The following is a 137,979-nucleotide window of genomic DNA, read 5'->3' as shown; positions in this document are numbered from 1 at the left end:
GCAGAATAAAATTTTAATCTAAGCTTTGTGGGTTCAAAAATAGCAGACTTGCAGGTGGTAAAATGCTTACAAAGTGGTTCTGACTTCCTCCATGTTAAAAAAAACCAGAACACCCAAACCCAAAACGAACAGGAAAACAGCTTCTCTTCCACTGAGAAACCAGAGCAGCTTGGCTCCTTGTGTAGGCTAGCAACTTTCTGGTATATGTCTTCTCAGTATTTCTCACGTAAGTGAACCCACTTTTAATACTCATGATGTCTGTGATGTCTTTTCTGCAAGGGTACAGAAACCTATGAGCCAAATTCTGTTAGTGGAATAATCTCAGCCAGGTGAAGGGTAAACTCAGGGAAATGTTACTCACTGTTTAAGCAGCTTTGAGAGGACAGTGTAGCAAAGGCTCTGAATAATTAAGTGTTCACCAAATACTCATTCAGTGAATGACATTCACCTGGCTGGGCAAAGTCCAGCAGGTGAACTGGCCATTGGAGAAGAAAAGGCCAACTCAACACTGGGAAAGAATGATACAGACAAACAAATATACTGAAAAGACAGAGTAGCATTACAAATGTTTGGTAGGATAACAAGTTCCAGTGGCATGTGGTTCTAAACAAACTGGAGTGCAGCCACTGAATTGGAACTGGAGGTAAACTAAATTTCTGGATTCCATCTTTTGAAAAATTCCCCCTGTAGTTACCATACAATTTCAACAGTGAAGTATTGACTGATTAACATGTTGTGCTTGGCAGTGGTGAATCTGTCACTTTTTCTGAGCACTGGTGTGTTTTTCAGGAGAATTTGTGGAGGGGGATGTTTGAGACCAAATTCTCCCATGAGAGCTGGGATGAAAATGTCCATCTGTGTCCGGAATTTTGGCCAATATGGGTTCTCTGCAGATACACATCTTGATCCATCCAGTTCATGCCAGGTTCTGATAAAACTGGTGGTAGCCATCATGGGCAGTCTTGTATTGCTGTGGACATTGGTGACTGAATTTCCAAATGCTCCATAACCCACTGCATTTGTTTCTTTAATTTCATTCTCACTGGCCATCATGACTTGGAGCATGTTGTCTCTATGTGTTTTGTCCTTGCCAGAGATCATGATACTTTAAAGCAGTACTGGATTATTTGTCTCTCTGGGTTTGGTTGTAGCCATAGCATTGCCAAGAGATGCCAGGGAGATTTCTTTTGCTGTCCAAATATTGGAAGTCAAATGGGTACCTGCACTTCTGTAAAGAGAGACAACCTGATTCTGCCAATAAAACTTGGCCATTAAAATTTGAGCACTGTGGGTCTGAATGGCCGGTGGTTGTTGATGAGCTGTTGCCAGTGTCTGGTGCTAAAGTGACAGCAGAATCAGTTAAAGTCAAAATATCCCCACAGTGTGGTGAATCCAGAACAGGAGTTGTTATTGTCTGGTCCTCATCCAGCAATGGATTTGTAGAGAGGATTGTTGTAGTCAGGCAAGACACGAGTTCAAGTGGATTTCGTGATGACTCTTTCCAAATTACTCAGAATCGCAGCGCCGCCTTCCCAAGGAATTACTCTCTCTGTCAGCACCTTGTGTGTTGTTGCCCATTGGTACCCCAACATCAGTAATGGTTTTAGTATTGTCAGTCAGAATTACAGGATTGTTCGATCCCTGGGAAGGTTGGGACAGAAATTATAACTAACTTGTGTAGGCCATCACTGGTAGCCCATTGAAGGCTAAGCACGAAAACCACCTCAGAAAGTGCTTTCTCCTTTTAGGTCATTGAAAAACTTTCAGTGTTACCTCAGACCACACTTATTTCCCATTTTCCATTTTCTTATGTATGTCATTTAAATAAACTCAAGTGCCTTTCAGAGCCAATTTTGCACCTTGAAGTGCAATGGAGTCCAGCTGTGCTAGGGCTGCTTTTGAGCAGCTGTCAATCTGAGTTTCACTGTTCTTTCCATCTTCCTCAGGCAGCAGTGCTGTTTGCTGCCCTTGAAATCTGTTGTTCCTTTGAAGCACTTGACAAAGACCAGTAGTTTCCCTTCACTTTTCATATCACATGTATGTTGATTGCTTGTACACATGACAAACCATACATGAAAGAACCATACAGGACTCCCATGATTGAATTGTCTGTGTAGTAGTATTGGTGGCAGCAAATATGCTTTGGATATCATATGTGGCAAACTGAGAACTGGTTAAAGAAAATCTGACAGAGTGGAAATTTTCTGGAAAGCGAAGTCCTTTGTCCCTCATGGTAACAGGTACGGTGTCTGTGCTAACCCCACATGGATTACTCAGTCTAGCAGAAGTGTGGCTTGCTGGAATCCCTGCTCACAGCAGCAGAATATCCCTGTGTGTTGTGCAGGTGTGTTGTGATGTGACCATCTGTGGTCTCGGCACCACGCAGAGAACTGGCAGACTCAGTGCAGGCTTCAAAATGTATTCCATGGCTCTGACTAATACTGCAAGGCCAAATGCAGGTGTTAGTCATGTGGCCAGAAGATATTCCCATTCCTCTTTGTCCTATTCTGTTTCTTATCTCCTTTTACTGCAGCTCTCTGTTCCAGCTCCTAGAACATTGTTTGTGCCTTTGATAATGGGTGAATCTCACAGAGTTCTGAGATAAGCCTTTGCTCCACCCACTGCTTTCTTCAAAACTGGAAGGTTATTTTGCAAACAGCAAAATTAAGTCTGAATGTACAGTTAATAACCTGCCTTAATATACAGATTTGGTTAAAGAAAGTATGCAAAGGATTTCTGGGGGTTAGATTTCCTATTTTCCCAGTGTTGCAGATGTCTGTGATTGTAGCTGCAGCTCTGCCTTAAGCTGTGCATGCTGTAGTTGTCATTGCAAGGAGCAGATCACTCATGAAGAACAGTCAACACCTCAAGTTATTGTTCTTGCCTTGAAGTCTAGTCAGAGGTGGAAGTCAAAGTTTCAGTAAAGGAGCTTGATTTTCAGTTCCACCTCTAACAGTGTGGAGCTTTCAGGCCAAGTCCACTGAAATTGGAGCCGAGCGTGTTGAGCATTTTGTGAATAACAATTCTCTGTCTCCTTGAGATGAGCAAGCCAAGTTTGATGTGCTGAGGAAGCCTGCAGTAGTGTTTTGGAAGCTGGACAGGGTTAGAGGATAAAGCAAGAGAGTTCTTGACTATGCACTGTAAAATGGGGGTCACTTTCTCCACAGCTACTTTGGCACTTGTCAAGTAAATAAATTTTCTCTTGTCAAACATTTATGGGTTTAAAAATATCCTGGCCTTGAGTGGTCAAGTGTTGGGGGAGTGCAGCAGAACGTTTCTTGCACTTCCTTGTATCTCTTGTGTGTGGTCTTTCATGGAAGAAAGAGAAGGGAGACTGCCTATAATATATGGTCACTGCAGGATCATCTGAAGCCAGACCTTTCTAGCCCATCACCTTGTCTGTATCTCTATAGTTTACCCTTGTTCTGATGCCACACAGGCATCAGTATGTTCAAAATAGGGACTGTCAGCCTGGCGTGTGTAGTCTAGTTGCTTTCCTATGCTGTCTATCTGCTGTCATTCTGTCGACTCCTAATATATAAGTTGCAAATTTCTTGTGTTCAAATCTGTCTTTAGATTTTGGCATTGTTCAGCACAGAATTACTGTATGACAAGGGTTTTTATAAGTTAGTTCTTTAACAACAAATAATAATGTCTCAAAGACCAGTGACCTCTGACTCGGTAATTAAAATAACTGGTCTGGATCTCTTTGATGCATCCATGAGAAAAATCTTCCTTTACACTAAATGAAATGATAAAGTAAGGTCAAGTCTGTTAATCCCCTCAGTATCTTTAACAAGTGCTGAATGCTCTGAAGCAGCAGTAACACTGCCTGGTAGATCCTAAAGCTGGCTGTTGGGATAGTGACACAAAGGCACCGTTTCCAGTTCTACTGTGGAAAAGATTATCATGCTGATGCTACAGACAATAGGGGAGTGAGTGGTTATCAGGAGACATTTCCTCACCAATAGTGTTCCTAGAGTGCTGCCAGTCTTCCCATCAGCACAATTTGATCATCTTACCCAGTAACCTAAAGGAAACAGTTCCTGAAGCACAGCTACTTGCTTCACTTTTCTCAGTGAATCATAAAACACTAGCAAGCAAGGTTAGGTTAGGCAGGAGTTATGTGGGCCAAGCTAGGATGTCCATTCACATGATCTGCATTCGTTCCCTTTCTGTAACCTGTTTTTTCATGTACAGCTGCTTTCTCTTCCCAGCAGACCCTAAATTTTGGGGGGTTTGTTTCAAATCCCTGTATCACTGTAAGCATTCAGCATTTCTGTATGCTGTGATAAGTCCTTACCATGACTGTTTTGTGCTCCCAGCAGCTCAGGCTACTTGCCCTGGGCCTTCTGGTCCCAGGACTTTGGATATAAGCTCCTTGTCTAGTGGTGTGTAGCACTGACATGGTGATGGTTGCTTTGGAAATGACCATTATCTTAGGGCAGGATTCAACAGAAACATTTGGCTGAATGGGATTTTTGTGACTAGTACAGCCACATGGATGTACTAGTAGGAAGAGTTGCTTTTTTTACCTCAAGAACACTTACCTTCTTAGCCTCCAAATTAGTTTGTCTTTTTTCTTTCTCTTTTCATTATTCTCTTGTGAGACAGACATTATTTGCATGTCTCTTGTGTGACCAGTGACTTGATGGTTTATAGCACATGGGGATAATGCAATTTTCAGAACTTGGAGTTTTTTCTGGATTTGGGCATGGTATCAGAGGCTCCTAGGCATACAGTAACCTTCTTTTGCACTCCAAGGTTATGGAACTGGGCAGAAATCACTATAAAGGGAAGCACATAGGTGCCTTATCATTCAAGATCTCCTGGCTCCCCTAGCACAATTTATTGTGCAGTCTGGCCGCGTCATGTTGTCCACTTGTCTCATTCACTTAATTTGTTGAGATTTACCAGTGTTCTTGGCGCTTGGTTAGAACACAAATCAGCACCTGACACGAGAAATTTTTCATGTTATGTATGTGGAGACGTGGATTATATTACATTCCAGTCAGTTCCTTTTTGTAGAAATTCACCTTTGAGCCCAAAGGAGCTGTGGTTTGAAAGCACAGCAGAAAGGCTGGAATGGAAAAAGGTGGGTTCTACAAAGGGCATTTCAAAAGTAGCAGAATGACCCCCATCCTCTGGAACATAAAGTTGCCTCGCTGTGTATGAATCAGCTCATCCAGGAAAGGAATCCAAGAGGGAATTGTGCCGAGCAATCATAATTCTAACAAAGTACTTATGACGAGTCTAGTCAAAGTGTAATGTTTATTTAAAAAGTTTCCTCCTCTGTCTAGCTCTTGCCTTACTTTCAAGCAGCTTCTGTGACCTTACACTTGTCCTTGTTGAACTTTTGTTAGCCCACTCTTCCAGCCTCTCCAGGTCTTCCTGCAGGGTGCCTCTCACTTCCAAAGTGTCCAGTTCCCCACTCAGTTTGGTATCACTGGCAAACTTCAGGGAGCAGTTGATCACATCATCCAGATCACTTGTGAAGATACTAAACAGTGCTGGGCCCAGTATCCATCCCCGGGGCACCCCACACACAGGTTGCCAGTCTGAAAAGGAGCTACTTACCAGCACCCTCTGGGTACTGCCTGCCAGACAGCTCCCACCCACCACATCAGTCACTTGTCTAGACCGTAACACCTACCTTGGTCCAGGAGGAGGCTGTGGGAAACACTATCCAAAGCCCTGGAGAAATCCAGGTAGACACTGTGCACCTCTCACCCCACTTGGACCAAACAGGTTCCTTTGCCATAGAAGGTGATCAGGTTTGCCAAGCAGGATTTGCCCTTGTTGAATCCATGCTGGCTTTTCCTAATCACGTGATTCATTTTTCTTGTGACAGCCCCCAGGAGGGTTCTTTCATTAACTTTCCCAGGAAATGAAGTGTTACTGATGGGCCTGTAATTTCCTGCATCCTCCCTTAGGCCCTTCTTGTAGACAGAGGTGACATTAGCCTTCTTGTAGTCTTTTGGGATCTCCACAACTTCTCAAAGTTCGTGAAGAACAGCCTCACAACAACGTCATTCAGCTCTCTTGACACCCTTGGACAGATATTGTCAGGGCCCATCAATGGGTAGGGGTGAAGCTCCTGTAACAGTTCACACACCAACTCTTCCTCCACTGACACTGGTGGGTCTGTGTTTGCACCAACAGTGCTGGTAAAGACAGAGGAAGTCAATTTTAGCTAATCTGTTTAATTCAGAAGTCCTTTCAGCCTCTATGGCTACACTCTAAGGGGAAAAGAGAGAAAAAGTAAATATACTGAAACCTTTTCAGCACTCATATACAGTATTCTGAATATAAACTGTAATGTTAGGGTCTTCCCAGGAAAAGGAGAGGAAAAAGATTTTCAATAATACTTTTTTATTTTTGATTTCCAAGAACTTGTTCATGATATGATTAAGTAAAGCACTATCTATTGCAAATGTGATTTTGGTGAGTATTTATCTATTTCACCAGGACAGGAGGTCTCAAAAGGATAAAAAGAGGAAAAAATAATTTTTTCTCCTACCCTTTTTTTCACTACCATCTTCATAAATTATTGTGCATGTTAAGAGAAACTCTTCTACTGGCATATTTTTCAGTCTGAGTTAAATGATGAGCTTTTGCCAAACGTTCAAGTACAGTCAGATTCCATTTTACAACTTAAGGTTGCAAAGGGACTTAATAATCACAAAAACACATTAATAGGCTCTTTCTGTATAAGAAAACAGAATTTTTGTGGTCAGTAAGGGCTGGAAGGGCTTAGTCAAGTAACTGGTTTAGGTCAATTCTAACAGTAATAGGCCCATTTCATCTGACATCTCTGAATAATTAAACTCTACAGGAAGCAATACAGCTTCCGTAGCATTTGAATTCTGGAGTCTGCCTCGATGCTGACATTAATTCTAGTAGGATTGTTGGGGTGTAAGAAATTCCTCCAAGACACTGATGCCATCAGAAGTTAAAAATAAACTTTATTTTTTTGATATATATTTTAGAAGTTAAGCAACAGAATTAAATGCTTTAGTGCTTGATTTGGAGAAGCGAGTTTGGTTTTTCCTCTTTATTTAAATCATTGCAGTAAGAGTTCTGAGCTAGAATCTTGTCCAGGTTCAATTCAGTTTAGCCCTTTAGCCCTACCCTTGAGAGGCAACTAGTGATCTACCATTTTACAGAGGGGATTCCCTCTGGGAGGTAAAACTGCCAAGTTGAATTCCACTCTCCTCTGTTCTGCTAAAAGAGCATTCAAAAAACTGTCTCCCTACTTGCCAGGGGCTAGCTCATACTTTAGGACACCCAGAACTATTACTAAGCAGAAGCTGAGATGTGCCTGCAGGTTTTTTTATCTGTAGAGTAAGCATGAGTTAGTAACTAGGAATCAAGCACTTAAAAACAATAAAGCAAGTGCAAATACTTCTGCACTTTATTAAGTCATGTCTATATCCATTTTTATTTCTATATTGATGTCTGCATTCTGTATGGAGCTTCTGATAGGACTTGAGCAGACCTGCATTAGATTCCAACTTACAAGTCGTAGAGCCATGCAGTGCTTTGGTTCCCTTTTTGCAAAATAGTGATGCTGTAATTAATTCTGTTGATAGCACCCTGAGATTTTTTGATGGAAATTCCTGTGTTGTCTCTGTTTTGATACATTTCAATTTACATATTTTACTTCAGCATCAGTTAATTAGTTCTGTTTCTGAAGGTGCAGCTGGATCTAATTGTTAGTGTCTACATTTTAAGCATGCCAAGTGACTATTTCACGTCTGCAGTCACTGTCATTGTCTGAAGCACCAACATAGTAGTCACTTAAAGTCAACCAGACTTGAAGACACATCTTTGGGAGCATAAGAATCTTTCCTAATCAGAAAGATCCTGTGCTGCTTCAGAAAGCAAACAGTACCATCTTTTTGTGATATTGGGCCTTTCTCAATGGTTACAGCTCTCTGCAATGTGACAGCGTGTCTCTTGAGGATGTCTTGATAAGCCTTCACAGCTACTGCAAAGCTCATTCCATGGGGTCATGCTTGTGACATTTCCAGCAGAAGAGAAAGAACAGATCTTATACAGCTTTGCTGTGTAGTGCTAATCTTTCCTCCTTCTCATTTAAGAGTTATGATGTATCCTAAATAGTGTTAGAATTGCTAAGGCTTCAGTAAAGCAAATAGTCAAAATGTGACCTTTTCTCATACAGCAAAGTCTGTCTCCTTTTGCATTGCCTCATTTTCACATGACTGTTAGTGGCATCATTTTTGGAGGACAAGTTAGCAGCTTGTGCTGCACACAGGCATTAATTTCTATTTTCAATTGGAAATTCTTGAATAATTAAACAAAAAAACCCCACACCAAAGAACAAACTTCGCAAAAATGGTTATTAGCATTTTTCATATCTAAAAAGCAATTTTCGCCAGTCTTTTGCAAAGGTGTTTCCCGACTGACTCAGAAGGAAAACCTTGGCATCCTAGAGTTCCTGAAACATTGGGGAGGGGTGTATGGGGCTGCAGGGCAATAAGCAGTATACATCACTGAAAATGAGTGAAGCAACAAACCATTTTAAGCTTTGTGAACAAAAAGCACTGTTATTAACAAAAAAGTTGCTTTTAGAACAAGAAAAGGCATCCTAACTAAATTACCTAGCTGGGCTAATTGACATCAGGGAGGAAAGCTTGCATTTATAAACATAGCTTGGTTGCAATTTGTTACTTGGGGAAATATGTCAGGTTAATAATGTCCAGGCAACCGCAAATCCATGGGGCATCCGTGTGGTTGAAAACCTGGCCTGGTCAAAGGCATTTGCCAAACTTGTAAATTGTTTAATGAAATCTAGATTTTACTGCTGATGGGATGGTGGAAATAGGTGTTGGATAGAGACTTAGCAAAAACAGTGTTGGGGGAGTGTGCTCTGAGTTCATCTCTTTTGCATGGACCAAAGCAAGGGGAATGGTTTTTTTATATTTTATTTTCTGTGATGACCCAAAGTGGTCTAGTTGTGTAGTGGCTGAAATTTAGCTGTGTCTGAGGGCCCAGCTGTGGGGAACTGCTGTTGTAGTGAAATCAGGAGCTCACTCTTGCAGCAATTGCTACGACATCCTTCCCCTTCTGTTTCCTCCTTGCTTCCTGACCACTGCTGCTTTGAATTTTTATCCACTGTTACCTTTTAATCTATAGCTGTCTTTTTAATGCTTGTTTTTTCTCTTCTCTCCTTCCCATTTCCATGAATGCTGCCATTTGTCAGAGGCCTATTTGATTGTCTAAAGGGAGGGCCCTAATGACACATTTATTCTTAAAACTGAACCAAATATCCTGGAGGCTGTAGCAGTACCCTGGTTTGTCATGCTCTTGGCCAAGTCTGAAATTCTCTTTAAGAGCTGACCTGAAATGCAGCATCACCGCTGGGGGAAAAGAGAAAAAGAATCTTTTGGTTCTCCCATTTTTAGCTACATGTAATACATATGTTTGGATTGTGTATGTTTAGGAGCACTGTAATGACTGTCAGTTGGACATTCCAGATTGTGTGTAGCATGTCCCTGGAGATCCTGACCCACTCTCCCTACTTTAGGCAGGTATTTGTCCAGCTGCACTTTAGTTCCCTGTTTGGAATGCTGAAGAGCTCAGCAGAGATGCTGGCTTAGGCAGCTGCTACTCCTTTGAAAAACCTGCTGTGAGAGCCAACATCACACAGTGGCTCCTGCTGCCTTGCAGTTCCAGACACATGATTACTAAATGTATTTTGTTGTTCCTAGACAGTTAAGGCCAATTTCTGCAAACACTCATTATCATCTAGTAATGACAGTGTGTGGCTCTAACAAGTGTCTCTTTTAAACCAGCAGAACTGTTTATAGGAGCATCCCCAGCATTTACAAGCTTTTCTCAAACTCGGTTTCTTAAACTGTGTGTTTGGTGCAGAGATTGTGCCATAGCCTCTTGGGAATTGTGTGAGGAGAAAACTGTCAAGCTAGTGAATAGCAAAAATTCCAATGATTCACTGCCTCTGGTAAGCTGTCTGTTCTTTAGGTTCCATCTAACCTTCCTGTTGTGTTTTGCTGAACATAATCGTAATTGAAAGATGATTTAGACTGCTAGGGAGAATTGAGGGATTCACACAACTCTGAAAATCTCTGTGGGAGTGTTGGGGGCAAGTATTGTGTATCTTTTAATTTTGCAGTGCAGAATTATTTTGGAGAGTTAAATTAAAAGGGAGATTTCGGATGTAACACACACACAAACCTAAATGCAGAGTATATGCCCACACACACACATCGACAAAGGAAATAAATGTTTAGATTTCATTTTTTGTTTGAAGGAAATAAGTATTTAGATTTCCTTTTTTGTTTGCTGTAACAATTACTGGAATGACCTCCTAGTTTGGAAACTGAAGATTTTTCATGTATGCCTTCTTGACTCTCCCTTTTTCCCTCTGCTGACTCCAAGGAAGGATGTTCCTGGGTTGGTCTTTGTGACTGTGGAAGCAAAGCTGGGGTGACATCTACTGTGTACAACATGCAATTCTTTTGTAAAAGAGATGTTGAATATCTGTTTTTTCTCTCTAGAGAAGCTGGCTCAAATTGAGCCTTCATAATGGAATCTATAGATTGTATAGAAGCAGAACAGTGACAATAGGAATTCATTTGATGTAATCTTGGCTTTCCCAGGTGCTGTGACAAATGTCAGGATGGTTTAAAAAATAATCCCTCCCTCAATGCAAGAATCATAATCACTGAGTGGGAGAAGAGGAGTTTCAAATCTAAATGCTGTCTTTATCAAACAATTGATGATTTTTGTAACTTGAATCTGTTTTGAAATTTTCAGTGTTGGGCACTGGGTCTTAATGGGACCCTCATGTAGACATATTGCTTAGGGACAAGGTTTAGTGGTGGACTTGTTAGTGTTAGGTCAGTGGTTGGACTTGATCTTAAGGGGCTTTTCCAACCTAACCTAAATGATTCTATGATTCTCACTGGTGAGAGTGCCCCTTGTTCCATGTAAACTCATCACGTGGAGTGAAGGTGTTTGCCTACAGCACCCTGTGCCCCCCTGCCTCTTCCCAGGTAGTGTTTATGCCGTTCCCATTTCCTTCTCATTTAGATCTTTACAACTGCCAGTATGCTTTATGCTCATACCACCTATTACACATGCCATCCTGAGGCATGAAAAAGCAGGGATCACTAGATCACTGCCCAATCACATTAAGGGGGGAGGCATGGGTGGACAGAGATACTGTGAAGGCTATCTATAGCACCTCCCCTGCTATCTCTCTCCAAAGTACATAATTTTTTTTTTTTTTTTTTTTTTGGCAATAGATCTGCAAGGAATGAACCTTAACTTGTGAAAGTTCATACTTGTTATGGAACGTTTTAAGGCGTTCAGAGTGATAAGTGAGTAATGCCAAGTAAGATGAGGGAAATTGCTCCCTGGTGGCTGCCAAAAGCTAGTAGGGTGCAGCCCCTAGTGTAGTCTGGTGCCTGGGAGAAGGCGGTTTCTTTTTCAAATTTGTTTTCTTCAGTTTAGTTACTGGAAGACAAAGGGTTGTTTTCCTCTCTTTTCTCAGAAAGGTTTGATTCCTTACATCTGTAGAACAATTTCTTTCGTAACAGGTGACATCCAAGTTAGTCTTCTCTTGTTACAGTTGACATATCCTTTTGGTTATATTCTTCCCTGCCCTTTCTTTCAGTGTTGTACTCAGCACAGTTTCTTTCCTTTGCCCTGCAGCTCCTCTAGCCTTGCTGTATCTATGCTGTGTGGATTAATCCCAGTGAAATCTAAGTGCTTTTCAGGATTTGCCCAGCAAGGATGTGCTTCTCTAACAGTCAGCTTTGGTTCTGGAAACTGCTAAGACTAAGAAGGTGCAATAAAACAAGCTATAGAGAAGTGCTTTGCCAAAGGAGGGTTAACAGAGAGTTTTGCTGCCTCAGCCTTCTTCAGACTCATCATTGCTCACAGCTTCATTTACCTTGTTGAACTGGTTTTTGTGTGTGCTTGCCTGTATGGGTTTCTGAATTTTGCTTGCTTTCCAACTGTACTTGGGAGGCAGGAGTTTGAGGATAAGATTAACCTACTCCTTTTCTCCAAATATGTGGAGCCCTTGAAATCCTGCGCTTTATGGTTGTAGCCCCTGCCTTACGGCAGCAACGTATGTATTTGTTGTGTGGCTAGTCCCTTGCCTACTGGTGGGGAAAGACACAAGAGAATCAAGACCTTGGCAGGTTTGTGTGGGGTTTGGGATTGCCAGAACACAAGCAACTCTGCAGTCATGCAGCCTTCTGTGTAGAGGTAGCAAGGAGATGCAAGCCAGAAGGGTGCTGACAGCCAGACAGGGAGGTTGGTGGGGCTGAGAGGTTTGGGATTGTTCTACTGGTCTGGAGCAGCAGAGCCTTTATGGAGCACGGTCCCTGCCTTCTGACCTGCTGCAGAACTCCGGTTTGCAAATGAAAAGGCTACCCATGGCTGCCTCAGGCTGGGAAACAATATCCATTGGACCCTTTTCACCTCCCACTGCAAAGGACTCATCGGTGGCAATAAATGGCAGTGGTAAGATGGATTTCTTGTCAACAGAGCTGGGAGAACACATTGTAATTAAAGGACAGCAGTGACTCTTCAAAAGTGAAGGTGAGGGGGGTGTGTCTGTTTAAAAACCTGATGTGGTACAGTGCAATCAAATGTTTTGAAAAGCTTGGTAAGGGCTCGAATTTGACCTATTTCTGTGTATAAAGAAATATGTCTTTTACTTTACAGCAAATATATTTCAGGAAAGCTTACTTACCAGCTATTTAATTTAATAATTTTAATATTGCCTGGTATGTATTCCTTCTTCATTGGTACTTTAGCTTGATTAATTGTTCCACAATACTATAAGCTTCTGGTGTTTGTCCCACAAACTTAATGGATTATCATACGTTTATTAGAATAATGTCATGTTCCATTTTTTTCCTGAGTTAAGGGATGTTGAATTCCCCTTCCTGAACCAACACTCGGGTATTGCCAGCACTGTCAGTGGTCAGCAAAGAGATAACAATCTTCCTCCTGTAGGAGTGCCAGGCCCTGCTGCAGACTCTGTAGGCACAGGGTTTGGCAATGTATCAGCATCTGCACCTTATCTGGAAATAATGTTGCTTTATGCTTGAAACTTCTGAGTCTTTTTGTTTATTTTTCCCCTTGTAATATTAGCTTTCTTTTGGTCAACGTGTCCAGATACAGGTAGGTATACAGGCAGGTGAGAGGGTGCTGTGTACTTAAGATGCACATAATGTACCTACAGCCTGTGCTTTAGCAGTGATGCCCGAGGTCAGTAGTCTGGCATTTTCAGGAATTCAAAATTAGAAACAATGGCATCCAGGTTGCCTGCACACCTTTGTTTGGTTGGATTTGCATTTCTATGAAGTGTTTAGATCACAAGCTCCATGTCTGGAGTACTTCCTTTTCCTCCAATGCATAGGCAGATAAGAATGGATCTTCTAATATTAAAATGTTTATAGAGAGCTTAAATACAGTTTGGAATTATGATCACTTGTAGGAAGCTTTTCCTGAAAAGTTTTTAAGGAGGGGATAGCTCAGGAGTGCATTCTGAGCTTATGATGAGCTAAAGAGTACAGTAAAGAGCTTATTTTATTGATTTGATTTGTTTGCATTTTACTTAGTGGAAACATTTTCCTTGATTTGCAATACACCTTAAAAAGATAATGACTGAAAAAGGGGAAACTTGTATCCCTGATCAGTGAATAAAAATAGGCGAGAAAAGCTGCAATTTGCTAATTTTGGCAACAACCATGAGGAAGGAGTCAACAGGTGACAGGACATATTGTGACAGAAAGCCTTCTTTGGGGAAACACTGATTTTTCAGACTTGAAATGTTCCTCAGGAACTTACTGGATTTCATCAAATTTTCCAACAAAAATGGCATAATTTTGTTCTTAGAGTAGCTAGTGAGCAGAAACCAGAGGCAGGAAAAGTGAGGCATCTCAGCTCTTCCCTTACGTGTGTGCCTGAAACTTTAAAAAAAGCATCAGAATGCAATTTGCTTCACATGAAAAGTTTGTGGCACAGGATTTGTAGCGCTTTATTCTGGGTGGGATGTTTGATGATCTGTCCCTGATCTCCTTCCTTAAAAGTGGAAAGTGGCTGTCAGCACAGCTCAGGAATTATTACTTATCTCTCTCAGGACAAAGCAGACTCCACAGACTTGGCTCTTTGGAAAACCCTGGTAAGTAAGTGGGATTGCTGGTATGCTTTAGAAAATCTGAACAATATTGTTCAGTTCATTACCTTCCTTTGTTTATCTTCAGCAAGCTGAGATTCCTTTCCTTTCCCTGAAGATATCATCCTGGGAAAGGAGAGCAAAAAAGCCATGCAACTCAGCAGGAGAATGTTGTATCGCTTTGAGCAGCACTGGGGAAGTCTAGTCCTAGTGTCCTAGTCTCCCAGCCCTTTCCTGCTTTGATTCCTGATATTGTTTTTCCTGTGTTTGGGTAGTTGGCAGGATCTCAATATTCTCTACCTTTTCTGTGTGATTTTTTGCACAAAGGTTTCAAATGCTTTGATTACTGATTTTACTTAGAAGCTCCTTTCAGGGGATATGTGTAGCATGAGGTTATGATGACTTTGTTAATCTTTTTTAACAGTTGATACTAGTCCACTTTTTAATTCACTGTTAAACCAAACTCACCGTGACACAAATTGGTGGAAGGGAAGAGACCATTAGGTAAAAAATACCATATATAAAGATTTAGATGGTTTAAGTAAAGTTCGGGTATCAGTTGACTGACAAAGGCAGGATTTCCCAGGGTGCTTGCCTTTACACTCCCCTTGGTTTCTGTGCCAAAGTTTTATTTGGCCAAACTTTTGATTTACCCGCAGGTTTGCAATCTCGTCAGAGTCTCAGCAGCGGTCTCTGCTGTGTCCTTTGAAGAAATGGATGGTAGGCAGCCCTTGCCTGGCAGTGTGAAAGGGGGTTAGATTTCACTGTCAGAAGAGGTTTGTAGGTTTGCAAGATGGGCACTGAAATATAGAAGTGGAATAATGACATGGAGGTTTGTCTCCTTCTGTCCTTGGTTCTCTTGAAAGCCTCTGTTCTTCCAGCACAGGTGCCTCACCTTGGCACAGCCTGGTGGCAATACATAGGATCAATCGAGAAGCTCTTGAGCAAGTGCTTGTCAAGGGGGGCAGGGAGAAAACTGCTAGAAACTTTGGATGAAAGCAAACCATTTTTTTCCCCGGAGAAAGCACAGGTGTTGTGGCAAGTGTATAGAATATATTTTTTTCATTATCTTTTGTTCTGCCCAAAAGAGCTGATATTAATTTTACTTAATCTTCAGGGAGATAGCTCAGACTGGAGATTCCCATACAGGTTACCTGGAATAAGAAAAGAATCAAGAGGAAACTCTTCTCTTGGTATCTGCTGAGCACTTCAACACAAGTTGTGCTTTAAACAAGAAAATTAGGAGGAACGTAATGTTGTTGCAGGGTTGGTAGAAACCTTAGCCATGTACAGTCTGTGAGAAAAGTCGAAGTGATCTTGGATAAATGTTTTTTGGATGCTGAATGCCTGGTCAATTCCTGGTTGAAAGGAGTTGCAGGAGTAGTTTGTTTTTACCATGGTGCCAAGAAACACCCAGAGCAAAGGACAGGTATTGCTGCTTTCCAAGTGAGTCTACAAACCGCAGTCAGGACCAGAGCCCAGAAGAAATTGCATAACAAACTCTACATACGCATATAAATGCACAACAAACTTTTTCTTAAAGGTTTCTTAACCCACAACTCCAAGTTATGGGGCACCTACAAATTTAGTATCATGCTCGGGCTTTTCTTTGCTATATCTGTGCTGACACGTGGGATTCACGCTTTGCAGCCGGGTTCTGTATTTGTTTTGAAAACTGTTTTGAAAACTTTTGAAATGTTGAAAAAAAAACCCCACCACCAAAACCACAAAACCAATTCCGAGCCGTTTTCTTCTGCTTATCTAAAAGAACAAAGAAATACCTCCAAAACGAATAATAATAAAAAAAAATCTAACCACCCCAATAACAACAATAAAAACAAAACAAACAAAAAAAACCACAAAAAAAACCCCAAGAAAAACAAAACAACCCCCCCCAACAAACAACAAACACCGCCCCCCCAAAAAACACAACCCTCCCCAAAAAAAACCAACAAAAAAATCCCCAAAGAAACAAACAAAAAAACCCACAAAAACGCCACCCCCCAAAAAAATCAACCAAACAATAAACAACAACAACAAAAAAAACAAAACAAAAAGAAACAAAACAAACAACAACAACAAAACCCCAAACAAACACAAACAAACCCCCAAAACATAACAAAAAAAAAACCAACAAAAAAGCCCCCCAAAAATCCCCCCAAACCAGAAAACAAACCCAAACACAAAAAAACCCCATCACCACATCCCACCAAAAAAAAACAACAAAAAACAAAAAACCAACTAACACCATCACCCTCCAGAGCCCGTGGGCTGTGGCAGAGGGTAGGGAGCCGGTACGCGGAGCAGCATCCGCCCTCCCGCTCCCCCCGTCCCCTTTCCCCCCGTTCCCCCCCGGCAGCGCCCCTGGCGCGGTCCCGGGCAGGGCACGGCCATCCCGGCCCCTCTCTCCCGGCCCTGCCGGGCCGTACCACGAGCTCTCTCCCGGGCGGGGGGAGGCGGGCGCGGGGCGGCCCCGGGGGCCGCGCTGCCGCCGGACCCGCCGCCCCGGGCAGTGCGGGAGCACCGAGCGGAGATGCGGCCCCGCTGCCCCCCGGCTCCCGCCCCCGCCGGCTGCGGGCCGGCCCCGGGCGGGCCCGCTGGGCCGGGCGGGGTCCCCCCCCCGCCCTCCCCGTGGCCGGGGGTGGGCCGTGCGCCCGGATGTCGATCAAAATGAGCGAGCGCCAGCCCTGCGCCGGCCGCCCGGGCGGGGGGAGCCGCGGCGCGGGGGCACCGCGCAGCGCCGGGGAGGCGGCCGGCACATGGAACGGGGGGCTCGGGCAGCGGGGTAGAGCCCGGGCGGCTGCGGGGAGAGCTCATGGATAGAGGACGCTTGGCAGGATAACCCCGCGATGGCTGCTCAGTCGAGGTACGGCATTAAAATAACTTCGGCCGCGCTCGGTGCATCTCATTGAGGGGCTGCTCGTAGCCCGGCGGTGTTAGTGATGCCCTGGCTCGGGCACAGCTTGCTGTAGGCTTTTTACCCCGCGTCTCTGAAGTAGATTTTGTCTGTATATTTTGTTCACCGAACTGCCCGCTCCCTTCTCTCTGTGTAAACTTTATTTCGGCAGGGAAAACAAAAGTCTTAATCGCTCCCCGTCAAATGTCTCCTAGTCCAACAAGTTAAAAGCTCTTTGAAACTGATTTTCTTCTGAAACTGGTTTTCTTCTGCCCTATGGACTAGTCTGCTGTTTGTTTGTTTGTTTTCCCCTGTAACCAGCCTAGCGCGAATAGGTTTCTGTCATTGCTCACAGCAGTGTTTTAAGAGGCGGTAGATGGTTTCTGTCGGGTTGGGCTGGAGAGCTGGCCGGGTGCGATGGAAGCAGGTTGTGTCTGCTGGCGTGCAAATCTGCCGGGGAGGTGGGAGAGCAGAAAATGGTGACAAGAGAGGAGTGTAAAAAAGAGTTACGTAGTTGCCGTCAGGGAGAAACATTCAAGCTAAAATCCAGTCTTGGTTAAATACTTTTCAGCTGTGGTTATAAAGAAGCAACATCTTGCCTACTCTCGGGAGTGGGGGAAAGTGGGGGGAGTGTCCTATCTACAGTAAATTTCACATTCAGCATGGAGGAGGTAGCTTTTCTTAAGTTGTAGTACTTGATGGAGCAGTGCTATTTAAAGGACCTGTTAAATGCCTTTTTGCGTTTAGGATGCTTTAATGGGCATTTCAGAAATGCCACAGAGAGAAATTCCTTTTTGCTCTTTAGTCCCATACCAAACAGTCACCTTGCTCCCCTTTCCTGCAGGCAGGAGTTAAAAAAAAAAAAAAAAAGACTTAAAAATGGTGGCATATCCTACACAGAAGTTTGGCGCTCACAATGTATTTTCACAGTGGTGCTTTTCTGCAGGTTGGAAGCCAAGAGCTGGCTTTAAATTACATACTGGAGAAGGACAGAGCCCTGAGGTTTGGGGAGGAAGGAGGGGAAGACAGATTGCTTGTTTAACAGCTGAGCTCTTGTCAAGCTTCGATTGCCTGCTCTCCCTGCATGTGGGGAGGTTGGCAATACTTGACATAAAGAGTACTTGACAAAAAGGTAAAGGCTCAGTTTTTAACATATTTTTTTTCTTTTGTGTGATCGCTTATCCACATGATTTACTGGCCTGCATTATCAGCATTGCTGTAATAGGCCCGCATGCTAAGAGAGGACGCAGCATAAATCCTAGTGATGCTGCCTGGCCCTGGAGCTTGGCTTTGCTCCAAGGCCAGGGACACTCTTGATGTCTCAGAGGTTGCACAGTCATTTTCCTGGGTGGCAGGAGTGCATGAGGGAGCCAGGTCCCAGCAGTAGCCCCCAGCTTCAGCCAACTGGCTGAGAAAGGGCAGAGCTGGCAGTGGGACCAGTGAGCCACATCCGCCTGTAAAGTGAATGGTGCAGAGAATAGTTATGTATGTTGAGTGGTTCAAACTGAAGTGAGAAAAACAGGCCAAGGGTTGGGTCCACAGGGCCAAGTACTGCAGGGCAGGTGAAAGGACTGTGCCCCACACCTACCATCTGAGATGGGCATGTGGTCAAGACGTGCACCAGCCCTTCTGTACCCTCCCTTCTTATGCGTCATGTGCATTGGCTTTCGTGTTCGTCAGGATGCTGTGAGGTGCTCAAGCTGTAAAACTGCATCAGAGTGTTCCAGCATAGTGAGTAAGGAGATTACTCTGTATCCTTGAAAATCAGCGTTAGAGTAAAAAAGATTATTGCCCATTTTAAGTTATTTAAAGAGAGTAGGAGTGAATATGAGCGGCAGAAACGAGTCTGTAGGAAAGAGGCAGCATTTGCCAGAAAAGCCGATGCTTGTGGTATTTCTGTTTCAGTGGCACAGGTCCACAGGGGTATCCATCTCATTTCAAAAATTTGTGCTTTGTGAAAAAGTAGAAGCTTTTATTCAACAGTAAAGGATTAATTCATATTCATAATAAACAATTAGAGCTATACTGTGTGGGACTGAGAGGCAATATGTCTCCAGAATTCATTTGCCAAAACATGTCAGGGGTTTACTCTGCAAGGTAGCTGACAAATGCTGTGAGTGAGCTTTTTTGTGTTCATTTCCTCTTTGAAAAAAAAAACAAAACAAAACAAAACAAAAAAAAACCCTCACCAAACAAAAAAAAACCAAACCGCTTTTTGCAAGCTCAGTAAATTACTGATGAGGTGGTGTGATACCGAGCACGGTAGGGGTTTGTGTATCGCTCTGTAGGAGGCCTTCGGGCACTTCTCCATCTGCTCGTGTGCGCTGTTTCTCACATGCTCTATGTTTCAGCTGGTGAAAGTGATGGGACGTGGGGGAGGATACTTGTTTGGAAACAAGAAAATCCAGCATCCTTTCTTCAGCTTCAGTGCTGTGATGCTGAGCAGCTCAGTATTTGGGTTTCACTGTTTTGAAGGGTGGAAGGGTAAGGAAAACAAGGTGATTAACTGTGCCTGTTGCTGCTCTTTAGCACTTTAAAAACTGTAATAGTGATGACTGAGAAGCTGATGTGCTACTGGGTGCCATAACATTTTTAAAAATAGTAATCTTAAGAAATGATTATATGGTGGATTGGGTATGGTTTGTTTTCAGCTGTATGAGAATGATCAGCTTCTACCAATAGCTGCTGTAAATAGCTTACATCTGGAACTAGTAGGTGGAGAAACTATCCTCCAGGTAGTGTTGTTTTGTGTATAATATAGGTTGTTATTTTTTTTTAAGTTGCTCACTGAGCCGTAGGTTTGCAGCTGTAGCTTTCTATGCTCTCTCTTCTGGAATGCACAGATGATCTGATGCCTGTAGTGTCCCCAGGCAACAGGGCTTGTGTCAGGTTTTTATAGTATATTTAGGAACGTATGAGCAGAAGCAGAATTGATCTGAATGAGAACAAGTTTACTTTCTTGTTGAGTGTGGTGTGATACTCATCACATGCCGTTGGGCTGCTCTGAGGTAGGGCAGGATCCCTAGGAGGGGTGTGAGACAGGCTGGCACCTGCTCTTACTACAATGGATTAGGGAAGAGTGAAGACACGGCTCCTTAATGGAATGGTGGAGCCCATCTCTTTTCTGCTCCCTTCTTTGTTGAAATATCTGCTCTACTGCAGCAATTGCCAGCTGAGGATCTTCAGATGAATAACTAGGTTTTTTTAAGGTGTAGGCTGCTTTTCTCAGGCTTGTTAGGATCATTTAAAATTATCTGTAGACCCAGTAGGATACACTTATTTACAGTTGGTGGATAAACAAAATAGTTTATCATTTTGGATGCTAAGAATTTCTAGTTGTCATATAACCTGCCTTTCAGCCTAACCAGCAATGATTAGTATCATTGCTGGTGTGCAGAACCAGTGCAGTTTCCTAATCTTTATACATAGGTGACTACAGTAACACAGTCAGAGCAACATGAAATCTGAGTGTTGTACTGTCATCCCTGCTGGGCTCACCTTCCTCTTTCTCCTGAGTCAGCCCTGCAGGTAAAGGTAATGATGGACAGCAGCCTGGGAAGTCCTCTATTTCCACCCCCTAGAGCCAAGTCGTACCAGCTAAACCCAGCAGAGCCTTGAAACGAGGCAGTACCACTCATTTTTGTAGAAAAAGGTAGTGCTGTGCAGAAATAAAATGTGGCTTTATCTACATTTAAGTCATGGTGAATTCTGAAGGGAATAATAACACTGAGGCTTTTCCCTTAGGAGAAGCTATGTTGAATAATGCAGCTTAAGTTTGTTCTATGTCATTTCACAGCTTTCCTGGCCAGGTCTAAAGACACGTTTCATAACTGGTTTGTTTCATAGGTCGAGTTGATACAGGCAAATGCCAGTATTGGTGATGCTGCATTCTGGTCAGCTGATGTAGGTCAAGAAGGGCTGAAACAATGTCTTATTGGAGTTTACTTGTCTGTTGAAAGCTAAAACATCCCTTGAAACCCTGTTGGTTTTGCTTGTATGTTGCTACTAGCCCTACTGTAGAAATACAACTCTGTTTTCTCCAGAACCAGATGCCCAGATGATCCATGGCATGTTTTGTGGGTTTCTGGGGATTTTCAGTTCGCAGTTCCTTATTGCCTGGACTTTCTGAGCCTGGAGTCTGTTGCTTTGGGCAGGCCTACAGCTGAAACTCTCCCATACAGAAGAAAGGGATGCTTACAGAGCAGTGGATTTTTCAGACAGGTTTGCTGGTGTTTTGTTTGTTTGTTTTTGGTTCTTTTCGCAGTGAGAGTTGTTTGTAATAGGCCATTGAAAACTTTGAAATACAGTTGTATACAGCTCAAGTATGCCAGGACAAGGGAATGTTTCCTTAGGTCACATAATTTTCCTATGTCTGAATCTGTGTTATAGAGAGAGGCATTTTCTCACTGCTTTTTATGAGAAAATCATTTGCTAGTAAAACTGCAAGATGCAGCATCAATAGCAGGAAACAAGCGTTTAATGAACTGCATAAATTCTCCTCAGCACAGTGTAGTCATAGTGAGTGACAACATGAAGCTTTTAAATGGCTTTAAAATATAATAGAAAAGGTGTCTTCCTAAAGTACGTAGGCATGCTACAAAAACATCTTTCTGCATGAGGCAGAGGGCAGTGAAGTGAGGAAGAGTTGCCCACCGAGTGCAGGATGTCTTCCTAAGGCCCGGCTCTGGCTCAGGGTGGTTGAGAGCTTAGAGGCTAATTTGCTTTCATTTGCTTATCTGGCTTGTGAGCACCATGACAAAAGAGTTGCCTGGGCCTCCAAAAAAAAAAAAAAAAAGTAAGGAAAGTACTTATCTTGCTCAGTCTTGAACACAGCATGGAGATTTTTTTTTTTCCCCCCCTGTGGTAAGTTTTTCAAATTTGGCTACTGCAGTTCATCTGTGTCTGTGATAAAAATTAATAAGACACATGTAGCACTGTCTGGGGCAGGTATCACTCCAATGTTACCATAGGTGGATTAAGATAGAGCTGTATCTCTCCAGCAGAATGCTTTTATGGGGAACAGACAAGAGCTCCTACATGTGCTAAGAGCAGATTTTTCAGAGTTGCTTGTTCACAGGCAACTCAGGGAAGAGAAGTTGAATTCTACATCAGTACAGAATCAAGCAGCTGGATTCTGTGTTGGAAAGTGGTGAGAGGTAGAATCCTTCCTGCTTGTCTTCCCTCTCAACTGGGATGGCTGCTGTATGCAGAGCCAGCCACCAGCTCTCTTGTATGCTGCTGAGGTGCAGAAATTGTTGATCCCCTTATTTAACTGCATGGCTTATTAAAAGCACATTTGTTTTGCTGCCTTATTCTTGTATGAGGAGGGAGAGGTGGCAGACGGGGAGAAAAAGCAGGTATGTGGGCACAAAACTGAATTTGAGAAGGTGCTCTTCTCCTGTTAGTACTTCAGCATTGTCAAGCTGAGGTGTCTGGGGAGGTTTGATTAGGCAGCTTTCGTCAGAAATGCCACATGCTTCATGAAGATGTTTGTCTTCTGGATTAGGTTTAGATATCGTTTAGTGCGTAGAATTGTCATTTTCAGTTGTACTGAATGTTTATTGTACTAATGACCTAAAGTTGCCTTTACTGTTGTTTTTACAATGCTACTGTCAGGTTAAGCGAAAATAATGTCCCTGCTTTAATTTTTAGAGGAAGTTCAACAAGCAAATTGTTAATGTTTAACCTCAGAGACAACAGTAAAAGTCGTTTTCAGGATTGCAAGAACTGTGGGTTTCATTTTTATACTTGTAAAAAAAAAAGGGGGGGGGAGGGTGGCAACAAAAAGCAACCACAAAAACTCGCCAAAAATAGCAAAACAACAAGAAACTCCCCTACCCCCAATTCACCAGAACCTAAGCAGTAGCCCTTTTTAAAAAGAAACAAAAGAAGAAACTCTCGAGCATATGGTAGTATTTTTATTCTGTGTATCTTTGCTTAGAATGCCATGTACTGTGTAATCTATAAGCACCAAATGATGTATTCAGCAAGGTATGATCAGCTCCTTCGTGGCACAGTAGTGTTTAACAGCTGGTGTGTGTATGTGAGGTATGTAAGAGAGCATTAGTGCACATGCCTCTTCCCCAAGCTGAGTTATGGGCATTGCAGTTTGAAATGTGGGTGTCTGCTAGCATCTGAAATTGAAAGGAATTTTTAAAATGTAGAGTAGTAAAGGGATATTTACATCTTTAAAGCATGTGGTAAGAAATTGCTTTTAGTATTTTTGTTCTTCTGCAGTTTGTAAGGTTTTGCTTAAAAAGATATTACTGAGATAATTCATCTTTGCAAGCGCAGCTTAGAAACTCTCCCTCATAACTGTTATGCAGCTATTTCTCAATAATCCTCTCCCCCCACAGGCTATTTTGGAAAAATCATCCTAATCTGAAGACAGGGAATATGCTGGCATTTTAGGAGTGCTTTGGTGACATGCTTCTCTTTTCCATGTCCCCACAGCCCTCAGCAGAACAAGCTGTTCTAGGGAAGGTTGTTTTTGTGATGTCAGTAAGCCGTGGTTCAGCTGAGAACAGGCTGTCAGTCTAGGGGCCTATTTCTTCATAGCTTTGCTAAAATAATGTGTGCTAACAGAAGGATTGCACGGGCTATCCCTCTGTGCTGCAGAGCTGGGAGGTTTGCTTGGATTTTTCAAAGACTCCCTTAGAGTTGCCATTACCTGGAAGCTGCCGTGTCTGTCTGTCTGTCACTGCAGGCCTTTTTTACTGTGAAAAGTTCTGCTGGCATAGCTAAAAGGCAGCAAATATACTGCAGAGGTGAGATAACTGTGTTAGCTAAAGCTTAGTGTGAACTCCATGATAGTGGTGAATAAGGCTTCTGGGAGGATGGATATGGGATGATGGCTATAAGCTGTGTTTGGCCAAAGAGCTTTTCTGGACCACTGTGTCTCCCTTCTTTGTCCAGACCCTGCAGCTCCCTTGGAGCAACTTAGTCTGCTTTGTCCAGCAGTTAATTTTTAATTGGTGAAAATAAAAACCCATCTCTGTCCAGGGGGACCATGATGTTTCCTGTAGTTCTACTTGAAAGTTTCTCCTCAATTTTACCTGGTTTTGGTTGGTCTGTTTGCCATTTTCTGGCTTGTGCCTCTCTTTAGTATTTGCTACTGGAAAGCTAAGCCTGTTTGAAAACTCTTTAGTCACAGCTTGGCATGCAGTTAATGCTCAGTCTGTGCTGAAGGACAGTCTTGTCCAATGCACACCCAGATTTGAGGTACATCCCAGTCTGGAGAGGGAACTTGGATGTTTTCCCCATGGTCCTGTCTTGTTCAGACTGATAGGAAACTTATGGCAGTACATGAAGCAGTGCTTCTCCCTTCAAAGATACTTATTTTCAAAGCTTTAAGAACATCAATTCAGAAGCATGTGAAGTTTAGATGGTTTTTTTTTTTCCCCTTGCATCTGTGAGCATATTTTATGTACATTCATTTTTGAAAGCTCGTTGTTTTCAACCTGTTTAGATGCTCTGTATCTCAGAAGTGTTTAAATATGTTTAAAGTTTTGGGGTTGATTTTGGGTTTCTTATTTAACACGTGATACTCTGTAACTTCCACTTTGGCAACAAGATGAATGACTGCCTTAATGTTTAAAGGAAATGTGATCACTTTGCTGAGGTTTTGGAACACCATTGACAATCCTTATCTGTTTGTAAACCCCTATCCATTTTACATGGACTGGCTTCAGCAAACTAATAATAGTCTTTCTTTGCTTAGCTGGGTTTGTGACCCTCCTAAGAAGAAATGCCTGGTTCTGTGTAAAGCACTATAGGGGTAAAAAACTACTGGTCTAGAGCATAAGAAAATTCTGTGTAATCACCTAGATTTGGAAGAGACAGAAAAATAGGTAAAATTGTGTTCTATTCTTTGAGAAAGTCTAATCTGCTTTTAGAAACACCATAATAATGAGGTGTATTATTCAGAAACATGGGGTACTTTTACCATTGCATCCTACAGGAAAAGCAGTTGACTTGTACGATGAGGCATTAAAATCAATAGACCAAAATAACTTCCTAAATTGGCTAACTTGGAAAAATTCAGTAACTCAGTGTTTCACCTTTGAAAAAAGACTTGATCATTTAGTGAATTAAGTACCATAAAGCTTTCCCCTGCACTTCTCTATTTATTTGTAACAAAAATGAAGAGTTTACCCTGCGAAAAGAGAAGGAAAAAAACATCAACAGCTTTACTTCAGCAAAGTCTAGAATTTCCCTCTGAAGGTGGCCTTAACTTTTTGTTGTTGTTCCCTCCTCCTTCCAAAAACAGCTCCAAACTCCTGGTGGTTAAATGGCATGACTTCAGCCTTGGTTCCAAGTGAGCCTAATGAGATGGGATCCAAACTGGAGTTTCTGCACCTACCTTAGCATGTCACTGAGCATAATGAGTAGTGCTGTTGCTTGGTGCTGTGGTGCATGGACAGTGCAGCTCTACATGGGCAGGACCACAGTGGATTAAAGTGGATGGATGAAACTGTCAGTCTGCAAAAACCGATAACATTAAAACTTGGCTCCCAAGTTGCTTCTTCCATTACTTAAACATGTGAATCAGTCTGGCTTCTAATGATTTGGAAAGGGTGTTTTCTTTCTAAGTTAGTTAAGTAAACTGGATGAACTGACCTACAGAATATAAGTTTCCCTCATTGCACATCCCTTTTTCCTGTGCCTTTGGTGCACTGCTTTTCACAGCCAGAACATTCTTTCTGTAATTCTTAAATTAATGAAAGCCGTTTGTAATTATAACATAAACTGGGAATTGCAACCAAAACCTTCTTGGGCTGTGTTTTGACAACTCTTTTGGTGTGTCTTGATGTTGTTTTGCTGTTTGAACAACTTGTGAGAGAATTTATCATGGAAACTGAGAAACTGTGCTTACTAAAAAAATCCAACCAAACCACCCCAAATCAAAGAAAAAGAAAACCACACACACACAACCCCCCTATCCTGTAATGCCTATAAAGCCAGATGTGATCTGGGTTAGTTTTTAAAATCTAATGAACATTTAGTTGACACTCTGTCCTTTGTGACCTTGTGTCATTTTGTGGCCAAATACAGTTGTTTCAGTTCTTACTTAGAACTGACTTTAGTATCTGTGCTGTACTTAGTTATAAAGAGACATGTATGGAGCATATGGTGTTTCAGTCAAGGGTTCTGCATTCAGTACTGTTTCCACTCAGCTCCCTTAAGAGTGCTTATTCCTATAGCTTTCTGATTTGGCAATAATCATTTGTGCTAGTTAAAACAGTAGGGAGTAGGAGAAAAGGTCCTATTTTCAGCTATAGCAAAAGGAAACATCAAAATTGTGTTTAAAAATATTCTCCCCCCTTGCCTCGTCCCCACCCTCCCCCCCCCAAAAAAAGGTCTGATAGAAATGCAGTATAAAAGAAGGTATTGTGAAGAAAACTCTGCTTTCTGTGTCCAATCCCCATCTTCTGGGGAATTTCTTCTTTACTTCCCTGTTCCTTTGTGCATTGATTTAATATCAAGTTAGTGGTTTCCTTTTGTAAAAATTGCTTCCTTGAAAATGGACCATCCTCCTCCCTTGCAGCCTAATGATGGAAAAGCACAGATGATATTGATATAAGCTATGTTTACTTGAGTGTAACAACTTTAAAGACTGTTTGTGTACAGTAATCTGCCAAGTGAATAATGATTTGGTTTTGCTTGTTCAATATTTCTTTCTTTCCCCTAGAGAGGGGGAGGAAAAACCAGTAGCAGTTACTGGAGTTAATAAGATGCATTTAAAAGGTCTTTAATTAAACCATGCAGTTTTCTTCGAAGGTCCTTGAACTATTCTTTCACCCCTTCCTCCTCTCTTTCGCTCGGGTAAGTGCAAGTAAGATCCAGTGCAAGTGAGGTGCAGGCACTGACTAGGTAGAGGTCTTGGATCCTTCTTACACACAGCAAAGTCTCAATGAAAAGTAGGAAACCAGAGGAGGGTTAAAATGGTTTGTGTGAGTTCGGCTGGCCAAGGGTGTGCTGAAAGCTGAGGCAGCGTTGAGAATCAGCCGTGCCAGGGCTCAGCAGGGTGTACGTGCAAGGTGTTGTAACAGCTGCTGCTCCAAATTTCATGGGTTACATCGTTCTCATTTGGGACCAAATTGTAGCCTTCAGCATGTACACTGGATTCCAGCTGCTCTATTCCCTCCACATCTTTTGAGAGACTTAAACGGTGTATTTTAAGGCGATGTGCTACTTTGGTGAAAAGAGGAATTTAGACCAGTATCTGGTTTTCTAGTTTCCTTTGGCTTTAACCTTTCAAGTCCAATTCAAGAAGGTGTTCCTGGTAAAGAGCTGTGCTTGAACTTGTGCTCAAAATGAATTCTCGACCTGGAGATTTTACACAGAGAATGGTTTTTGCATGTGTGTAAGCACGTGCTCAAAATGGATTCCTGGTTCACAATTTGAAACTGAGGAATGACTGCTAGGTGTGTGTGTGACAGAAGAAGAGATGTGGAGGAGGCAGGGATATTGACTTTACCATTTCCTTTGTTTTTTCTCTGTTGTGTGTATTGCTACAAGTATCACAGCAGGGCTGTCTTAAGTGAAAAAATGTGGAGTTAAGGCACAATATGCTAGTCGTGAAGGATTCTAAGAGTTGTTCTGAGAATGAATAAAGGGGAAGTTTCAGGTAGAATAGAAAAAATGCATAAATAGTGAGGCTCTGTTCTTTCCTTACTGCCATTTTTCAAGTGGCTTCCAGAAATACTTATGCATAACAAGTTTGCTATGCAGAATTCTACTTCTCTGTGACTGCATGTTCAGTAACTGTGCCAACTAAGCAATTGAGTAAGATGGAAAAGATGCAGAGTGTATTACAAAATGTGTGCTGAGATTTAGTTATCCTGTGGTTTAAAAAAAGAAGAGTTGTTCTAAGTCGCTGTGATAAGCTTGCATTTTCTTGAGAAATCTAGCTTTCTACAGATGACTTGGCTAGATGTTACTTGGGTTATGTGAGGTGTTGGAGGTGTTATTCACTGTGTTTGTGGATGCTTCATTAATGAATCTTTGGGCCAGCAAGAGACTACAGGGAGATGAAACAATCCAGAGTCAGTGCATCCCCATGACAATGCAGGAAGTTGTCTGGTTGGAAGCAGGTTGTTCAAGAGGCTTACCATGCTTGGCACTGGATGTAGCTCTAGGCACACAGTCAGGGGGTGAGGGAAAGTCCAGCAGCCTACATGCAAAAAATTTAAAACATTCTGCAGAAGCTTGATGCAATGGTTACTCGTGGGCATCTGGTCTGTCCCTTGGTGAGCAAAGTGCAGACCTCCTGCCTCATCTTAGGGCCGTGAATGAGTACTGTTGGGAACATGCGTGGGAGGGCAGGGGATGAGGAACCCCAGGGAGAGGCAGTGCTGATTCATTCTCCTCCAAAACTGTCTGTTGCCACTGAGGACAGGAACTCAGAGGCTGTTGGTTGTTCACAATGAAAATACTCATAAGGGCAGAGGCTGGAAGGGTGTTATCAGAGAAGGCAATGTATTCCCTGGAAGGTGTCCCGAGTCACCACTGAGTGGACAAAATGCTCCATATGCCCGGTGAAACTCTTCATGTGTATTCCTGCAGCACTTTCCTGTGATTTTCCAGCCTTGTCCACAAGCTTGGCATAAAATCACCACCGTTGTTTGGGCAGATGTGACTTCTTTGAGAGGGGTAGTTTCCCCAGAGAAAAGGAGAACTGGTTGAGAACAGTCTTCGAAAGATTCGATCCCCTAGATGGTTTAAACTGCAAATAAAACTATACTGAGCCTAGAAGACAATGAAATAAGAGCTACAACATAATTAATAAGTACTTTGATTGCTCCTTGAGGTGGCCAGTTTTTATAGATGTAAAATTTCCTTGATATTTCTTACTCTGCTCTTAGAGGCATAAGAAATGATGCTGTGTTTACAGAGGAACTCACCCCCACATAGGTGTCTGGCCAGTGACTTTTCTCCAGTTTCACCCAGTCTCTTGGCAGGCAATCAACTCTTCCATTGCTCACCCACATTGGCCCATCTGCAAGCATGCTGCCTGTCCTCTCCCATGTTTTGGGACCCTGCCTAAGAGGAGGATCTCTCTTATCGACCTGTGAGCACTGCCTGTTCTTCCTGGGCTGCTTCACCGGGGCTCTGCCTGACAGGCATCTGCTCCTGCTGTTGCATTACATTGTTTGCTCAAGTGTTTAACAAAGTGCTTTTAATGGAAACATAAAACCGGATAGAAATACAGAGCCTAATGGAATAATCTCTTAATTGCAGTGCTGCAAATGACTATTCAGCACATGATTACTGTACTTCCAGGGGGAACAGTGGGCAGGAAAAAATATTGAATGAAAGACACTAAACACTTCAACTGCTAAAAATGATGATTTATTGCCAATCTGAGCATCAGGCTAAGCAGGGCAAATAAACTGACAATAGTAAGTGCTTTTGGAGGTAGAAATTGCCTCATTCAGGGTATTCACTGTGTGCAACATGTAAATTCTACCAGGATAAACGCACAAAGAGCGATTAATTAATAGTGGTGAGATACTCATGCATGCAGTGTCCTTAGGCAACCCAGAAAAAGTATTTATCAGCACATTGCCCAATTATTGGCAGATAACTGCTGGCATGTAGTAGTTTGCTACTTCAGCTAGAAAATGCATTGTCCCTCTGCCTCCCTGTAAAAATCATAGGTTTTGCTGTGTTACGTGGTTTGCAAAAAATCCCTCACGTTTTCCAGCAGCAAAGATGTGCTCAGAGGCACATTGACATTATCAATTTTTGGTACTGCTGCAAGCCTTTCGAGGCACATTAGTCCTTAAAGAAACTGTGTCTATCCTTTGGATATCTCACCCGGGTTAGGCAGTGCCAGGTAAAAAAAAAAAATTAATTCAGTACTGAGCTGTTGATTTGGTGTACAGCTGAGTTCTCTCCAGACACAGAGCATGGCTATCAGGGAACATGTTCTCCAGGAGCATATGCTGCTCAGGGAGGCAAGGCGAGTGGTTTGGAAGTGGCCTTGCTGGTTCCCACCAGCACTCCTCTTTCCCATGATTTGATGTGTGGTTTCCCTGTGCTGCCCAAGGACAAGGCCGCCTGACTTCGCCTGCCCGCAGAAGCCCCTCTGTCGCTCAGGCCTTTCTTTCCATGTTTGGGACACGCCACATGCCTGTTGGACTCACATTCTGGTGCACACAGATGCAGACCAAGCAGGTCAGAGAGATTTCCAGTGTTTGCAGTGGGTCTTGGTGCTGCCAAGCCCATGCTGCTGTCCCGTGGGAACTGGAGCTGGCTGTTGCTTTTGGTCTGAGCCGGTGTGATGTTCCCACTGCCTGCACACAAATGTGGCTAACCGTGGTGAAGCTGATCAGTGTGCTGTTTGTCATGGCAGCTTCCAATACCAAGGGGAAGATTAGGGGCTTTTCAAATAGAGATTCAGATGATGCAGGGGAAATTTTTCTGGTTTGTTTTGTTTTAATTTGAAAATCAGAAAGGTGTTGGATAAATGTGTACAGAATTGAAGAGGGAAAATATTTGTGGCCGTTTTATTATTATTTTCTTAAAGGAGAAACTTTTCCTAGTTGCTAAAAAGTAACAGCTTGTGTAAATATTCTTAAAAAGCAGGAAAAATGAGAGATAAGATGTTTCAGAGTGTATTTTGGAGGGGCATATGCTTTGCAATGTGCATTAGGCATGCATCAGTACCTGCCTAATGCACCCTGTCATGGATTATTGCTCTTGCTTAGATTGAACACTTGCCAAGTTCTTTCAAATGACAATGAGATGCTTTGTTCAGGCTGATGATTCAAATGCAGTTTGAAACTCCAGCATATAGAGACACTAGGCTACAGAGCATGTGCACCTCTTAATAAAATTGAACAACAGATACAAACCATAGGAAAATTAGCAGGTGCTTCTGTGTGTGGATGAAAAAAAAATAGGAAACACTTCTAGAATAATTATAGTCTGGCAGAGGCTGCAGGAAAGACTTTTAAATAGGCTTTTCACCATATAAACAGATCTTTTCAACAAACATTGCTAATCTTGTTATGTTTCTACGTAGTCCTTGCTATGCAGATAAGACTTGTCCAACCTGTTACTCAGTACATGCTGTTATGTAAGTGGAAAACTCAAATAGGAAACCTTTTAATGTGATGGGTTTGCTGCTAATTCCTATGAAAGTAGGAAAGAATCTAGCTCTTTAATATTCTTTAATTTTTCTTAATCAGAGTTTAGTTATGGTACTGGCCTTTTCATAGCACATTGACTGATTTAGTCAATTGTTTAGGAAGGATTTGCACATAGAATATGTTTCACAAGAAAATTTATAGATTTGCTTACATGCTTAATAGGTTGCAGGGGATTAAAGATTCAGAAGGCAGAATTGCACTTACCCGTATTTCTGACACAGTTTCAAATCCTCATATTTGTAGCTTTTGCTTTTGTTATGCTTCACAGCAAATTAAATCACTGATAGCATTTCATGTGTAATTTATTATTTGAACAGCTTCAGGTTTGCAGTCATGAAAGCAGCAAATTTGAAGGCTGATGTTACATTCTTCTTTACACTGGGCTGTATTTGCGTTGAGCTGTAGGGCTTCAAGAGTATATGCTGGCCAACAGCTGGGATGGTCACAGAGGGCAGAAAGGAGGACCCTTCCAACCATGCAGGAAATCTGAGGTGAAAGGCTCCTGGGCTCTGCAGCAATCTCACTGCCAGTCTTGCAAGCTGTCTGACAGCGTTTAGAACAAACTGGGTGAAGTCAGGGTTTAAGGGAATTGGCTTACATGCCTTAAAATTGTGTGGATATTTCTGTTGCCTCAAGAAGAGGATTGACAAAAACCGAGTTGAGATGTATGTGCATGTATTAGTGTGTATCATGCAAAGCAAGAGGAGGTAATGCTGAAACTGGTGCTCCACCTGTGTGACACAGTGAAGGGAGTGTGCAGGGGCTCTTGCTGGAGAAATGGTGCTAAGTTGAGCTGCGTGTGAAAGGAGAATGTGGCAATAGATGTATGTTGTGGCACCTGTGGATGACATGCAATGTGACTGATGGCCTTAGGAGCTGCTTGGCAGAGCATGGACAAGGTCAGCTGATAGCAGGCTCCTGCAGAAAACCAGTGACATGTTCACGTGGCTGGATGTACAGGAAATTCAGCTATGAGAGAAGTACTGTGTGAGAAGATGTTTAAAATGCAGACTGACAAAGCAGCTGCTCATTAAACGTTTCAGTTTTTCTTTTACTAATTATATATCTTGTTAAAATTCTTCTTTGATGTAGTGGAGAACAATAATATTGGGGTTTGTTAAAAAGCATTTAAGAAGTTCTGTAAAATCAATGGACAAAAAGCACATCCACTTGAATAATTTTAATGTAGTCCTAAAGTAGAAAATTTATGGCATTTGACTTTTTGCACCTGAAGTAAGCATTTCAGTATACTCCCAAAAACTGAGGTAGTAAAATACATTATAGGACTTGAATCCTTGATTTAACTTGCAAAATGATTTCACATGGAAAATTAAACACTGGTGTTTTTCTGAAATTTAACAGCTGATATCACCTGGTTTTTTTTCTTTTTTTACATTTCTGTAAACTACTTTTTATCTTAACCCTTTTTACTGAGAGAATTCTTTGGAAGGCTTATCATTTTTATCAGAATCCTGTAGAAACAGTAACTGAGTTGAAGGGAACCATTGGACTCTGCTTTACTGAGTACTTCTGTGCTAGGTCAGGAATAAAATATTTGGACACTTGGTGTGGAGGAACAGTAGGTCTAAGCAACCGTGGTTTTATTTCCTATAATCAGTAAGATGGAAATATGTGTGTGAATCAAAATCTTGTAATTGTGTTAAAATAAATCAATTAAAATAGGTTTGGGGAGTTAATATTAAAGGTAATTTTTTTTTTCCTGATCCCTTAATTATTAGGCTCTTTTTCAAACAGTACTAGCTTGCAATAGCCTTTTTACCTAAACTCTCAGATCTCCAAAGTTTGCCAGTAAAGGGTGCTTCTTTTGAAGCATACATTAAAGAAATAGAAACCTGACTTCATCTTTACATTCCTCTTTTTGTAGCTTACAACTGTGAATGCAGTTCTCTTGTTGCCTTTAAACCTATTATCAGTAAATTGATTGTACTCAACAACAAAGAGACGTATTTCAAGGCAAAAGCAAATGAGCAGGTAGGATAGGTTTTATGTAAGGTAGAATGTAAGTTGTACCCTATTCATTTTCCCAGGCAAGCCTACAGCAGTTCATCCCAGGTGCTGGATTTCTGCCATTGAGATGAGGAATTCAGAGGCAGATGGGTACGGTGGGAGATTTCATGCACCACTTCACTGAAGAAAGCCTTCAGACTGATTGAGCAGCAGTTGATAACCACTTCTGACTGTTCGAGTATGCCTTGTCAGCGTTAGAAACAGTAATATTTTGCTAGTGGTGGGTGAGCTGATAAAACATGTAGATGCAGTGAAAGGGTATCCCTGCTCTGAAAGGCTTGCTGCTCACCACGTAGTAGTTACCCTGTTTCTGTGTTCATATAACTGATTTAAAGAGCCATAACAGAAAGATTCGGCATAGAGATAATAGCTGAAGCAGTGCACTGAAGTGCAGAGTGCTGGAGGATCCAGCCAGGCTTAACAAAGCTTGAGTTTTGGCACTCTTCCACTGATTTTACTTCAGTCACATAATCTTCCTGAGCTGGGGTTTGTAAACCAATACTTGAGTTAAATTTATTTACATATCTCAGGCTGACTTAAGCAACCAGGAGAAATGCAGGATGGTTTCATTGTGAGTGACATGTAGATAATCAAGAGGAAGAAACACTGTGGGAGGGTATAATGCAGGGCAGTCCATTCCCAAGTAGTGAGAGTTGCTTCAGGTTCTTTTGTCTTGATGAAGAGCAGAACGTGTTAAATTGAGTCTCTAATGGGTCTACTCACCTTAATTTTTCTTGCTGCCTTCGTACTGTCTGAACACTGACTTATCCAAACAAATTGCCACTGTGCTGCTCTAACATGACCACATGTGAGTTCATGTCTGCATGCTTAGTTCATAGCAGTCACCAAATGCTTTACCTACATTTTCATCAAGGGGAGAAAAATCCACCTTGCAGCAAGCTCCTGGTGCTGCAGAGGTAGGGTATGTGCTGCTAGAAGACTTACTGCAGCAGCAGCAGCTGGCACAGGGCTTGTTACCCTGCTGCCAGCATGCCTATGCCTGCCCTGTGGAGAGTCAGGAATAATGCAAGGTTGCATTTTGTTGATGAGACATTGTGTGACTGTGTCTGACCTTTAAATCCATAAAAACAAGAAAAGGTCACTTCTGAGGGAATCGTGGGTGACTCAGAGTCCCCACTCTGTCCGAGCAGGATCTGCTCAGCAGGGAATGCCGCTTTTCCATACAAATGGGTTCTCAGACAAAGCCAGGATGTAGCATGCTGTCAGAGGGATCTGTGTGTGCCAGCTGAGCTTCACCAGATTGGTCCTGGGTCTGGGAGCTCTCTGTGGGAGCATCTCTGGAGGTGCTTGGGGCTGTGTGAAAATGTTTGCTCAGCTGTGCAGCAGAGGAGTTTAGCTGTGTTAGTGGCAGACCGAAGCCTCCCATTTTGACAGAGAGAGTGAAGTTTAGAATAACTCGTTTTTCACTGTCACCACTGCAAAGTAAACGCAGTCATTCGAGCAAGTGTCCATCTGTGTCCTGACAAGGCCAACTTTTTGATCCTTGCTGATGAAGTGAGACAATGAAGTGAGTTTTTGCCTGCAAAAACTGCTCCTATGCAAGCTCAGTCTTGTCACGGTTGAGTCACTGCAATCAAGGCTGCTCGGTGTGCAGCTGTGAGGGGGCTCTCCAAACCTGGGGAACTAGTCCTGCACTCAGGTTCCATCCTACACTGTACTTCCAGAGCTGCACCGTCAGTGCTGCAGACAAGGGCCAGCAACTTTGAATCTTTCTGTGCATACCCAGTTACTGAAATAGCACTAGAGTTGTAGGTCTTTACTCACCTACCCAGAAAGACACACATGCATGCCTTCAGGGCTGAAAGGCAGTCAGACCACTCACTTGGCTCAGGGAAATCTGGAGATGTGTGCCTGCTGTATACAGAACTCCTTGCCTCTAAAAGGCAAAGTGGTCAGGATTTTTCATTGCTCATACCTGGTGATTTAAATTTTTCACATTTCCTCCTTTGCCTGCCACATCTAGAACAAACAAAGCCTTAAATTCATCAACTCCTTGTCTGCTTTCCTTGTAATTACACTTCACACAATCACACCTTCTTAAAAGCCCTTCTAGTATATTTGCATTTAGATGGAGAATGACAGCTTTCCTGTTCTCCGTCTAACTTATAATTAACACCTTTTCTGACAACATTCTATTAACGTCAAGGTACATGGGGAGGGGCTGAAAGCCTGGGTTTCTTTAGACTTCATTTCTGCAGCATCAAAAGTGAAGAAACTACCATTTGGTTTGTTCAGGTGCTTCAGCTACGGCAACAGACTGAAGTGCTGTATAGTTGTTATGTTTTTCCACATTTTCTAAGTTACTGTTAAGTGAGGCTGGACATCAGCATGAGCTCCTGCTTTTTACTGGGAGCATCTTTCTGCTAACAGACTGTTTGTGTGCTGTATTCTGACCTCTTGGGGGCTCACCACTTGGGGAGGGGGCCATTTGTGTTTCTTACTCATCATGAGGCTTTCCTGCCTCTGGCAATCAAAAACCTGTTTAGTATGATATTGCTATATTGGCTCTTATTTACAACTAAGTAAAAGATAACTTTTAAACATTTCAGTTCATGAGGTAAAGTAAAAGTTGTAAACTTTTCACTTTTTTGCCTTTTTTGAGTAGACATAAAGGTGCCTACTTTAATGGCATAAAGTAGACATGCTACTGTCAGTTATTTGCATCTTTAGAAAAGTCTTTTTACTCTTTTGAGACCTCAGTGGTTTGTGGACCATAGGCTGAGAAATCTTGGGTGTGTTTTCAAGTGCATAGCCGTTTAGGGTTTTTAGGCAGAAGTCTGTGAAGGATTTGTCATGTTTGAAGAACATCTGAGAGTTCCCAATTCCTGCCAAAGTCGCTGGGCGCTGCAGGGACTCAGTTCTTCTCAGGAAACGTTTGGGCTTACTTCTGGGAACTGCTTGAAGATGAAAGGCCTATTGATGCTGAAAGGAAGCAAAAACCTTTTAATGGCTGAGTAATGAATATAATTTTAAACTTGGCAACAGTGGTAGGAAACAAATAAATAAGAATTTGAACCCAAAGATTACCATAGGAGAGGCCGAGTGAGAAGATGATTAATGTTACAAAAGTAGAACTGCTTTTTTTTTTTTCCTAGCAAAAGCTAACTTAGCTTCTGCTTAAGCAAACTGGCAATTCCCTTCTGCCTGTTTTAACATCCTAGCCTTCTCTACTTCAATTTTTTGGTGTAACCTAGAGGTCTGTGTATTTAAAACATAGGAAGAGCTGAATTCAGGATCATTTTTCCATATGCTTTGAAGGAAAGGTTGCAGCAGTGCTGCATTTTCTTGGAACATTATTTGTGATGAAAAATATTTGACTGAAGGTTTTTTACCATCATTGTGGATAAACAGGTGGGCTGTGAGACCTTGATCTCTTGCTCAGTGGGTCTAATGCTGCTCTCATACAGTCAATAGTCAGGGCTGGATAGACTCGATGAGTTAAAGGAGCTAGAGGAAACAAAATCTTGGCAAGAAAATTCAATTCATATTTCTTCAGTGTAAAGATGTTTATTTTTGGGAAGCATCTACTAAGGCTGACCGATGATGATGCAGAAAATAATTGACTAACTGTACCATCTGTTGCTCTTCTGCCTTATGTTTCTATTTTATCATTTGTGTATGTTCAATCTGTGTATCTTCTGCGAAATAGTGTTTGATGTGAAACAAATTTTAAAAATTTAGCAAGTCACAACTTGACAATGTTTCCATAAAAGAAAGGAAGCAAAGGTTGGGGCAACACATTTTTTTATGCTGTTTGGTATTAACTGTAATGTCCTTTCATTTGCTTGTCTTAGTCACTGTCAGGCTCACTGCTCAGGTGATACAGTGTGAGAGCTGAGCACAGTTGTGATGCTCAGTAACTTTCTGTGCCATGCCATTATCCATGCTTCTTTTCAAGCTGATAGGCTGAAAATTTAATCTTTATAGATTTGTAGGCTATATAAATTGGTGGCCATTCTTCCATGGAGACTTTAAGAGCAGCAGAATTGGGATGCTGCGGCGAGGCTGTTACGGTGCATCCATGATTTCCGTTTAACTGGTTTTGGGGACAATATGTCTTGCCTTAAACAAGAATACATCTCTCAGTCATGAGAAGTGTGGATCAGCAGTTTCTCATGATAAAAAATGAATCAGTTTTAATGACAAAACAGTTTCAGTAAATTTGTGATTTCCTGCAGTTGTACTCAAATGTTGTCTCTGTGTTTCAGAGGAAAATGTTCTGTGCGTTGAGAAGGAAGTGAGTGTGTTTGTGTATTTGCTTTGTAGCCTTTCTTCACCCCCCCCTTCCCTGCTCCTGGATAATTCCTTTTGACAGCACTAGATCTTTGCAATTAAAGCAGATTTTTATTTTCATTTTGTTTTCATGCGGAGAACACACAGGACAGGAGAGGCAGAATTTCTTCCTGCACCAGTCTATTTTTTGAAAATGCTGTCACGGGCTGGATTGTCACATAGCAGCATTTGAAACTCTGTAGTAAGGACTGGCATGTCACTGAGAGTGATTTCAGAGCACGCTGATATTCTCATGGCTTCTGTTACAGACCCAAGTCTGGATGATGATGTGGGTCAGGGTGCGTGCTTTGCTGAACTTTCTGAACCAAATTTCTTTATTACAACCTGGGAGTATTTTACTGTTTCAGTCTGTAGCAAGGCATGATCTGGGGTTTTTTTTTGCTGTAGAGGAGTTTTGTGCATGTGTCCCCTAGCTCCCAGGCTCCAATGTGCTTTGTGTGTTGGTGCTAAGCCTCAAGGTCTGGTTTCCCAAGGCATTTTTGCAAATCGGTAAGTAAGAGTTTGGGGGTGGGTTCAGTTATGAGGTTTTGAGGTTTTCTGAGATCCCATTCTAGGAAAGCCTAAATATCAAAGTGGCTAGTCTGGAGAGGTTCCTGAAGAAGAGAAGCTGGGGTTTGCCCTGCAGCTTTGTCAGTAGGGGGGTTGGGGCTCTGTCTCTGTGCAAGGGACGGCTTGCTGGAGACGAGCAGGCAGTGTCTCTGCACGGGTTTCCTCTGCTGGCGCCTGGCTGGTCGTGGAGACCTCCTCTCCTCTTGGCACAGGTCCCTGCAGGGCCTGAGCTGACGGTGGTTCTCCAAGGCTTTCTGCCTGGCTTCCTAACGCTGACCTTAGGGTAGCCGTTCAGTGTTACGAGTTGCACTGTAACCCAGGATTTCAAAATCTTTGAAGAGCATGTTGACAAATGCCCTCAATGGCCAGGTTAATGGTGGGCAGGAATGGTGTTTCCACAGGTGCTGAGAGTAGGATATCGACAGGCTTATATTAAAGAAGTGGGCATTTCAGTAGACAGCAGACTCTTCTGCTCTGAATTCGGAATGCCATCTAGTGCAACACAACCTATTTTTTTAAAAAATAAAAGCCCCTGAAGTATGAGATGGGACAACATGCATGGAAACATGGCACTTACATGACAGAATGGAATTGAAATGAGTTTTAGCTCTTGTTTTCAGGTAGTTTAAGGTCTTGTCTGTAAATTAAAGGAGGGAGGGCTGCTGGTCTCAACTGCATGATCAAGTAAGTAGCTACTCACTGTTTCTTCCCTTATCCTTCTGCTTTTGAAACTGCAGCTCCTTCTGTTCAATGAAGCTGGAGGAAACTATGGAACAAAAATAGCTTTGATCCAATTCAGACAGGGAGGCAGAGGGTGGATGACGAACCTGAACAGGAAAGGGGAGGGGAATGACCCCTCTCCTGGCTGCACGGGCAGCCAGCTGTGCATGGCCAGCAGCCTGGGCCACTAGTCACTGTGAGGGCATGAGGTGGTCTGCAGTGGTACTAAGGCATGACTAACCTTGCCAAGCAGTGCCCTGTAGTCCTGTGCGTGTGTGAGCACCCATGTCCGCCAGGCTGCTCTGGAATAGGCACCTTTGTCTTCACTTAAACCTGCAGGAACTGGCATTATGGCAAAAAAGTGGTGTCCCTTCCCCTTGCCTCTGTCCCTCCCCTCTCTCTCCCTTCGCACACTCTTTAGAAAGAATTTATTGCTGGGAAGACAGCTTGGGGTCAAGGAAGGTTCAGGGAAAGAAAAGGCCTTTAGAGGTATTACAGCTGCTGTTTTTGTAGCAAGAGGCATGCAAGTTGTTTTACATTCAGTGTTGGGGTACGTATAGGAAACAGGGCTACTTCTCACTGTAAATATTATCGTTGCAAGCAGCTCAAGTGGTTTAGGTTTTCCTTTTGTTTGAACGTGATCAGAACCCCTGAGCAAAACAGCTTGATTGCTCTGAATTTGGATGCTTGCCAGCCTAGAAATAGAAGGACATCCATAATCCACATGGACGTAGGACACTGTTCAAGTAGAAGGCAATTTTCAGGGTCATAATATGTGGCCTGGCTTTCACTTAAAAAAATACATTCACTTAAAAAAATCTTTTGCAAGCATACAGTAGTAGATACAGCCAAGATTGCTTCTAGTTTGCCTTATAATTCCTCCTAAGTTTTTGTCTTCTGTGGTTGGCATCTCCCACACCTGACTGCACAAAACTTTCCTGGCACACACAGGGCAACCGACCAACTAACTGCTTATAGATAGGAAATTGCTCACATGCAAAATGACATCAAATGCAGAGGGGAAATGCTTCTATTACATAGTTTGTAACAGAAGGATTATGTATATTGACTGAAGCAATGGTCTGTGATTCCTGTTTGGGATTTTTTTTGTTTGTTCCTTTTTGTTTTGTTTTTATTGTAGATTTTTTAAATTGTTTGCACTGTTTGCAGAAGTGGGTACATGGATCTTACTGTACACTTCTGTTTTGCTATATTTGGAAACAGTTCAGCATTAGCAAAGTTGGAAACTATGCTAAATGTGAACAATCTAACCCCTGAATATGTTTTTCTGTTTTAGTGGTACAAGTACATCCTGGCTGCAGTTCCATATATAGAAATTTACCATCAGACAGCATCGTTTTCCAGAGCTCCCATTGATCAGGAAACCCCCTCTGTATCAGTCAGACCTCTTGGTTAACTGCTACAGCAAAGCCAGTCCTCTGCCTTTCCTTTAGGGATGATCATATTTTCAGGAGCTGATTATTGGTGTAGTATTTGGGAAAATGTCGCTGGTGGGGAAGACAGGGCTCTTCACTTGCAAACTCGGGCACTTGAGAAGATAAGTGTATGAAGAATAATATTGGAATTGTGTGTATACAGTAGACTGTGCAGTGGAGTAGACATGGGAGACGAGAGAGATACCTGCATCCACTATGCCTGTGTGCTTTTCCTTCCCCAGTGTCTATAAAGGTTAGAGCAAGAGATTCCTGTGGTTTGCAGTAGTATTTTAAAGACAAGGTGTAGTTGAAAGGGTCTGGTTTTCTGTGAAGTCATTCTGCTGTGCACGTGACATGGCTTTATTGGTGTTTTGATGTGGGGCTGGTGGAATTGAGTAATTGAGTGCATGCAGATGTGGCTGAGAAGGAACAGGGGGGTTTGACCTTGTGTTTTCTGAATTTCTGATACCTTTTTTCTAAATAAGTTTGCATGATCGCTTTAAATGCAAGTACATGGCTTTCTAGGTAAGCAGCTTTCCAGATGTCCATGTGAAGTGGAGAGTGAGTTTTTGAGCCTGTACATTGCCAAGTTGTATTGCCTTGTTTTTTGCCGAGTAGGCAAAGCTCAGTCTTTGAAAGTGGCAACACCTTCAAAATAGTGGATTCTCTTTTACTCTTGGATGACGAATTGGGGTAAAAGTCTGAAGGAAAACAGGAATGGTGGTTTTTCACATTAATCACTGCAAGCGGATCTGCCAGCTTATGTGCTTATCACACCCATTGACTCAATTTGTTTCACAATTAAATGGGTAGATAGTTTTTCTTCTCGAAGGATGCTATCAAGAGAAGAAATCACTGAGAAGGATGCACGCTGTATCTTGTGTGTCACATTACTGTGTTGTGCAGCAAATACTTGACATAACTGATTTGTCAGCTGTAACCACTCTGTGAATTACAAAATTACTTTCATTCTGGACATATACCGTTGTCTGAAAACCAGGGGTTCTGCACAAAGTAGGCACTTGTTGATAACACTAGTGTACAGTGTTAGTCATCCTTTCTTTCTTTCCTTCCTGAAGCTTGTGCAACGAGGACAGAAACTTGCTGCGTATTCGAGAGAGAGAGAGACGGAGTCAGGAGGTTCTAGAGAAGAAAGACCAGTTCTCAAAGAAGATTCCTCTCTTTGCAGAACCCTACAAGGTAATAGTAGGGGGGCATGGGGTGGAAGGAGAGGAGGAAGAAGGGTTGGGGGGGAAGAGGAGAGCTGTGTCTTCTGCATGGGGTGTAGCAGACTTGAGCATGGTACAGGCAAACACAGCATCTTCCCATCTACTGAGCTTCAGTTCCTCAGAGTATGTCCTTAAAACTCTGTTGGCTGTGCAAGAGCACGATGGACTTGGGGTTGACCTCCTTTGAGGGAGAGCGCTCAGAAGCAGCTTGGCTGCCTGTCTGTCTTCAGATGTGCTTATAAAAAATGGATCTGATGTTAGTGTTCCTAAAGGCTGCAGGTGCACCTGCAAGCTTGGCTTGGAATAATTGATAGTGGCTACAGGAGTCCTATTTGCTTTGGAGAGATTTACAGGATCAAGATAAGCTTGCCTAACTTCACTCGTGGTGATGTATAGTGATTAAGTTAAGATCCTGAAGAACTGTCTCTTCTTGAGCTGGATCTCTTGGGGTGTTTTTGAAATTTTCACCTCTTTGTTCTTCTGTTGCAGACTAATAAAGAAGATGAGTTGTCAAGCCGAATTCAGAACATGCTGGGCAATTACGAGGAGGTCAAGGAGTTCATGAGCAACAAATCCTGTCAGAATCTCATAGGAATTCCGAAAAGCGTTGTTCCTCTGATCCCACCAGGACAGCCTGATTACCCATACTTTCCTGGAAAGACCAGCCATACATTACCATCTTCATTCCAGCACCCGCCCCGCCGTCCACCCGTGGGACCTATGGTTGTAGCACCTCGACCCCCAAACCACTCCATTCACTACCAAAAGGCACAATCAGGAACAGAACCAGCTTCAGGTTTGCACACCAAGAGTCGCAGCTTATCCAACAGTGGGAGCCAAGGTCAAGGACACAATCGTGGTGGCCGGGAAAGTCAGGCAGGTTTTCAGCACAGTCAGAGTGACAAGCCTGGGGATGGTGAAGGTTGTGCTCATGAACTGCAGGCCTCCCCTTTGCCACTTTCTCCATTACTGCCATGTTTGTTGTCTTCTCCAGTGGCACCCCTGTCACCTCTACATTCCAGCCAGCATATCAATTCCAGGTCACAGAACAGCAGCAAAAGTCATGGGCCGTCTTACAGTCAAACAAAATCATCTCAGGACCTAGTGACAGGATCACAGGAGAAGGAAAGTCGGGACAGCTCAGCCATTACCTTGACCAGCACTGCTCAGCCTTCCTCTCAGACTTTCCCCCCATCTTTGACATCAAAAGCCAGTGCAATGCAGCAGAAACCAACTGCCTATGTCAGACCCATGGATGGCCAAGATCAGGCACCATTTGAATCCCTGGAGCTCAAACCTCTCATGGAGGAATACCACGAAGGACCTAATGAAGATCTCTTGGATTTGAAGGCAAAAGTCAAAGCTGAATTATCCAAATTGGAAACCCCTTCTGAGCCCAAGGAAGAACCCAATGAAGATATCTCAGATTTGAAGGCAAAAGCCAAAGCTGAACTATCCAAATTGGAGACCCCTTCAAAGCCTGTAGAGGTAAGTGCAGTTGTTGGGGGTCTCTGTTGCCAGCAGGATAACTTCAGCTCTGGGAGAACAGGTCGTCGCACAGCAACAACTGTCAGAAGCAATGACAGCTGTACGTGAATGATCCTGTTTAGAAGGTGCATTTTGAGGTTGGCTTTTGATGAGCTGGGTGAGATAGCATCCTGTTTGGATGGTGGAAACAATGCTTTCCATGATTCTTCAGTGGATTCTTCCATTTTCTGAGTGAGGCTGCAGCAGGTTTTATGGTTTGAGAGACTGCTTCTGTGACTATGATTTTTGTTTTCCTCTAAGGCTTGTTGAAAAAGAAGGGGGAAATGATGCAGTGAGAAGGTCAAGTGGCGATGCAGTTAGTACATGCAGAGTGTCAGGACTCAATCTGAGTCCCGGTGGGTGGAGGCCCCAAATCCTCACTGAATATTGGGACAGGAAACTGTGCAGCAAGGTCTGCAGTCACCTGGGACTGTGAACACCACAGGATTCTCCTCAGTAAGTTCGTAAGATTTCACTTGTAGACCCATGGGAAAGTATGAATTGCTCTTTTCCAGGTTGAACCATTTCAGTTGGTACAGCAAGACTGAGGACAGGGTTTGCAGATCAATAGATGCAGTTCAAAACATATCACTGTTGCTGTTGTACTGTTTAAATGTGCTTGACAGAGAGAAGAAAACTTTGGAGAAGGTGCTATTTTTTTTTAAATTTTTTTTTTTTGTACCTTGAGTTGATTAGAGGTTATGGGCAGCGAGTGGCAGAGACTGGCACAGTTGAGCTGCGTTTGATTCGTCTGTTGCGGCTTTCGCTTGAGAGAAAAAGAAAAGGACAGTGGACAGAGTGGTTGGGAAGGCTTCTCTGAAGATTTCCAAAAGCATTTGTCACCTACATTTCCAAGTTTAGACCCTGCTGGGAAGTCCTGTAGTTTCACTAGGAGCAGGTGTATTGTTTAGGAGACTATTAGGAAACATGAGGGGAAAGGGATATCTGGAACTATAATTCCTTCTTAACCAGAAAGTTAAGATGTGCTTCTTTCCTTTATAATTATTTTGATACAGCAAGATTGCTTACTGTACTCCATTTGTTTTTGCTGACCCCAAGACCACCTCTCTGATTTTGTCCTGTGTGATGGAGGCAGAAGCCTTGACTGGTAAAGCAGTGGGAGAGGAGGAGCAGTGCTGATGTACATATGCTGTCCAGCAAACACAGCTCTTTTTCCTGTGCCCTTTGAAGCCCAGTGTGAGCTGTGCCAAGGGACCAGCATACTGACCCTGCCTGCCTTGTGGCTTGGCCTCCCATGAGCTCAAGGGCACTTGGTTCCCTGGTATTTTTTTGGGGTTTTACTCTGCTCATCCTTCAGCACTGAGATTATTGCTATGCCCTATGGGATATGGGATCCCACAGTGCTGACCTAAAGCAGCTGGGCCAGAAGAGCTACAAAGATAGTTTTCAAATTGTCTTTTGCCACCTTTGTAATGAAAAGGAAGAGTGTGGTTGAAGTCTGCTTTTCATGGAAAAGGGTGTGGATCAGCTACAAATGGCTGTAGGCAATATCTTGTGGAAAATGAGAGGAAATGATCAAAACTACATAGTTGAGAAGTTGTTAATTTTTTTTTCAAGCTGAGAGATTTTATTTGCTTCCAGATAGGTTTGGCATTGCACATCACAGCTCAAAACAGGAAGTTCACTGAGGTCTGCATTTCCTTATTTGCCTGACCAGATATTTTACTCCTGGGGAGAAGTGAACCAGTGCAGGGCATCGTCTTCTATATTATCTTATTGTCTCATCTGCATTATTGTCTGTTTCTCTTTTCCCATACTTCTGTCATCTCATGTATCTCTGATTTAACATGAATTTCATTAGGGTGATGTTAGCTATAATGCTGTGTGCTGAATGAAACTTCTTTCTCACTTTCCATTGAGCACATGAGTCTGAGGCCAAATGCCCATGAAAATTCTACAGCTGCCAGTGCATGAGTAGCATTACTCATGCTCCTTCTGTTAGATCAGTGGCAAAGTAAGAACAGAATAAAAAGGGAATTGAAGATAATACAAAAAAAGTTTTTGCACAACCCAGGAACCTGTATTTAATTATATGCCTAGTCCATTTTGAAGCAGATAGATGAACCTTTTTGTGGATATGCTGAATGATACTGCTTTGATCCAGGGATCTTTAGGCTGTGGCCCCTGACAGTTTTCTGTGCATAGGCATTTTGGATAATGGCTCTGTAAGCCCTTGTGAAAAATTCATTACTTCATTTTCTGCTTATTTCAGTCTTTTCATTGTCACATTTGCTTACTTCTGTTTGGTCTTAATGATCAACATCTATTTGATAATACAGTCCCTCCAGTGCTGAAGCCTGGAGAGGGAGGAGGAAGAAACAGTGAGGTTGCAGCCCTGGCTGTGTGCCCTGTGTGCTGCATGTACAGTTCAGGGGTGGTGACTGGGGAGCAGGGCTGGGCTGGTTTGCTTTCAGGAAACATCCTATGAGGGTTGCTGCACACAGGTGAAAGATTCACCCAAAGAAAGGATCTTGAGAATGCTGACTGGGGGTCCTTTGGCTGAAAGGTCGTCCTGTTTAGTTTTTGGTGAAACAGAAGCTGCAGGGAGGCTCCTGCTCTGCCATGACCCTGTCAGTGAATAGGTCTAGACTAGCAGAAATTCTGCTGTTCTTCTCTCCTCCTCCCAGCAACTGGGAGCATGGCTTTACAGATTTTATTTAAACTGTTTGGCCCCAGTTTACTGAACAGCCACATGCCAAATATGGTTCTTCCCATCATGTCCCTTGACATGACTTAAGAAAGCCATTTCCTCAACCACATTTGTGTTGGCTAATTGAATTTCTGAGGCTTGTTTCACCTGCAGCTGTGAATACGTTATGGACAGCTTCTGCTCATGGGAACACTGAAAAGTTAAGCCTTCCAGCCCAAATAGACACACAGTTCCACTGTAGAGTGAATTAATCCACAGAGGATAACCATGCAGTGACTCACGTCGCATTTGCATAAAGAAACTGAACAGCTCTTTCCCAAATCAAAACCTTCACTTTCAAATGCCATCCCAGTCTCTTTAAGGCATCTTTCCAAATTTATTGTGAGCCTTAAAAATATAGCACACATGAAGAAGCTTACATGTACCCCTTGTCTTCATGTGCCAGGTTTTACCTCTTCCCCCAGCACCGGAACAACGATACTTTTAAAGCCATTCTCTCTTCTCATGTCTTTAGGAGACCTGCAGCAGCAACAGAGACCCTTGTATTTCCTCCATTGACACGGTCTGTGATGTGTGAAAGGGAATTGGCTTGACAGAAGGGCCAAGAAGCAGTGAGGCTCCTTTGAGAGAGATGTTTGTAAATCCTCAAGTATTATTAAGGGCAGAGTGTCTGAAGGAATGTACAGCCCTTGATGCTCACTGAAGGTTTCGCTTTGTTTTCCTGGCAATTTTGTAAATGTTAGGGCATAGCTCTTTTTACCTCATGTAATGAGGCCTCACTGGACTCTCCTGCCTGTGAACCAGGAAGCAAATAGGGAAACAGCCAATTTAAAGTACGAAAACGACAAAAAGAAGCAACAATGAAGAGGCCCAGATGTGTTAAGTCTTTTTGGTTACACTGTATTATCCTTGAAGCACAGGGTACACACAAAGATCTTTGTGTTCAAACTGGGATTGCTGTCATTTGGGTTCTGTTCCCCTCAGTAAACACTTATGAATGGTCACCTGTTAAAACATGGTCGTTATATAGTATATGTAATGACTAAATACCTACAAAGAAGTTTGGATGACAAATATAAAAAGTCCATTCTAGTAAGTAATTTTTCACTGACTTCTCTCCATGGCAACTGAGCTTTTCTACTGTCAGGAGTTGTCAGACAGGTGAACCCTGTAGGGTAGAAATAAATATATTGTTTCAATCCAGCATCCTTTAGAAATGAAAATCTTTAAAGACAAATATATAGCGCTCTTGGCCTCACATAATGAATACACAATATTTAATATTAATCTGTTTTTATCTTTCTACCATGTATATTATACCTCATGCATATTTCTCAATTACTGAGCAGAAGGGAGATTGTGCTTTTTTTCCCCTCTCCCCTCTGTATTCCTTTTTCTGATTTATTTTTTTCCCTTGCTTTGCACCAAGACAGGTAACAAGATGTTACTTCTGTGTCTCCCTTTTTATAATCAGAAGAACCTTATGTGATTGGAGGTTTCCATGCTTCACCACAAGCATTAATTTGTCTCTTTGTTGGTGTGCGACTTAAAGCAGATCAAACATGAATGAGAATTGTTACTTTTTCTGACTGTTTTGGTTAAGAAAAGTTAAAAAACAGAAAAAGTAAACCTCAACTTCACTATAAGGGCTGAAACTGAGCTATCTGATTTTCAGTAAACGTCCCTAACAACTTGTATGTAAATATCCAAAGCTGTGCAGTCCGAGGCCTTTCTCAGAGCCCTTGGGCATTGCGGTAAGTGTGAGCTGAAATGAATTGCAATCAGAGAAAGGTTAACTGTGGGATTCTCTGCTGCTTGTTGTAATACCAAGCACCCAAAGACATATCCTTTTACTTGAGTCTTCTCCATGGTCCTTTTTGGCTCTCAGAAGTGAAAGCCGTTTTCCCCCTCAGTCTCTGTAGCAGCTGGGTTGCAGATACATCCAGAGGCAATGACCCTGGTCACTGCTCCTTGGGGTGGTTGCATAGACTACAGACAGTTTAGGGGTTGACAGAGGTTATGAGGTCAGGATTGCACACAGCTTTTGCATTTTTAGATACGTGAACAGATTCTGACTCCTCTTGTTTTCTGTCACCTGATGTGCATGCAGTATCTTAAGAGAAATCACAGTCAATCCCAGGTGACAGGAGAGAATTGTATGGCAGTGCTGTGTTTCGTTCGGGTTTTTTTTTTTTGTCTAAACCAAGCTAGAGCATGCAGGTGTAGTTATGTAAACAGAAAAAGCTACTTGTTTTATTTGATTTAATAGGTAAATCCCATGGGATGCAAAGGAGGTTTTTCCCTTGTGTGCCTCTCCTTTGGAAGGAGCCACGCATTTTATCCAGGCTGGAAATAAACCAGCAATAAAATGCCAAAGCAGCTCTAATAGCTCACACGAAACATCCTCCACCAACCTGTTTGTAGATTTTTGAAACTCTCCGCACTGCTTCTTGCACAAGTGGAAAGTGCCAAAGGGACAGATGTTGCCAATTTGAACTGTACAGGGGGAAGGCAAATATTGCTAAGCAACGGAGTGCTTGAGAGAGCATTTTTCGGAGAGGAGCCAAGGGAGTTATGCCTGGGAGCACTTGCAGCTTCTCATGGCTCGGCGCGAGGGAAGAGATTAAAAGTTCTTTCCTGTCAGGGCTGACGCCGCCAGCACAAAAGACACCATAACCTATTGACACTGATTAGGGCTGACAAGGGAATGTATGAAAACAGGAAATCTCCCCTGCCATGTAGGAGGGCAGCAAGACATGTTCACGGAGGTAAGTGCACCAGGCAGACGTGGCACGGAGCCGCCTGTGCCAGGGCGGTGTCAGGAGTTGGCTTCGGCGGGAGGAGGTGAAACCCAGGCAGGCGCCGAGCGCCGTGAGGGCCAACGGGGCCCTTGTCGGGGTCCGGCTTTCACGTCTGACTGGGAGCAGGTCGCTGAAGGATGGGCTGGTAGGGAGAGGGGGCTGTTTCCAGTGAGTCTTGTAATTGCAGGCTGCCTCATGTAAATGGAGTTAACTTCTCTAGTTATTGAAGGATGAAAGATCTTGTAAACAAGGCGAGTCTTAAAACATCTGTCTGTGGTTGTGCTCCTCCCTGGCCAAGCAGCACTTCATAGCTAAGTGGCAGCCTGGAGGTCTTTCCTCTGGTGGTCCTGAATGCCACTGGAGATGTTTCCTCAGAGAGTGAATCTGCCCATTTCAAGCCTCTGAATTATTCTAGCCGTAGACTCATAGTGTCTTGTTCAAGAGATGTACTTTCGGGATTGAAACACAGATTTGTCATCTTACATTGGTCTTTGCATTAATAATCTCCTAATGCTATTTTGAGCACCTCTGGTCTTTGATCTGATTCTTTGCATTGTTTGAGTGAAGGGAAATGGTTAGCACATGCTTTGTGTTGTATTTCTTACTTCATGAGAGTTTTTACTGGCTACCAGTGAACCTCAGTGGAAGTGGCATTTTGCAGCTTAGGGATGCTCCATAGGAATTGTCTGCATCAGCACGGTGATGTCAGTTATGACAAGTCTGGTGGTACTGCTCCTGCTTCTTGGGCACTGATCACAGCACTCTTGCCCCATACAGTGCTGCAGCAAGAAGGTGCTACACTCAAGTATTGGTCAGCTCTCTGGTTTTCAATGAGCCTTGAGGGGAGAAAAGTTTCCCTGCTGTTTGTGTGAGCTGGTACAGTCCTGCATCACAGAAGGGCTTCCTGATCTTCCCTGGTAGGGCATAAGATTGCCAGAGCTCGCCAAAGCTTGACATACCAATATGTTTAGTTTTTGAAATGAATTCAGCAAGTAATGGTATTCTTGCCCTGGCATAACATAGTCTGTTTTCTCTCAGTTATGCTTCTTCCACTTGTTTCCTTGTGTGGTTATTCCATACTTTGCAGTTTCAGGTCTCATTTTTTTATTTTCTCTGGTGTCTAACAAGGTTGCTCTCTGAATTATCTTTAATATCCTTTTCTCTCCCAAGATTTAGATGCCAGTTTTCATCTTCATAATGATGAACATATATTACTTAAACAATAAAATAGTCCTTTATTGTTTTAAGCAGCAGAATATTTTAATTCTCAGTTGTAAAAGGTGATACTCCTAACTTTTTGATCACCTGCTTTTCAACACACCGATTTCTCTTCTAAGCAGCATTAGCAGTGCTATACTTTCTTGCCAATTTGTTCCATTGGTCAGATGGTTCATAAATGTCATTTGATATTGAGGCCCTCTTTTTGCATGCAGTCAGGTGTAGCAAATAGTGCGAGACGTGATCTTGGCAGTCCATCGTGCTCCCAGCAAAAGGTCCGGGTGCATTTCCCAGGGAGGCTCTGCCATCTGCTCAGCTGCCTTTGCATATACCCAACCTCCTGGGAAACAAACTGCAGCTGACATGACTTTGTGTTTGTTTCAGACACCACAAGGGCTTGATGCTGGAAAGTGTCCTCTGCCCCCTCCCTTCCCCCCAGCTACCTTCATCTAATAAAAGGCATTACTGCCTTCTGTGAGACCTGCTTCTCCAGGATATTGAATTCAATCGCTTTGGCCTTTCTGCCCATTCTTCAGATGGAGCTTTTCTGGAATCAAAGGAGGAAGGAACAAGTGTGATGTTTGCTTTGGCTGCTAAGGAAATAGAGCTCAATAGTACTTGGCTTGTGGACTAATTTTTAACCGGTTATGAAACTTGACCTAAACTCTCATTACTTACAGAAACTCCAGTTTGGGTGACTTGTACAAATGTGCACTTTCCTTTGAAGTTAAATAGTAACTATTGCCGTTCAATACATTAGCATACAGCTTAGATTATGCCAAAGTCAGAAATATTATCTTGGCTGGTTTGTTAAGCTTCACGAAGTCAAAAGAAAAATGTGTCCATTAAAAAACCAAAAAAAACCCAACAAACCAACTTAAAGTTTTCAGATCTCTATTTTGCTGCTTGAATTTAGAAAGAATAGCGACAATATAGCAATACTTGCTTTTTCCTTTTCTTGGGAGACGTCAAGAAATTTAAGTTTCTGTATTAGCATAATTTTGAGAGAACTTATGCCTCTTGAATCAGAGCCTAAATTCAAATGTTTGATTTAAGACACTTTTGAATTGAATAAACAAAGCACCCCCAAAGGGAAAAGCGAGTGAGCACTTCCCCATGATTTTTCAGGCTAACTGCTGCTGTATGTGTTTACAAGTATTTTTCTGTGTCTCTAGAGTGAGCCCACTGGCACAGTGACAGAAAACCTTTTACAAGTCTATTGTAAAATAAACAATGTGTGGAACGATTTCGTGTTAACACTGTGGTATATATTTCTTATAAAGGTTGTATTTTTTTAACTTGGTAGAAAAACACTGTTTTTTTAAAATATGCCTTGTGCACATTGCATTATGAATAGCAGTGGCATATGAAGAATGGTTTGAGAAGATGTAGGGAGAATTGATGTAACAGCAAAGTCATGTCAGATTCGGATCCTGCCAACCTACTCCTTCTTGTACAAGGAATACTTTGGTTTCTTTCATCAACCTGTCAGCTCACTGCTGTGCAGACCAAGTTGTAATTCAGACCTGGCTGAACACCATCTGTTCACTAAAGGTGAAAGGTGTGGTATATTCCACCTAAATGTTTTCACTTGAAGCAAGCGTTTTACTAAAGGTGCTCATGGCTGTCACGTTGCTTGTCTATTTGCAGTTTTGCTTTGTTAATCCTTGGCTGGATGTGCTGAAGGAATATCATCTGTGCTTCGCCAGTGCAGGGGACAGGCTGACCTCCCTTGCCTCCTTGGTGTGCTGTGCTGCAGAGCAGGGTCAGCTCCGTTCCTGCCCCTCTGTGCTAATACAGCGTTCGTGTTACCACAGTACGACTGCGCCTGTTTCCATAATGAAAGCAAGAGGAGAAGCAGTGTGGTATTTATGTTTCTGTTTGCTATGGTAGCAGTAACCCCTCGGGCATGTCCTACCCTTTCCTTAGACGTTTCCTTAGACATTTCCTCGGAGCCTTCTGTGGTGCACATGTAGGGAAATGCTTGTCCAGCTTTCAGGAGTTTGGGGATTGCATGCGAAACTATTGTGATGTAAAGGCTTTGCCTGAGAGGTCATAAATTGCAGTATGCAAAGGTGTTGAGCCCAATCCGTTGTATGGCTACAAATTATAAAGCTGCCTGCTCACATCCCTGAGTATTTTAAACGGTTTGAGTATTTGCCATTGGTTCGTGGGAACTTTTTGCACAAATACCAGCACGTCTCAGTTTAATGAGATTGAAGTGTTTTGCTAAGGAGGATGAGTTATGAGGAAGACCAAACTCTTCCCTCTAAGCAATTGTAGATCCGAAATTAAGAGGCTCCAATGTTCTGCATTGTAATTGATCCAGAAGCAGCAAGTTTTCCAGCCATACCAAAAGCCTTCATTCCCAACTGCTCGTACAATAAAGATCCTCCTTCACTGGCAGTCTTCAAAAGAAGATGCACTGAATACAAAGAAAATATTGAGACAAACAGCAGGAGTATCACAAAAAGAGCAATTCCAGCGTTAGCCATGGCAAAAGAAAGACCAAGGATGCCATGACCCAGAATAGCATTGCTCAGATTAAATACTGACATTCCAAAGAAAGTAGTACCCGGAGTTTCATATTTCTTCTTTCCAAGATTGGAGTCGAGCAAGAAATTTTGGTTTTCTGGATCAATGTCTGCATAGTGGCTCTTCATGGCAGACGTCTTGGTGGGGTACAGGTAGCTGAAGTCGTCGCTGTTGGAGCTGGAGCTGTCCTCGTGGGGGGAGATGTAGAACTTGCCCATCTCGTTGCTGCTCATGCTGGCAGGGCTGCTCCTGTCCTTGCTGCGCCTGCCAACACAAGAGTGGAGGAGGGAGAGGGCGATCTCCTCCCCAGAAAGTTCCTCTGTAGGTGGGTCAAACCTCTCCGATGAAATCCGAGCAGGTCCGGGCTGGGGGCAGAACAGGACGCAAGAAACGGAGGCAAGCCGTGGCCAGAAAACAGCCAGGTGACCAGGCCGAAAACAGAGTGAACCTCTGACCCCTCAAACACTCACCTTGCCTGAGTTAAGGCAAAAGTGAAGTGTCTCGTTTCCGAGGAGAGAAGGAAAAAAAACTCATCACCCCTCCCCACAGTTTTTAGGAGGCCCATCAGCTTGGAATGCAGGCCTGCTAGTTAGTTCTTTTGTATGGATCTAGCACCCAAGGCAAACCGCCCTCCCCCATTCAACATCTTTCTTTTACAGTGAGGGAGGGGAAAGAAAAATTCCCTGCTTGGTTTTTTAGAACAAGTAAACCTACAGGCTACAGGCTGAGGGCAGAGTGGCTGAAGAGCAGCCAGACAGAAAGGGACCTGGGAGTCTGGATTGACAGGAAGCTGAACATGAGCCAGCAGTGTGCCCAGGTGGCCAAGAAGGCCAATGGCACCCTGGCCTGGATCAGGAACAGTGTGGCCAGCAGGACCAGGGAAGTGATTCTTCCCCTGTACTCAGCGCTGGTGAGGCCTCACCTGGAGTTTGCAACCTTTGTTGCCCCAAAGCTGCTTCAGGAAAAGATACAGAAAGCTTTCTTCTTAGGCAGAGGTTGGTTGGTGTCTTGGTGCTTCTTGTAGCCATCTCCCCTTGTTTGGATTTTAATTATAAGCCATTCAGACTGTATGTTAAATAAGCAAAAAAGCTGCTTCTCCCCTCCAGATTATACAAACAAGGAAAGAAACAGTGAACTGATCCTCTCTCATCCTCTCAGCATTGCTTTGTTTTCTGACAGCCTTTGGAGCCTGGGAGGCTCATGGCCCATAGCCATCCTATTACACCTGGCTGAGAAGAATCCATTCTCTAATGCCAGCCAGGTATGTTAGCTCAGCACCTCCTGCTTCACTTAGCCACAGATGAAAATTGTATGTGACACCTCTGGAGTGCCTAAGCCTGACCATAAAGAATTTCTGGGACTTGGGAAACACTGCAGCCTTTAATGCGGAGTTTTGGGGATGATGTTTTTTAAGGAAGGTTATGTTGTGAATCATAAGAGACACAGGTGTCTTCTATATTGATTTTAAATACTAATTGTAGACAGGTTGATCTAGGCAGAGCATGAGCAAAGCAGGTCCTAGAAGGCTGTGTCCAGCCCTGGCCTCTGCACCCACCTGGCAAACAAGCTGTGGGTGCTGTGGATTTTTTGCTGAGTGCACAAAGCTGTGAGGAGAGGATGAAAGGGTCTGTGTGTTCAGATGAGTAGTAACAAACACCTCCTAGGAACAGGCCTTGTCGACCTTGGACACTGCTTTTACAGCCAAAAGTTTAAGTTGAAAAAATAGTTTTAAGTTTCAACAGTTAGTTTTGTGTACTGAAAAGAGTGACCAGGTAACTGGTGGATAGGACTTCCTCTGCCTTCTTATTGTCTTTGGCAAGATAGGGGAGCTTTCCAAGAGACCTGTCCAATATTTTGTCTCCAGAAGGATAACTTTCATCTGTGTATACATGATGATAATAATAAGGCACTTGGCTGTCCCAAACATGAAACATAAAAACTAGAAATAGTCTTTTTGCATTTAGGTCTGTTGTAAAACAATGGCGAAAGTTGCCTTTGCAAGCAAAAGGATATCCTGCTATTTTTTCCCTACAGGTTAAGCTCCTTGGTTTGGAAGCATTTAAAAATATTTTTTCAATTTTCATTAAGGTTTAAAAATAGCACCTAGGCTCTTTCTGAGTTAAGAACTTTTTGGGGTTTGGGTTTTTTTTTTTGGTGTTTTCTTCTTTTTTCCTGTGGGAATACTATCCTTAGATCCACTAACAAGCATTCCTTTATTCACAACCCTCCCACTTGCCTTCTGCTTTGATGCATTGCTCCTGGTGGCTGATGCCTTCTAGCTCCCCTCCAAGTTGTGTGGTCTGTCCCAGGCAGCAGCACAGAGTTGAGCTGGGTGCTGGACTGGGACTGGTGATACCGCTCCAGGCTCCAACCTGCCTCTTCAATTCCTTTATTTTCCAAATTTTTATTTGCAGTGGTGATAATACAGGGAAGTGCTGTGAGGCACTGCACAGAGGATCCAGCTGGCTGAAAAACAGATGGACAAATAAAAGGTCTTGGTTCAGAAAAGCAGTCCTGTTAAGTATTAAAGCAGTGTGAGAGCCTGCATCTCCAAGTCTTGTTTACTGAGTCATTAAGAGGAGGTGCACTAATTGCCACCACCATCATAAATCTAACTCAGCTTGCTTTCCAAGAGGAAAGTGGTGTTTGGAAAGAGAAAACATTTCTGAGAGATGGCAGCACTTAATTATTGTCTGAGGTGATCCCTAGAACCACAGGATGCCTCTCATCACCAAAACCCCCAATTCCCTTGATGTTCTTAACAAATGTAGTTATTGTTTTCTTATCTTTCGTTGTATCAGCTGCAGGGACCAGCTTTTTTCTGGAGTAGGCTACGAGTCAGGCTACTCAAATTGCAGTGAGTTAGTATTGAAAATGAGAATACCCGAAATCGTGGCTTGCTGCTCTTACTCAAATGCTTTTCATACTTAAATTCAACACTTAACTTGAAAGATACCTTGTATTTGTTCTGCAGGGAACAAGAGGGACACAGCCTCAGCCTTTTATTGGCACAATACTTAGAGATTCATATTAAGCAGTATTAAAAATTATTTACAGGAGACACTTTAAGGGGAGAGTAGGTAAGAAAGTTTTGTAGAATCAGGGGGTCTAAATTAGATTTTTGAGAACTACTATACAGATGGTAATTGCAATGGGGAGGTGATTTTGTGTGGAGGTTCTTTTTGTAGAACAATATGCTAGTGAAATAATCAGCCTTGGCTGGAGTCCTGGTCTGCATGGCTATATGCAGGTGATTCTGCACTTAATTTTCATGTTTAGTTTGTTTTGATTTCAATTATATTATTATTAGATGAAAGCTAACAAGAGATGCACAAATTTCTTTCAGCAGCTCAAGATTTGTAAAGAATCCTTCATTAAAACGTATCAACAGTCTGTTCCCCCAGGGCACAAACCCCTTTGCTACTTCAGTCAAAGAAAGACAAAATAGTGATTTGTTTTTCTTAGACTGTTTGAACACAAGGAGGCCCCTGCATTTATTTTTAGATTGAGCAAAATAATCCATCTCAGAGTCAGAAAAGCGTGTAAAATCTTTAAAGAATGTTTTATTTCCTCCAGGCATCCACGCAGGAACAGGACAGTACAACCATTGTTTGCTGAGTATTTTGATGTAAAATGCTTAAATTGCCAGGATCATTCAGTGTCAGCTGAAGAAAGTTCTTGGGAATGGTTTGATTTGTTTTCAAACCTGTGACAAGAGTGGTGACAGGCTGGAGCTGCTGTCTTCTCTCATGAGCTGGGCTCTGGGTCGATGCTGGGGCAGAAGCAGGAGAGTGCCTGGTGGTGTGGCATTTTTTTTTATGGAGTAATTTCAGCGTTTCCTTGGAAAAGAGAGGAGTGGACTCAAATGGGTTAAGTGTGCTTGTGAAACTGTCCACAGGGAACTTGGCTACATGCAAACTGCTGGTTAAACCCTGGTGCCCACAGAGGACCTGAAATAGCACCCAGAGAAATTATTTTAGAGGGCTCCTGTGGACTTTGAGACTGGTGGATTGGATTTGTAGTCTACAATGAAGTCTTGTGACTTCAAGCAAGCAGCATAAACACAAAAGTGAAAACAAATGCATTTATAGCATAACTTCTAAGATTTTGTCTTGCTAGATGAGGCAGAGTCCTTCCATACACTTTTGTGGTGCCTTAGCATTGTTTTAGTTTTTATGCTTTGCATAAAGCAAAATGCATAAATAGGCTTTGTTTTTCATGAAATATAGTAGTGAAAGTTGGTGCTGTAAGCAATGTCAAGCAGATCTACTTTAGCTTTGCTTTGATTTGCTGGAATTATTCCAATCTCACTCCATTAGGTTGAAGAACTAAGTTGGTGAGAGGGGAGACACAGGATATATTGCTTGTTTCTGCTTATCCTTCATAGCTAACCCCATCCAGCTGGCTACCTGAAGCTAGCATGAAGCCTGAACATGTGCATCCCCAAATGTATATTTTTTTACAGCTGCTGCAGTGTGTGGTACCTTGTTCCTACTCTCCACAAAGATAATCTGATACGAGGTTTTTATAAAATTTCAGTTTTCCATTTCAGTTTTCTTTGCGTTTAATTTTCTCTTTTTGTCCCTCTGTGTTCTACTTCCTTATGTGTTTTTTGTTGTGGTTGTCATGTTGTTGTTGAAATGGGGTAAACTTTCTTCTTCTGTGCTAAAAATGATGTGTCTAGTGGTAATTTTTAACCTCCTCTGAAAATTAATCCTGCTGAGAAAATTGCCTTCCCTTCTCACGGATTTGTCAGCTTCTCTGACACCAGCTTCCTGAATTTCCTGCAACAGCTCAAGCTGCTGTTAGAGGGACTCTGCTGCCAAATAGTGCCTGTACGTTATTTTACAGTAGTAATGAAAAATGGCCATTAAAATCTGTAGCTATAACTTATGAAACCAGTCATTAAAGACATGTTGAGTTCTGTACAATTTGAGATTTTAAAAAAATGACACCTAGAAAGATTTCATGACTAAAGTCCTTTTGTATTGTATATTTCTGAAATAAACGTTTTGAGCTTAATACAAAAATAGCACCAAGGAAAACCTAAATATATGCAAATATTTCCATACTTGTATGGGAGGGAAGTGTGAAGTCAAGGAAGGGATGGTTTCATCCTTAAAATACAGCTTGTTTTGAACAGTTTGCACATCTTTAATCTGATTTGTTATTGACTTAATTCAAAGCTCACAGGCAACAGTGCAAAGTCTTACACATCTTAGTTTTAGCTCAGACTCCATATTTTTCCTTTCAGGAATCCTAATAGTTTTTGCATGTAGTTTAAAAATGAAACAAACAAAAACCCCAATCCAAAAGATTGGGGTTTTTCTGAAAACTTCTGGATCCGAAAGAAATTAGAAGAAAATCTTGTGTTGACTGCCTGCCTGCATCTCTCTTACTTGATACAATTCTGCTGCTTTTGTTTGCCCTTCATCACTGTCCCTGTTGTCCCTGTGTAGTCAGTTCTCCAGTGGTTTGCAGGGGTCTTTTCTATTGCAGCAGCTGCGATAGCAGTATTTTCCCTTCGTATGTTCTTGCAAAACAACACTTGCTTACAAATGCAGGTGACATCTGAATCATTTTGATTTTCAAGTATGTGTGTTTTGGGTTAACCACGTGCAGCTTTGAGCCGGATTCTCCGGTGCAGGAATGAGGTAGACAAAACTCCTGTGCTGCCCCAAGCTCTGGCGGTTCCTTCCCCACAGCCTGCTTGCTGTGCAGCCGGGATGCGGCCACTCGGAGCTGCGGAGGGCGGAGCCCTGCGGAGCGCCTGGGGCTTGTTCTGTTCTGTTCCCACCAACACTGAGAGCTCTGCAGCCCTGCAGCGCTGCGCGGAGGAGCCAGCTGGCTTAAAAATCTCCGCTCCCTGTGTGTGGGCTCTTGCTCATCTCGATCCTCCAGCAGTAACGTTGGTGCAGTGTTTGCTTTTGACTTCATGTTGCTCCCACAAGCCAAGGAACCCATCTGCAGGCAGGGAAGGTTGTCATGGTGGCAGGCAGTGGCCATTCGGCTTCTTCCTCGGGAGGTGAACCAAGGTTCACCTGAGTGGTTGTTGGTGGCAGAGCTAAGAAAGTTGCGTTATGTTAAAAGGGGTGGGTGCTGATAGGTAGAACCTGTGGGTTGAAAATGAAAGTTGGGTTTTATGCCCCAGAGAGCTGTTCAGGTTACTAAGTTTCACCAGCGTGCGCTTCAAAACCAAGCCATAGCTTTCAGTTATTTCCAATCTGTTTAGCTACAAGCAATTAAAATACCCCTGATCCATAGTTCAGGGAAGCCAATGCCTTGGACTAGGTTAGTGCATGTGGGAAAATACAGCATCATGACACACACTTCTGTGTGCTTTTTTAGGGAAAAGATGATTTACTGGTAGCAAAGCGTACATTGATTGCATGGGAGGTTTCCTTTGTGTCTTTTTCATAAGCTAAAATGCCAGTTTAATTAAGTTTTAAAATTATTATTTTGAAGTATTGGGTACACTATAAGAGGCATTTACAAAATGCGAAGAATTGTAACATTTCTGTTTTGTGATATGGAACATTAAAACACTCTTGGCAGAGAATCTGCTTGGTTTCTGGTGTTCCTCAAGAAAGTGTGTGAAGACATTTAGGAATTTATGTGTTTATGTTGATTAACAAGATGGTTTGAAGTTCAAACTTTTTCAAAACTTTTTCAATACGTGGCAGATCATTATTGCATCGTCATCAAGATTAGTGTAGAGGCTTGGTTAAAATAGGTCTTGTCTCTTTTGTTGGCTGGTTCATTTTGGAAACATGCTCTCTGTGCGTGTGCATCTCACATCTCCCTATAGAACGGAGAAGATGGATTTTTAACTACACAGAAATGCAGGTACAAGGTTGCAGAATAAGTTAGCATGCTATCGCTAGCGTGACTTGTGTGCGAGGATGAGAATGCATCTAATATGCAAGATCTCTCTCCTCCTCTGACTGGTTAAGCACAGATGGGTGAAGTGAGGACAAGGATGGTAGCTCTCAGTCTGATTTTTGTCCTGCCTATTGTTTTCAAACTATCCCTTCGCGCATATGCAGTTTTGTGATCTTCGTTGCGCTCAAGTGACAACAACTGTGAGGTTGACGTGAAAAAATAAATTTAAAACTAGATATTTCTATACAGATAGGTTAAACTGTAGTATTATAGGGGAAGCAGCTGTAAATGTGAATTTCTTTTCTTTTTTTTTTAGCATGAGAGCAGGTGACCTTCTCTTCTGATTCTCTCAGTGGCAAAGCTCTCATTAGAAAACGAAACTGCCAACAGAATGAAGGGCATGAAACTTGTAATTGGCTTTTCTCATCCTTGCTGCACCACCTGCTTGGGTTTTCTTGGTGCTAATAACTCAGTCTGAGATGAGGCAAAGAGCAGTAGCTGGCATACTTGAGCTACACACACACATTTCATGTTTTGATTAGGAGATCCCAGGAGGCGTAGGAAATGCATGCACACTGTAGCTGTTCCTCACCTACACCTCCTGGATATCTGCAGGCACCAGTTTAACCTGAGATGAAGGAGGTGGAGAAGCAAGGGGCTTGTTTGTGCACAGGACATTAGATGGGTGGCTCCAAATGGGCTGTGACAGCAGAGGCATGCAGATAACAGAAATAAGCAGTTGGGTGGAAATTACTGAGATGAGAAGGAACAGAAAGGTCTGCAACACCTTAATGCTTGCCTGAGAGGCAGCCTGTATCTAGTCCAGTTAATATCTCCTTCCAGACCTCCTGTCCTTATCTTTACACACTCTACATGCTGTTACTGCCTCTGGCCTTGTTTGAGCCCGTACATCTCTGCAGTGTCACGCGGTGACTTCTGGAATAATGCATGGCCGACTCTCTCTAGGAGGTGATTTTTTTGACATTCTGCTTAAAACTACTCTGCCACAGCCTCCTGATGAGGCAAGCTATTTAAAGACTAGAGAGAAAGCTTCAGCCCCCCACGCATGAGAGCTCCACTTGGTACTTCAGCTCCACTTGGCACATGTGGCAGAGTGGGGTAAGGATGTGTGCTGTAATTTTTAATGGAATGTCTTTTAAAAAAGAAGCAACCTTAGAAGTTCTTCAATCCCATCTTCATTACAAAAAGAAAAAAAAAAAGACACTGCTTATTCATTGTAGTATCTAAGGCCCACATATTATCATGGCCAGTGGGCCATCTCATTTGTGTGCCTAGTGGTTCCTCAAGCAGTTTAGTCTGGTGTTGGGTGATTCTTAATATCCTTATTTCCTCATTCTTCTCCCTAACAGAGCTGAGCAAGTCTTGGGGCATGAGCAGAGCTATGTGCTTTTTTGTGGTTTTTTGGAATTGCTGATGAAGAGAGGATTTAGAAGTATTTCCGAGAGTTTTGTCATGCAGTTGCTATGAAGCTGGAATTGAGTGCTGCTCAGATTTTAAATTGTTTTCTAAATTAAGAGCTCCCTCTCTTCTTTTGTGGGTATGTGCACCTGTGCATTTTTGCAAGCCTGTTGTACTAAAGACAGACTAATTCCTCATGGAACTTCCAGGGCTTCTTACATTTGTGTAGATGCTTGAAATTGTATTGGCCCCAGTCCTTAAGTCCTTTTCAGTTCATGATCAAAGTAGTAGGGAATCCTTCAGTGGCTGTTTTCCTTTTTTACTTTTAAATTAGGATTACTCTTAATATTATTAGTAATTAAATTAGTACTATTGCTGCAGGGGGGTTAGCCATTATGGAAGCACAGCATCAGTTTTGATGGGAACACTGGCTTTAAAAAACCAAACCAAAAATCCAGAAACCCAGCAATTCTGGATGTCCTGTGATTGTGCTTGACCCCAACCAAAAGTGACATTTAGAGGTGCCTGTGTCATTCCCAAACTGAAAATGAGTCTGAATGTGGCATGAGGAAATCCTAGCTGGAGATTGTACAGATGTCAGTGTCAGACAGCAAATATGTACCAGGCTTAAATGGAGTTGTCTGTGGGGAGCACATTACAATATTCCCAGTAAAGGCTGTAAAACTGGTAGTGGGGTTATACAGCCCTATGTAATATTTGGTCTCCTACACCCACAGTCCTCAGTAGAGCTGATCTCATTTCAGTGATTTCTTTGGCTTTATGGCTTTTTAGCTCTTCTTGGAGCAACAGTGTTATTTCTCCTTTTCCCTAAACTCTTCTCTTAAAACTGACAGGGACATCCCTTGCTACTGGGTGGTAATTGTGGTTTAGTAGTGGTTTAACAAGCAGAAACAAAGCCGGGATATGACTCGAAGGAAAAAAAACCCACCAAACAAACCAACCAAAAAAAAAAAAGGGGCAAAAAAATTACTCAGCATGCAGAAAAGCCCAGCTCCTTCAGGCACTAAATGAACAGCTTTGTAAATGACAGGGAGTCCTCATTTACTGCAGCTGGGATGGAGTGAAATGAGGTGTGCCCGACAGTTTTGGGGCACAGGGACAGGTTTGGGCTGAAGGTTGAGATGGAAATGACAGTTGCAGTCCTACCTGAGAGCAGGAGTGTTCCCTAGTGGAGTGTTCCCCCTTGCAGTCAGATGACTCTTACCAGCTTTGATGTGGTTTTGGCACTGTTCGTGTCCCTGATGGTCTGTGACTGTAATCTCTAGAGCAATCATTTCACCGTGTATTTGATAATGGTGCCTTAAAAAAACCCAACAAAAATAGAGGCCCTTGTGCTGCCAATGCAGACTTGTGTGGTACTTGTTCAGTGTCATGTGTTTGCTTTCCTTCCAAGTTTGTGCCACAAAAAGAAAAAGCAGTTTCTTCTAAGCCCCTGGACCTGTGAAGAACTGCAGCCACTGAACAGTGCTCTTGGAGGTGTTATGATAAATCCTCCTGACAATTGAACGATAAATACTCACTGTATGTAAGCCTGCATGAACATCAAAGCCTCTTCAGACTCATCAGGAAGAATTTCAGGAAGGAGTCTGTGTTGTTTGGCAAGGATAAGAGAGGTCCAGACTGGCTGGTGCAGATATGCTCTGATTCTCGGGTTAATTAAATTCCATTTTTGTCATCACTTATCACCTCATAAAACTTAAGTTTCTGAAATACATGAAGTAAACTGATTTTTATTTCTTGCAATCAATCCATTACAGAGAGAGTTTTCTAATACCTTGTCCAGACAGGATCTTGATTTCTTATCTGTTTTGTGGGAAGGGTTTTTACTGTATTGCTCTCATGGGATATCTCAGGAGTTCTGAAGCAATCTACTAGTTGAGTGCTGCTTTTCTGTACAGGAAGATGCAAGTTTCTGTGTCTGCTGTTCACCACTTACTGAATTAAGAAGTAAATTAGATTGAGCCACCTAAACTTGCTGGGAAGAAAAAAGAAAAAGAGGTGCCTTTTTGGCACTATGAGATATGAAGCATCTCGATCTCTTGCCATGTGGTAGTTCCCTGCTGTTAGTTCTCCCCCTCCCCTCCTTCTGCCGGCTCAGGGACACATCTGCAAGCCTTGCTTTCATTCCTGTGACTCATCTGGCCATGCCTCAGCTTCTGCTTGTTTGGGTGAGTAAGGTCAGAAGCATCTCTCCCTGCGTGATTTTCTGAAGAAAAGTCAAATCTTTGTCAAACGAGCACTGCCTTGATGAGAGCTTTATGTAGACTCAGACAAATGAGATTGTAGGGAAAAGACATTCCTTATCTCCCTTCTCCCTCCAATGTAAATAGTGCAGCATGTGGGAAACAGATGAGTGGCCTTTCTGTGAGAAGGCCAAGAATGACACTTTTTGTCTTTATTGAAGTGTTTGTTTTGCTCTTTACCTTGTTCTGGGGAAGATCCTTCTGACTGGGCCCTGTAACTCACTGCTCTCTTTCTTTAAGCTGAATAAGTCTTGCTGGCCTTTGCCTTTTAGCAAACTCCTTCCCAAAGAGGAGCCTGGATGCAGCTGGAATCCAGTCCTAGCCCCAGCCTTTGTCAATGGTTTATGCCTGAAGGATTATATAGGTGTAATTGAACCTTTATACAACTTTGTCCTGCAGGATTAAGGATGGTAAACCAGATATATCTATATAAATATAAATAATTTATTATAATAATGGTTAGACAAAAAGAGTTTAATCAGAATTATTTGCTACACAGTATAGGAGCTATAACAGCTAGTACAGTACAGTGCACCATGAAGCAATATTAAAGCAATTATATTAAAGTGATGGTATTAAAGCTAGCAGAAACAGTTATTATGTAGAGATTGATGTTACTCCCCCATGCTAACGACCATAGGCAAAGCTCTTGCTCAGCCCCAGGGAGTAACCTTGAGGGGGATCTCCACTCAAGGGAGGAATCTCCACACATATGCTCCAAAAGGGGTATGTTAGAAGATCTTGCTGTTAACATTTGGGATTGGGCTTTTATAGTATAAAGTGTCAGTCAGATGTCTTCAGGCCAGCTCAGCAACTTTAGATAAGTTATTAGTAGTATCACTTGTTTGTTCCTTTATCAGGTACTTTATCAGGTCTACATCTCATTATCAGAATGTTTAACTTTGGGATTGATGAATCAGACTGGTTTCAGCATTATTCAACGCCAAAAGCAACTTGACACTCCCTTCTCCTTTTACCACTGGTAGCTTGGCAAATGCCACTGCCCTCCTGCCCACGTGCCTGGGGAGCAGGAGGTGTTAGTTGTCCCTGTCCCAGCCCCTGCCTTGCCCAGCAGTACCCACGTTGCCGATGAGAGGTGTCGCGTGTGTGCCGGGTGGGTGTCCTGCCAGGAGCCAGTAAGTGGGTTTGCTGATATGTTAAAAGCAGATTTATGTGTTTGCACAAGCTGCAGTGTCTTCTGTTTGGTAAATAACTGGCAGATATAAGCATTGCTGTTGCTTTGTACTCTGCCCCAGAGCTTGGCTGGTGAGCCTGGCTGAAGGCAGCTGCAGGCACTGCTGTGCTGTTTCCTGGTCCCATTCTGATGGCCTTGGTGGAGTGCCAGGGCACCACAGGGAGCTGGCCTCCCTTCAGAGGGCATCACCACGCTTGTGCTGGGGAACAGGGGCCTCTGCCAGGCAGGCGTGTGTGGTCACTGCCTGGCCTCCGGGGAAATGGGTGGGGGAGGTACAGGGGCAGTCCCTTGATCCAGATCTGTGCTATCTGCAGACTTCTCCAGGAATTGCCATGTTACCTCTACCCAGCAGTGCGTTCAAGGTTTTATTCTAAACTACACAAGTTAAAATTGTATTGCTTTTGTATTTTTTAATGGCGGTTGATGTTCCTATGAGTCCAAGAGCTGGAATTCAAGGGCCTGGTGCATGATTCCTCCACTTAAAACCACCTCTACTTTGTCTTCTTCAAGCTTAGGACTTTATACTGGCTTCTTTTTCTGCTGAGTACACATGGATGCATAGAATAATGCACATCATGAAACAAGGGGAGTCCTGTCAGCTGAATGAGCACCATTGCTTAATGAGCTCTGTTTCACTTTCTTTTTCATCTTTATTAGACCATATCTTCTATTCAAGACTTGAAAACAAGAGGCTTCTTAGAAGTGCATTATTAACTGCCCTTCTGATGGGGCTTTTAATCCTTACTGGCATTTTATTATTAATGGACTTCCATGAAATTTATAGAGCTGTTGCTAAGCAAATCTTCACCAAATACCTGCTTGTCACATGTCAGTTGGTAAAAAACACAAACAAACTCATGCTGCTTCCATCTTTCTTGTTTCAGCAAACCAACTCCATTGATGTGCAGTCCATTGAAGAAATTTTGAGGGTAGGTGCTCTTAAATAATAGATCTCTGTTTGCAGATATTTTGTATGCATTAAGGTGGGGGAAATGGTGCTTCTGTTCACTTAATAGTTGTTGCCACTGCTAAAAGTGTGTTTTGGTGTGCTAAGGAGCCGTAAAGTTAAAAGTTGGCCTCAAATACAGCTGGAGTTATAACCTTTCTCTGTGTATGAGCATAATATAGTCTAGTACAGTTCAAGAGACACAGTGACAAGGCATGTGAGACAGACAGAACTGCTCCTTCCTCAAGTCAGGGATTGCCTTTCCTGAGTGCCCTTCCATGCAAGGCACTGGACACGCTGCCTCGTGTCCATGCTGCCAGCACCAGCCCTGAGCAGGACCACGCGCCTGAGTCCTTGCACCCGCCTGTGCATGGCACTGCTGCTGCTCCTTCCCTGGAATTCCAGTCCACTCGTGCAAAGCCAAGCCAGGTCTGATGCAAAACTGTATCCTGGTGTCCAAGCTGGCTCTGTGAGCAGCACACAGGCTCCCAGTGCCTGGGTCTGAGTCCGTGTCACCCCTTCCCTGTGCACAGCGTGAAAATGCCCTGTGATTCCCAAGCCAGTGGTGCTGATCCCAAGGAGACAGTCCCTTGATGTCAGATGCTATTCTGAGACCTGAAGTCCTAGTGGAGGTGTTTGGTTTCTGCAATTCACTTCCCTCACTGTTGCTTCAGCTTGCAAAGTCTTGATGCCTTGATTGCTCTCAAGAAGCTGTTGTTGGGGCAGTGTTTTAGTCGAAGGGGAGCTGTGCACAGGTGCTTGCTGTCTGCTGTGTGCTGGTTGGAATTGCAGCATGAGGACTCCAGCTGGAAGTCCAGCATCCTTTCATGTTTCACCAGGCAGCCTGTGTTCTTGCATGTTAGGAATGCATATCACTGTTTTTGTAGCAACCGTGGAGAAGCGTGTACAAATACATCAAGAGGTAGATCCATATGACTTCTGAAGTGTGAAGCTTCCTCTGTGTCTACCAGCAAAAGTCCTGATAACTCTTCTTCTCAATCTCTTTCCAGGAAATGACCCGATCATGGCCGCCTCCCCTGACAGCTCTTAATACTCCTACTAAAGCAGAGCCTTCCAAATTTCCATTCCCAGCAAAGGTAAAACATCTTCTTTTTGCCAGAACTTTTGATAAACTAGAAGAGAGCTTTTTGGCTCTTGCATGTGTTTTCATCTGATTTTGACCCCCTTTCATAGATAAAAGGCTGTTAGGAGGTATTATCTTCAGAAGTCAGATAAATTAAAAGGATGATAGGGATGAATAAAAAATGCTTAATCAACTTAGACATTTGTTGTAATTGTGGTCTTCAAATGTAACTGCTTTTCAGAAATATTTGAAGTATCTCTGCTGAAGCACAAAATATATTTTATCTTTATTGTCAACAGAAATATTTGCTGACTGTGTTAAACAGAAGTGTTTGGCAGCTCTTATAACATTTTTTAAATATTTCTTAAAAAATACACATGCCCGTAATGTGCTAGCAACACATTTTTGGTGGCAGTAGCATGTATCATTTCTGTCCATGCTAAGCTACAGCAGGCCAACTTAGACTATTGGACACTCCAAAGTCAAGCTTTGACAAGCTAGTCAAAGTATTTATTACAGTAAGTAACGTGTGGAAAACAGATCATCAGTACGCTGCTATTAAAAGACAGCTGATTTATTTTATTCTCAATTTGCACTTCATCCTTTCTTTCTAGGAATTGCAGCCTGAGGGATCTGTAGCACAGGATCAGAGTAAGTTGAAATCCAAAGAAAACACACAGTTATATGTGTATTGACAGATAGTTTTGTGTGTTGTGTGTTGTGTGTTGTATGTTGCGGAGAATGTCAAATGTTTATATTGATTAACAGACGTGATTTAGTCTGCTTTGTTGAACAGAGATGAATTTAGAAATGGCTTAAGAGATAGTATACATTCATTACCGAAAAATTAAGGCTACAGTTCAGCAGAGGACAAACCCCATTTGGAGTGGTGAATAATCTCAATGGCAAATAATTATGTCCTAGAAGAAAGTGACAGTCTAATCTGGTGCTCAGAGACCATAAGGTAAAATAGGCTACAAGGGAGGCGAATAAAACCAACCTGTTCATTTTTGATTTACAGAGCAGTATGGCACAGCTTCAGAAACATTGCCTAGTTCTCAGCCAAGAACATCGTAAGTAACCAAATCCTGTTCCTAGCTCTACTGTGCAGTTAGTTAAAAGAACCTGGAATGACCTAAAATTTGGGTTACTCGACGATTCTGAAGATTAAGGGTTTTATCAGTCTGATTTTTCTTAGAAAACTTCAATACAGGGAATTTTCACCAACAGAAACGTTATTGTTTCGTGATGAAATCGTAGAATGGTTTAGGTTGGAAAAGACTTTTAGATCATCAAGCCCAGCCCTTAACCTAACAATGCCAAGTCTATGAAACCATGTCCTGATTGTGAGGACTGTGTTAAAACCAAAACAAAACTATATTAAAAAACAAACAACTACTAATGTACCAGATTCAAGTTTTTTTAGTTCTTTTAATCTGTGGCTGATTAACATCACACTTTTTGTGCTCTTCAGTCAACTAATAATGCATCCAACTATAAATTATAAGGGATACAAACTGAATCTGATCGGTTCTGGGTATCATCTTGAAGCCTGGGAGGGCTAGTAAAGCTGCAGCTACAAAAACTGTAAAAACTAAGGTGAAATTTTAAAGTAACTGTGTGATATAATTTTCTGCAATTGCCCAAGGCAAAGTTTTCTAAAAAGTGTTGTCTTAATTTTATTTTTATTTAAAAAAACACACAAAAAAATTTGCATGGGTTATCTAAACCCCTCAATTTATAATCTAATAACATAGTTAGTTGCAGAGTGGGGTGAAGATGAAATTTCTGTAGTGTATTTTATTATGTGTGTGTGTGTATGTATATATATATATATATAAAATTAAGCGTAGTCACTATGAAAATTTTACAAAGCAGGCAGGCACCAACTAATAAATTATTGCTTCAATAGAAAATTTTAAGTTGTTGGATAAAATAACTTGGTACTGTCCTTGTAGGTGAAAGTGGTTATTTGTTAATTAGGTTAATTACAGAAGTTGCTTGAAAGCAGTTTTGTGTGGCCCAACATTAGTCTTTTAGGATTAACCTGGCCAGATGGCAGCATTGATGTGTTCTGAGCCCTGAGTGACAAATGGAAATCTTTCAGTGTCTGGAAGGCTCAGGGGTCTATTGCTGAACCATTAAATGCCTGTCAGTTCGTGTGATACATAAAGATCTCATGTTACTCCATAGTATGTTGTACCATAGAAGGCTGCAAACTACAGACTACAAAGCTTATTCCACTTGTTTTCCTTTTCCTTATTGTGAATCATTTAATTAAAAACAAAACAAAACCGGGCTAGTCACAAGTAAGAGAGAAGAGCATGCCTCCATCTTGGTTGAGATTGTAGAGTTTTGCATTCATGCTCTGTAAGATCTGTTAAATATCCCTTTTCCTACTGTTCCAGCATGATGCAAAGGAGCTCCTGCTCACTGGGAGTATGCGATAGTGTCTTGTTAAGCAGTCAGCTACTCTCTTAATCCATTCCTTATTTTGCTCCTCTTTCTTTCAGCCTAACTTGCTCTTCCTGAATGACTTCTGGAAATTTTCTTTGCACAATTGAAACTAGTAGTTTCAACTTCTCCAGGCTCTGTCCTCCTTCTCAGCTACCCTATGACCCTCATCATTATTTCAACTCTTGAGCTGCTTGTAAAAATCTCTTTAGTGCTTTAATCAGTTTTCCAGGCAGCAGAGAGAGAATAAACTTTTCCTATAGACAAGAATTGGAAAAGACTCCTTTCTTAGCCCAAGGGGCCAGAGTTGTAACTTTGGCATGGTATGTAGCTCTCTCCTTAGCCAAGATCCCCCCTCTGCTCAGGGTCCTTGCCAGGCACTTCAGAGCCAGCGCTCATCTGCCAGGGATGTGCATACCCACAGCTGACAAAGGCAGTGGAAGCAGGAGGAACAGAGTGGCTTGGGTTTATGTCCAAAATGAAGTCAAGTGAGATCTGCCCAAGGACTTCTTCTGCATCTTTCCCTTGAACCGATGCATCCCTTCTTTTCTGTGTTTGTTTTCTTTGGCACAACAGGGCTGGGCTTTCTTCGCTGTTCAAAGCGCACGTGACTGTCTGGAAATTCAGCTGCCTGGAGTAGCTTGTGTTGCAAAGTGTAGCTGGCTGAAAACAAACAGCATTTGTACTGGTTAATTAGAAGTTGAAATCCCAAGGCATCTGTCCACCCAAATTAAGCATTCAGCTTTTCAGAGCGTGCGAGGGTTTCCCAGATGGCTTTTATTCTTGGATGCAGCCCCGAAGTTCGCACCTGGCTGCACTGGAATGAAAACAGCCCTTCTTTTAAAAGGGGAGATGCCAGCTCATTCTTGATGATACATCTTTAACCTGGCTAGCAGAGGGGGGCCAGCCTGTGCTTTCAGTGGGGTTGTTTGGCAAATGATATTCATTTTTGTGCTGCTTCTTTCTCTAAAATAACTCTTTTCAAATAGCTTTACAGGGAGATTAATGGTGTGTATATAAACTGCAAATGAACAGGTCCTGCAAATGAAAACTTGGCAGCTATTAATTTGTGAGCTAATTAAAGCATTATTAAGGCAGATTTTATTTTTTTTTTTAACTAGGCTGGTAACAATTTGTTGAAAACTTGTTTTGGGGAAAGTGACTTTGTCTATTCTTGAAAAAGTATGACTTTTGAAGTTTTATTGTTCTTCCTTGTTCCTAAATTAAATAGTTGCAGTGTTCTTTTATGCTGATGCATTTTATTTACCAGCAGCTCCTGTGGAAAGGGCATTTTATTACAGTTAAATCAGATTTAAAAAAGACCTAGGTAGCTTCTTTGCACATCCCTGTTCATGGCAGGGGGTTGGAACTAGCTGATCTTTAAGGTCCCTTCCAACCCAAACAATTCTATGATTCTACGGTTATCCTTTTACCTCTAAAGGAAATAAATCTGTAGTCCGCGATGTCTTAAAGCAAAACAAAACAAACCCAACCAAAACCACTTTCAGAACATTTTAGCAACTCCCAAGGAGTTGTAAAAGAAAATAAAAAGAATTCATTGAGATGCCAGTAGACATTTGGCCAAACTGCCCAGAAGTGTGGAGAGTGTCTGTATTGTTACTGTTCTTTTTTTCCTTTTTGTGCCTCATCTGTCTGGCAGTGAGCTTCGGCTCTAACCCTCTCTAGTGTAGGATTTCTGTAGGCTGAGAGCTCTTTGCCTTCTGTAGGAAATTCAGGGGTCTTGTTTTCCAAGGTGGTGTCTCATAGCACTTTCCTTCAGTGTTTACTCTAAAAGAAGAGACAAGAGGTGATTTCTACTGAGAAGGTGTACGAGGAAATGAAGCAATAGAGCACAGTCACAGGGGAATGATAGTCAAAATGCCTGAACAAAGCAAGCACCAACTTTCTCCACCTTTTTTCAGTGCGATGTAGTTCACTGGGCATCATTTATATTTGTTTTCTTGCTGTAAAACATATTGTCATGAGGAGTTGGAGGCTTGTTTTTCTTATTTAGCCATAAGGGCTCCCTGTGAGAAACTTCTTAGTTTGAAATGAGGTTGAAATAAACAGAATTTTGACCTGATTGATTAAAATCCCTGCCTCAGTTCCCAAGCTTTTTATCCAGTTTTTAGAAGGGCACTTGAGTAATTCTCTGGGTTGAGAAGTTTCAAGATTTGAATAACTATACTTTTGAACAGCAAGACTTTTGCCTAACTATTTTCCAACATCCTTTTGGGATGCCTGCATTATTGCCAGAGGGGAATAACAATATGGGAGAACTTTGGGTCCCTTCCTGAAAATCCTTCCCTTTCAGCCTTATAAGGACTTTAGTAATGTATTGAAATTGCAACAGTAGTTACCACCTGCAGGCAGAGAACTAAGTGATATTTCTGGAAGCATTTGCAGGCAACCTGCTCCCTTTGCCAGCAGTAGTAAAACAGAGCTCATACCTCCCCAGTTGTAAACTGCTTTGGGTATCCAAACTGCTCAATGGTACAGTTACTGCTAGGATGTGCAGGAGCATAAGGTTCATTGTGCAGAGAAGAAATAGGAGGTGGGCTTGACCTTGGCATTTACTCACGTATGTGTGATAGGAGACTTCAGCAGCAAAATGAGAACCTCTGTAACAGGAGAAATATTCGCAACCCCTGAGTGCAGAGAGCGTGAACATGCACAGCTTCTGGTGCAAAGACGATGCTTTCTGTCCCTTGGGGAGCCAATGTGGGCTGAGAGCGTGAGAATCTCTTCCTGGACAAGGTTCAGACTTCTTCCACCCTGTGCTAGTCTGCTAGATAGCCTTCTCTGAAGAGGATTCCCCTCACAAAACTTGGTCTTTGTTTTCTGTAGATGGCAGCCATTGCTATGGGCCTCCATTGCAAAATATCCCAAGGTCAGTTGAAAAACAGAGTAAAAAAGAACAAAAAAAGGCATTTTAACCATTCATTCAGGTGTTGACAGGTTTTAGTAGTTCAAACATGCCACATGTTCAAAAATTATGTGAGGTTGATTTGTTTTGGCAAACACAAACCAAGTATTTTTCAGTGTCTTCTGCTTGAAAATGTGTCTGCCTTGGCTGATATTTACCTTCTGGTTGTCTTTCAGAATGCTCCAGGACGACCTGCAGCTCAGTGATAGTGAAGAGAGTGGTGACGACCAAGTTGGTTTTAGATGTTTTATACACTAGGCACACAGACTTCCCTTTATCATCACCACTTGTTGCATTGTTCTGAGTTCCCTGAGCTAACCTTTCCTCCCCCTCTCCTCTTTGTTTTTGTGAACAAAACAGGTTGTTGAAAAGTCACCATCTTCACTTACTCCTCCAAGGTACAGGTTTGTTCCCAAACTACTAGCTAGACCACATAAGGAGAAAAACAAAACTACTTTCTATATATGGGGTAGATGGGTAAGGGTTCCTGCTTTCTCTGGTAGCTATAGGCTTTGGTTTCTGGCTGCTGTTGAAAGTCAGCTTTAAGTGTGTGAGGTTTTCTGGAAAGCTCCAATTAGAAGTGAATAATTTAATTTCATACTGGATTTTGCCTGCTGTATTTCCTCTGCTGCTCCCTTCTTTTTACCTCTTCCCCTCCACCTGTGTGTATGCAGATCACACCGGAGGTAACAGGATTTTCTATTGTAGTAGCGATGGGTGAGGTGCAAGTCCAGTTGTAGTTCATAAAGAAGCACAAAACAGCCAAGTGGGTTAGAAAAACTCACTGAAACTGTTTCAGCTCCTCCTGATAAGGCAGCAGATTGTAACCAGTTCCTGCCATGTGTTGTTGGTCAGAAGCAATATTCAAGGTAGACTGAAAACTGCATGCCAGCATTAGAGGAAGAAAGGTGGAGGAGCCCAGAATTTTTCCTGTAGGAGAACCCTGACATACATTTTTGGCTTGATATCTATATTCTTCAAGCACGTGATAATGACCTACAAAGTCAGACTTGCAGAAGAGCACACTGATTTTTGGCACAATCTGTGTGTCTGCAAACTGTTAAAATAGGAGTGTTCTCACGATACCAGTCTTGGATCAGCAAGGAGCATGCCTCCAAATCATACAAGTGTGTTGATATTGATGTAGGAAACCATTTGCAAAGTAAAAAAAAAATAAATTAAAAAATCAATATTTTAATTTTGTAAGCCCATTGCAAAAAAAAAAAAGCTGTGCATAAAAGTGGCAACTTTCCCTCAGTTCCATCCACTCCCATTGTCAGTGTGGAGGAAAACACTTGATTAGAGGAGGGCGTTGCAAGAAATGCTGCAGCTTGGTGTGACTGTTCATGAAGTGGTTACAGCAGCTTGACCAAGTAAAACAAATGTAGAAGTGAAAACTTCAGGGGGATGAATAGAAAAACCAGAAACCATCCTGGAGTATATGTTTCTGTCTTGTTCACCTTCTTTGGAAATTTTTCATTTTGTGGGTTGGGACTTTCAGAAAAAGCACTGGTCACTTTTGGTGGGTTTTTAAAATTCACTTTGCTAAATGAAGCTTTGCACTGTAGCAGTGGCGTCCTTTTTACATGTTTGGCTGGGCTGGAGTTGAAGGTTTTATTATTTCCAGTGATTTTTTTATTCCAGTTCTTTATTTTTTGAGTGTGACAGTACATTCCTCTGGCCTTCTCCCCTCTTGTCTCAGTGCCAAAACACGGGGTTTCAGTTTTATTTTTGAATACTGACATGTCAATATAGTAAGTAAGTAACCTTCACCCATGCTGCTTTCTAATTTTATCTCATGGTGGCCTTGCAGTTCCTTACAGTCTCAGCCCAAGAGTGTGGCATCAGCACATTCCAGCAGCTCAGAGTCAGGGAGCACCAGTGACTCAGAGAGCTCCTCAGACTCGGAGACAGAGAGCCACTCCAGTGACAGTGAAGTGAATGACCCTCCAAGAGCACCAGCACCTGAGGTGAATGCAAATAAAACCTAGAGACTGCTTAACACAGCCTCCTGCCTCTCTGCTGTCTCAGTGCAGCCAGGACAGAAACACTGTCATTGCTTGAGTGCCCCCTTGACATTTTTGCTGCATCACCATACTTTTCTTGCCCTTTGCTTCCCTTCTAGAGTTTTTCGATTAAATAACCCTTAGAAACAACGTAATTAGACTTTCAGATGCCTAACCTTGAAGTATTCTCCCTTCTCCTTTGGCATCATTGTCTAGCACTCACTGGCGAGACACAAGCGAGTTGCAGATGAGAAGCATGGCTGGCCTGGGGTGTCTGCAGCATTTCTGGGTACCAAGGCATTGGGTTGTTTCTGCAGCTCCTGTGCCTGAGTGACAGATTCAACTTCTCCCAGGTCACAGCTGAAGGGATCAGACCTGCAGGAAGGGCTGGAATGTGCTTAGTCTTGCTTCTGTTGAATTTGGCTTGGATAGTGCTGCACTGGCGTTTCTGAGGCTTTTATTGGGGAAAGCGGACCAACAGAAATTGGTATCTTAAAGTTTCACAGTTGAGACCATGCATTTTTTTAGCAATGTGCTGCAGAAGTGCTCATGTCCCCTGCTTTCAGACAGTTCCTCCAGCTTGCAAAACATTCTTAGGCCAGTGGGAAGTGCATGGTTATATCTGCAGAGCACAGCTGATGTAAACCGATATACTGGCAATTCTGAAGTACTCTTAACAAGGCCCAGAAAACTTGTAATTTATTTCTCCTCCCCTGCCCCAGTTCAAGCTTTCTTTTCTTTTACCTTAGAAGTGCATGAACAAGGAGAATTTTATGTGCTGAAAATAAACTTTGAGAAGGCCTATCTTTCCATCTCACCCCAATACTCTTTACCCTCCGATTCAGTTACAGACTTTGCCCACTGCAATATGAGTGTCTTTGGAAGGAAACAGATATTATACTTCTCCTCTTTTACCAAATTCTGCCTGGTTTTCCTAAAAATACTAAGTTTTAAGACCCTTTAAGACTTCACTCCAGTGAAGTCCTAGCTATTTGCCATTGACTATTTTATCCTTTATTTATTCAGCAAGCTGTCCATCCATGATGCTCTAGATCAAGTTAGTGTATGTGACCAGTTTGTTTATAGTCAGTTCTTGTGCAAAATTACACACTTTAAGGCCTACAGGCAATAGTCTCTAGGCTCTGGTAAGCTGTGCTAGGATGGAAACAGCTCATAAGGGCATCGGTCTTGAATCCTTCCTTTCTCTTTTTGTCTGCAGCCCGAGCCACCAACTTCTAATAAGTGGCAACTCGACAACTGGCTGACCAAGGTGAACCCACCAGCAGTGCCAACAGAGAGTCTCAGTGAAATTGCCTGTGGGGATGGACATGAGGAGGGCAAGAAGCAGGAGCAGGGCTTCAGCAGCAATTCCTCCCATAGGCACACTGAGCCAAGGGAGCCTCATCACAAGAGCCAAGTGGCCAGGGCTCCTCGGGACACTCATCTTCCAACAAAACGCAACTGCCAGAAGCCCCCTGTTCCCACCGAGGAGCCCTCGCCCAGACAGACTGTAGGTATCAAAAGGCCCAGCAAGCCCCTGGTGCATGAGGGGTCCAAGAGAGGCCTGAAGGTGGAGAGTGACCCTGGTCCTTTGGAGGTCAGAGACCAGTCTTCCAAGGACAAGCTGAAAGTCAAAAAAATAGTCAAGCCAAAATCCACTGACAGAAAAGAACTGAAGTCAGCACCTCAAGAGCCCTTTGAGAAGAGGAAGCACAAGGGCTCCCACCAGGCCAACACCAAATCCTTCTTGGACCCCAAGCTCATGGAAGATGCCCAGACATGCGATGCTCTCATTCCCCTTCCTCAAGGCCAGGGCACAACCCCAATCAGGACCAGCAGCCACAGGCCTCAGGATTTGCACAAGGAGAAACTGCCTTTGCCTCTTGGGGAGAAGTTGCTCTCACCAGTGAGGGACCCCCCAACCCTTCACCGCCTTGTGGTGAAAATAGATCTCCGTCACCTGGCAAAAGTCCCTCAGCCCCCCAGGAAAGACCGACACCAGAAGAGAACAGAGACCAAGGACCTCCCTGGTTCAAGAAAGCAGGACTTGAAGAGGAAAGCCACAGACACTCCTGAGGAGTCCCTTCAAAAGAGGAAGGTGAGAGATGGAGAGGAAGGTGGGTTTGTACCAGGACCAAGGTGGTGTTTCAAAAACCCCTGTGGAGTTTCCATGTCATACCTGTGATGATAGTTATAATGAGCCATTATACTCTTTCTATAAAGCTGTTAACACACTTCTAAGGAGAATGTGGATCAAAACTGTCTGCAATTGCTTGTTGGTTTCAAATCCCCTCCTGAGTGAATGAAAAACCCTGTCAGCTGTCTAATATGCTTTGGTATTTTAAAGTATTTTTTGCTGTGTTTTTTTTTTTAAATCATAGTTTTCTCAGACAACAAAACCTCAACCTTCCTTCGTTGGAGAAGCTTTCAGCAGCTATGTCAGCATATGGCTGACCAGCCCCCTGGCAGTGTTGGTGGGTTTCTCTGGCTTTCAACCCAAGCAAGAGCTTTGCAGGGCAGTGGTGCCCCCTCCCCATGCCACTCCATTAAAAGCAGCGCAGCTCCTGAAGCACGTCCCGGTCTGTGCAGTCACCTGCACTATGCATTTAGTCTGTTTTGGGAGAGCACCTGGCCTACAGTTTGTGGAGTGCCAAGAGAGAGAACTGACCCAGGACACTCTGGTCTGTGGTTTTTCAGTTTTGCCCATGGGTGCACCTTCTGCTGCCTTGAGCCATGCAACCTCAGGCTGAGGAGTGTAGTCTTTTCCTGTGTGAAGTCATTTATTTCCATGAAGCAGTTGTGATTGCTTGCAGGAGGGATGAATTCTGCAGGTGGGAACTGTGTTATTGTCAGAGGTGATGGCAATGGCCCTGTGCCTTTTGCTTTTCTGGAAATGCAGACTTTTAACTGGACCAGGCTTGCTCATGGTAACATCTGTCACAAAACCCTGCTTTGGATCTCGGCACTTGGATAAATAGGTAGAAAACTTGTTTGGTTTTCCCTGGAGCTGCTGTGATGCTTGTGGTGATGATGATGCTTTAGAGATGTAAGGGGCTTTCCAGAAACCCTTTTGCAGAGTCCCTCAGCAATAACAGTCATTTTCCCTTGAATTACAGCCCTGTATTTAACTGAGCTGGTTGTTGCTCACAAGTGCTTTTGGAAAGCTGACTCCCAAAGGGAACTATGAATATACCTCCAGCCAGCTGCTTTAGCTGCACAAAGAGTTGGCTGCAGGCCCTTTGGTGAATGGGTATTCCCTGTGGATATTTCAGTGTCTGTCTACCTTTTTGCTCCCCAGAGAGCAGGTGGCTCGGCATGGGTGGGTGAATAACCATGGTTCCTGTGTGGGTTTCATTTAGTTTTGTCATTTTCTGAATTTCCTGTGGTTGTGGGGGAGAATTGAGAATAACAGGGAAATGGTGAAGAAATTTGAGAGACCCCAGCAGTTCCCTCTCTTGCAGAGCAGAGGGAGAAAGGAAAACAGGCAGTCAGTTTGTCACTTCTTCTGTTGTCTAAAAAACCCAGGAGAGAAGCTATTTGATGTTAGGCATGTCTTCCCTTGCAATCTCAGTGCCCAACTTCAGGAAAATGCACTTCAGAGTCTCACTGTCCATCCTGTCAGTGGGCATCAGGTATCCTCAGAGGCTCAGGCTTCACGGCAGCCAGCTGGGCCAGGTACAGCTGTCTTTCATGGTAGTGTGGAGACCAACCTGAAAAACAATTTAAGGACATGATCTCAGTGCTGGAGCCTTGTCCTGAGCACACTGCCAGAGGTAGACTCTGTGTCACAGCACAACCCATTGAGTGACATAAGCCTGGATGTGTCCCAAACATGGGTATGGGTACAGGACAGGGAGAAGAACTCACTGAGAGCAGCCTGGCAAAGAAGGGGCTTGGGGGGTTTTGGTGGATGAGAAGCTGGACATGACCCAGCATGTGTGCTTGCAGCCCAAAAAGCCAACCCTATCCTGGGCTGCATCAAAAGATGTGTGGTCAGCAGGTTGAGGGAGGTGATTCTGCTCCTCTACTCCACCCTGGTGAAACCCCCCCTTGAGTACTGCATCCAGTTCCGGGGTCTCCAGATTGTAACTGACTGTTTAAAAATTTCACCTATATCAGATTCTTATTAATAAAAACCAACCTCCCCTGCACATTTGGGGGATCTAACTCATGTGCAAGTGCCTTACCTTTGATTACTTTTGATTTTTTTGATTAGCAGCAACGGGTTTAGCAGTTCCATCCCTGCCACTACAAAACAATCAATCTATACAAGCAAAAGTAGATAAAATGCCATTTTAGGTAACTTGTCAGTGAACCTGAAATCTATATCTGCTACACTGTGGGTTTCTACTTTGTCGGTTCCGATATCTTGGTTTTTTCTTTTTTTTTTTAACCAAAATCAACCAAACTTAGCTGTATTGGTCTGTACTTTATGTGAACTTTGAAAACTTGAGTGGTTTTTTTTTCCCCTTCCTGTTAGAGGGAAGAGAAGGAGGAGCCTGATAGGAAGAAAAAGAAATCAGAAAAAGAAACAAAATCATTGCAGTCTTCAGCTAACAAAGACTCCAGTAAACTGAAGTGAGTATATGATGGTGGGATGGCAAAAGAGGCATAAAACTAAGTCTTTCTTTATAAGGTTAAAGCAAGGAACTGTATCTCTTGTCCTTCTGCTCATGATTTTGCTTCTAACATAATGTGTCTTCTGAAACTCAATCTGCTGTAGATTTGCCTTTACATCGTGGAAGCAACCACTAAAGAAAACAGGGAGCATTTCACTTCTCCGCTAAAATCATCTTGTTGTATTTGTCTTTTTATTCTTTGTGACCCGACAGAAACATAACCAGCGTGCCTTTTGAGTCCTGACTGTCTGGAATTCCAGGTGGCCTTTGTGGCCAGGAATTTCTCATTTATCCCAGCACAGCATTTGCAGTGTTCTGGTAGATCTGCCAAAGCTTGCCCTGTAATTTGCATACCAGGGCACTGCCAGAATTTTGGCTAGGTCTTAGCTAGAGTGAATGCTTCCGAGAGCAGGTCTCCGACTGGGCAGTGTTCCCAAGAGGGAAGACTCATGCATCAGTCATGGGCTACTGCCTTCAATTCCTGCTTGCTTGTGGCTTGAATTTGAGGTGTTTGTTTGGATTGGTATGTAGTGCTGAGGTTTGTGTCCTGACAAACAGGAGTAAACAACTTTTTTGCACAGAAAACACTGACGTATCTGAAAGCACTGATGCATTGGGACGAACATTTAGTTGGGTGAAGGGATATTTGAACTGTGGTATTAATTGAAGAGCTTTAATTCTGGGGTTTATTGCTCCTCTTTTTTGGTGAAAATGAGCACCTGTTATGTTGTGGCTTTTGGAGTGGGAAGAATAGGATGCATTTTGGGGGAGACAGTGCACTGGATCATGTCAGGGGGTGGTTCTGTGCTCTGTGCAGCATCAACTGTGGCAAGGTAGAGAAGCTGGGGAGCATGTGTGCAGTGAGTAGGGACCCATGGGAAAAGTGAGTGGTGAAAGAGGGGAGAGGACTGTCCCATGCACAACAGAATCAGGCAAGATGTGCAACATCACACCTGAGCCCTCTCACTGGGTTTAACTTAATTTCCTCCTCTTCTGATGTTGCAGTCAATGAACTGGGATTCACTGCTCAGTGTTTTCTTGGAAACTTTGAGAAGCTGAATAAAAATGATGTAACTGAGCAGTGGTGAAACAAGGTTTGGAGCTATTTGGTGCTGCTTTGAGCTGCCCTGGTCATCCTAACTTCAGATGATAAGAAATCTAATATGCCTCTGTATTATTAAATGTGATAATCTCTTCCATTTAAAAGCAGAGCATTTTAAGTCTCCATTAGTTGAATCCTCTCAACTTTGTAGGTGTTGTCTAGTCAAGCTGGCAAGTCTTAGGGGAAGAACTCAGTTTAATTCTGTCAAAGCACATAGAGAATCAAGTGTCAGGGTGAGTATCTCTGACCACAGAAGATACTGTCTACCAAAAGGGGGAGAGGAGGAGTGCTGCAGCTCATTTGCCTTGTTGGGTGATTTGTCCCAGGGATTTGAGTTGCCATAATTACCCCTTCATTCAGTGAAAATGAATGAGGGCTGTTTTGGAGGGATGCCTTTTTTTGCAACATCCTGGTATTCTGGTTGCATTTGCTCTGAGGACAAGTTCTGGGGCTTATTTTGAAAAGCAACTTATTTGTATGTTGATGGTAGGTGAAGCTTTGGTATCTAATACATAATGAAGTCCCTGAAGCTCCAACATGTTTGTTGGATTCTTTTTATTAACAAAACATCTCACACATCCAGAGGAATTTAAACAGAATTGGTACATGACGTAAATAAGTTTTTAAAAAATCTCTACGTATATGTACATCATATTCATGAATTTGCTTCCCATCTGCAGAGCATCAAAAGCTTCATTTGAAACCCAGAAGAAAGATATGTTGCTCCCAGCACTGCCACCCACATCTACTGCACATCCTGCACCAAAGTCAACCAAGATGGCCCAAAAGAAACACAAAACCGACACTGATGATCTGCCTGCCACGGATAACCCTGCCAGGAACAAGAGCAACCACAAGGATCCTCTGTCTACCAAGCACAGGAAAGTGGAGGGAAACCATACAGAACTGTCAAAGGGCATCAAAGTAGGTGTCCAGGGTAACCGGTGGGATCTTTCCTGCGAGCCGTGGGTGCTGTGTGATTCTCTTTAGAAACATACTCTAAGGATATGAAAAAGAAAGGAAGATAAACCAGCCACCAGAGAGAGCTCTTGGAAGCATGTAATGGCTATCTGTGACCTTATGTTGGTAGCCCAAAAGCCTGCTTGGTAATTTCTTTGTGACTTTCCATCATCTGTTTTCATCTCACCAGTGAAACACAGTGAGAAGGAGTGACCACGTAAACACCAAAGGCATAATTCTCATGTTTATGCTAGTCAAGGTTTCTGATTGTAGGCAACTGCAAATACAATATTGCTGGAAAAATAATGTGTGTTTATAAAAAGAAAGAGAGCATTGCTTAAAAATAAGAAACAAGCAACCAGGGGTATTGACTGCCACCGAGGTATAATATTTTACAGCTTGTTTACAAAATTGTTCATGATCCTTACAGCTGGATCTTTGCATTTCTGGGTTATAAAATTCAATTACATGGCTATTGACTAGTGGCTTGGAGTGTGTGGTCTAGGATGATGTTGTGTCTGTGTTAAGCCAGATTGTGCATGCTGTATTAACAGGCTTTTAACTGCTTTCTTTTTCCTGGCAATGTAGTAATTAATGGAGAATCAGCAATTGTTGTGTGGTTTAGTTGGAAATAAGTGTGAACAGATCTTACCCATTCCTGCCTTGGCTAGTGGCCCTGAAAAAAACAGCCTTATTGCTCTCCTAGCCCCTGTGCAAGGAAACTGAATTTTTCCATGCTTGGGAAAAGTCTGAATGGTGTTAAGTATTATGAGCAGTCAGGTCAGAAGCCAAGCTTCCATTTCCATTATTTGAGGGGTTACTGGGGAAGAAGGTGAGAGGGGGAGATCCTGGACAGTAGTCTATGCCTGGGACAAACAAACATTTTCTCTTGAAATTTAGGAAAACCAGGCATTGGAATTGGTTTAAGCATAACTTTTTAACCAGGTTTATCTCTTTGCTTTTTCAGGGATCTGCAAGGGATGACACAAAGCCTTTCCCAGTGCCTTTTTTGCCAAATGGTACCTCCAAGCCAAGAAGACCTCAACTCAAGTTTGAAAAGTAAGTTTTTGTTTTACACCCCTCATCTGTATTTCTCAAGACGTGAGACAAGGCAGGCCCTGCAGACACCCTTCTACTTTTTCATGAGCTCTTCTTTTGGGAGTAGAGAGAGAGAGATGTGTGAGACCTACCCTGTACTGGCTTCTGGTGACTTGGAGTTACCCCACCCACCACAAAGCAAAGGTTTACAGCAAAGCAAAGGTTTACAACAGTTCTTGGTTTGAGGGAAGCTACTCTGGAAATTAGGTATCATCTCTCTTGTAAGTAGATAACTTGAATGCAAGGTCTTTTGGTCTCAGATGAGTGTGTGGTGCTGCCAAGTTTACTGTATGTTTCAATCAAAATGTATTTATGGGACTGTACTTGAGGAATGACAGATGACGTAACTACTATCTTTCCATAGGAATGAGAAAATAAATTTGCTCCCATAGCCTAACCTCTGGTGGTTTTTTATTTCTAAATATGAATTATCATTATTATTTCAACATGTATTTTTAAAGAAATAAATTAATTTTCTCTGTGCAGACAACATTCATTTAGTAATTATCATAATTGGAATGTGTGTTTGATCAGGCTGTAACAGGCTTAATAAAACAGAGTGTTTGGACCCATAGCATTCTCTAGATATGAAAGTAAAGCTGATAATTATCCTACCCTTCTTCTATTTGTTTCTCCTCTCTGTCCCCAATTCAGACAGCATTCAAAGGAATACTACTTTGAACAGGCCCAGAGGCTGAAGCACAAAGCTGATGCAATGGTAAGTCTTGGCCCTGTGCTAGAAATGTTAACCAGCTCTTGCATCCAGACCCAGTACCTGTGTGCATGGGAATAAAACTCACTGGCTAACATGACTTCCATACTCCACATTGGGCTATGTTCAAGTCATATGTTGGGAGGCTGTTTTATTTGCCAGATGTTCAGGCATTTCTCCTTGGTGTAAACCCCTCTAAAGAACAGGATTCAGAACCGACATTGTCTGAGGTTAGCAGGCCTGTTGTTTTTTTTTTTTTTTTTTTTTGCAGAGCAATAAAATAGTCCCTGGAAGACAGATGGAACAGTTGGTTTTCAGATAGTTTAAAAAGTTGGAAAAGTCAGGACCCTGACAGTTATTGTGTTCCTAGTGACCAAGACTTTGAAGTTTCCTTGGCAGATCTAACTGGTTTTCTCTGTTCTGTGCAGTGTAACAGTGTGCATGGGTGAACATATTGTTTTGCTAATTATGACTCCATGAGATAATGTCCTTTTGCTACTTGCCATTTACCTGGGAAAATGAAGTGAGGGAATACTGAAGTGGGAAGGCCCCCTCTGCCTCTCAGAAGGCAAGCCTCCAAGACCAGACAATAAGATCTGAAAAAAATGAAGATAATAAATTACTTGAGGAAACCACTGAGCAAGAGGAAGAGATACAAATAGCCAGAGCAGGCAAAGGTGATGACTGGGATCACATGAGGGATTCTGCTGAGAACTCTCTAACTGTTACCCAGAGGCCAGACTGGGATCTTTTTCTTTCTTCAAAAGCTGCCTAACCAGGGAGAAAAGAAGAATTCAAGTACACTTGAGAGAAGTGGGTTTGGTCTTGGACTAAAAATGAGTATTTTTTTCCCAATAGACTGACAAGACTGGAAAGGCCTTTCAGTACCTAGAGGCTGCCCTTTTGTTCATCGAATATGGGATTGCCTTAGAATCAGATGCACTAGAACCAAAATCAGCCTACAGCATACTCAGCGACACCATAGTTCTCATCAAGTAAGTGCCTTTCAAAGCATGATTGGAGGGGAAGGATTTGGTTTGGTAACATGTTTGGAAGGGAAGGATTTGTTGCATTGCTTGTTTGCAACTGTGACACCTCTGGATTCCCACCATGGAGTGGAGTTGGGGTTGCTGTACGTGCCTGAGGTACAGACCATCCAGAGGCCCCAGAGGCAAATCCATTGAAATGTTCCAGCATTGCTTATCAGAAGGTAGCACCACATCGCCCTCAGCATTTGAGCCAGGCAGCTGAGGTGCACCAGAGGACACTGGTTATGACAATTGAGGAGGTGAAGTAGTTTTTACTTTACCCAGATCTGCAGTTGCTTGTGCGTGTGAGCTCAGTAGTATTTCAGTTTAAAAAAGCAAAACAACAGTATGTCATGTGGAAGAATGGTTTGTGCCCCAAAGATCTTGCAGCTTGATTGAAGGCAACTTTTCCTGGTTTCTCTGGGCCACAGGCCTGTAGGTGGCCCACACAGGGCATCTACTTGTTGCCCCTTAATTTGTGTAAGAGGAGAGTGAGTCACATAGGGGGCCACATCTGTTCCTGCTGTATGGAAAACAAGGCATTTGGAGAGACAGTCCTCTGCTCACACAGAAGTTCTTGGTGCCAGGACTAAGAACTCAGGGCAGGCTTCCAGGCTTTTGGACTGGTTTTTGAGGTAGTGGCATGCACTGTTTTTTCATAAACAGAGGGACTTCAGAGCACAATGATGACTGACAAGGTTCTGTTTATTTTGTCTCCTTAGATTCATTATGACATTGAAACCATTTGCAGACTCCTCAGTCTCTCCACATGGAAAAATCTTTGCTGTGTTACGGTGCGTAGCTGTTTTTTTTCTGTTCCTTTATGTTCTGTTTTGAGACTTGATAGAAAGACCCATTACTTTCAGTGATGAAGGAATGGCAGTTAGAGTTATGCAAGGTTAAAAACCACAATATAAAAAGTAGAATTAACTGAAACATCTCTAAAGTAAGCTGGAAGATCACAAGGCAGAGGCTTTAAAATTTGATCTGCTTGTAACTTGAGAGCGCATAAGGGCTTTCACCTAAGGTGAAAGAATGCAATTTGGCTGCCCATGTTTGAACCATGTAACTGAAGCTGTAGCTGGACATGGCTGAGACACTTCTGGGCGGGGGCTTACTCAGCCTTTGGCTCCTCTGAGAGGCTGGGCACCTGTTTATATAAAAGAACAGACAGGGCTCTTCCTCGTTTCTTTCTTTCCCTTGTGATTTTTTTTTTCACAAGTCTTTAAGATGAGCAGAAGGAGGAGGAAATTTTGAGCTTTCTTGGCTTTTCAGTACAGCTAAGGTATGCCAGCCTCTGTCTCACAAGGCTGATGACTGCTGAGCACAAGCAGTGACACTTGGGTGTGTTTCTGTTCACAGCATGCGCTGCCAGTCCATTCTGCACATGGCAATGTTTGGTTACAAAAAAGACACTGCAATGAGGTATTCCAGGCTCCTGAACGACCACTTCAAGGTAGGGCACAGGTATTACTAAGCTGCCAGATGGATGGCTGTGGTAGTTCCTGATGTCAGCTGAACAGCCCCAAACTAACAAGACTTTTATTCCTTGCTGCAGAGTAATTTCAGAGTAATACAAGCACCTTCTCCGGGTTTTGCAAGGTAAGGTTTAAAAACTTGTGTGGTGTCATGTGTCTGTGTTTTAATGATAATGAGTAAGAAAAAACTTTTCTGTGTCCTATGGTAGTTGCACTTGGCAGAAAGCTACCAGGCTCCACATCTGTCCCCTCTATGCTCTGTGGCTGAGAGAGGGATGTTTGGACTTAAATAGCGGTGCTGATTCCAGTTACGTTTTTTGGCCACCTTGCGCAGTACAGTTCATAGGAAAGTAAATGTCCTCTTGAGAACAGTGGTGGAAGCCCTGTCATACCAGTGACTAAAATTAGGTTGGTTGAAGTGGTGGGGTGATGTGATGAAGCCAGTCTGTGTCTGGAAGGCGAGAGGTTGACCACATTTAGCTTCCCTAGGCCTATAAATAAGTGTGTGTAGGCTGACCTGGCTGCTTTGAGTAGGTGTCAGAAAGCTCCAGCCTCCATGGAAGGGGAGCTTCAGCATGCCTGAAATGGAAAGCATTAGTTAAAAACGCTTGGATAATCTGGTGAAGACTTTCAAAAGCAGGTGTAGATTTTGGAAGTGACCCTTTCTAATGCCTGGTCCCACATTTTCTTTTGTTGCGAGGAGTCCTTAGAGTCACAAATCACTTCCAAAAACTTGGCCTTGCACTCGAAGGACAGTTACTTGTGCTGTAGCTGAACGCATCTCACTTTTCAACAGTCCACTCCACACTGCAGGCCTAGATGATACTGGATAGCTCCTGGCATAAGACAGCCTTGTGGAAAGACTTTTAGCTCTGAAGTTGAATGTTCATGATGGTGTTTCTTTTCTGCTGCAGAAGCACAGGCTTGCCTTCTCCTCTTTCTCCAATACCCTCTCCTGCTGGTTCTGTGAGTTCTCAGCTGGGATCAAATGATAGCAACAGCACTGGCCACAACGGCATTGGCAACGGCGTTGGCTCTACAGTCACTGTCTCCTCTCATATCTCAAGTGTCACCTCTTCCTATGTCAACATCACTTCCTATATTCTCCATGCATATGAAATTTGGGAAAAGGCTGATACACTGGCCAGAAAGAATAAGGGTAAGTTTTTTTTCCCTCTGTCTTTCCTGTCTCATGTGTTGTGGTTATGTGTACTTGCTTAAATCCTATCACTCAGTGCAGCAAGCATTAAATATGTTGAGTTAGACAGCCACAGCATATTGGCAGGTTATTGGCAGAGATACTTGATGATGATATATTGGTGAGTGTTCCAATTAAAAGGTTGTTTTGGCATCCTCAAATGTCCAAGAGCTAAGGGATGAGGGTATCAAGTGCAGGAAACCAGCCAATTTGCTTCATGGTAACAGAAGAAACATAACAAAAAGTTGCCCTTCGGGCACTGAGCTTTTCTGAGTTGGTTCACTTTGTTTAAAAACATCTTTTTGGCCTATAGCCTTGTGTTTTAGTTTTTGTCAAACTTCCAGGTCATTTTCTCTTGAAAATGGTTAAGCTGGCTTCTCTGCCTAGCAGAGAAGCTGAGCAGCACTTAAATTTGAGTCCTTGCTGGGCATGTGCCCAGTATTTGCCAGTAGCAATTCCTAGAATTGCTGCTACTTTTTTTATCTTATGGGTTTTTTTGTTAAAAATGTTGTATTGTCCTGTGGTGCAAGCCACAGGGTGGGTGCAATTCAGCCTGTAACCTGCCATCCCATGTGGCCTTTGCAGTGTCGTTTTTCATAAAAGACAAAGTTTTGTGAACCACTGTGGGCGAAGAGATGCATTGCCATGACCTGTTGGGAGACTTGCAAAAGAAAATAAGCAGTGCCTAGCTGAATTGTTGTAAGGCTGTAAAAACCCCCTAAAACACTAATGAGGCAGTTGCTGAAATTCAAAAGGCACTGCAAGTCACTTTTAAATAAAGTAACCAGTTGTTGGCTGTCCTCTGAGCAAATCTATGCTCACAGCAGCAGTTCATGTGTAGTATGTTGGATTCTGTCATCAAAAGGCTGATAAAAAACTGTCACACAGAAGCAGCAGGGGATGCTGCTAGTAAGCCAGAGCAGTGAGTCACAGAGGAAAATGTGTGGGAGGGCAGCCTGAGCACAATGTTGCATTAATCAAGACTAAATTCAAAAGCTGCTCTGTGTGGCCAGTTCCAATGTAGGGGAATGATGACTGGAGTAGTGAATACTCTCAAGGGAGTGGATCTGTGCAGGAGACCAGCAAATACTCATGTTGGCTTGGTGATTGTTGTCACTGTTCAGGAGGCATTTGAGAAGTGGAACTTGTTGATATTCAGTGTAGTGTAGAGACATAAAGAGGTACAGAGAGTGAAAACATAAAATAAAATAAAAGACCACATCCTTGCTTCTTTTGTGCAATTCATAGGGCATAAGAAGAGGAAGAAAGAGCAGTGACCTTCTTCTACCAAGATCCTTTAATCAGGGAAATCCTAAGTTAGTGAAAAACAGTTGTAACTGATGTCCGAGTCACTTGTGCAGAGCTGAAGTGCTTTCTGGTGGGTCCAAAACCAGGACCCAGCTCCTTGCTGTAATTCAGAGCAGTGCTATGAATCATGAGGCTGTAACTGGTTGTTTAGTAAACAAACTTTTTTAAAACATGGATTTAGTAAACAGAAACTTCTGTTCTCTGCTTCTGAATTGGCAAGTATTAAAATGAAAGTGTTGTGCACTCTGCTTCTGAAGAGTTGCTTGCACAGCCAAGCAGCCTCAATCTTTGTGTGTCAAAAAGCAGAGCTGGGAATGACTGGTTTCTGAAAAGGCAGCACGATTGGGGCTGGAGAGACTGAGGGACTGGGGCAAGCCATGTCACTGGAAGGCTGGTCATACAGGAATGTCTTGGAAGGGTGACTGTAAAAGAATAGGTGTGAGAATTTTCCCTAACTTGTGGTCACCTGCACAGATGATCGCCAGCACAGAGCAGGACTTGCAGCTGGCCAGCACCTCATGGCAGGCTCAGATGTGCTGCAAGAACCTCCTCCTGCCTGTGCTAGAGGAGGAGCATGATACCTGAAGTCGGTGATGGGATAGGAGAACTGTGGGATCTGCCTGGCATGCTCAGCTATAAGCAGTCCAAATCAGATGTATAGCCTGGCAAGCTACACAAATTGTTAAATCTGTTCAGTGGAGAAATCATGGTGTCTCCAAAGTCTGAGGATGAATGCAGAAAAGGGACCAGTCTGATGGCAGCTGTGTGTGCTTCTGGGTGTCACTCAGAAAGACACTCAAATTTGGCCTGTTTAAAATTTGGGGAAAGCTCGAAGCAGGGACTGTGGTGTGAACACCCAAACTTTTGTCCACCTACCATGGAGTCTCGATGTCCTTTAACGAGAGCACGTGAGGAGGTGGGTCAGTGTGTGTATGCGTGTGCAGGTGTGTTTTCCTCTTGGGTGCCCTTGTTACACTTCTCAGCCCTCCAACAGTGCTGAGCTGTCTGCATTAACACTGTTTAACTGGACTGGCCAACTGACTGTCTGCTGCTACTGTTGCTCCTCACTGCTCTCCTCGCCTGTCAGACGTGCCTGTTGTATGAAACCAACCAAATGTTTTCTTTCTCCCTTCCTTTTTTTCCAGAGTTTTTTGCTGAACTCAGCAGAGCGACCTGTGCTCTGGCACTGACCAGTAGCCTGACTGACCTGGTACACTACATCAGACAGGGATTACAGTGGCTGAGACTGGAAGCAAATATGCCTTAACTGGTTCTCCAGGTGGTTAAATACCTTGAAGTTTTTTGCACTTTTGAAGCCTCAGAAACAGCCTCAGTTTAATTTTTTTTTATTATTATTCAATACAAGCACCTGCAAGGGAAAATATTTTAAATAAAGTTGGAAGTTATCTGGTTACACTGGAAAACCTTTGAACTGTGTTATTTTAGGGTAGCACTTTGCTGCCTTGAAAAAGAAGAGATGGAGGATGGCACCTTCCTTTAAAATGATGAAGTGCAATGAATTGTCTGAATGGCCCAATGTATTGATGGTCTTTAAACATTTCTATTACAAATAACCAGCAGGACAAGAGTTGCACATGATGCTGACAAGAAGGACATCTGCCTCCAGAGGTGGTTATGCAACATCCCACAGCCTACAGCAGTTGTGTGCCCAGAAAACGTGCCAGAGAAGTTGTTTTTGCAAGCACGGATGCAATCTTTGGTGTCTTTGTTCCCCAGAGAGCAAGTAGCAACCTCATCAGCACCGGACAGCATTATGTTACAGTAAAAACAGCAGAAGGATCAGCTTTGCCTGCTTTCCAGCCTCACCCTCTTGCTTTTGTCAGCCAGCTGATGGAACTGGGAAACCCACTGCCTTGAGTGCTGCAAGTTTACTTTTTAAGTCATCGCTGCTTTGGTCCTCCTTGCCGTGCTCTCATGCACATCCATGCCCATGGCACTCGAACTGTGTTACTACAGGTCTTGCTCAGTTTCAGCCTTGTAAGCCAAACATAGCTGGGGTGGCAAAATGACATGGTGTGGTTGGAACAGCTCTGCCTCTCTTCTGAGGAGTGTCACAATGAGGATTCATTGTTGGGTTGCTTTTTGTCATTTTGGGGGGTAGGGGTGCAAAGCTGCACTGGGTCAGTGTGATTGCTTGGACATTGTTCTGAGTCTGAGAGCTTCCATGGGGAGGAATCGCTTCTGATTAACGAGGGACTAAGAGGCTGAATGTGGAACATAAGACAAATTTTGCATGTGGATATTTACCTGCAACCATTGGGGGGCTCGATGAATATCTAAGAGCCAGATTTGGTACCAAAGTGAGTCTCCTTCATGTGGGACAGAACTCACATGCTCTTTCTCAGCCACGCTGTACGATGGGCCCAGTGACTTAGAAACCTGTCAAAGGAACACGAAAGGGAATAATTAGTGTTTGCAAGCATTTTTTCCTTGTCACGGTATCAGTGAAGGCAACATCCATGGCATTTGCGTGTTTAGTCAGGTGACACCCTTCTCTATCCAAAGATTTCTTGTTTTGTGACAGCAGCATCCTGCCATCCTCATATATGAGTGTGCCTTAGCCCTCTGGTGCCCTTTCACATCCCTCACCCTATCTCTGACAGACCTGTGGGAGTGGTGAAGAGAAAGATAGTATCTTAAAATAATTGTGTTTACAAGAAAAAATTCTCCCTTTTCCACATAATTTCACGATGGACAAACATTTCTGCACACGTGCAGCAGTATGCCCTTTGTAAAATACCTGCTCATGTGTTTGAGGCTCATCAAAATGGGCAGTAAATAAATATCAGCAAAAGGTCTGCGTTTCCCAAAGTAGTTTCTGTAGAAATGGCCTGTGCTACAGTGAAGCCTGGAGTCATCCCAGCTCTGGGAGGGGGTGGCTGCAGCTCTGCCCTGGTCTCGAGCACAAGGGAGCTCTCTGGCAGGGCAGGACTGCTGGGATCATGGCTGGGTCTTCCCACACCCTGAAGGGACTGTCCTTTCATGTTCACTTTGTTAAAAGCCTTAGTACATTTCAGGGATGAGCTGTCCTAACAAACTGAAGGAAGGTCCGTGTCCCTCCTCCCCGTTTTATCTATCGAACTTCGTTTGCACTCCTCCTCCCTGGAGCATCAACTGCTTGGAGTGAGCCAGGGACAGAGAGAGGCTCAGCATTAACCATTTTGTTCTCAGGAAGCATGGGGATGGGCAGACAGCCTGAAGGCTAATGTGCACTTTGGAGCTCGATCCTAGACTAGTGGATCGATGCCGCCTTCTGACTTTGTCTTTAGACAAAGCTATTTCTAGGATCACCAGCTGAGGAGGAAAGAAGAAAGAAAGCTTTATTGAGCCTGAAAACCACTGTGGGAGCCTGCAAGAACTGTAGCAGAGTGTTAAGGGTAAGCATAAGGTGTAGCAGGGACACGGGTCTTCTGGTACTTTCATTTTGTGTGCACCCATGTCTCTCCCTGCTGTCAGGCCAAGTTCCCATTGGAGAGCCACTGGCTCACAACTTTCCTTCAGCCAGGAGAACCACCTGCCAGGACCCACTAGGCAGGCGTGTGGCTGCCCCTGTCCTGTATCCAGCTCAGCATGTGGTGCTCCAGGTCCTGTCCTCGCCTGTCCTGAGCTGCCCAGATAGGGATTATCTGTTGCCCTGCTCCTTGCAAAGCTCAAGCCAGTAAGAAGATGCCCAGAGAAGGTAGATGAATTCCTGATAATTGCTTCTTTCCAGCTGGGAAAAGACAGCATGTGCTGTGCTGCTCTGCAGAAGCTGTCGGTTGTACAAGGGCTACTCCCATTCCTAGGGCAAACTCCCCTGGGCTTTGCAGGAAATGAGGTCATGGGCAGTTCGTGTCACGGGTTTGTGGGGGGGCTACTCGGGGGCTCTTACTTCAAAAGCAATCTGTGGAAGCATCAGTACCAAGCTCCATAGCAGGGAGCTATGTTTTGTTTCAGGACACAGAGAAGACTGTTTAAATAATAGGTAATTTTTAAAAAGCCATCGTATTTCAACCTTGAGCCAGGTCAGAGGCCTGCAAAGGGTTAGGAAAGATAATCATCATTTTCGTCTGGGCCTATTCAGGCCTTTACAGAAAACAAACAAAAGCCAAACAAGAATAAATAAAAACACAAACCAAAACATAAGAGTGGAGGAAATAGCATTTGCCATTAAGAAGCAAACCATTAATCCAAGGAAAACCAGAGGTGATGGTTGAGTTGCAGAAGGAAAGGAGGCAGCTATGGTGGCAAAGAAGCATCATTTCCATGCAATATTTATTTAAAAGAAATAATAATACATGTGTTGGAATTGTCAAATGTTCTATTTTTAAGATGCCATTTATTTAATAGTTGAAAACCCCACTTACATGGAGATAGAGATCTCTTGAAAGTCAAAGTCTGACTGCAATGTCCTTGTTTTTGGTTTTGTCCTCTCCCCTCCCTCTTGGTTCCCACGATAAATCTGTACATCTTATTTTGGGGATGTGTGTCCCACTTGTATATAACCCTTTTCTGCCCTGTGTGTGATGGAGTTTCCAAGATGGTTGATGGTTGATTCATTCATATGGGGAAATAAACAACAAATGAATGTTTGTTATGAGGTGTTGCAAGACTCCTTGTGTTCTTCTTAGCTTCTTGTAGAGAAATTTGTCTCTGAATGGCCTTAGTGTTTCCTTTCTGAATGAGGCTTAGGTATGAATCTCTGTTTCCAGTGCTGCCCTGTTTATTGCCCCTTGCCCTTTCCTTAATGACCAAAAATGAGTGCTCAGAGTAGCAGGAGGGTCACAACTCAGGACATCTGCCTCCTATCCTCCCAAAACTGATTCAGGGATGACTTTACTGGGATGAGCTGCTGACAGCCAGCAGAGTGTGGCTCTGAGCACTCCCTGACAGGAAGATCCCATAAGTTAGTTTCAGACAATCAAACAAGTTAAATAAGAAAACCAGGGGACAAGGCACAAAAGTGGTCCCTGAAGCGTCCTGCTCTGTGTTTGCCACAGAGGTGTTGCAAGGCTTGGTGCTGGGAGAAGGGTCTGCTCAGGTCTTATTCATGGATTAGTTTCTGAAGTGCTGTGAGGAGGATTTCCCTCAAGGAACCCCACAGGATTTCATGCCCTGTGGTGCACTGTGTCTCATTGGGTGTACAAGGGAGTCTCTTTGCCATGGCCTTACACTTCTTGTTTGAGGCTTTTCCCACTTTTTTTTGTGTTGGGCAATGTAACTGTTCCCTGGAAGAATAATTTTTTCATCTCTCTGCAATATTGGGATATAATTTGTGTGTGTAATTCAGGTCCATTCTGCAACAGGCATTAAACCCAAGGTGTTTATGGATGTGGGTTTCTAATGTACTGTGTAAATTGTAGAGGATACTGAAACCAGTTTTAATACCCACCAGATTTTTTGTTGTTACATATGCTGTGTCTAGAAACGCACTCTTTTATTAAGGTCAGTGAAGTTTTTCACTTCATGCTTAAAATCCTGATAGCACAACTGGATTGAAGTAAGAGTAAAAAGAAAATGTATCTAGTTAGTAAAATAAATGAAGCGTGAAATGTCCCTAGATGAGCATTGGGTGGGATTTTTAGCTATAGACTAGATAGGAGGAGCTGGGTGGTGCTTTTGCTCAGGGGAGGTGGGCCTGCAACTCAGTTCACTGCCTTCAATTAGTTTCAAATGGCCTGAAACCAGGTCGGCCTCGGACTGGTTGCAAGATGGGTGGAGGGTAAAAGAGCATGGGAAGAGAGCTCGTGGTTGTGGCCACCCTTATGTGGATTAAATGTCTGTGCATTCTGTTCTGCTTTGAGTGGGGTGCAAGGGGGGTTTGGACACGAGCTGTCCTGTCTGCTGACTGGGGGCAGCTGCTTTTCCTGGGTCACTCACATCCTCTGTCTCAGCATTTCCTTCCACCTCACACCCCAAAAGGTGTGTTTCCCGCACTCCTTGCTCATGGCAAAGGCAAAGAGGGTTAGTTTTGGGGGTGGGATGGAGATGGGGAGCGGTGGGAGGGATGCAGAGGAAGGATGTGCAATGTGCCAGCAGGGAGGTCATCCAAAATCCAGGCAGGGAGAGGGGGAGTGGGGCTTCAGCAAGTGTCGACAGCCCTGCTTGACTTTCTGCCCAGGGCAGCGGGCCCCTCCCCCCAGGCTAACACAGCCAAAAATAGTTTGGGGTTGTTTTCCAATAATATTTTGTTGTTTGTTTATTTAGTGAGCCTTTAGTGACCAAACCTGATTTTGAAGTGCGTTTAATTTATTTTGAGATTTGTTATTGATTGTAGATGAGCTTGCATTCTCTCTTTGGCTTGGCTTACCCTTTCCAAAGACAAATGTCATTTTTGGCAAAACGGCTGAATCGAGGTTGATTGCAGTTTCTCAGCCCTGTGCTGCTCTCCAAACACTAAAATAGCCCCTTGGCAGCCCGTGCTTTCTTTTAATTGCACTTTCTGTAACCTCTGTCACTACTCTAAAACAACACCATCATCAGCATTTCTGAATGTGTTCCTGTAAACTTTGTGTTCCTGAAACAAGGACTTGTGCATGTTATGCTCGCTGCTGCCTTGTGATGTGTTTTGTCAAGGTACGGGGGGTCCTGGAGTTCCCGCTGGGTTTTTCTCTGCTCCTAATCAGTATTGCTGAGGTTTTCTTTGGGTCCAGCATTTCATATCACAGCATTTCATATCACAGCATTAAGGCCATGTTGTGCACTGCCAAAGGCATATGCAAAACTTCTAGGTTGTTTAGCGAAGTCTTAGTTCTACTGCTGGCTGCTCGCATTTGAACAAATGCTTGTAAATGGAAAAACTAGTTCAGGGTTTTTTTTCAGATTCCAAGTAATAAAATGTATCTGTTTTTCACTTGTTTCATGTGGATTTTCCCCCCAGATACCTGCTGTACCCTTCACTTGGAAACTATAGGTATGGTAAATTCAAGTTTTTATTCAATTTAATTTGAAAAACTCAGAAAACTTTAAATTAAACTGTTGATTTAATGATTATAAAGGAGCCATTACTTAGACTATACAGTGCCTTGGTAGTATTTGCAATCTGTTGGACTGGAGAGAGGTTGTGGGCAAAAAGTAGTTGTGCTCCAGATCAGTACGTGAAGTACAGTGTGTGATGATCAGAACTGGAGGTGCATTATAGGGGTACACATCTTGAAGTCATTGCACAAAATCTTTGTTAACCCTCACAGCTGGGAGAAATGAGCCTTTTACTTTGAATGCATTCAGTGCTAATTGGAATAGTGCAGGTAGTAGGTTAGAGTAAATAGTCTGGCTCAGTTAAAAGAAGGTGAATAGAAATCTGCAGATCACGGGCACGGTGTTTATTTTAGAACACTAAACGTGCTTCTTGACACCCGGTGGGTTTTCTATCATGATTGTCAAACAAGAGGCAAACAGTTCGTTGTATTCATGTAGCTAGTGGAGGAGAAGAATCGCTCCAAACAGAGGCTTTACTTCCCCCTGCTGTTACTTTGTGTAAGACTTGCCCTGGAAAAAAGAAAATCCCGCACTGCAATTTGGTAGCTAGAACTGATGTGGTGCAGTGCAGATATTTTACTGGTGCATCAGCTGCATGTTGTTTCTCTTCAGTGATTCCTTGGGACTGTGTGAACAGGAAAGGCCACAAGTGTGCAGTGACTGATGATAACTGGAAAATGGCAGACTTGTTTGCAAGAACACTGGTAAAGAAATAAATGTGGATTTTTTTCTTTAATTCTCCTTGTAACTCCAGCATTAAGTATGAGAACACAGGACACAGAAGATTATCTCCTTTAAAACAAAAATGTACATTTAAAGTTGAGGGAGTAGAAAATTTTACAATAAAGCTAAAAAAGTGTGAAGTGAAATTAAACCTCTGATTTATTTCCAGTGACTGTAGATGTTCAGGCTGGGAAACTGAGTTAAGTGAAAAGAGGTTGGGCAATAACAACTGTGTCTCTGATCAGGGCTACCCTAAAGAGGAATTTCATAGGGGATTCTTTCTTTTCACAGAAAAATTTCTGACATAGAGTTCCAGTGTAGCAATCAAATGTGAAAAAAGATTGTGCAGCTGTCAATCTCAGAGCAACTGAGCTGCAGGAATTGGCTCTCACAAAAAAATCATCTGGTAATTATTTGGAATTCTTGGAATTGGTGATGTGTACCTTATCAGTGATGTCTTGATTTTAATTTTTTTTTTATATTAATTGTGACTATTTGAGTGAGATGACTTAATACCACATTCACTATCTGATGAGATTACTCAGTGTGCAGAAGCCCTTTCTCACATGAAGTCTTTCAAGAATCAGCTGTACTTGAAGGAAACATGAAGAATCTGTGAATCAGAGAGATTAGTTCGGCTGCTGTTGTGTTTCGCTGGCTACAGAATTCCAGTGCCATTTTGCTTTTCTCATCCCATTAAACAGCAAGTCACATGTGAAATTCTTGTTGTGGGGGCCCTGGTCCAGGAGTTTGCCTGTCTAAAGTGGTAAAAGGCCTCCTTGCATTTCCATCAGTACTTGGGCCCCCCTAAATACGACAGAAGTCACATCATTTGATCTCTTGCTACTTGTTCTCCTTGAATGTCTCTGATCCCACAGCCTTTGGGCAAAGCAGCTGCATGTCTGGTGCTGGTAGTTGAGGGTTCTCTCAGTGGCTCCATGTTAGCTGCTGGTCAGGGGCTGAGGGGCTCTAATTCTTTTTTTTTGTTCGTGAATACCAGTTGCAATATCGATTTTGAGTGATAAGCTAGGTACACATGCATCTCATCTGGCTTTTCATTATTAATAAAATTTAAGCTACAGTACTGAACTGTATGTTTTACTTGCTTCCAGACAGTTTGATGATAAATACAAAATAGCAGTAAATTTCTATACGTTTTCTGGTAGATTGGTGGAAAAATCTGCTTTAGGCAGGTACTCATCCAGCTGCAGCTGTTTGGAATGCTGAAGAGCTCAGCAGAGATGCTGGCTTAGGCAGCTGCTAGTCCTTGGAAAAACCTGCCCTGAGAGCCAGTGTCACATGGCAGCTCCTGCTGCCTTGCAGTTCCAGACACATGATTACTAAATATATTTTGTTGTTCTGAGACAGTTATAATATTAATGTATAATATTAGAGCAAGAGATTCCCTTGTTCTGCAATGGTATTTCACAGATGAGGTGTAGTTTAAAGGGTCTGGTTTACCATTAAATCATCCTGCTGTGCACTTGACACAGCTTTATTGGTTTTTTGATGCGGGGTTGATGGAAATTGGTGCATGCAGACGTGGGCAAGGAGGAACAGAGAGATTTGACCTGGTGTAGACACTTGTTGATAACACTGCTGTACAGTGTTAGTCACCCTTTCTTTCTTTCCTTCCTAAAGCTTGTGCAACGACGACAGAAACTTGCTGCGTATTCGCACGAGAGAGAGACAGAGTGAGCAGTTTCTAGAGAAGAAAGACCAGTTCTCAAAGACTCCCCTCTTTGCAGAACCCTATGAGGTAATAGTAGGGGTTGGAAGGAGAGGAGGAAGAAGGGTTGGGGGGGAAGAGGAGAGCTGTGGTTTCTGCATGGGGTGTAGCAGACTTGAGCCATGGTACATGCAAACACAGCAGCAAAAGTCATGGGCCGACCTACAGTCAAACCAAATAATTTCAGGACCTAGTGACATGATGACAGGAAAAGGAAAGTCGGGACAGCTCAGCCGTTACCTTGACCAGCACTGCTCAGCCTTCCTCTCAGACTTTTCCCCCGTCTTTGACATCAAAAGCCAGTGCAATGCAGCAGAAACCAGCTGCCTATGGATGGCCAAGATCAGGCACCTTTTGAATCCCTGGAGCTCAACGCCGAGGTATAAAGAACAAGTCACATGAAAAAAATGCAGTATTGAACATTTCAACAGCACTTCACAATGTGATCATTATTTCTTTTAAGGGCTTAGCAACTATGGAAATTGTCATCTGTGGTCTCTTTAAGCAGACAAACCATTACAGGCCAGGTCCAACAAATGCCAGCTATTGCAGATCAAGAACCAGTGTAGTAGGGCAAAGGGTCAGTTGTTCTTCTATTTAGATTCTACTGGGCTTAACAGGGAGAGGAAGATGACAATCTTCATTAATGGGTCAGGTTAGAGTATGGAGGTTCCTCAGTTCTGCATTGTCCTTTCTTAATATATCACGAACTCTAAAGATGAATGAGATGTTCTCACCTGGAGATGCCAAGAAGCCTTTGCCACGTTCTCAGCCATGTTGCACTGGGAGAGACAAACCCTGAAGTAGTGATACCAAGCTGTTTTCTTCCATGTCAGCTCACCTGTTCCTACAAAGGTAAAAATCTTACTAAAAGCTAGAGGATTTTTTAAAAAAAATATTTTCTATTGGCTTTGAGTTCAAGTTGGTTTGCATAAGGAATTACTTCTAGGCCCTGACTGAACCAAAGGGTTCCTGTCCTTCAAAAAGGAGTTACATAAATCAAGATGCTGCCTACTCCCATGCTGATTTTCCTTCTTTTCTTCTTGATTCTGCAAAACATATGTTCTTCAGTTTATCTAAAGGAGAGTTATTGCATTTTCTTTTAGTTTTACAAGTCTGCAAGGCAGTGCTCTACATCTTCCCCTGACCACCATGAAAGAAGAAAGATTTCTGGCACCCCATTAGGAACACCCAGAATGATGATGTTCCCAGTGGTTCCTGCAGCAGTATACATGGCAGGGTTTCATTTGTTACTTTTCTGGCATACACTCGCTCTGTGTTGGCTGGCTCAGCAGTATTTAGCAATTGTTCCTTGCTTACATGGAAATATTTCTTGGATTAGAATCCAGTGTCTCTGTGCAGCTGATTTGTTGAACTATGTGGTAAAAGAAATGTTTTTTTGCCCTTAATCATTGTTAACAGAAACATAACTATGACCAAACTATCTTGGATGTACATGCAATATTCAATATAACGTATAACAAAAGGCATTGTATTAAAAATTTCTATTGAGTGTCAATGGTTTTAGCTACAACCTATAAAATTACACTTAATGAATCCCATAATGTTTCACTTATGAGCATTTCTCTCTATAACAAATACTGAACTGGGAACTGCAAAAGTAGTACTGCACTGATTCTTATAATAAAAGAGTTCATTGCAATCATTTTACAATAATCCTACATAACTTGCAGTTTCCAAGTTTGTGATCCTTTGATGCTTACTTGGCTGGAAAAAGAAAGCCTTGTCTCCAGATAATGAGGGAAAGGAAGGTTGTTCTGGACCATTTGAAGTCTGAGAATATTTGATTCTTTCATTGTTTGCAACTAGACTTGAAAAGGATCAAAAAGATTTTTGCAGGACTAGCTTAGTGTAAAGGCTTATTTCTGACTTGTAGCACAAGCAGTGACCATAAAGAAGGTATTATCTTTAAGAATCAATTACACACAGTAATTAAAGCAAACTACAGATCATTTCATGCAACAGGGTGAGGGAGTGGAGAGATGTTTCAATATGAAAACAACTTCTTTATGTACAAGCCAGAAAGCTTGAATTCACCTAAACACTAAGAACTCTGTTTACTGAAAACTTCCATTTCTTCTTAATCTTTTTCACTTGTTCTGGAAATCAGCAGGCACCCAGGCATCCATTAATGACTGCACCTGATTTCCTTCATGAAGCCATACCTAATTATCCAAATGGAGCATTAAGACACAACCGAGTAAAATAGATTAAGAAAAGTTTGCAGCTTAGTTCTGCATTTGAATTTATCTCCATTGGAATGAAATTTTCCTCCTCTTAGGATCTGAAGCAAGTGCTTTAGTATATAGAAATGGAGAAGACTTCCACTAAAGAATCTTCTAACAATCCTTACTACATTTTATTATTTTCAAAGACATGGTTAGCACAAAGCAGCAGGATGCACAGGGAGCTAAACCCAGAACATCAATAACTGTTGAAAGTAGGGCATTTGGATCTCGTAGGAAAGAACATGAGACAGTGGCAGACTAGGAATGCATGGTGAGTCCTGTTTATGATGGATTCGTGTCTGTTCAGATGAACTAAAACCAAGATTGGAACAAATACAAAGATGAGGCACCTGATGCATACTGCTTCAAAGGAATTCAGACCTATTTTGAGACTCATTTAGTGAAAGAAGCTTCTATTTCCTGATCAGACCCCAGGATCAGGGGTATGTTATACCTGTGTCAGTGGCCTTGGAAAGAGAAACAAGATGTCAGCAGACTTGGGATTACTCCAAGACCAAGAGAACCTGTCCCTTCTGACCCAGGGAAGGGAACAGGGCTTGTGGTGAGCTAAGGGTAAAGTAAACTTTGTAAGGAAATTCACTTGTGGGATTCTGTTGTAAACACAGTTTTCTTTTGGTAGAGAGATTCATCTTCATTCAGAATGTGATCTCTTCGAATCACAATTAAAAGTGGGCTTTCCAGTGACAAAAACATTAAACTTATGGGATCATGAAGAGAGAAATCAGAGATCCAGTCCAAGACTAGGACCAGAGTCTGTGTGAAGAGAACAGAAAGGATTTTCAAAGGAGCACGAGCAACCACCTGAAATGCAGTTTTATATATGAACAGAGAACCTCCATCTAAACCAGTGAATAATCTACCAGTGCACTCTGCTGCTTTGGCTCTTACATTTCCTGGGCATTATACCTACACATACTATTTTCTGGTCAAGCACTCAGCTAAAAAAAGAGGAAAGGTGGATATCAGCACTATCATTTTTACTTTTGTTTTAGAAGAAGGTCTCCATGCACATATTCTGTGGGGAACCTCATCCTACATGAAACTACTGAGCATATAGTCAAGTATATCTACTAGACTGGGACAGATAAAAAGTTTTAAAGTATCAGTCCCAGGTGGCAGATGATTCTTGCCCACCCCCCGCAGCCCCACCCACACGATGTGGAGTGCTGCCTAGAAAATCTTCACTATATTTTTTGTCACTGCTCACTTGATAGGTCTCAAAACACTGGGACTTGGCAAAGGGTAGAAAAATCGCAATCATGCAAATTGTTTAAAAAAAAAAAAAAGACTAATTTATGACAGATTCCAGTTGAATCTATTTACAGAGAACCCTGTTGCTGAGGGAAATTGATCTTGGCACTACCTTAACAAAATGCAGTGAAAATGAACCATCAACTTCAAGGCTATGAGAGTAGTACTGACTGCTAGGTAGGTATGTAGATGTGTGTATTACTATATCACAGCTACTCACAGTGATACAAAATGTTTGTAGGAAGAATTAGCATTGCTATTGAGAATACTCTTCTAACCTCCACATAAATAATAAAAACTCCTTGCTTTTTGCAACTATTTCTTCTTGCTAATTGCTCTGTTAATACATGTTGACTTTAGGATATTTTAAAACCTGAAGAAGGCAGACGATAGGAACACTTGAACTTCTTATTAAGAACAAATATTCTGCTTTTTAAGGTGCTTTAAGGTATAAGATGACTATGGATTTCAGAGTTTATGCACATATTGTTCTGCTGCTACTCTGCTACACACAGAGGACAAGCACAACGAGATGAGTTTATCCGTCTCTTTGGCCTGGGCTTATTATTTAGTAAGACTATAAAAGGGGAAATAGAGAAAGTGCTTAGCCCTACAGCAGTCAGCAGATTTTATTTGTTTGATCTCTGAACCATTTTGAGTGGTTACTAAAATCCACCAACATTCTTCATGCATTAATTCCTCCTATGTTGCAGAGCTGCCTGTGATACAGTATTGCACCCCAAACTTGCCCTTGGTTGTTGTGGTTTTTCCTTGTTTCCTGTTCTGTGACTATGGGCTAGAGAAGAGAACTATCTGACTCTTTCCTACGTGAGATGTTTTTGTTTTCACGTGCCCAGGTACAAATCATAATCCTGCAAAAGCTACGCTAGACCTTTACCTGGAAATATCACTTTCTGCTGGAAATATCACCCTCTGTTTGTCAGTAGAGACACGCAAGAGAGCTTCTGACATCTAAATACAACAAGTTTCAGAGGAGACATTCACCTGCCTCTAATTTGAAGACTGAGAAGTACAAATCATGTGTGATATGTCTAGGGAGGAGGAAGTCAACCACTGATAAAGCCACAGAACAAGATGTTTACTCCAATCTTGTTTTTCTTTGGTTTCTGGTTTATTTTTTTAGTAGGAGAATTACAGAAGTAGTTACAATAATGTTTGCTAAATAAGGCATCATGCTGTTTAGCTGCACAGTTTTCTCTAATGAAGACATTTATTTTCTTGAATTTTTATTTCCTCTTCTCCTAAACAGTGGCATTCCCATTTAAACATAAGCTTACATACAAAGATACTTAATAAATATATACATAGTTATATATTTGTACTCTTCTAGCTTACATATAAGGCTGAAATTTTTAAAACGTTGTTACTAAGCTAAAAGTTACTTGCTTTGGGAACATAATGACACAAGACATTAAGACTGTTAAGTGTGATCATGATATATGTTACAATTTAGTCTCAGAAGGAAACATGAGTAGGGGGAACACTGAGCTGATAAAGTTCTCTTATTAATATTAGTCTTTCATTTCAGCTGTTTCGCAGACATTTGATGTTTAGCAAAACAACATATTTGAACTGGGACAAATAATGGCTTTCCCTTTTACCTAGGATTGTATTATTACAATCTGTCTAGTTCCTCGTATGTGGTGAAATGCTCCTCCAAATAATGTGCATATGGAAGCTGTTTATGCCCTACATGATCTGTGTTAAAAATATGTTGAACTGCATGACTGAAACTATGAGATATGCCATATTTCATAAAAGTCCTTCAGATACTGCCATGAATAAAGACACAACCCCCACCAAGTTTCTCCTGAAGAGGAAAAAAAAGTCTTATATATGAGGTCTAAGCATGTGAGGTGTATGTCTGTATACCTAACTTTCCAAAACACAGAAGACACCCAGCCTTTCCAAAAGCAGGTTGCAGGAAGCCTCCTGGACTAACAAAAGCTGACAGTAATTCTGGCAGCCAACACTGCCCCCGTGTGTGAGTTGTTTTAATTTCATTCTACAATGGCTTCCTTCTTCTGGGTTAATAAATGCATTTCATGTGCATTGCTGAATATGTCGTCCCATGCCTCAATTTATTTTAAGTTCTACAGATCGACTGGATCATCTTCACATGTGATATATATGTGTAATATATTGTGGATTTGCTTTCTGCAGTTATATTTCTATATATTTTATCTATGTGCAAATTTGATTGTACTTACAGAGATGTCTACCAAAAAACTGGCAGAACATACTCATTTAAGCACATATCTGTCTCTTCAGTGAATGTTGAGGGCTTGTGCAGGAAAAGACCATGTGAGGACCTAACCCAAACCTCACTGACATCAACAGGAGTCTCTTCTGTGAACTTTGTGAGACAAAGGACTTCATACTTTCATATGCTGAGCACTCAAACTACAATCTAACACAAATACATCCAGAAAGTGTCAAAACTCTACAGCAGCAGTGCTGCCAAAATTAAGTGTCTTCAGAAAGCAGCGTTATGGGTCTGTGAGGATCTGCCCTACCTGCCACTCCAAACTGTCCTGCCACACCAGCACTCCTGTGCAGACAGCCAGCGTTATCCCAACCAGGCAAGCAAAACTATGCTGAGGTGAGAACAGACTCAAATGTTTTGTAAGAAGCTTGGCAGACCTTGAAAAGACAGTAAAGAGAATCAACGTTATTACACTACTATCCCAGCAGATTTCTGATAGTATTAAAAAAAAAAGGATAAAGGATAAAACTCTTTCAAATAAAAAAAAATCCCTTCCAGCATCTTCAAAGCATTGGCAGCTGTTAATGTCTAACTATACAATTCATCTCAGAGTCAATACACTGCTTGTATACATGCAAATGCCTCACTCTAATTTAGAAATAACTGGAGGTGCTCTAGGCATAGCTATATTAATTTATTATTGAATTATCTTTTTTTCTATTATTCATCTGAATTTCAATCCCAAATTGAATTAAAAGGTAGCATTAATGGTAAGACTAATTTAGTATGCTCAAGTCCTCTCAATCAATAAGTCACAGAAAGGTTAATTTAACCTCTCTGTATTTTTATTAACATATTGAACAACTACTGGAGTACGCCTTTCATAAGGAAAAGAAGGGGAGGGGGTGGATGTGTCTGTCTGTGTTTCACAGAGAATAATTTCCAGTCCAAAATGTATACAGCTTTTGGTCAAAACTGTCCACCTCAGGGACTGCTTTTTGCAGAGTTTGTGCAAATACTTCACTACATTTCAGTGTGAATGCTGTGTCACATGGGACATTATTTTAATATAAAGAAGTACATACTTTCCCAAATTAAGATGCTTTCCAGAATTTTTCAAAGAAACGATAATATCAAGGTGCTGTAATTGTTTATCAAAAGGTACCATAGAGAAGGTGGCTGGAAAGCCCATTACAGTCAAGAGGAAAAGTAAGTAAGCTGAGTTTGCACCTTCAGTTGTTCTGAGCACAAAGAATGATCCCATTGGTTCCAACCACTACAAAATAGCTGTTTTTGTGATGCTGGTGTTTATGATGCTGTACTTGCCCCCAAGGCTATGGAGCAGCCATGATCTCAAACACCCTCCTTTTCTACATTAAGTGGTGCAAACCCGTCAGTTCTGGTGCGCACTGTTACGCTAAACTCCGTGGTTTGGGTTGTATTTCATCTGATCTTTGAGTAAATAAATTCTGATGGAAGTGCAGCTCGGCTTGGCTTCTCCTCAACCCCCTGCTGGCACCAGCAGTTGTTCCTGGTCTTTCTGCTGCAGCAATAGGGGAGGTTTTGTGCCAGGCAACTGCAACTGCTAGTGTCAAGGGTCAGCTCCACAGCCTCTTGTCTTTGTCACCAGCTCTCACAGCTGGCTGGCATCAATTTATTCTATTCTTTCAGTTTACAATCAGCTTGAGACTTTCTGTCACACAAATTTTGCTTCCCCCTATGACCTGAGTAACCTTTACTTGAAATATCCTATACTGTTAAATCCTGGGGTAGTTTGCCTGTGCCCATGGGCATTGATTTGGTTTCAGTGTCCTTTCACCAACCTTGTGTATGTACACACAGCTGTCAGATGCCATCAGGTGGCAGAACACGTTTCACATTCCCTATTTTGCACAAACAGGGCCCCAGTAGTGACCCCTGGGGTTCCCCACTAATGACTGGTCTCCAGCTGGACTCTGTGCTGCTGATCACAACCCTCTGGGGCCAGTGGCTCAGCTGGTTTTCAATCTCCCTCAGTGTGCCCTTAGTCTGTACTTCATCAGCTCATCCATGAGGATGTTCCAGGAGACAGTGTTGATAGCTTTGCTAAAGTCAAGGTAAATGCTCTCATTTCCTCCACCAAGCCAGACTTTATATTGGAGAAGGCTAACATGTTGGTGGAGGATGTTCTCTTCATAAATCCTACCAGTCCTCAGGATTTACCATGACCACTCAGAGATTACTGAGAACTGTCCCCTAGTCACTCTTCACACACTATTAGGAGCATCTCTGTTCTGGAATTATTAGCTATGGGCTCCTCATTCCTCATTTTTAAGAAGGCTACAATAGCAGCGTAGAAAACAATCCCCATTTTTAATTTTTCACAAATAGACCTTTTTGTTGGAGCACCAATGGAATAAATTCTAATTTACAGATTACTAGTCCCGAGGTGCTAATGACAAGCCACTAAAGAGCATAAGACAATCACACTCCATCTAGTAGAGGCAAAAGCTGAATGTCTACTTCAACAATGACCGTGACTCAGAAACATTTTGCCATTGTCTTCCATGCTCCCTAAGAAAAAGACCTGAAGGAAAAAATGCTGGTTTTGTTCTTGACCATTCTCCAGAGGCATTTTTTGACTTGAAATCTGAGACCAGTTCTCTGATCAGTATCTTCCAACATGATCTCATTGCTCCAGGTCATTCCAGCGGATAGCTAGAAACTTCTGGAAAAATGAAAATCCAAATACGCTCAGAAGTGATGATAAAAGTACCTCACAGGACAATGTTATAAGAATTCTAAAGAAACTGGGGTTATACTATTGTATGGTTTTGTATCTCTTACATAAATGAGTTCCCCCTAGTAAAAAAAAATAAAAAAATTAATTCATAAGCCTTCTGTCCCTCTGTTCTTCCCCAGGAAATTCTAAATCTCCATGATAAATCACTTGGCCCTTCAGTTCTTTTTAAATAAAAATGCTAACGTCCTATTACGCTTTTCTAGGCCTCAAGCTACATAGAAAAAAGCCTGGGAGAGCAACAAGCCTGCAGTGAGCCTCTGGGGAGGCAGTTTAAGGCCAAAGTAGGAAAACATTGTACTACAGATCCAGTCAGAGAGCCCTGAAGTAGGCTGTTCTTCTCTTTGAAATATTTTTTCTTTCCTCCCACTCCCACTTTAGTCTATCTTTGCATAATCTCTTTTATTTTGTTCAAAATCTCTTTTATTTTGTTCAAGTGAAGCAGCAGCAAGAAATTCCCCCCTCTCTCTCTCTCTTTTTTTTTTTTTTTTTAATTGAGAAGAACTGCTGGTACTCAGCCCCTGGTGGGAAAAAGCACAGGCCGAGGCAGAGTCCTGGCTCACTTCTCCCACATTATTCACTCTGATGCAGTTAGAAGCCAATGCACACTAATTGCTGTGATCTCCCCATTTGGCTTTTAACTTAAATAGCCATCTGTAGGAGAATCTCAGCTGCTTTCAGCAGCCAGAAGCACTTGAAAACAGCAGCCCCTAACATTGTTTAATTTTTACTTTGAGGTCATGAAAGAGACCACTAACTGTTTCAATGAAACTCCATAGGATGGGCTTTGGCTGGATGATTTGTTTCTGCTTTAGGATTTAATTTGAACAATATGGACTTTTCCCCATTAGCATAAAATAAATCAGCACTTTGCACTAGTTTCCCACGCATCACTTTCCACAGGCTGCCAGCATTAGGATCACATGGACAGATGACAAGCACTCAAAATACTTACATTTATTACAGCCCACTGGTCACATCAGCTCCTGGTTTTGATAATTCTTTAAGTTGTATATCACTGTTACTTGCTTCCCACAGTCACCAGGTTTAATATGCACACATGCCTTGTAATTCAACCACACAGCACATTCAGACAGTCATAAATTCAAATCAGGTAGCAAGAGTCTGAATAGTAGAAGATATTTTTCCTCAGTAATGCAGTTATTTGAAATACACCATAGCTATACTTCCAGGATTTCAAGGAGATCAAGTATCAGAATTCATATTTTCCTTCTCCAGCTTTCCACATTCATGTTAGCACATAAAATTTTGTTTTATATAGAAATCATTTTGTTCCACTAGTCTGAGATAAGTTTGAGATTTACTGAACTAGAGTCCAGTTATGTCAGTTCATCTTCAAAATAGCATGGGATGAAACAAATGATCCAAGTTAATGAAGGGAACCCACTGAGTTAGCTGGAAAGACCAGGTGCATCGGGTACAATCCCTCTGGTACCCACAATCTGCTTCAAATACACAAGCCCCCTGGATTCTGCCATCCAGTCTCACGTCAAAGGAGACAACACAGAAAGGGAGTCTGTGCTGAAGCAGCAGGATGGGATCCAGTAGCATCCCTGCAGTCAGTCCCACACTTACTGCTTCATATATTTCCTCCCATGCAAAACAAAGCTAAGTAAAGTGCACTTGGGTTTTAGTTGTGTAACCATAAGTTCTACACACCAAGAAACCACTTAAAAATAACTTCATTTTCTGGATTTTTTTGCGAAGCAGGTATGTCCTAAACTATTGATGAGTGAAGACATAAGGTACAAAGGTTTGGGGAGGTTTACAATTAAAAATAAAGTTAAAACTAAACAGAAACTGAACTGGGGCACAGGCAGGAAAAGCATGTGATTCCTGGCTCTGGGTCCAACAGACAGGGTTGGTGATCTTCTGGGTGTGTCTGTTGTGGAGAGTTTCTACAAACAGTTTTGCAAACTACAGCAGAGGTCCCAAATATTTACAAAACATTCAGAAACATTCAGCTTTCTGCACCAAATGAAAATATGTATCCTATCCATGGTCAGGGGCTTTACCTAGACATTTCTATGATCATCTTTTCAGATCCAGTTATCTCCAGTCCAAATTAATCTGTAAATGCTTCTTGTCCAGACCAGCATGTATATTGTAAACTCATGTAAACTCCTGTGCCAGTTTTAGTTATGAAAGATTGGACTTGCTGAAGAAAGAAATTGAATATGTATCTAAGTACCACAATAAAACAAACTACAGATGCTTCTCTGAAAACCATGTCAGATTAGAGATGCACATTTTTTTCTAAACATTTCATGTTTAGATTGGCAGCTCTAAGCCAAATTACTCTGCCTAACCCCAAAACAACACTTATAAAGAAGCATCAAAATTTCATGCAGAAAAGCTTTCTGAAAATGAGGGAATTATTTTCTTAAGACTCTACATGGATAGACTAAACATTACTAGATTTTTTTAAATATACAAAAGTCAGATGTTGTCCACCTGCTAATCACTGAGGTCAGATAGAAAACAAACCCAAATTGCTCCACACTCATATCTGAATTTTTGTGTGTGTATAAAAACTTCATTTTGTACAACTGTTAGAGGACTTTAGATTGAACCAAATACTGAAAAAAAGAAGTGGTTTCACATTTTGTATTAACAAGTTATTCTTTTCCCTGTCTTGCTGGACAATTCCAGCACAGCTGCAACCAGCCTCCTTGGATGCAAAGTTTTCCTTTTTGCATTCACCTCAGATTCTAGTGCTGCAACAGCTCAAAGATGGGTTTTTTTAAACCTTGGTAGGAGTTCAATGAGCATGTGCATTTGCTTGTATTTGCAGAGTAGGCTACAGCTGGATCTAGAAAAAGGGTAATTTTGTTGTTTTGTAGGAGGAAATGAGAAAGACCAGTGCCATAGACAAGGATTTCATTAAAATGAAGAAATTCCAGTTCTCCAAAGGGAAAAAATAAAATTAAGCTTTGCTTGAAGATCTTTCATGAAACTATTTGTGTGGTCTTTATCATTTCAGACTGTTCATGCGTGATAGCTGCAGATTTGCATGATTTTATGAACTTGCCTTGGAACTGGAGTACTTCTTTAGCCTGTTTAAGCCCTAAATTCCATTCCAACCAAGACAATTTTTGATCAAAAAGCTGTTGCACCAGCATGTAATCTTCCAATGAAATCTACCAAAACTGTAACAATAGGCCTAAAATGAGACACTAAAACTTGACAAGCAAAATAATTATGATATATCATTGTCTTATCCTCACTGCATCTTCTAAAGCAGTCAGCCTCTAGAGCATGTATAGAGCATGTTTTTCAATGTCTGCAAATGTTTTCATTATCCTAAAGTACGACCAAAAAGTCTCACAGTAGTGTTAAAACGTTGAGAGCAGCAAAAGAAAGACAGACATTTTTCACATCAGAAAGTGAAACAACCTGAATTAGTAAAATTAAATTAAAAATTTGTTAAGATGGAACAAACCCAACTTATTTACATATTATTTTCCATAATTTTAAAACTTCTTTTTGTGTAGTTGGTTTATGACACTTTTCACCCTCTTTTTACAGACCACAAGTGAAAAAGTTCAGTTAAAGATGAAACCTTCTGTAACATTTACAAAGCATCTGTTTCATGCAAAAGATGAAATGTTTTGTTGTCTTTCAAAATTTCCTACTGTGACTGAATCTATGTTGCCAAAATAGATCCCTATTTTATAGAGGTATTCTTTATGCTTACTGATAAGGCTATGAAGCAGTACAGGAGAGCAGGAGCCACTGTCTCACAACATGTATAGGTGGGTTATTTTTGAGGGCAAGATTCTTATACATAAAGCCTGATGATTGGAAGAATTACTATGAACAAAGAAACAATGTTTTGACCAAACATCCACTCAGGTTCTTCTGAATTCTTCCTCTTAGCAGCATGTCACCTTGATGTAATTCTCACCACTGTCGTCACACGTCCCATAAATAATATAAAATTAGATTCCCCTGGAATTTCTAGCTGTCCATTAGTTTCACTTTGGTTTTCTGAAGTGACATGCTCATCTTCCTAACTATGATCTGAAGAGACTATGGTGCTTCAGTTGCTGATGAAAATGCACATGTGCCATAATCATAGCATTCAAGAACATTTTTCTTTGGGTATTTCTATTATGGAATTTCCAACAGGGGAAAACCAAGTTTCTATTAAAAGATAATTTTTCATTTTTAGAGAACTGTATCAGTCATTTCAAGCACCATGCATATTGGAATTGTTTAGGACACTGCTTCCAAAAATCTGAGCCTGTTCTAGAGTTCAATTTGTTTCATTGGAAAGGATTTTTTTCTAGGTTAACATAGAAATGAGTGATAAAGCAGAAACTGACTCCTGATGAAAAAAGAAAAAAACCACCACAAAAACCCCCCAACAATAAAAAAAACCCTCTCCCATCAAAACCCCAAATACAGAAGAGAAGAAATGAAATTACTAACCTTCCACTTAGTGTGCATAATTAACTTGCATTGCATTTACTTATTGAAAACCCACAGATGTGTCCACACAACCAGACAGCAAGTCTGTTGTGTAGGACTCAACATAAGAGGACTTCTATAATTAGGAAAAAAAAATGAAAAAAATAATTGAAGCCTGTGCCTAACAACAATGCAGAGCTGTTGTAGGTAAAAAACACTACTTTTTTTTTTTTTTTTTTTAAGGAGAATGCATACATCATCAATATTTGGACCGAAATACTCTGAGTTCAGGATTACTTCAAACTGCAGTTTTCCCCATTATAAGGACAGTCCTTGGTCACAGTACTCAAGTCACACATAAGCCCTTATTCTGAGACATGCTGATCCTTTCTAACATTTTGACACTTCAAATCAATACTTATTTGGTTTATATTCATCTTTAGTTTTCCAAGGTTATACATTGAATTACTTGATTTCACTCTCTAAATCTCAGCATTTCCTTTCCACTTCCTCCTATCTGATGTCTTCAGCCTTCCAAGCTGCCACCCTGGTTGTCTTCCCTCACTTCAGAGATCTCTGTTTCTCAGACTTCATCATTGTTGGTTGCTTATTATCTTGGCTGCTTTCAGCCTTCAGATCTCAATTCCTCATCTGTTTTTCCAGCTATTGGTCTTTTTATACTCTTTTTGATATTTTAGCTTTTATAATCATCTGGAATTCTTAGATCTATTACTTCCATTTATGTAAACTATTTCTAGCCCTGATCTCTGTCCTTGTATCATTCCTGACCCCCAGGCATCTGACATTGTCACTAAAGCCTTATACTCTTGCTTAATCTCTCCATTTCATTTATTCTTCACAAGTTCCCAGCTCTCACTCCAAATTGAAAACACAGCTCTTTGCTGTAGTATTTCAGAACTGCACTTTTGATTTCTTACATCTTAGCAAAGGGGGCATCTGTATCTGTATTATTTATATGCAGAAGGCATTTTGGTCATGCACGTTGTGAGACTATATAAAAATTGCATTGTTCTACGTCTCCACACCACCTCTGAGGGTTCCAGGATTCTGTGTGGTGAAAAAGCACAAGGGAATTTTAGAAGATTGTATTTTCCACTAACATCTCATTCTGAGTTGAAGTGAGTGCACATGGCAGTGACACTTTTAGCTCCAAGTCCTAATGAATTTTTTTTTTTTGTGGTAAAAGCCAACCTAACCCTAGTATTCAAAGGCCTGCTGCTATATCCACTTTCTTTGGTTAAAACTTGGCCCAACCACATCTACCTCTAACCTGACATTCAGCTTCAGACTCGTGGTTTCTTTGATTTTGGCATAATCTACACAGCTGTAAAATACTTAGTGCCAGCCTCCACCAGTCTGGAGTTGTCATTAAAACATACCTAATATATCTCACAGACAGGAAACTGAAGATTCTGTGAAAAGCAGATATGTTCTCATGGGGAGAGATCCTGTCATCAGAGGGTGCCTGCCATCAGAGCTAGGACTGCTCTGTATTGCCTCAGTCATACAGCACACGATCTCACACCCATGTTCACTGCATCCCTCAGAGGGGCAGAGGAAGGCCTGTTGCCCCATTTCTTGCTTAAAAAAACCAGCAGGAGAAAGTTCCTAATGTTTTCCTCACACTTGTATCAATGGGCAGAGAATGAAGTGCCTTAGTAGGAGAAGATATAAAGTGTATTCCTTGGTGATTACAGATGAAATCTCTGATGTGATTTTTTTTTTCCTAGTTGGCTGGATTTTTTCCAGAACAGAGCATGTCTGAAAGCAAACTCTTAAAAAATTTCAGCCACTACGAATCACAGAAGCTGACTCAGCTTCCTAAACAGAGCATTACAAATACGTTTTAAATAGAAATTTAAAGAGTTTAACAAAATCTAAAAATACCTTTTGAAAGGTAGCTTCCCCTTCCTCCCCACTTTACATCTTGCATGACTGTATAACAAATGCAAATCCTGAAGGGAATATATTTTTAATCTTCTTTGAAAACCTTAAATATGCTATGCCCTTGTTCCAGTTGTGTATGGTCCCTGCTTCCATCTCAGTTCCTAAATTAAAGCTAGACATCAGGATATCAGATCAGATAGATATCAGTAAAAGGTTTTTCACCCAGAGGGTGGTTGGCACTGGAACAGGCTCTCCAGGGAAGTGGTCACAGCACCAAGACTGTGTGGGTCCAAGAAGCATTTGGACAACACTCTCAGGCACATGGTGTGACTCTTGGGTATCCTGTGCAGGGCCAGGAGTTGGACTCGATGGTCCTGATGGGTTCCTTCCAACTTAGGATATTCTATGACTGCATGAATCGATAACCTCTTCTGTCTAGTACTGAATTCATGCACTTCAAAGAAGTTGATACTTCTTTTTTTTGCTCTTAAAGAATTTTTTGCAATGTCATTATTTTAATGAGAATCTTTTTGATGATTACAGACTATTTTTCTGTCATCAGGGCCTATCATTGGTCTTGGAATTCAATATGCAGTTACGAAAGCAAATCCAGCCTTCTGAGTCACTAGAATATCTCAAGGTGCTAAGATTCAAAATGCAGTGGTGATGAACTCATTCTTCTTCTGATTGCAGTAGGATTACAATTTGGGATGCCATGTTAATTATCCTTACAATAATCCCATTTTAAAATGTACTTATTTAATGCCAGGATTATACATCTTGATCAAAATGTGTTCTGGGGTTACAATAGGGTGCCTGTAAGAGGGCACAGACAGACTGCCTAGGTGTAATGAGGCTGGAGGATGAATAACAATGTCCCTATTCATATACCCAGACCCTGCTGTATCTGAGCCATCTGCTGCTGAAACTGCAAATCTGTACTGAAGAATGGTAGATTATTTTCCTCTTCTATTATTCAGACAGCACTTCTCATTTGATGTAACTTGCAGGCACTAGGTCTGTGCTTATTTGTTCTCAGTTAAGAGCCTGAGACCAACTTTTCACTGTCAGAAGGCACTTTGCAAAGTCAGAATAACATGCAACTGTGAAATTAGTCCTTAAAAGACTACTCCTAACTGGATGAAACTGTAAAAGCAATTCCTATGTTAACAGAAATGAGATCTGCATCTAGAGTTTTAGCTATAAAGAAGTTCTATGGGAGAAGAGAATAGCAGCAAAATATCGCATTTGATACCTCTGCATATTTTTCGTGTCTGCTAACAGCAGCAATTATTCTGTGTTCTGTAGAGAAGAGAGGGAGCTGGGCTTAGCTTTGTTTCATAGAGTTGACTTTGCTGCCTTTAGTAATGAAAAACCAAAACGTTTGAACAAGTTCAGCCTCCCTTCCAACCTTAACCACTCCATGATTCCACATGCGTGTGTTTGTGTTCAAAACTTCCTGATCCTAACACTGCATTGTGACTGTAACCTCGTGGGGAATCTTTTACTGAATAAGCAGCAAGCTCCATTGCCCCAAACTGCTCTGCAACAGCAACAAGAGAAAACACCAAAGCATTCCTCAGACACGTACATGCCTTGCCAGGACACACACTTTCGTATGCACTCACCCTGTCTTCCCTGATGATCCTTCTCAGAACCCAGGATTTTCCAGACTTTGGTTACAACACAGCCTCTACTGCTCATATACTCTATACACCTTTACTGGTGTCCTCTGCACCCATGGGTCCTGAGGGAAGTGGCGGAGGAAGTGGCTAAGCCACTATCCATCTAGACGTTGTGGCAGTCCAAGGAAGTTCTCACTGACTGGAAAAAGGGAAGCAACTCCCATTATCAAAAAGAGAAAAAAGGAAGACTTGAGGGAATCCAGGCCAGTCAGTCTTATCCTGGTGCCCCGCTCAACAAGATCATGGAGCAGATCCTTCTGGAAACTATACTAAGGCACACAGGAAACAGATGATTTGTGACAACCAACATGGCTTCTCCTAGGGACACATCACGCCTGACAAATTTGGTGGCCTTCTGTGATGGGGCTACAGAGATGGTGCATAGGGAAGAGTGACTGATATCATTTACCCAGACTTGTGCCAAGTATTTGACACCATCCCACCCAACATCCTTGTCTCTAAACGGGAGAGACATGGATTTGATGAATGGACTGCTCAGCGGATAAAGAATTGGCTGGATGGTCGCACTCAAAGAGTAGCGGTCAGTGGCTCAGTGTCCAGCTGCAGGTTGGTGACAAGTGGTGTTCCTCAGGGGTCAGTAAAGCTGTTTAACAGCTGTTTGACAGCTTTACCAGCCAACATGGACAGTGGGATCGAGCGCACTCCCAGTAAGTTCACTGACAACACAAAGCTGTGTGGTGAGGTCAATATGATGGAGGGAAGGGTCGCCATCCACAGGGACCCTGACAGGCTTGAGAGGTGGTCTGTGTAAACCTCATGAAGCTCAGCAAGGCCAAGTGCAAGCACAGATAAAGGCTGGATTAAAAATGGATCAAGAGTAGGCCTAAGGAGAAGGACCAGGGCTGTTGGTGGATGAAAAGCTCAAAATGACCCAGCAATTTCCACTTGCACCTCAGAAAGCCAACTGTATCCTGGGCTGCATCCAAAGCAGCCTGGCCAGCAGGGTGAGGGAGGGGATTCTGCACCTCTGTTCATCTCTTGTGAGGCCCTGCCTGAAGTACTGTGTCCAGCTCCAGGGCCCCCAACATAGGAAAGACATGGACATGTTGGAGCAAGTGCAGAGGAGGCCACAAAGAAGAACAGAGGGTTGCAGCACTTCATGGAGGCAGACTGAGAGAGTTGGGGTTGTTCAGCCTGGAGAAGAAAAGGCTCCAGGGAGACCTTAGGGCACCTTTCAGTACCTAAAAGGGGGTCTGCAAGAGAACTGGAGAGAACTACATGTCCCTGTGCAGTGATGGGACAAGGGGGAATGGCTTTAAATTGAAAGAGGCTTTAGATTAGATATTAGGAAGAAATTCTTTACTGTGAGGGTGGTGAGGCACTGGCACAGGTTGCCCAGAGAAGTTGCAGATGCCCCCTCCCTGGAAGTGTTCAAGGCCAAGTTAGATGGGACTGTGAGTAACCTGGTCTAGCGAAAGGTGTCCCTGCCCATGGGAATTCTGCTTCTTGTTCCAAACACCCTTTTTATAAAAAAACCCTCAAACCCCAAAAAATAAAGGTAAAAAAAATTACGTCTGGCAAGAAGTGAAAACCAGGGTGTTCCTGGGTTGTCTGAGGCAAGGGAGGGGCACAGGGGAACATATCTCTGCAAGGGCACCTCACCCAAGCCCTATCACTGGCACACATTAGAATACACCCCTTCCCACTCTTGTGTGCAGGCTGGAGTCCCTAAAATCAGACAGCACAGATGTCTCATTCTGGCATGTCTCTCTACTGTACTTGAGTGCACGTAGGAGGGAACAGGAAGCCACAGTCAACTATTTGAATACTATTAAAACATGATTATAAAGTGAGGTCTGACAGCAAAACTTAATGCTTTGAAATCGACTAGTTGGAAATTCTCTGACAATGGACCCACGTCTTTCTATCAAAAGTGCTATCAACAAAAAGCATCCAGTTTGTCTCCAACACCACTGCTTCCAGCCATCCAGCCTGTTTGAAGCTCACTAGCAGGAATGTTTGTGAGACAGAAAAGTATTTCATATGTTTGTCTGTGTGTCTACTGAATGCTTTGCTTCTTGTAAAGGACTGCTGAAGAACAGAAACAGTCCTGCCAGTTCCTGACGATTCACTGCAAGGTCCTTGCACATTCTTGTTTGAGGTGGTGTGAAATGGCCTGGCAGTGGTGATTGCACCTACTGCCTGTCTAAATAAAGACACATACTGTTAATAACACCCCTGGGCCCTTCAGTCCTTTCTCACCCTGTATCGTATTTACCATTTACAATACTATTTCTGGTTTCTTTTATAGGTTAAACCTCTATAGACAGGAAAACACGCTGGCTGCTGCTGGGTATGTTTCTAGCGAATACAAGCAGAAAAGGAATGGAAAACAAGTGGATACAAATAAAATTTCAAAGGCCTGAAGGATGACTTTGCATAAGAAAGGTTTGAAGGGTTAAAAATGCCTGAGTTTTTACTGCCAGGCTTTTGATTTTGATCATATTGAAAACGGTTTTTTTTTTCCTGTTTCTCTCCATTAACATTGGTTAAAGCAACTTGTGAGTGAACCCTTCAATTTATATCCACCTTCATGGTAAGCAAGAGTAAGTAATTCAGTCTGACCAAGATGGCTAATGTGCATAAATCCAGGGATGACACATAACTAATATGACTGACTATACAAAATAATGCCAATGTTCTTTAGTCAAACACACACGAACTGAAGACACATGCTTTTTGCTCTTACCTTGTGTTCCACACCATTAGTGCAGACACCAACTTTAAAACATTTTGTAGAAACTGTAAAAATTGCAATTATTACCCCAGAAAGTACAGTAAGCTTTTGATTTTTTGCCTCCAGTTATTAAAAGCAGATGTTTTTTCACGTTTTTCAACTGCTAAAATCTAAATCAATAAGTAACACTGCTACTTTGGAGGACAAAGTTGTTCTAGTGGTCTATAACATCATGAATGACGGGGAAAGGATAAGAGTAACTGTCCACTGGTTTTGTATATAGTATAAAGATAAGAGGACAATGAATAACCCTATTAGACAGCAGATTTTAAAACAGAGAGAAGAAAAGAGATATTGAGCTACAGAGCTCACATGTTCAGAGTATTGTAAAGGTCAAGTCTGCACTGCTGCAAGGGCAGTAAATTTGAAAAGGTTTGAATGCAAAGGGAGGAAGATTACCCTACCTCTGGCCTATGCTCATTTCTTTCCACAGGCACCTATTACTTTTGTTGCTGGCTGCAGTGTACAGGGCTTGGTGGGCTCTCAGCATTTTAATTTTTTGCAAGTTACTCACAAATGAAACTAGCTACTGTACATACACAACTATCTAGCTGTGGTATTTGTTAGCAAGTGGAAATTCAGAGCTTGAAGGGATCTGCAGAGACTATTCAGTGCAACCTTCTTCCCTTTGTGGAGGTAATAAGGGTATTTTGGGTAATCTGTTTTCAAAAGTAATCTCCACTGAGCAAGGTTCCAACACCACTTTGGGTAGTTTGCTTTTCTCTTCTTGTACTCAGAAAGATTTATTTCTATCTGATCTAAAACTTCTTTCCTTCAGATTGAGGCAATTCCTTCTCATCTTTCCTACATTGGAAAAAATGTATGAATAAAACTAACTAAAAATGTGCTTACCTTTCAAATGAATACAAGGGCCATCAAACAACAGGTAGCATGTACTGCTACTCTGACTTCCACATCCACAGCTTCTGCAGATCAGGGTTTTCCTGATTTCCACACACTTCTCCCTTTCCATTCGTGGTTTTTTCCCCTCATTTTCAAATCAGAGCCACAGGACGTGGTTCTTTCAAGTTTTCTGTTGCCTTATTGTATGAACATGCTTCTTCAATACCATTTCCCCTCTGCTTCCCAGAAAGCTGCTACTGCCATTGGTCCATAATGCCTAGGAGCTGCTCTCCTGTTCAGCACACATGGAACTACAGTGCAACAAGCCACACAAACCACTCTGAGTACATCTGTCAGCCCACATGTTCCACAGGCTTCACTGACACAGATAATTGCAAGCTCACAGGTGGTTTAACTGCTAAGCAGTCAGCATCCACTCTTCTGGGACTGGCCACCCAAGGCAGAGGGAAGTTTTCGATGACTTCAGCAATCACGAACATCTTAAACAGCGCAATAACAAAACATGAACACCAAATAACAAATATTAAATATTATTTCTACCACACGAATTCTGTAAAAGTTCTGAAAAAAATACAAACACCCTAAAAGCCTTTTTCGAAAGCACACAGTGATTTACATGAAGGCTTGCAAACATCAATTTAAAAGTACTGTAAACAGAGTTTATATGAATTATTGCTTACAAATGTTTGTTAATTTTGCTTCCTCTGCATTCAACTAACTTTGTTGCTCAGGGCACTTAATCTAGTATTTAAAAAAGCATGTAAGCATTCACTGAATTTCTATTGAATGCAAGGAAAACAGAAGATGCACATTAAAAAACACCCCAAAAGCAAAACCAAAAAACCACCATATGGGAAGCAGATATAGCACAACTCTCCCACCCTAAATAATAACGCTGCACATAAAATTCATACAATTGCCTCATTCTTAAACTCAGAATAAACAAACAAATGAAAAAGGTATAATTATCTAGGGAGCAGATGGAAAATATTCCTTTGCATTTTGTTTCACAGAAGTTATCTGAAAATCTCTTTTGGGCTTTCATAAAGTGCAGACCCTGACAAGAAATTGCCTTTATTTGTAGAGAATGTCAATTGGTACCTGAAATTGAAAGCTGACATAGCATTCTTTACTGTTACTGGGAAAAATAATAATGCTTTGAGAAGACTTACATACGAACTGAATGTGCAATTTCTTGCAAATTTACAGCTCTCAGGACAGCTTCATTGCTGTAGAACTTACACACTGCAAATATATTTATCTTCACAGATATATACGAGGCAGGGACATACCACTGGTTTTGTCCTACACATCAGGAGCTCAGTCTCAGAAACAAAGGTCACTTGCCCAAGCTCACACAGGATTATTTTGGTAAAGCCATCTCAGACAATCCCCTTACCTCTCTGGTCCTCTTGCCTGCACCACATTACTGTAGGGCAGCTCTTTATGTGTGTCTCCTGGCCCTTGCTTAGTCAGAGCCCCACAGCACCTGACACCAGTTAGTAACTGCTACTCATTTAAGGGAAGAAGTAGTAGAATAATGACAGTATCATCCAATAAAATTCAGGTTTCCAGCCTTAAATGACTCTTGATTATTATGAAACCTGTTTTGAAGTCAAGGGTAGCACAATGAGTAAATGAAATCTTTTGATTAGTCGCTGATCATGAGTGAGTGGGTGTATCAAGTATTATTAAAAGCTCATTTTGAATTACATAACTAAGATCTTGACTAATAAATAAAATAAACAATGCCTAGGAGACTCCCAGGCAGTGGAATAGTACTGTTTATGTTGATGAGCTAGTTGTGGCCCAAACCAGATTTTGGAAACTAGAGCCATCCAGGAGCCATTTCCAATAGGTAGTTCACATGTACACAAATATAAATAGTGGCTATTCCAGCTAGTCTCAATGGTAGTGGTGTTCCTGTGCAGGTTTAATTTATTAGAACAGACATAGTCTAAGTGTGGTATTTTCTCTAATTAGGATCTTCATAATTTCAAGAATGTAACTTTTTTGAAGATACAGCTTTTCTGAGAGTGCTGTTAAAATAGCTACAATAGGGAGGATTTTTCTTTCTTATTTTGTCCTGAAAAGAACGTAAAAAAAGTAAAACATGAAAAATATTAAATAAGAGAAAAAGAGATAAAACATGACAAACATGAAATAAAATGGAAAAACACTTCACTACAATATATAACAGATATACAGCAAAGGCCCTAAATACCAGTTATTGAGTTTGACCTTTCTCTTGTTACACTACGGGCAATGCATGCCACTTCTTAGTAGCATCGACTGAGATTCTTTGGGTAACAGGATTTTCTTGTTAACTCAGATTCCAAATTATTGGGGAATGATTTGAAATGCTCACTGAAAAGGGGAAAATGACTGGCTCAAAGTGCCATGGTACACAGCTCTGCCATCCAGGTGCACAGTCCGAAGGGTCATCCAAGCTCTCCTGCTGTCAGTGTAATGCTCTTTCAAAAGGCCACTCGGGATGGTTCTCATTCACTGAAATATTTTTTAAAGACACTCCAGGCTCAGTGTAGAGGACAGAATTAATTTCAGCCGAACTTTCCTGTGCAAGAAATACAAATATATTATTACCACTGCAGTATGAACTTGTGCAACACAAATACAAAACCAGTGATGTCAATATAATATTAGTTCTCCTGATATTTTTTCTTGTATTAAGAAGTTGTGTCATTAATAGATTATTTTTGGGTATCTGAATCTATAGTGTTTCTGCATTTATTCTTATTATAAGTTACCTAATATTTTATTTTTTAGCAATATTAACTTATCACAGATAAGACTGTGATAAGTTATTATTGCATAAATGACGATACATAATTATAGCATCTAAAGTAACTCAGACATAAAGCTCACTTGAACACTTCAATTGTTGTCATTGATGAAGGATCCTTTATGACTATCACTGCAATAGTGAGAATAAAACTGCAAACCAGAAAGCATCCCTACAAAAATGTGAGCAGGTCCTACCCAGGAAGGGAGGTCAGCTGAGGTAAATTAAACCTTGATTATGAGCTGGTAAAAAAAGAAAAACCCAGTGGAAAAGCAAATACAGTGCAAAGAAACCCCAGAAATCTGAGTGAAAAGTGGGAAGCTGAAGTTTCATGTTCTAAAATACATACAGATAAAGATGCACACAGTAACAAATAACCAAAGAAAAGACTTGGACTTACCTTTGATTTTTTCTGTGCATACCAGAAAACAGTAGTTATAATAATAAAAAGGACCACAAGGGAAATGCTGACTCCTGCCACTAGAAGAGCAAAAAGAAAGGTAACCATGACTCTAAACCATTAGGAAAAGGAAAAAATTAATATCTACATTTGTGGTGGATAATTATGTAGCATAAAACAGTTATATGTGACATGAAAAATAGGTCTTCATTTTTCCTACAAACAAAAATCTCATTCAAGTCTGCATTTGTATGGAAATTAGCCAAGCACGTCACAGATCATTATAGCAAATTTTTGTTAGCAATACAAATGTGTGCTATATTAATCTCCAGTGAGCAACAGTTACTGCTGATCACAACATTAATATCGGTGTTACAGATTTTATTAAAATGAAAAGCTCCAAATACTAACTACAGTAATAAGAACATAAATTACTATGGTTTAGTCTAGGAGAGCAATACTCTTACTACTTGAATCACCAGGGAAATACCATGACTTGCAATTAAGGAGTGTCTTAAATACTATGCTATGAAAACAGAGTTTTTCAGGCCAATGTAGGCAACTCCCTGCATAGCTTTTGTATTCTATAACCAACTGCAGTAAAAGAAGTTAAAAACTCAAAACTTAGCTAAAGAAAATACATATTTAAGCAGCAGTACTTATATTGAAGTTGTCAACTTACCTACCACACTTGACAGGTGTCCTGCTGCTAAAAGGAAAATAATAAAAATTAGAAACTTGACAAAACTGTACAGCTATATGTAATGAAGCTAAAGCTGGTTTTCCTACCATTTTTTTTCCTTGGTGATTACATGGCACTGAATTTCCAGCTAGGTATTAGAAGGAAACTAACCAAGTATTTCTGTCAAAATCATAGATGAAAGCTATGAACTACTCTGTACCTAAATTCACCATACTTGCACGCTCTGTTGACCCTCCTTCGTACCTGTTGCTCCCAAGTTTCCTCCTTCTTTTTGCCTTTCTTCTGTGTTCATCACTTGAGTAGTACCTTGGTATAAGAAGCAGAGAGAACACAAGAGGAAGAAACAGGGAAGGCAGGTGAAATCCCTGACCCTTCAGCTATTATACTGCCCTAGCAGCTGCTTTGGAGACCACCACCACACAGAGCCATGCAAATATTGGAATTAAGAAAGCCACAGTGTTCTGAGCCTGTACCTAGAAAGCTTCATGCAGCTCATAGATGTGATGATAAGAGCAAAGCAGGTGTGATGTGATGTTAAGAGCAAAGGAAGGGCTTGAGAAAGCAGTCACTTCATAAAGCCTCCAGAAAGATCAGCACGAGCAGGGTATCACTGGAGACACACACGGCGGTAGGTGCTGGTGATCCTGCACAGAGAGGCATCACAGAAAGAACTGGGACACTTTGCAGGTCTAGGGGACATTTTTCTGCTGCTATCTTCCTCATTAGTTGTCCTCTTTCAGCCCAGAATACCAAGCTATCATGAGAAGCACCTGATATTTTATACTAAATGATGTATTTTCTGCCTCTCAATAGACAATTATTTAGGCTGTGTTATTTGAGATGGCTTGAAATATTCTTAGTGCTCCGGTCCCCACCTCTGCAGGTGGAAACCTGTTTAAATCAATCACAGTGTTATATTGCTTCTAAATTGGGTTGTGCTCGCAATTCTTTTAAGGAGAGTCACTGCGTGGAAAACACAACAGTGGGAAAAATGAAACAATATGTATTCACAAGACTGGGGTGAGCACACTGAGGGAAGAACTGACCCAGGGTTTAGATAAAGCAACAAATTAAAAAACAGACCTGGAGGAGAATCCTGGTAATCGTAGTCAGGTTTTGTTTCCCATTCCAAATTGTGTTTGGAAGCTTCATCATGATCTTCTAAAGGAGGTGATAAACCTTTTGTGGGCACCATCTCTGACGTTGTGAGTTCATCACCGTTACAAAGATATCCTAAAATTAAAAAGGAAAAAAAATTACTGCTGGAGTAGTATGCCATACCATGTATTTTTAAGATTCAAATGCTCATAATTTGGACAATCTTGCTTGCTGTTTTACATTTGGAATGTTTCTCTCCATCCCTTTTCTGTGTGAACATTTCAGTTGAAATTGTTAGGATTTCTCAAAAAAAGTTTTGAAAAAAAATACCCCATGGTCATTTACTCAGCCTTTTAAAAAAAATCATAGGTATTCTTCTCAGATATTGTTTTCTTGCTCTGGAGTAAGAAAAAACGAAATCCATAATGGAATAATAGCAGAGCCTACTACATAATGGAGATGATGCCACTCATTAGCTTGTTTTAATTAACAAATGAAGACATCCTTTCTTTCACATTACTGCTCAACTTCAATTGCAAATTAACGAAAAAGATTTGGGGAGGATGAAAAATATTTTCCTTGAACTTTTTGCTAACGACAGGAAGAGAGGTAAACTATACCCTTTGTTAAGTTATTGGAGCATTAAGCAGATGCTTTCTTACATTCTCAGTTGTGACTCGAAAAAACAAAACCAAACCTCTTCTATGGAAGCAGGTTTAGCCAGGGAAGTTCTAAGAGATTCCACATGGGCTCTAAAACATCACAGGGGGACAAAGCTGTGCTCCGTGAGGTTCTCGGACACACAACATCATCAAACATCTTAATTCTGATCTTCCCTAAGATTTCTTTACCTACAAAGTTTTTTTCTAGAACTATGCCATCATCTCCAGATATAACATCCACAGTTTCTCTGCAAGAGAGCAAACAGACGCACCCATGAAGTTGCAATAAAAATGTACTTATGGGCAGATGCTGCCTCTCTCAGAGAACACACTGTACTTTTTAGCTGTACATTTAAGTTACTCTGGGGTTAGGAGAAAAACTTGCATTGTCACTTTAAAGCTTTCATAGGACTCTGCCAAGCCGAGCACAGCTCAACAGAGGGGGGCTGATGATACAGGCATCTCCAAGAACTCCTCTGAGGAGGGATGGCAGAAATTCTCAGCCAGGCTTGTGCTCCTGAGAGTGCATGTACATTCATGATAAGAAGGTCCATCAGCCAACCTGCTCCACCTCTTTGCACTTACTTAAATTCTCCCTCTGTTGCTGCCTTTAGAGGGACAGAGATGTAAAGAAGAAACTGCCTAATCTCTTCACACCAACCTATGAAACTGATACAATTAGTCACAAATTCTAACTGACAAATATAAACCCATTTCATTGTTGCCTAATATTAGACTCAAATTTTGTAAGTGGTCTCTGGTATATAACATTCAGTCACAAATTCTGAGTATTAAACATAAATGTTTCCATTAGATAGAACTGATACAAGGGACTGGGGTCCCGACAGTCCTAATCATCATCATGCAAATGGTGCAGTTGGGAAGTTCATGAAACTTGCAGGGGGAGATACCATCCCTTCTCACTCCTGCTCTGTAAATTTACAAAGTCTTTGTGGGACAACTAGGAAAACCCCTGCTTATTGTTAAATGGCCTGAAATAATTCAATTTTTTTGTTTTCGTTGCAGCACCACTCAGACACTGCCACTGTAGCCATAACCAGCAGTGCAGACAAAAAAACCCGGGTGAACTGTATTTATTATTTCTTTAGTTCTACTGCTGACTGTTAGAATATTGACCATTAGAGATATAAAGATTTATTTTTGTCATTCATTAATGAATGACTAATGTTGCAAGGAGTCTTACTTTTTACTGACCTTTTGTTGTCTTTCTGTACCTGCAGGGCATTTCTTTAAAACACAACCTAATAATTCTCAAAGTTTTGTTATTAGGAGTGCTACAGATGTTTGTAGGGCAAAAAAATTGTGTGCTTTTCAAGCATTAATTTACTAATTAAGATTAAATTACTGATAGAGATGTAACTAAAGTAATCATTCATGTGGTATAATATAATAATGCATGGATAAAATATCATGTATAGGTCAAGTCATATGAATTAACATTCAGAATATACTTAAAAATATCTTCAAAAAGTAATTAGTAGTATTGAAGAGAAAGTATTAGCTGGGAAAAATATAAAGAAATGTTCACTCACCTGTAAACATCAGAATGAAAACAGATATTGTCTTACACATCTTCATTTTTTCTTTTTGTGTCTGGAAAAGGTCAAACCCAACAGAAAACAACCCTGAAATATCCCCAGGTCACGGTCCCTACAGCAGTGAAGCTGTGGCTGTTACCCCCAAATGCAATAGACCTCAAAAGCCTGTCCCTGCTGCACTTATCATTTGCTGGGCTGTTTATTGGCTGAATCAGACTGTTCCCTAAAACAGCTGCTTCAAGGGCTGAGATGCCAAATGGGCTCTGTAACTCCAGGAGTTTTGGATCTACTGAACAGGATTTACTACCAAGTCAAGTGTGCAGGGAGCACAAAAATTGCAAAACCAACAGGTGAATGACAAGTTCTATTCATACGTAAAACAAGTTCTGAACTGCACATTTAATAAAATACTCTAGTTGTGATGAGGATATTCTTGTATGTCACACTGACAGAGGGACTGTGTAGATCTCAAAGCTCTTTATAAGCACTGAAAGTATATCCAGATGGAAAAGCCTGGACACGTGGAAATGAAATGCCTGTTGATCACAAAACCCAAGTGTTTTCTTTTGCACTGGTTACTGTTCATAATATATATTTAGTGCACCATAAAATTAAGTATTTAAAGTGAAAACACTGCCAGCCTGTAATGACTGTTCACATATCTAAATATTTAGAATAGTATAAAGAAACAGTATTACACCTTCCATAGCTGCTTTGCCAGGCCCATTGATGGTCTGTGTTCCAGAGGGGTTGACACAGGTATGTACTTCACACAGAGTGTGCTGAGTTAACTACTGGTAATTTGAATTCAAAGAAATAAATCTATCAAGCAAAAGGAATGTGCTCAGCAGACTATCATCCTGCTGTCAAATGTCACCTTCTTTCTCCGCCGAGACAATTTCTTTCAAGGTATTCAGCAGTACAACCTGAAATACTTGAGTCTCTGTGGACCCACGTGCTGTACCACAACTCACACTTGGTAGGCCTGTCCCAGATGTTCCTCAGTCATCAACCTCCACACATGAAAGAGATACCAGTTAGACTTTCAAGAGTGACAAGGTGCTGTCTCACCAAATATTACCAAAAACCCCCACAGCTGTTTACAGTCTGTCTACATGAATAAATTGTGAAATGGCACTAAATGCAAAGCAAACAGGAATAACAAGCATTTGGACAGACATCTCCATTCCACAGGACAGCATAATGCTTGCAATGATGTTACATTAATAGTTTTTTTTCAGTACACACATCCATATCTTTTTTATTCTGAACGTTTCTTTATCAGGCCATAGCAGACCTTTGCAGTAAGAAATGCTGGCACAGTGTTTTCTGCCTTCCAAATCCATTGCTAATCAGCATGAGATGCATCCTTTTTCTTTCAAAGACTTTCTCCCAGGACTGTTTGTATAACAGATATTTTCTTCTCAGACTTTGTTTGAAGACTACCTCCGATAACAATTATGTTCTTTCTTCCTTCTTATGAACATTTTTACTGGAGTAAGAAATTAATATCTTCATGCATCTCCTGTGTACATGAAAAAAGTATTCATGCAAGAGACAAGTTTAGAAGTTCCCAGATTTCCATCCTTGTGTCATCTGGAGGCTGGAGTGAGCCTTGAGATCTGTACAGCTGCATTTGTGACACTCCACATTTAAAAACCAAAGTAAGGTGCTTAAACTGAAGTCATGTATCTCTGAAATCAAACACAATACAAAAACTATGGCAAATCAAAAAGAATTGCTTTGTTTTATAGAAGTTGTTTATATACAAATTTAGCCATGTATGGTAAATTTTATTTATTCTCAGTAGACACCACAGAAACAATAATTAATCTAATGGACAAAGTTTGTGGGTTTTGGTTTGGTTTTTTTTGTTTGTTTGGGTTTTTTTGTTTGTTTGTTTGTTTGTTTGTTTGTTTTTTTAAAAGTAAAATTGGGCAGTAGTTATTTATATGTTGTTTGTCTAAAAAAAATTGATGGACACCATGTGATTGTACATGGTCTATCAGAATGTTCACTGCCACACTGTGGGCACTGCTCAGATGCTTGACCAGGAAATGCTTGAGAAATGCTTGAGCCCCAAATCTCTAACTGTATACATCAGACACACAGTCTACAGACATCTGGATTCAAGCACAGCTACCTGAATGAGTGTTTAGGACTCACGTGACCTGATCCCAAAGCAGTGAGCTCAGATTCAATTGTGATTCTGTTCTCAAGTGCAGAGCTGAAGTACTGAGAGACAGGCTGTTGACATATTTTCCTTTCTCCCTTGTGAGTCTCCCCTGAAGAAGCCACCACATACAAATCTTCTCCACAGAAAATCAACAGCCAAGATGTCAGTAGAACTGTCATTATTGACCATGGAAGAACAGATGAATTTTTCCTCTAGTGGAACTTTATGATCCTGATCCTTCTTTTCATTCCTCCATCTCTCTTAGAGCCCATATTCTCAATGGAATGCACTGAAACTTTACTTTGGTTGTCATATCTTGCATTTCTGAAATCTGCTGCCACTACCATTGATAGCACGAATGTCAGACTGAATCCAAACTTACAATTTTACAAAGTGCCACTGCAGCAATAGATGCACTGTATGACAAAAACCAGTCATTTATGAAACGAAGTGGAAGTGGGAGAGAAAATTCAGAAAGACACCTACAAACAACTTTGCTGAAACTGCAAAATTCAGAAGGATTTTGTCAGCCCAGTTCTGCCTAGGAAGCTGTCATTTGGAACCCTTCTCCAATCCTTCTTAACTCCATATGCTCATTTGCAGTCATACTCTTATCCTCAGACACATTCAAATATAGGTTCCTGAAATAACAAAAAATATAGACACAGGCAACAGAGAAAGAATTAGCCAACAAAATACACCATATTCATGGTGGCAGCAAAGTCTCAGCACCCCGAGGTGCAGGTGAATGCAGGTCACTAGGTGAATGTGCAAATGAGCTAAGGTAATGCAAGAAGGAAATTAAATTGGTACATTCTTCATGTAAGTACCTTAATCATCAGTAACAAAGAGTTCTCTGCAGTGGCTGACATGCTGCCAGCATATGCAAACCTGTCCTGGAGGAAATAATCAGCCACTAACACCAGGGGAGTTACACTGGCTACTGAGGAACTGATTGTAAAAGGTGAGAGTACTTATGTCCAAATCTGTGCACAAAGAAGCTGGCTTCTATGTGTGTGAAAAATCAATTGGCCTTGGTAATAAATATTCCTGGCAACAAGTATTGGAGAATAGTTTGAAATTATTCCTTTGGAGTAACTTGCAAAAAGTATGAAGAGTTAAATATTTTTCCAGTGACTTCAGTGTCCTGTGATCATTGAGGGGCTTGTTACAGCATTTAAAAGACATATGGCCTGAACATGTAAAATTTAGGATTTCTGCAGACTTATATTGCCAACAGGAAAATCCAAGTTGTAAGCTCAAAAAAAAAAAAAAAATCTCTCTTATTTGCCCTCATGGTAATGCTATATTATGTCAAAACAAATCAATGTGTGATTCCTTCTACCTTCTAAAGAGACCTCTTAATTTAAAAAAGAGTTCAATAGGAAGCCCTCACTGACTCAGTGTTACCAGCACTGCTTGGCATCATACACAGCAGGTTAGGTTCTACTTAGAGAATTTGATTGTTACTATTTTCGACAGTGCAGAACCCTCCATACATTCAGAAACTTCTCAACTATATTCTAAACTGCTATTGCAAATAGCAGTTTTTGCATCATATGTCACTGTAGAAGCCTCTGTTCACTCTTTTTTTTTTATTCTTTTATTTCTCTTACCACTAGAAGGGACCAACTTATACCAGTTTTCAGTTTATGATTTAATAATATAACCTTGTATTTTCAGACCCTCTGACATTTGTCATTCCTTTTTGACCATGGGTATCTATGATTGTTGGATGCTCCTTTCCTCTTAGGAGTGAGATGTGACAGTCACAGACACTGATTTTCACGTCTATGCTACTGTACATGGTTGGGAGCTGCGGTATGAATAGAAAACTATGATTGGGAAAAATAATAACCATTAAATTAAAACTGTATTACATTCAATGACCTACTTGCAAGACAGCTTCTGTTTACTTACGAAATAGTAAGTGGCATGCCCCTTAACCCAGAAGATCTTTGTAACAAGATATTTACTATAAGTTGGCTCGAAATCATTGCTGCTGCAGATTAAGTCATACACTTACTAATCTTGTTTTCTGGTCCTCATACATATATACATGTGCACCCACACTTACAGTTCTTTGTCCAGGCAAGGCTAGAAAGGTGCTCAAAATCATTCCACTGAGGAAGCAGAGCTTATCCCTCTGAAGAATGAGCTGCCAGGATCCCTCTTTGGCAGGTTTTACCAGGACTAGTTGCCATTTGTTGCTGACTTATTACACAATGCCATCAACCACAACTGAGATAACTGAACGGAGAAGACTTCTTGAATCTCAGTGGTTAATGAGCAACATGGTTGTCACATGTGGAAGCAATTTTGTCTAGTCTGATTTGCAGCCTTGCTCACTGGCAGGTTCTCTCTCAAAAATTTATGCAGCGCTTAGCTGATATAGGAAGTGGAGGTAAGTAGTTCATTCCTCTTCCTGCTTACCTTGGCAGAACTACTGACACCACACAAGAAGTTTCAGTATTGTGGACAGCAAGCAATCTCTGCTGTCTTCCACCTCATATTCGGAGAACTTCAAAATTAATCTCACTATCTTTGCCTTTTGAATAAAAACTAACATGTTGGCCCTTTACATTAACTCATTGTCCCAGCTGTCTGTACTGGAGATGTTGTTTAATCTGAAGAAACTGTCCTCTTTCTATTGGAAACTGCAGACATGTATAACACAAAATTTCTGTCTCAAAGCAGCTTTAGTTTCACTTAAATTCCCTCCAAGTTATTCCGCAAAATAATCTCATTTATTGAGGAAGGACCTTTCACAGGTCTGGTGAAATTTTAACCCCTAAACCAGATGAAAGTTTGCCCCCTATAGCAACAGCTCTCATTTTCATGCTTCCATGTTTGTGTTACACTGGTCAAGTCCTTCCTTCATAGAGTGCAGGTAGTAGTTTGCATTCAGGACCATATACAAGTTGCTGAAGTGAGAGACTGTCAGCTATTTATTTTTTCACATATGAGCATTTCACTCAGGAACCATAAAATGCTTCATCCTCTCCGCATTTTGTAACGGAGAATAACATTGAGCCCCTTGTGTTTTAGTTCCCTTGATCTATTGACCACACATTTTAAGGAGAGGCTGACAGCTAGCATGTCAGTTATTTTCAGATATCTGTCTCTGTCAAATTCAGAAATCCCAAGAAAATAAACAAAGTGCAGGATTATAAATACATGTGAAATCAGAGCTGTCATCACTCTCAAGGATTTTCCATTGTGCCTGCTGCACTATTTTTAAGCTAAGATTTCCCAGATGTTTAGTAGGAATGTTTAGAGAGTAAAGCATTTCGTTTTCCTAATGGCTGCAACATTCCTAAATTTAACCTATTCAAAATTGGCACTCTGTGCCTAATTTGTTTTGCTTTTTTTTTCCAATTGTATAAGTGGAGTAGAATAATAAAAACAAAGTTTAGCAAGCCTAAATAGCTCTTGATGGCCTGAAAGTTGTTATTTCAAAATTTCACATACACTTATGGATTCAGATGAATAAAATATGACAGAGATCCCCGAAAGGATGATGCTCACGTGTGCCAACCCTCGTCTTCAGAGGCCAGCACTGGGTCTGTATTGCTCTGAGCCATAGAGGAGCAGAGTAGGAGCTATATTTCACATCATGCTCCTTCTGCAAACCAGTGGTTTACTAAAAGCAGTTCTGACAAGACTCATTTAAACTACACAATTATGATTTAAAATAGAAAGAAGGAAATTTATCTGAAATGTTTATCTTATCTTACCTTGTTAATGGATATAACTGAATAACTCCATCTTTCTAGTCAAGCAGGAGGATACCTACAGATTTTAATATAAGTAAATATAGTTTGAACATACTTATTTGGAAAGCCAGTTTTTATGCTGGTTCAGAATTTTTGATGTCTCCTACAATCATTCCTTTTCACTTGACTTTTTTTGTCAAGCTGCACTTGAAAGAAAATCGGATTCCAGCTGAAAATATATAAAAGTTCTAGAACTAGTAGATCTTATAGTCTTACACTCATAATGAGTCATCTTATGATTTTTACTCTCTTTTTGGCTCAGGCTATGGAGCATCCAGTCACTAAACTGATCTTAGAGACGGGAAATATCCCCTCTGAATCTTCAGAAAGGGCTGCTATTGTCAGAAAGGTACTCGCAGCCTCCAGGTGTTTGAACAGTGAAATCTCCACCAGGGCAGTGCTTTGGCTTTCTTTAAAGCACAGGTGCACTTTTACTACCCCAGTACTCCTTCTCTCTAGTCTTTGGTTGTTTGGTTTTTTCTTTAATTTATAAAAGTGACTTATTTATGTGATTAAGTTCCTGAGCTTTCAATTCAGTTGTATATGACTACATGGGACACATGGCAGATGTGTGTAATCTAAACTATTAGAGTACTGTAAGACATGCCAAGTGGCACTGCACATGTTGGGTAGCTGAATTAAAGTCCCTACAGCAGTAATAAACTGCTGTAAGAATAAGCAGGAGAAGCTACTATGATATATCAATAACCTCCAAACTTGTATTTCATAGACTCTGCTGGAAAATGGAGACTGATGCAGGTTTCATCTTCATTGGTTTATGTCAGGTATGACAGGTAAAATTGTGTGTTACAAGCAGGGATGATGAAGAGGTTCTCACGGGCAAAGGGGCTAATTACACCAAGGTACTTCCTGTGCTGTGACACATGAATCAATACACACTGGCAGTAAGTTGTAGCCCTGTACTGCTTCCAAAAATTGTGTCTCTTGTGTTCTTTAGGTAGTGTGGGCAGCACTCTGCATCACTATCACCTTACAGATCCCAGTCAGAGGACCATTGCTGGGGACTCAACATGATAACAGGGTAAAAATGTTTACCTTAAGAATGTTCTGCTCATGTTTGAATTAAGAGGCGAGTTGTTTCCTATGCCTTTATTAAAATAAAAAAAGTTTCCCCATCCCAAAGTTTTGCTGTACTCTGTATACAGTCAGCTACTGTAATTTACCCTCCTGTTAAGTTCTTATATAAGCTGCAGAAAGCTTAAAAGTTTGTAGCTAGGTGGCTTGTGTTCACTGCCCACAGTCATCAAATTACGTCAGAAATGAAGTCATGTAATTGGCTTTGCCACCCAACATACAGATTTTAAGATTTCACTTATGTCTCCCTATGTGTAAGTGGATTTGGCATCGTTTATATTACAGGGAGGACTTGCTTCTGTACACACCTCCTCTCCTTCCCATTCCCACACTCTCTTTTTCTCTCACACACATACATACACATGCTTTTACTCAAGAGATGTTCAATAACTATGATGCTAAATTTCTTTGACCCCAGGCCATTAGCCCTCCTCAGGACAGACCCAATAAACAATTGAAGCAGCTAAGAGTTTTAGGCATCTGATCTCTGGAGAATATGCCAGAACCCTGCAGAATACATCTGTGCAGTGAGCAGTGAGATGAAGGCAAGTTGGAGTGGCAACTTAGAGAGCCTGCAGGCTGACCTGAGTGCTACTGTATCATAGGCAATGTTCACTCTGCAGTGGCAAAGGCACTGCAACTGCCTCCCTGTGACACAGACTCTTGACACAGTGCTGCAGGATGATGCCTTCGTTCTTCTGGGATATTAATTATGAATCCATCGCAGTATCCTTCTGTCTTAAAACACGATCAGAGAAGAGGGTAGCTGCCCACCTCTCCTGTAACAGATCACGTTTCAGAGCACTCAGAGATACAACTGCTTTATCAACATGCTGTTGAGGAATGCATTCAGTGCCAGCTGCCCGTTGAGCTCTGGGTGGCGGGAGCCCCAGGCAAGAGGCCCTGAGCTGGTGCTGACCTCTGCATAACAAAGGGCACTGGGACCTGTGGCCCAGCCAGGTGAGCAAACTCTCAGAGACACAGCAGGGGCTGACAACCCCCTGACTTTCAAGCTCTGTTCAAGCTCTGGGCAGGACGTGGTAGCAAAACTCTTCTTATTGTTGGTTAGGGTCCAATCTTGGAAAGAGAGATCTGAGATTCCAGCCCTGCTATAAGCACGATTTCTGTACTTTATATTGTTTCTATTAAAATATATATCTACAAAGTATTAATGCATACGTTCAATTATTAATTCCTTGATATATATATCATTTTCTAGCACTTCTCTCTAGTATGCTTCTTTCAGAGCACAATGTAATACACTTCTGTTAACACTGTTAGGCATGACTTACCTGTTATTTTCACATCTCTGAGTTAACATTAGCCAAAGAAAATTTCTCTTCACTTAAAGTCCGAGTCACAGACAGAAATCCAAGGGAGATACCCATATATTCTTTGGAAGTCAGAACTACCAGGGCACTTTGCCCAAGGGACATGGAATGCCTGGCCTTTTGTAACTGCCCATCACTTCCATAGCTGACAGGATAGCTGTGAAGTTCGGTACTGCTTTGCAGTTTGATCTCCCTTAAAGAATAATGTCCCGAAGGAAATGCGTAACATACATTTTCCTATCTTTATGCCTCCATATAGGAAAGAGCCTACTCTCATATCACACTGCTCTACATTAAAAGAAATACCATAATCTAAAAAGAAATACCATAATCTAAAATCTCAATCTCTGAGCCACTACAGTCTTTAAGAGGTTAGTTAGGCATCCCGTTTTCTCATCTGAATTCCAACTAGTTTATAACAATGTTACCTACCTCAGCCTCATGCTTGAAGGTCATCTCCACTGTTGTATGTGCTGGCTGAAGCATGACATTTGCAATGTAGGTTTGATACCTTCTCACAGACTAAGGAAGTGACAAGTGCCTGAAACAGATAGTCCAAATGTGAATAATCTTGCATAGTATTTATTTTTACAAATAAGTAATTTTCTATAGTCTTACAACTAGCATAAATATTTTGCTTCCCCTAATACACTGAGTTTCTGTATTATTACTTTGTATTTAAAATATTGTGAACTGAAAGACCATGTCAAAATTTTTAATATTTTTTTAAAAAGGAGGCTATTTTATTTCATTTTCTCGAAAATAAATGCTTTGGAGAAACTTTGTATACCTGTTCTTGTCCTTGGGCACTAGAGGTCACCAGTGGTACAGACACGAGGAAAGGAATTTATAGTCCCCGGTAGTACAGAGGCCTCAATCCCTCTCCTGTGACTTTCATTTAAGTTGTTACTGGAAGTCCTTTGGCATCTCGAATTTTGGAAGAGTGAGATTAAACCATTGCTTTCAAGCACGTTATGTCTCAGATGTATGTATAGCTGTGTATCTATTTGAAAGGGATGGGTGTTTCTTGAAAATATGATTTATTCATCCCTCTGATACTTGAGAGTTCCTTGGCTGATACCTGCTGTATTTGAGCTCTGAGTAATGTTGTTGAGACAGAACCACAGAACACCCAGCAGCAACACATGTTGTTTCAAACGAAATAGCATGGCCCATTTCAAGAAAGAAACAGTGCTCCTTTACTGGTTCCATGTGTGGCGTGTGAAGGGTTCACTGAAGCAGAACGTTCAAGAACATCAGTTGCGTTTTTTTTGACTAAGAGACCACACCATCTTTTAATACATTCAGGACTTTCCACTTCTATGAGTGATGCTTATGACAAAAACCCCCAAGTCCTCTTGCATATGAAGAGGCTCAGAAATGCTTAGAAATCTATGCTAGAGCATAGCTACTCCTTAGAGAAAATACATCCAGATTTTAACCACTAAAAGATGGAAATTTGCTTAAAATATTTTTATCAGATCAGTAGTTAAATTTAACAACCACCAAGTTTATATACTCTATCAGCTATTTATATAATGCATGATACTAATATAATCCTAAATAAGAAGCAGGGTTTTTTTTAGCAATGATTCATTTTATAAAAGAGTTGGACTGGTACAGTGTAATAACATATAATGTGTAATAAACATACCTCTGCAGTTATGGAGACTGACTGTAATCAAACAATTCTACCTAACAGAAAGTCTTCTTGGTGCTTTGAAAGTTATAACCGTGGTAAATATCAACTCAAAGATTGTTTTGTCAAAAGATTTCATAAGATTTTGGATATTAGACCTATCTCAGATTGAAAATTTGGTGAAAAGTCTATTGAAACTCTGTAAATCCTGAAACCTGCAGTAAGTAGCAATACCACACAGGCTTTTTTCATGATTGCTTTCTTCACCCAGGTTTCATCAGACTTTGAACTCCTTTTACTTTGAGGTGCAGCACATAAAGAGGTCTTAAATTATGCAAAGTTAAAAATTAGGCAGGTAGGAGGAATCTTATCCTAGAAAGAAATAAAAACAACTGGACACTATATGCTACATATTTTTACTACTTTGTTTAAAATAGCATATTGATGTACTTAAAACACTTCAGATCTGTATGTTATTTATGATGCTGTAAATATACAGAAAAGCATGAAAGTCACATTTTCCACTGCATCCAAGCAGAGAAATCTAAAATTACAGCTATTGGAAATCTGTTTTATGAGCTGTGTGAAAGGTGTAGTTAAATGCAGTGCTATAAACTTTGGCCTACAATGCCCTAACTATAGCAACTCCTTGATGGTGTTAATGCAAAGAAAAATCAAACTAGATGGAGATTTCTGGCTACATTCTGATTTTTCTACATTCTTCTGAAAGGAATGTGAGAGCATACGTGAATCTAGCCCACATCTTATAGATCCTTATATTAGCAAGACACAAAATTAGAGTACTGCAGTATATAAGTTAATGCACTACTTATGATCAAAGGTAAGCAGGGAAGACAGCTCAGCTCAGCAGGGAGGAGTATCAAGGGGTTTCGTGAAGCTTTGTGAGTCAGGCATCAGATCTGGGACACTTTGTGGAGTGTCTTTTCTTGTGAGCTCCTGCAGCTTCTGCTCATGGGCTTTCTTCCCTTCTCTCCTCCTCCCACTTCTCTCACCAGCCCACAGCAAATGTCAGCTGAGTGTAAGCAGAGCATAATGTGGAACAGCCACAGCACTGCCATGCCTGTGCCCGACCCAAGGTATCTCTTACACCACGACCAACACACACAGGAAAAATGAAGCGCCAGCAATAGCTGAGAACTGTGTTTGCATAGGGAATTCACCATGGGACAAATCTAACTGCTTTCAGCTTCTTTTGGGCAACTCATCTGCACAACACAGCATCAGTACACACTGGATATGGTCTCTGCTGCCCACTGTATTTATCCAGTAAGTCTGAACTGGTCTTGTATAAAGAAATGTTATTTTTTTACTCAGTGCACTCATAAAAAGGTTGGAACCAGATAAGAAAGGGAGTTAGATACTGGATTTATGAAATACAGCTCTGAAATCACTCTGTGATTACAACAAGTTAATTTTCACCTGGATCAGTTCTCTGTTGCCTGTACCCTGTATTCAGGGAAATGTGTGCTCTATAGACACAAATGCTGGTGCTGGCACAAGATTGCACACACAGGAAGGGACGGATGGGACCAACCCTTTTGGCAAAAGACTGAACAAGCTTGACTGAAAAGTCATCACTGAACTGCAGAATGTATTTTATGGATATGCACATGAAAGACAGAAGCTGGCATGAGAGTGGGCCTTAAATTTCCCCTTTAATATAAAACATCCAGAGGTACTGATATTCAGAATATGCTACTAAGTTCATCCCATGCCTTTGTGGATGTGGGTCTGAGCAGAGACTAAGGGTATTAGAATAAGAGATGGGGCTATGTAGCTGGGTTTGAAAAACCAAGTTTTTCTTTGCTGATCTCAGGGAAGCTTCTGACATTTTTATGTAATAATTTACTACAGTTTTCATATTTGGTGAATATATGTAGGTCCTGGAAAAGCTCTTCTGTATTTACATAAATCTACTATAAACAAGGTTCATTTACCTTCATCCACCCATCATATAGTTCTGGAACTAGAGAAAATAAATATTGGAACTGGCAAATATAGTATTTTATCCCTCTGGTCCCTTCCCTTTTTCTTAACTTTCATCATCTTCCAAAATTATGTTTCTATTTCAATTATTCAGTTGTTTTGTTGTTTTGCCTTTTTTTTTTTATCCCCTAAAATGTCTTCTTGGTGAGAAAGCTCTGTTCAGCTAGAAAACGGCATTCTGCTTAGTGGAATATATGTTCAGGTTGGTGAACTCAAAAGATGGGCCAAGTACATCAGTTTTCTGACTCTTTCCTCTAAGCAGCTGAAACCTTCACTGAAGGATCCACGTGTTTCTCAAGTCCTTATAGCCTTTCTCTACCTGCTTTGCACTGACCTTGAAGAGTAAGGTAGTTTATTTGGGCATTTGTTGCTCTTTTCATAGCTTGCAAGTAGCTCTCCTCACTCAGGTCTGGGTCTATGCTCAAAGAAAAGAGGCTGCACACCTTGCTGGCCCAGAGGAACCGCGGTGCTTGTGTTTCGTAAGAGCTCTGGCTTGCTGAGTGAGTCAGGGTAAATAAATAAATTGCACAAATAAATAACTGGCACAAATAAATTGCTTAGCCTTGAGATCTGAGCACACAGCCATGCAGCATCAGGGAGGTGACAGAGGCGCTTTAGAACTCCCTGTGTGCTTTGTCCATGAACCTCAGCGTGCATTTCCAAAGTTGTTACGGTTTTCCACCAGACTTGGGCCATACCAGGAGTGAAGTTAACCATCACGGTTACCTTTGCTGTCAGAGCCCCTGCAGTCCAGGCAGGAATGCAAGTACAGGCTGATAGCCAGCTATCCTCAGACTGTGTAGCTGCTGGACTTCAACAGAAATCAACTTGTAACACAGAGACTATGTTGGTGGGGGAAGGGACAGCACTCTATCCGTGGCCACCCACTGCCTAGAAAAAGTCTGGCAACAGGGGTGTTATTCTTGTTCCATTGGCAATCGTGGGACTTCTGCTAGACTTGATCCTAAATGAATGCATTTTTCTGACCCAGAGTCCTTTTATGTGGTTCGGTATGGAAAAGTGCCATGGTATTTGTCACAAAAAGTCCTTGCCGGCTAATCTGTTTTTAGGATTGTTGATGGTTTATAAATTAGAATTATTAGTCAAACACTGCTCTGTGTGTGCAAACTCCTAGTACAGACTGGGCTATAGGGCCAGCATGGAACCACCTTTTTATCTATGGCAAATTGTTTTGACAAAAGGGAAAGGCAGTCAGAGCAAAACCAGAAGGATACGTAAGCAATTTACCCCTGACATGTACTCTAACAAATCTTAGTAATTGTATTGACCACTCAACATTTATACATCTCCAATAAAAGTGAACTTCTTACATAACAAAGGACCATTTTGGAAGATCCCATTTCAATATGCCATATGCTCTGTGGCACTAACTGCCTTGTTATTTCTCTTCGTGTTAACCAGAAGAGGGACACATTAAAGATTAGAGAGGTAAAACTAGATGAGTCTGCTGGTTCTCTCCAATCAAAGTAGAAGTCCTTCAGTAGTGCACCAGCCTACTTTTCCCAGGCATTCAGAATGTCCATCCTAGAGATGAGCTGAAAGAGGCATCTAGAGGTGAAGAACCCTTGGTGGGAGCATGACCATAAATCCCAAGTCAGGAAAGTTTTGCTGCTGACAGCAAACTGAAATAATGAGAAAATGAAAGTTGGCAGGCACTTCTGTACATCCATGTGTTGCTGTGCTAACCCAACTTCAAGATGTCACACTGCCAGATTCTCTTACTCCCTTTGTATTCCAAATTCCTTGTTCATCCAATTAGCATGAGTAAAATTATCTATAAATATACATATAGTGCTAAATTCTGAGACAGATGTAGATCTGAGTCCTGAACTGCACGAATGGCTAAAATCACATAGACCCTGAAATTTTTTGTCATTCCACACCTGGCTGAGTTTTAGAGCCTCTCTGCCCATTCTCTGAATGCACACTCTTACATTAGAATGTTCTTGTGGAAATGTAGAGTTGATGATAAATATAAACCCAATATGGATTTTTTGCCAGTATTCCTCTCTATCCCTAAAATTCAAAGCTTGAAACTCAGAATGGGCAATGCCATCATATGAAAAAGAAGAAGATTGTGTTAGCTGCTCATGATACCCCAAAAGTAGGCCACTTTCAGCTTGGTGATGTTTCAACTGGAACACATATCTTTTGTACTA

The 137,979-nt window shown here is 41.8% G+C and overlaps 1 protein-coding gene across 1 annotated transcript; it reads left to right on the top strand.

Annotated features, from left to right (window-relative positions):
* Positions 1-16,915: 16,915 nt before the first annotated feature.
* Positions 16,916-91,544, top strand: AFF1 (ALF transcription elongation factor 1). Its single transcript, XM_051790903.1, has 21 exons — positions 16,916-17,048; positions 41,364-41,484; positions 42,003-43,001; positions 64,910-64,954; positions 65,982-66,068; positions 66,670-66,706; positions 67,077-67,128; positions 71,612-71,666; positions 71,796-71,833; positions 73,249-73,405; positions 74,661-75,539; positions 77,922-78,019; positions 79,843-80,086; positions 81,090-81,181; positions 81,875-81,938; positions 82,791-82,927; positions 83,683-83,754; positions 84,323-84,416; positions 84,519-84,562; positions 85,353-85,597; positions 88,090-91,544. Exons 1-21 carry the CDS (start codon positions 17,032-17,034, stop codon positions 88,209-88,211), a joined length of 3,699 nt encoding a protein of 1,232 aa, XP_051646863.1. The 5' UTR covers positions 16,916-17,031; the 3' UTR covers positions 88,212-91,544.
* Positions 91,545-137,979: the final 46,435 nt, after the last annotated feature.

This window comes from Manacus candei, unplaced genomic scaffold (assembly GCF_025592945.1).
Source record: "Manacus candei isolate 608988 ecotype Guabito, Panama unplaced genomic scaffold, ASM2559294v1 h1tg000028l, whole genome shotgun sequence".
Taxonomy (NCBI): Eukaryota; Metazoa; Chordata; class Aves; order Passeriformes; family Pipridae; genus Manacus; species Manacus candei.
This window is presented reverse-complemented; position numbering and strand designations above follow the sequence as displayed.

Bases quoted from the DNA above. Each gene is read 5' to 3' on its own strand.
- AFF1 (XM_051790903.1), top strand. The intron at 41,485-42,002 runs GTAATAGTAGGG...CTTCTGTTGCAG, and splicing joins TCTTTGCAGAACCCTACAAG to ACTAATAAAGAAGATGAGTT. The intron at 78,020-79,842 runs GTGAGTATATGA...TCCCATCTGCAG, and splicing joins AAAGACTCCAGTAAACTGAA to AGCATCAAAAGCTTCATTTG.